General features: G+C 47.1%; 1 long non-coding RNA gene across 2 annotated transcripts; it reads left to right on the top strand.

Annotated features, from left to right (window-relative positions):
- The first annotated feature begins 88,020 nt into the window (after positions 1-88,020).
- Positions 88,021-142,935, top strand: LOC137522538 (uncharacterized). Of its 2 annotated transcripts, XR_011022323.1 has the most exons (4): positions 88,021-88,145; positions 89,593-89,686; positions 139,317-139,455; positions 142,851-142,935. It is a non-coding gene; the product is annotated as an uncharacterized lncRNA (long non-coding RNA). The 2 variants fall into 2 exon arrangements; XR_011022322.1 differs by lacking the exons at positions 139,317-139,455; positions 142,851-142,935 and adding an exon at positions 93,734-94,025.
- The last annotated feature ends 1,244 nt before the right edge of the window (positions 142,936-144,179 follow it).

Raw genomic sequence — 144,179 nt, 5'->3', positions numbered from 1 at the left:
CTTCCTAGCTATTTTACCCATGTGTGGCTACAAGGTCCCCATGGTACATGACATATGTCCTTATATCTGACGTAGAACTGCTAGCATATGCCTTTCCCTTTATATACTATTTTGAAAAAGGAGAGATAACATCGAGAGACAAGGCCTTAGGCAATGCCAATGGGGACTATACTCTGGGGTGACCTGGATAGGTTCACAACATGAAACATCATTTGAAAGAAAAGAACCATCTGGACCTCTCTAATTTCATATCCACCTCTGTCAGTTTTCTGGTCATCACATCAGTAAATGGCAGAGGTATTTAACCGAGACATGAAATATAATGGGCACAGTTATGAGAGATTGTCACTTACAACAATGTGTGTCAACTCTACACATACACATCACAAGCATGTGTTTTGGGTACTTTAAAATGACCCTTAATGTGTTTATTTATACAACCTAATTTTGCAAATCCTTACTTTAAAAACTAAACTTTCCCAATTTTTTTTAGGTGGCCATGAAAGGTTACATAGGAACTATAGAATCCCTCTATTTCTATAGTGTTATACTTCTGCAACAAACAGGACAATGCACACAAGCATTATGTGTGTAGATATTTCCTATCTAACCACTTCAGCGTACGGGTGTGTTCACTTCAAGAATGGAAGCAATTTTCCCCTGTCAGTGCTCCACCCATTCATTTGCAAATAACTTTATCACTACTGATCATATGCAATTGATCTATATATTTTTTTTTTGGGGGGGGGGGGTGATACTTAGGCTTTTTGGGGGTGATACTTGTTTTCAGTAATTACTTTATTTTCTATTCATTTAATAGGGAAACACACAAAAAGTACACAATGTTTCCAATTCCATCCCCTACAGTTTTAAAATAAGCAATGCTACTATAAATAAAACCCACCCAATTTATTTGCCTGTTAGTCCTGGCTATCACAGCATTTAAATTATGTTCTAGCCCAATGTATGGCGACAATATATTATTTGGAATTAAAGGTGCCTTTTTTCTGTCTTCATTTGCTAACACTACAGTAATAATACACCTACATGACATACATATAAAAAAAAGCCCTAGGGCAACTATTACTGTTAAAAAATAAAATTGTGTTGTGTTCTTTACTGAGGTTTTTTTTTTTTTTTGGGGGGGGGGGGGAGAGTTTAGAAGGGATTCATTTTATTAGTTATTCATTAAAATTTGCCCTCAGTGTATTTTTACTATTTTGCTGCTAGATAGTGTTAATATCATTATCCTGAGTTTCCAGGAAATGTTGTTTTTCTCTATTATGAATGGACATGGCCCCTTACCAAGGCCATGTCCATTCATGCCAGGCACTGCGATTGGTTCGGGGAAACATCGGTTCTCCTTCCTCAATTGCCACTGTGTAAATGCCTCGGGTAACGAGCGGCATCCGCCATGGAAACACTGGATGCATATAGAAACACTGGACGACTATAGAAGATGGTAATGAGCAAAGACAAATTCACCTAATGTGAACCAATGCGAGAGTCCCCCCAAACTCTGTATACCGGCTTGATATAGCTGTCAACAGTGGGAGAGAAGTACCTTACAAATAGGGGAGACATAGTCTCCTCCAATTTGCAAAGCACCATGCCCACTGTTACAGGCACAAGAACGTTCTGAGTTCTCAGACCTCTGTGGGGTGCCTAGTAAAAACTGTTAACCAGAGCAATAAGATCAATACATTCCTACTAAATAATGTGTACAGGGTTCTCCTGAGACTTTCTATGCACTTTACCAAAGTATGCAAAGGTTAGAGTAAATATAATCAGTGTGTCGTGGTATTCAATTATGTGTAGCTTGCAAGTAGTCTTTGGGATTCATCTTCTGGCTCCCCCAATTTCTCCGCTGCTTGATTGCAGTCTGACTATTGCCCTGCTGATTGCAGACTTGTCCACTGACTGAAGGAGGGCATTCCTGTTCTGCTCAACCACCTTCTGCTACCAGCCCTACCTCTTTATATAGCCTTTGGTGGCTGATGTGTCTAACTACATCTGTCTCAGCAGGATATTCAAATCCCCCCCCCCCCCCCAACTTACTTGTACAGGTAGACTGCAGCATTTGTGGAATCCACAAATGGCCCACCAAAGTCTATTTCTGCCCTGTAGAGAACCTGTCGCCATGGATGTTAAAGCTATAACTTTCCATGATAGTTTCCTCTTCTAGAGAACTTTAAAAGCAGCTGAGAGTTGCTTAAAGGAAATCCATAAATAAAAGCAGTCACCAAGCACAGACAAAACAGCTGGTTTAAATTACTTGAACTACAACAAGTTTAAATTACTTGAACTACAACAAGCTTTTAGTGATATCAATTAAAAGTAGAACCTCTGCCAAATGTATTTAAATATTTGTGTATCATCTACCAACCATAAGCATATACATTTAAAAAAATTATTGAATGTGATAAGCCATAATTGTGCAATACTGAGGGGAAAAAAAGTTTAAATGTAAATATATGATATCCACTTTTTTGTGTAAGCTCTTAGCAATAACAAACACAAGCAAACTACTAGTTAACCTCTTTAGCGGTATGTCCGATACTGTTGGGCATACCGCTTGCTGGCCTCAGGAGTCCCCCATGCATAAGTAATGTGATCAAATTGCTGTAAAACGTTTAGCCAGCACTAGGCTAGCTAGTACAAGTGTCCAGCTCCCCCCAATTGCCTGCGATCCCCCCCGATCCCCCCATTAATACATTATTCTGCCTGGATCCAGCGATCGGCACAGCCTCCCCGCACAGCTTTGGTCTGTCTATGGGGAGGATCAGGTTTGCGCATGACGTCAGCGACGTCGTGACGTCATGTGCGATCCTCCCTATAGTGAAGACTAGGGATGCTCACCGAATTCTGCAGAATTCCGATTTCCGGGATTCCGTTTGAAATTTGCAATTCTGTTCCGACGTATCGGAACGGAATTGCTCTAGCGCTAAACGGTAATTCCGTAATTGCTATTTGGAATTCCGTCGGAATGCGGATTTTTTCAGCCAATCAGAAGGAAGACCCTAGACAGAAGCTTAAAAGTGAAACCAACAGGATTTCTGCATGAAAATAGGAATTTCAGCACCAATTAGAGTCTTAACAAAAACCAACCAATCCTACATTAGCAACCAGCTCCCTAGCTACCTATCATCAGCTATCCCACCCATTTTGTATATAAGAGAGGTATGCAGTCATGAAGCTTGTAGGTTTCAGTCTGGTGTTGGAGAGAAAGGAGAGACAGACCCAAATTAGTTGTTTCAACATAAAACAATAGTCTTTTTAAAGACTGTATATAAACCAAAAGTCTTTTTAACCACTTCAGCCTTCAGTCGTTTTTCACCTTATGCATCTGAGCAATTTTCACCTCCCATTCATTCGCCAATAACTTTATCACTAATTATCACTATGAATTATCACTATTAATTACTAATATTAATTTATTATAACAAATTTTATTTGGGTATTTTTTGGGAGAGTGTGAGAGGTAAACAGTTATTTTTAATTTAAGTGTGTGTCTATTTATTTAAAAAAAATTATGTAGCTGTAGTTTTACTTTTTTTTTTTTTTTTTAGTCCTGCAAGCATAACATGTATGCTTACAGGTAGAGGGGACAGGAGACAGGTAGAGAGGAAGTGCAGAGGGGACGTAACACTTATAAACAATAATAATAATAATACAGCCCTTTGAGTCCTCAGGGAAAAAAGCGCTATATAAATATTATTGTTATTGTTATAAAGATCACAGCTTCTCATAGAAGCTGTCGTTCTTTCTATCGGGGACTTAGATCGATGAATGGGAACACAGTTCCCATTCATTGATCTCCGGGCTAATGGGCAGCAGCACGGGAGCACGCGGGCACGCAACTGGCCGCGGGAGTGCACAGCAGCGCGGCAGCAGCCTTTTGGACGTAGCAATTACGTCCAAAAGGCTTAAATGGTTAAAGACTGTGAGAGAGAATTAGATTGAGTGTGAGCTATATTAGTAGTAGTAGCTAGGTGTATTTGTGAGAGAGTGACAGACAGATTCTTAGTTTGAGTGATAGATTGTAGTGTAGTGTGTTAGTAGTTGCTGTGTGGAGAGAGGGTTAGACAGAGCCAGCCAGGCCGCAGGCTTAGTGTTTGACAGAGTGAGAGTGAGTTAGGTGATTGCTTAGTTGAGTGCAGTGCAAGTTTTTTTTTTTGTTTTCTAAGTTCATTTTTTTGGTTTGCTTTTTTGTTTTTGTTCTTATTTTTTTAATTTATTTATTTTCTTTATTTTACCCCCTTACTTTGTTATCTGTTCTGTCGCTCATACCCCTTCCCCAATAAAGTTTGTGGCCCCAAAAGAATGGAGCGGGAGCAGCAGCAATTTCCTGCCACTCCTAAAAGATAATGGAGTGATGGTGGTGTTGGTGGATCACATGAAGTACGTGATCAGGTTGAGGGTGGCAGTAGCAGCAGGAAGCGTTCCCCCCTGGTCAGAGATCTCTTCCCTGTGTTCGCTCGCAGGAAAATTTTGACAGAGCGACAGGCAAAGAGAGTTGTGGATTATTTAGATCAGGAACCCTCTACCCAGTCTGAGGGCCTTGAAGCTAGTTCCAGCAGCACCAGTAGTGGCTGCCAGGTTCCTGATGACCAGAACCCGACCGCAGCTGCTTCTCTTGACGAGGTTGCTTCCTCCCAGTTCTCTCCTCCAGAATTAAAGCACACCTATGTCTATGAGATAGATGTGCAGAAGGATTGGGATGAGGCATTGGAAGAGACCATGGGACCAAGCAGGGGAAGACTGGCCCAGGGGGACGGGGGGCAGTTGCCCCCCGGGCCGCCCGAATCTTAAATAATTAGGGCCAGCTGCTGCTATACACAGCGGCCGCAGACATACCACAGGTGACAGGTTCGCAGTGGGGATCGCAACCTCGCACGATATTTCCTGGCAAGTTGAAGTATCCAATCAGAGAAGGGGCTGAGGCGGCCGGCCGTGGTGTGCCCTTGTGCATGGCTGCGCCTGCGGTGGATGTGAGCGGCACAAGGACACAAATAGCTTAGGTCCTCTCCGGCCTGGTGGGCTGACCCTGCTTGACTCTGCCCCCCGCCTGGAGCCATTGCCGCCCGCAACGTGCTGCTGTGCCTGCGGTGTCGTCGGAGTGAGCTGTCTCACTCTTCAGCTTTCTGTGCTGGGGGGCTGGGGGCCTGAAGCTGTGGCTACGAGTGGCTGGCTGGAGGAGTCGGACACAGTCCTCCCTTGTGCTGCTGTGCCTGAGGTGTTGTCGGAGTGAGCTGTCTCACTCTTCAGCTTTCTGTGCTGGGGGGGCTGGGGGCCTGGAGCTGAGGCTACGAGTGGCTGGCTGTCCTGGCTGGAGGAGTCGGACACTCAGGGGGCTGGGAGTCGGAGATGCCACCTATAGCTGCTTGCTGCTGTGGAGGAGGAGGAGGTGTAGGACTGAGGAGACAGGAGGATAGAGGAGGTCGGGTCCAGGTCACCAGAGGAGAAGGTGGTTTTTATAAATTTTGTTTCTGTACTTCTTCTCCCTTCTTGTCACTGAGTTACTCACACTTTGCTGCCTGCCTGCTACTGCTGTCAAATTCAATTCTCTGCCCAGGCCAGTGCCCTCTGAGTTTTTTTTTTGTGTGACAATCATCCCCATTCTGACCCTGGCCTGAGGGGGAACGTTTTTTCTTCTTGTGGTGTGATTGGCGGCAGGGGAGCGGGGAGGCAGGCAGTTAGGAACTGTCAAACAGGTAGTTGGAGGGGGGAGGGGTAGATGTCAGACAAGTAGTTTGCATGGTGGATGGGCAGGAGTGGGGTTAGGCATCACCAGGTAGGTAGGTTTGTGTGTGTGTGTGTGGGGGGGGGGGGGTTGTTTAAAGGAGTTATCAGGCATTTTTGATGAAATAAGTGCTACTTACATGGGGCTTCCTCCAGACCCACGCTCCCAGCATGTCCCTGGCCGCAGCTCTGCAGTCAGCCATTCGCTGCCGTTGCCTCCCAGTCCCCGATGATGGCACCAGTCCGACCTGGATGTCGGCCTGTACTGCGCCTGTGCAAGCAGCACTGTCAATCACCGCCACGTGGACCGGAGTGTACTGCGCAGGCGCAGTAGTTCTGCGTCTGCACAGTACGCTCTGGTCCATGTGGCGGCGATTGACAGCGCCTCTCGCACAGGCGCATTGCTGGGGGCTGGGAGGCAGCGGCAGCGAACAGCTGACTGCAGAGCTGTGGCGAGGGACATGCTGGGTGCTTGGGGCTGGACGAGCCCTGGGTAAGTAGCACTTATCTTCATAAAAAAAAAAGCCTGATAACTCCTTTAAGGTTAGTTAGGCATCAGGTACAGAGAGTGTGTGTGTGTGTGTGTGTGTGTGTGTGTGTGTGTGTGTGTGTGTGTGTGTCATCACAATTTGAAGATTTGCACACAAGAAAGATATGGCTTTGGGCTGGGGATGCCGTGAAATGGGCCTCTAGTTTGTGTTGTCCCCCCAGGCCAAAAGGTCCCAGTCCTCCCCTGGGACCAAGCTCCCAATAAGTGGTGGGTTCTGTGGTCACAGAAATGGCCCCTGTGTTTTCTTCATCCAGTGTCACCAGTCAACATCACCACCAGGCAACTACAGAGATGTTTGGTGGCCAGGTGGAGGGTCCAGAAGAGTCACTTATGGGTTCCAGTGCTTTGGTTAAACTGGATGATATTTTGGATGATGAGGCAGCTGAGCCAACGTGGTCGCCATCTGATGGGTTAGGCACTAGCAGGCGTGAGCAGCTTGGAGACATAGAGCAGACGGTTGGCCAGCAGCCTGCAAGTGCTTTCCCATCTGTCAGTACCCACCAGTCCAATGCTGAGCATGGATGTGCTAGAACAGGTCACACCACTGCTGGACGTGTACGCATGTCCCCTGCATGGAATTATTTTAATGTTCTGGAAGAGGATGAATCCAGGGCAGTCTGTTCTGTGTGCCGTAAATCGGTGAGCAGAGGCAAATCGGGCAGCGGGTTCGGCACTTCAGGGCTGATAAGCCATCTGCGCAACCATCACAGACGGGAGTTCGAATATGTAAAAAATTACAATAAGATGGGTGGAGGAAAAGCAGCAGCAACAGGCCCTTCCTCTTTTTTTTCTACTCGTCCTGTCCCTATCCAACCTGCTCAGTCCCATTATACTTCAAATCCCTCTGCATGCCAGGCTGGAAGAGGGCTCCAGAGTCAGACCTCGACAAGCACCTCGTCATCACCCTTGTTGGTTTCCGTAGAAATATCACCAGTGTTCAATCGTCAGGCCTATGTGCCAGAAATGTTGCAGAGGAAGCGTATGCTCCCTGCAAGTGATCTGTTTGTTGTGAAAAATAATACGCTCCTGGCAAGGCTGTTGGGCCAACAGCTGCTGCCCTACCAGTTTGTGGACTGTGCCCCCTTCCGCACACTGATGAACAGTGTTGCTCCACAATGGCAGATCCCCAGCCACCATTATTTTGCCAGGAATGCTATCCCTGCCCTTCACCAGCACATTGTGGAGTGTGTCCGCCGGTCTATGGATCACGCTGTCGGTGGCAAGGTGCACTTCACTATGGATGGCTGGAGCAACAGGCATGGGCAGGGAAAGTATCTAACTTTTACCGCCCATTGGGTCACCCTCCATGGTGCTGCTGAGGAGGGTGCAAGATCTGGGGCATCTCAGCTGGTGGTGCCACCACGTGGCTTGAAGGGGAGGCCTGTTGTACTTCTCTCTGCTACCTGTTCTGTCCAAAGCCAGTCTGCTGTTGCTGAGCCTCCCAGCAAGTGGTCCCGCTCCTACACTGGTCTGCAGTACCATCGATGCCAAGCAGTGCTGAAACTGGAATCCATGGATGAGAACAGGCAAACCGGATCTGTAATCCTTGCAGCCTTACAGGATCAGTGTGAGGAAACACGGAAAAGCCGCCGCATGGACGCAAGATGAGGCGGCTGTTTCCGCGTCTGGCATGGAGGAACGCGGAGAAACCGCTGCGCCTGACGCGGCGGTTTGTACGCATAGGCCTGCCTCGCTCAGTAAGGTGGGACGCGGAGGAAACACCGCACGCTCAGACAGCATGGCGGCGGATTCCGCATCCCATACTGCAACTACATTACACATGACTGGTGTGGCTGGGACTGATAGTCCACACTGGTTTAGGAGGACGCGTGCGCGCGCAGAGAGGCAGGGCTTTTATGGCAGTCAGAGGAAGGTCAGCTGACCAGGCCGGTCAGCTGAGATTTGCAGAATCTTTCATTGGTCCAGCAATTAAGGGAGGTGCTGGAGAGCACTAAAGTATATATACTGGGTGCTGGTCATTCACTGGTTGTCTGCCGTTGCGATCACTAGCGTGGTAGCACTCAGACCTTGTCTGTATCTGTGTACTAGCATAGTTTCCAAAGGTGTTGACGGCCAAGGATCTCACACCTTAGTGTCAGGAATATTGAACTGTATTATTTGTTATGACCATCTGCCTGCCTGACTATTCCTCTGAACTCTGATTCTGTACCTTGCTACTTCTGATATCCTGTTGCCAAACTCTGCTCGTTCCTGGACTCTGTATTTGCCTCCTGATTCTGTACCTTGCTACTTCTGATATACCGTTGCCAAACTCTGCCTGTCCATTGGATTCCGTATTTGTCTCCTGAATCTGTACCTCATCTGTCTGTGTGTTAACGACCTGGCTTGCCTGACCTCGAGAACTGGCCTTGCTATTAGATGCAGTTCCCAGACCTGTTAGTGACACCCTCTCTGGTGTCACTCACACTCTGTCCTTCCTACTCTCAGCCTAGCTCCTCCCTCAGGAGAGTCTAGGCCTACGGAAGGAACATTCCCCTGTGTGTTCTCTAAGTATTTCTGTTGCATTACACTCACTCGTTATTCAGGTGTCCAGAGGTTAGTGTATATATCTGGTTATCGGTGATACTGCAGATCATCTATAATCGGGTATATTCTGCATTGTCGGTGATACTGCAGTTCACCGGTGATCAGACCCTCTCTGTGTTACACCGATCGTTACAGAACGGCAGACCATGAAATACTATGGACGCACATCCTGACCGTCTGGGCGCACTTGCCACTTCGGTGGATCACATCAACCAAGTGCTAGGTAGCCACAAGACGATGATTGACGCCTTGTCTGGCTCTTTGCAAACCCTCCAGACGGCCGTGGAGGAGGTGCGATCCCCTCCTAGTTCTGAAATACGTATGCCGGTACCTGAGAGATTTTCTGGTCACAGATCAGACTTCCAAAATTTTAGGAGTAGAGTGTTATCCTACTTTGAGTTGAGACCCCGATCTTCAGGAACTATGGCTCAAAGGGTCACATTTATTAAGACCTTGTTATCAGGCGACTCTCAGACCTGGGCGTACAGTTTGGCCCCCGGAGATTTAGCCTTGACCTCAGTGGAGGAATTCTTTAAAGCTATGGCTGTAATTTACGACGACCCAGACCTTGCTGCGACTTCTGAGCGGAAGCTCAAGGTTTTGCGTCAAGGCAAGGGTCCGGTCGAGGATTACGCAGCAGAGTTTAGGAGGTGGTCAGTCTCAGCCAGGTGGGACACTTATGCCCTCCTAGACTGGTTCTTATCAGGATTGTCAGATGAGGTATCAAATCTCATGTTAAGTCTGCCAGAACCTAAAACTGTCGATGAAGCCATTTCATCAGCCATTCGAGTTGACCGCAGTCTATGCTATCAGAAGCAGACCCGGGGTAGTAGTCAGGTCAGATTGGTGTCCTACGCTGCGCCTCCAGTCACTCCACCACCTTCCGTCTCGCCTCCACCCGAACCTATGCAAATTGGTCGGTCAAAACTATCCCAAGTGGAGCAAAGACGCAGGATATCTGAGCAGCTGTGTCTTTACTGTGCAGAGGGGGGCCATAGAGTACGCAATTGTCCTAATAAGTCGGGAAACGCTACCGCCTAGGAGTTGTAGGGGGTTACACCCTAGGCGCACGACTTTCACCCCTAGAAGATAAACGATTACTTCTCCCTTGTATTGTCACATGGGAGGGTAAATCTGAAGTCTCTGAGGCTTTCGTTGATTCAGGCTCAGCAGCAAATTTTATGGATTACGAGTTTGCTAAGAAATTAGGTGTTCCGCTCACCCTGGTTAAACCAGCCCTGCAGGTTACGGCAGTAGATGACTCCCCTCTGAAGCACAATCATCCACTGTCCCAGACTCCTGAGGTAGAAGTCACCATAGGGGTATTACATAAAGAGAGGCTGCAGTTTTTTGTTTAACACATGACAACCTCCACTATCATCCTTGGTATGCCGTGGCTACACATCCATTCGCCACAGATAGACTGGGCCACTGGTCAGTTAACGAGTTGGTCCCCCCATTGTGTTCAGCATTGGTTAGGGAGGGTGAAACTAGGCCAGACCAGGATTCAGGTGGAGAGTGTCCCAGAGTCTTACGTTGAGTTCTCAGACGTATTCTGTCCCAAAGCTGCTGATAAGCCTCTGCCCCATCGCCCGTTTGACTGTCTGATTGATCTCCGATCAGGTTGTATGCCCCCTAGAGGCCACCTATACAATTTGTCTGGGCCAGAAAAAGTGGCCATGCAGGAATACATCCGTGAAAACTTAGCCAAAGGGTTCATTCGCCCTTCCCGGTCGCCTGCCGGAGCAGGTTTCTTTATTGTTAAGAAAAAAGATGGAGGCCTTCGTCCATGCATTGATTACCGGGCGCTGAATAAAATTACAGTTAAAAATCGCTATCCATTGCCCTTGATAGACGATTTGTTCACTCAGGTCACTAATGCCAAGATCTTTTCTAAACTGGATTTGCGCACCATACAACCTGGTGCGGATCAGAGAGGGCGATGAGTGGAAGACGGTCTTCAACACACCCGACGGGCATTACGAGTATCTGGTGATGCCCTTCGGGTTGTGTAATGCCCCGGCCGTCTTCCAAGAACTCATTAACGAGGTTTTTAGGGAGGTGTTGGGTAAATTTGTCCTAATTTACCTAGATGACATTTTGATCTTCTCAAACAACCTCTCTGAGCACAGAGCTCTAGTTAAATTTGTGCTGCACAAGCTTAGACAGAACAGGCTTTATGCTAAACTAGAAACATGCATTTTTGAGGTGACATCTGTTGCTTTCCTGGGATACATAATTTCCACTTCTGGCCTGTCTATGGATCCCGCCAAAGTCTCTGCGGTGCTGGAGTGGCCTCAGCCAGTGGGACTCAAATCTCTTCAGAGATTTTTAGGGTTTGCAAATTACTATAGAAGGTTCATAAAGGGATACTCTACAGTCATAGCACCCCTTACCAGTCTCACTAAGAAAGGGGCAGATACCAATCACTGGTCCCCCGAGGCTCTGGCCGCCTTCTCCACTCTGAAGGAACTGTTTTGCTCTGCACCCATATTGAGACACGTAGACACCTCTTACCCATTCATTGTGGAGGTTGACGCCTCAGAAGTTGGAGTAGGAGCTGTGCTGTCTCAACGTTCTGGGCTGCAGGGGAAGTTGCACCCGTGTCCTATTTCTCTCGGAGGTTTTCACCTGCGGAGAGAAACTACGATATAGATAACAGGGAGCTTCTAGCCATTAAGTTGGCCTTTGAAGAATGGCGTCATTGGCTTGAAGGGGCAGAACATACGATTACAGTTTACACTGACCACAAAAATTTGGAATACATTGAGGGGGCTAAGAGATTGTACACTCCGGGCAGTAAAAACATTAAGGCAGATGCCCTGTCCAGATGTTTCGAGCCAGAGACAGCACACCCCCTGAACCAGAGCCCATTGTTCCACCGAGGGTGGTGCTGGGAGCCACAGAGACTTGGAGAGACTGGACAGAGACTTTAAGTCCCTTTCAGCAGGATGTCCCTGAGGGAAAGCCTGAGGGGGTCATGTTTGTGCCTCTGCCATTTCGTCTCCAGATTTTGCTGATGTTTCACTCGCACAAAAATGGCGGGCATCCAGGGGCCTCCAGAACGCAAGACTTGGTGGGTAGATGTGCTTGGTGGCCTTCCCTAGCAACAGACTGCAAGGAGTATGTTAGAGAGTGTGCTGTGTGTCTGCGAGAAGCAAGCCCTCCCGTCTGGCATCTGTGGGAACGTTGCAGCCTTTGCCCACCCCAAGTGAGCCGTGGACCCATTTGTCCATGGATTTTGTAGGCGAGCTTCCTAGGTCTGAAGGCATGTCAGTCATCTGGGTGGTAGTCGACCGTTTCAGAAAAATGGCCCATTTCGTGCCCTTGAAAGGACTCCCCTCTGCCCAGGAGTTGGCCGATCTCTTTGTCACCCACGTTTTCCGACTCCATGGCATTCCGGAAAACATAGTGTCAGATCGGGGAGTACAATTAATTTCCAGATTTTGGAGGGCATTTTGCCAGCACATGGGCATGGAACTGTCATTTTCGTCGGGCTACCACCCACAGACCAATGGTCAGACAGAAAGGACGAATCAATCATTGGAACAGTTCTTGAGGTGCTATGTGGCAGAGGCACAAGATGATTGGGTCAAATTTCTGCCATATGCAGAATTTGCACACAATAATTTGAAGAGCTCTTCTTCCGGGTTCGCTCCGTTTCAGGTGGTAACTGGAAGGTTGCCCAAATTTTCCCCATTACCAGTAGCCTCCACTCCATTTCCAGCGTTGCAGGCTTGGCAAGAGTCATTCAGAACCACTTGGGGAATCGTAAAAAATAATTTGGAAAAGGCTTTTCAAAGTCAGAAAGGCCAGGCTGACAAAAGACGATCTGTTGAGTGGAAGTTCCAACCAGGAGACCTGGTCTGGGTGTCCACACGCCATTTAGCCCTGAAGCCCTGAAAAGTTAGGTCCCAGGTTTGTGGGTCCTTTTGTTGTGTCTAGGAAGATCAACATCCTGAAAAGCCTGGAAGGAGCTGTCCGGAGTCCACTCCTCAGGGGGGGGGGGGGGGGTACTGTGAGGAAAGGCGGAAAAGCCGCCGCTTGGACGCAAGATGAGGCGTCTGTTTCCGCGTCTGGCATGGAGGAACGTGGAGAAACGCGTCAGACGCGGCGGTTTGTACGCATAGGCCTGCCTCGCTCAGTAAGGTGGGACGCGGAGGAAACGCCGCACGCTCGGACAGCGTGGCGGCGGATTCCGCATCCCATACGGCAACTACATTACAACACATGACTGGTGTGGCTGGGACTGATAGTCCACATTGGTTTAGGAGGACGCGTGCGCGCGCAGAGAGGCAGGGCTTTTATGGCAGTCAGAGGAAGGTCAGCTGACCAGGCCGGTCAGCTGACATTTGCAGCATCTTTCATTGGTCCAGCAACTAAGGGAGGTGCTGGAGAGCACTAAAGTATATATACTGGGTGCTGGTCATTCATTGGTTGTCTGCCGTTGCGATCACTAGCGTGGTAGCACTCAGACCTTGTCTGTATCTGTGTACTAGCATAGTTTCCAAAGGTGTTGACGGCCAAGGATCTCACACATTAGCGTCAGGAATATTGAACTGTATTATTTGTTATGACCTTCTGCCTTCCTGACTATTCCTCTGAACTCTGATTCTGTACCTTGCTACTTCTGATATCCTGTTGCCAAACTCTGCTCGTTCCTGGACTCTGTATTTGCCTCCTGATTCTGTACCTTGCTACTTCTGATATACCGTTGCCAAACTCTGCCTGTCCATTTAATTCCGTATTTGTCTCCTGAATCTGTACCTCATCTGTCTGTGTGTTAAGGACCTGGCTTGCCCGGCCTCGAGAACTGGCCTTGCTATTAGAGGCAGTTCCCAGACCTGTTAGTGACAATTCTAGAATTGGCCGGCCGTTTCTAGAACTGCCCGATTTTACGTCGGCCAAAGTCCAAAATGCTGGGAATTTCTGACATTTGCCGGCCAGTTCTAGACACGGCCAAAGTCAGTCGGCCAAAGTCCAAAGCGCAGAAATCCCAGAACATCCCGGGTCCTGTCCAGCACCATTAATGGCACTTCCTCTCTGCTCTGAAAGATACAGCATACTAATCTTTTTTTTTTTTAAAGAAAAGCATTTCTTAATTACAGCTGATACAAATCCTGCAATAAATCTGCAGTGTGTCTACATCCTGCTTTCTTGGGAGAAGACATTGTTAACATCCTGTGCTTTTAAATTACCTGCTCTGCTGTGGAAGTCAGGTGACACAGAGGAGAGATCAAATTAGAGTGGTGATTAGTCACAGATGAGGGGGAATGCATGGCTGTGGGTGCTTTGCTGGGGGGCTGTGCATGGCTGGGGGTGCTTTGCTGGGGGGCTGTGCATGGCTGGGGCTGCTTTGCTGGGGGGCTGTGCATGGCTGGGGGTGCTTTGCTGGGGGGCTGTGCATGGCTGGGGGGGCTTTGCTGGGGGGCTGTGCATGGCTGGGGGTGCTCTGCTGGGGGCTGTGCAGGGCTGTGGGTGCTCTGCTGGGGGCTGTGCATGGCTGTCCGTGCTTTGTGGGGGGCTGTGCATGGCTGGGGGGGGTCTTTGCTGGGGGGCTGTGCGTGCTCTGCTGGGGGGCTGTGTATGGCTGTGGGTGCTCTGCTAGGGGGCTGTGCATGGCTGTGGGTGTTCTGCGCATGGCTGGGGGGGGCTTTGCTGGGGGGGCTGTGCATGGCTGTGGTGGGTGCTTTGCTGGGGGGCTGTGCATGGCGGGGGGGGGGGTCTTTGCTGGGCTGGTCGTGGCTGGAAATGCTTTGCATGGTCGGGGGGGGGGGGGCGGCTTTGCATAGCTGGGGGTGCTTTGCTGGGCTGGGGGAGCTTTGCTGGAGGCGCCACCAGGAAGCCCCGCTCACCTCATCCCCTGCTGCCGCTAAGTACTCAGACCTCCGATCAGGGCGACCACCAGGCGGAGAAAGGCAGAGCAGCGCGCACGCTACCCGCCCGGACCCATACACTTCATATGCAGAAGTGTTCAATGACGTCACTTCTGCATTGAAGTGTTCGGGTCCAGCGGGTCTCACGTGAGCTGGCAGCTGCTATGCCTGTCTTTGCCTCCCTGGTACGGTCGCCCTGATCGGAGGTCTGAATACTTAGCGGCAGCCGCAGCAGGGGATGAGGTGAGCGGGGCTTCCTGGCGGCGGTGAGCGGGACTTCGGGACTTGGCCGGCCACGTGAAGTTACAACGCGTTCTGGCCGGCCAAAGTCCGAAACTGAAGCCCGTTTCTTACATTGGCCGCAGGAGCCGGCCACTTCGCATACTGACCGGCCAGAACCTGAAGTGGCCAGACTTCGGGTTCTGGCCGTAACATATATATCTGATTATCGGTGATACTGCAGATCATCTATAATCGGGTATATTCTGCATTGTTGGTGATACTGCAGTTCACCGGTGATCAGACCCTCTCTGTGTTACACCGATCGATACAATCAGATTCAGCAGTGGCTGACCCCCCTGAAAACTGGAGACAGGTGTAGTGGTGTCTGATAATGGTGCCAACATGCTGGCCGCCATTTTGCAAGGTGGCTACACTCACTTACCTAGATTGGCCCACGTCTTCAACCTTGTAGTGCAGAAATTTTTACACACCACACTTACGCCACCGTGGCCTTGAAACTGTCTGCTGCAGTGCCGCCATAGCCTGCCGCAGCACAGGCTTATTTCTGATTGTTTGACGCGGTGGAGCTCCACCCTCCACATGCTAAAGAGGTTGTGGGAGCAGCGAATGGCGGTCAGGCTATACCTGTCTCAGACATCTTCCTCCAGAACAGGGCCAATGGACTACATTACTGGGGACCAGTGGCAGCTGATTGGACAGGTGTGCAAAGTGTTGGAGCCATTTGAGCAGGCAACAAAAGTGGTCAGTGAGGAGCACTGCAGCATATCAGAAGTGCCCCCTCTTGCCTTCATGCTGGACAAGGCTTTTGACAAACTGCTCGAACAGGGGGAGGAATCCCTACTGAACAGTGGTGTTAAGTCAAGTGGGGGAGTGAGTGAGCATGCTGAAGTCCTGGATGAGAAAGCAGAGCTTGTGGAAGTGGAAGAGCCCATTGTCCAGAGGTGGGAAGAAAATTCTGATGATGTGGAGCTGGAGCATGACAACAGTTCTGACAGCCAGGAAGAGGTGATTAATGGCAGACATCTCTTCCCTATGGCTGCACAAATGCTCCAGTGCCTCCGTAAGGGTGCCCCGGATTAAAACTCTAAAATAAAGGCTCTACATGTGGGTGGCCACCATCTTAGATCCCCGGTGCAAGGGGAAAATGCGGCAGTTCATACCCCCTCCCAAGCAGACGCCAGGATGAGCCAGATCCAGGATGCCCTTCTTCGTTCAGTATAAGATGCGTTTCCTGCACCTGTATCCCGGGCCTAAGCTACCAAGCCTCATCATACTCAGCAAAGGTCTGGTGGTCCCATTCCCAGCAGCAGCACCAATAACCAACCTGTGAACCTGCTGAGTATGTTGAAGGAGTTTTATCAGCCAATGCCAAATACTCCTTCTAGCAGCAGCACCACCAGCGGACAAAGTGTTCACCGCCAGCGGCCGGCCCGTATGGTGAATGATTACTTGGGGTCGGCCAGTGCTCCAGACAATATGGAGAGTAATGATGACTCCATGGACTATTGGACAAAACAACTGGATACCTGGCCTGAACTTGCTCAGTATGCACTGGAGGTTCTTGCATGCCCCGCCGCCAGTGTTCTTTCTGAGCGAGTATTTAGTGCTGCAAGTGGGGTGGTCACTGACCAACGGACTCGTCTGTCCACAGACAATGTGGACATAGTAACGTTCATAAAAATGAACGAGTCATGGATTAGTGACAATTACAAGGCCCCTCTCACTGACTAAATTACAATGTGCTGTTTTTCAAGCCTCAAAGGCTCTCCCTCTCAAACTCTGCTTCCTATCAATACCATCGCATATTTTTGCATTTTTAGATAAAATTTGTTTTGGTTTTGCAGCAATCCAATGTAATATCACTAACCCTATGCTTTTGGACAACGACAACTCCTGCTGCTTTAAAAAAAAATGTATAATGACTGCCGTGGAACCACCTCTAGGTCCCATGGCCTACGACAACTCCTGCTGCTCCCAAACAAAAATTGTGATGACCGCCGTGAAACCACCTCTAGGTCCCATGGCCTACGACAACTCCTGCTGCTCCCAAACAAAAATTGTGATGACCGCCGTGGAACCACCTCTAGGTCCCATGCCCTACGACAACTCCTGCTGCTCCCAAACAAAAATTGTGATAACCGCCGTAGAACCACCTCTAGGTCCCATGGCCTACGACAGCTCCTGCTGCTCCCAAACAAAAATTGTGATAACCGCCGTGGAACCACCTCTAGGTCCCATGGCCTACGTCAACTCCTGCTGCTCCAAAGAAAAAAAAAATGACTGGTGGAACAGCCACTAGATCCCATGGCCTATAATGTTTCAAAAACGAGGTTTCAAATGAGATTACTGAAATTGTACCGCCAGAATTCCGCAAAATACCGCCGGAACGTAACTGTTACGGAATTTAGTTCTGACGGAATTCCGAATTTCCGCGGAATCAGAAATCGCCCTTTCCGATCATCCCTAGAGAAGACCGGAGCTGTGCGGGAAGGCTGCGCCGATTGCTGGATCCAGGCTGGGTAATGTATAAACGGGGGATCGTCAGAGATCGGGGGGGTGCCGAACACTTGTACTAGCTAGCTAAATGTTTTACAGCCATTTGATCACATGTATTAACTTTGCAGACACAAACTGGCAAAACCTACTGAGCGGCGTAACGCTCAGGAGGTTAAGCTAAATGAAAGGCTGTGCCAGAACATCCCTTAAAGTGGAGCTGTCAGCCATACTATCTCAGAAAAAAACACATATATAATTAGATAAATACTTGCTCTACTTACAGTATATGTATCATACTGTCCAAATTTTTATTTTAGTGATTTTTCTATAGTAAAAAAAAGAGAAAATCCTTCTTAGAATTTTCCATTTTGTCTGTGTCTATCTTGAAGAAAATCCTGACATAATTTCCTCCCTTACTCTGTCTGTGTATCATTGCCCGCACTCCTCCCAGTCTTCAGTCTTAAGTCTGTCCTTTGTCCTCATTTGTTTTTAATTACTGTATTTCAAAATTAATACAGAGTTTATGGTAAGTATACAGTGTGGAGTATAGTACTGTATTTTAGCTAGGCCTATGTAATACTGACTCTCAAGCTACCAGAAACTACACTTATCCAGCATCAGCCAATCCCTGTTTGTGCCGGATAAGTGCTTAGGGGGCCTAAGTGCTTAATGGTGGGGAAGAAGAAGTAAATTACAAAATAGAAGAGACAAATTTCAATTGGGAATATTTGTGCCCACCTTTTCGTTTCAGCTGAGAAGTTATATATACAATTGCTTCTGATAGCATGAAGACATTTTATTTGTAGATGCTTATCAATTTTGAGTTTCAAGTCTAATCTAGAGGGTTTCTGAGTTTTTCCCCAGAATTCAAAGATAGACATTTAAGCTGCTATTAAAGTATGAGAAACTAGTAAAAAGGCCCGCCTGTTAAAAAAGGGGTACTAGGCCACGGCCGCTAGTTCCCCCCTTCCCCCGCAATGCGTGCACAGACACATCCCGATTGCCCATCCCCCATCCCTGTCCAAAGTATATGCACACAGAGAGATGTTGCTTGCTTGGCAATTGGAAAAAACTGTTATTTCCCACAATGCAATGAGGTTCACAGACAGCAAACTGTCAGGTCTGGAGGCAAGGAGTCACACACAGTGTTCAGAGACATTTGCAAATTATTATATAGGACTAGTAAAAATTCATATTTTGGGTAGACAGAAGTGCATGGAAGTGTATTGTAACAAATACGCTTCCTGGCATGCATGCTGCACCGCCATAGACTTACATGCCTTCAAGTCTGACGCAGATCGCCGCAGGAGCCGCACAGTAACGTAGGTATACGCTCACGTTAGATGGGAACTTCCTGCACAGCCTACCGCAACGTGGGGAGTATGAACAGATTTGAATAGAGTTTCATTAGGCTGCGGTGGGGTGCGGAAAATGTACTGCCCCAGTGTGAAAGGGCAGACAGTTTCCTGTTCTGATGCAAACTGTGTAAAAATGAAGTTGAATACTGTTTGTGATATTCTTTTCATTTCCACTGACAGTAGTTTCTGGAAGCAGCTTCTGGCGTTACTGCTACTAGTTGGCGCTTTGAGTCCACCAGGAGAAAAGTGTGATATAAATGGTCTGTGTGTCTGACTGTGTGTAATTTAAAATAAAACAGCTCCAATCTTCCAACTCATCTTCAATTAAAACTTTTCATATTTTATTATTATTTTGTTTGTGAGCCTGTGTTAACAAAACTTGTGTAAAGAACTATCTTGGTTTATTTTATTGGTGGGCAAAATAAAGTTTTCAAGCTAAATCATATTCTGGAAATGAAAAATGTATAATCTTCTTGTATGATCATTTTTTATTAGCAGTTTCCGTAATCAGAAGTGTGAAAATTGTTGGTTAACCTCCCTAGCGTTCTGGACGAGCTGAGCTCGACCAGAGACGCCGGAGGTCACCGCTCAGGCCCTGCTGGGCCGATTTGAATATTTTTTTTTTCAAACACGCAGCTAGCACTTTGCTAGCTGCGTGTTTAATTTGATCACCGCCGCTTGCGGTTGATCCACCGCTACCCAAAGCGAAAGAGGGCCCCCCCCTGGGACTCCTGCGCAGCCTGGCCAATCAGTGCCAGGCAGCGCTGAGGGGTGGATCAGGAGTCCCTGTGACGTCACGACGTCAATGACGTCAATGACGCCGTTCAGAATGGGATTTCCGGATGGGACTTCACACCGGCGACGATCGGAGATGCTAGGGGGGCGCCGCAGGGAGCAGCCAGTCATGTAGCTAGCGCTAGGCTAGCTACATGATAAAAAAAATGGGCGAAAAAAACCCTCAGAACACCCAGCAGGTTAAGGCTAGCCTAGTATGCTGTACAGTGGAACCTTGGTTTGGGAGCATAAGTCATGCCTGAAACATGCTTGTAATCTAAAACACTCTTATATCAAAGCGAATTTCCCCATAAGAATTAATGGAAACTAACTACAGGGTTAATTTCACAATCCAAAAACATTTATGTTATAAATATTGTAATTGATACAAAGTATTGTACTGTATAAACAAAATGCATACAGTAAAATATATTAACCTCTACCTCAACCCACACTAATGGCCATACACTTGACCTCGTATTCACTCGTCTCTGCTCTGTCACTGATTTTACTAATGATCCACTACAACTCTCTGACCATAACCTACTTAGCTTCTCTCGCTCCTCCTCTCTTCCTACCACTCTGGCACAAGCACGCTCACATATTCGCAGAAACTATCGCAATCTAGACATGCAATCCGTCTCTGATGCCCTGGCGCCTCTCCTCAAACAATCCTTCACTGACCCAGACTCAGCTGCTATACACTACAACAGCTCCATTACAAAAGTCATGGATGACTTCGCCCCCTCGTCAATGTCCGCCCTCACCGTGTCAGTCGCCAACCCTGGATGACCAAAGACACTAAACAGTTAAAAAGATGCTCTAGAGCAGCGTGAAGGCGCTGGAGGAAAAGTAACACAAATGAGGACTTCATCGCATATAAAATAGCCTTGAACAACTTCAGAAACTCACTCTCCGTGGCAAAACAGGCATATTTTTACTCCCTAATATCCGCCCAAGTACACAATCCAAAACGCTTGTTTAGCACCTTCAACTCCGTTCTCCATCCCCCTCCTCCTCCTTCATCTTGCTTATCAGCTGAAGAATTTGCAACATACTTCACTGATAAAATTGACAAAATCAGAAGTGAATTCTCCAAGCAGCCCTCAAATCCCACCTCCACACCTCTCATTGACTGCTCTCTAACTGCCTTCTCTACACTCTCTGAACATTCTCTCTTCTCTATAATATCCAAAGCTAATCTAACCACTTGTTCTTTGGATCCTATTCCCTCCCATTTCATTCCACAGCTATCCTCATCTCTCATGCCTGCACTAACATCGCTATTTAACCTGTCCCTCCTCCACTGGCATCTTTCTGTCGCCACTCAAAAAGGCTGTTGTGACACCACTACTTAAAAAACCATCTCTAGATCCTACCACACTCGCCAACTACCGCCCAGTCTCACTTCTCCCATTTGCATCCAAACTAACTGAACGCCACACACATGCAGAATTAAGCCATTATTTATCAGCTAACTCCCTACTTGATCAGTTCCAGTCTGGCTTTCGCTCCAACCACTCCACGGAAACGGCCCTTACCAAAGTGGCCAATGACCTTCTTACAGCCAAATCCAAAGGTCAATTTTCCATACTCATCCTTCTTGACCTGTCATCAGCATTTGATATGGTTGACCACACCTTACTCTTACAAATACTTTCAAATGTAGGAATAAAGGGCCTTGCTCTCACATGGTTATCTTCCTACCTCTCTGGAAGGTCCTTCACAGTCTCCTACTCAGATCAGATCTCTTCTCCTCATGCTTTGTCTGTCGGGGTTCCTCAAGGCTCTGTCATTGGTCCCCTCCTCTTTTCCATCTACATGCACGGTCTTGGTGACTTAATCAACTCATTCGGGTTTCAATACCACCTGTATGCAGACGATACGCAACTGTACCTCTCGGACCCAGACCTTAACTCCCTCCTCAAACGTGTTCCTGACTGCTTGTCTGCTATATCCTCCTTCATGTCCTCTCGCTTCCTAAAACTTAATATGAGTAAAACGGAACTAATAATTTTTCCACCATCTCTGGCCATCTCTCTGCCTGAAGTAACTATAAATGTTGATAACACTCCCATAACTTCAGTTCCCAAAGCACGGTGCTTGGGGGTAATATTCAACTCTTCTCTCTCTTTTAGTCCTCATCTTAACTCCATAATCAGCTCCTGCCATCTCCAACTCAAAAATATATCTTGCATCCATCCCTTTCTCACTTAAGACACAACCAAAATGTTAATACATGCTCTTATAATTTCTCATCTGGACTACTGCAACGTACTACTTTGTGGACTACCTTCTAACAAACTGGCCCAGTCGGTACTGAACTCAGCTGCTCGTCTCATTCATCTTTCTTCTCGATCTTCCTCAGCTGACCCTCTCTGTACTGGCTGCCAATTAACCAGAGGATCCAGTTCAAACTCCTAACCCTAATCTACAAAGCTCTCCACAATCTCTCTCCTCTGTACATATCATCACTCATTTCCAGATACAAACCCAATCGCAATCTCAGATCTGCACACGATCTTCTGTTGTCCTCCTCTAGAATCACCTCCTCACATTCCCGCTTACAAGATTTTGCACACGCTTCACCCCTTCTCTGGAATCCCCTCCCACAACACATCCGTCACTCGCCAACCTTTGTTAATTTTAAACGCTCTCTAAAAACTCATTTGTTCCGACAAGCATATGCGCTACCTTAGGCCACTTCCCTTTGTCCTAAGACCAAATTGCACTCCTTCTAGGTATCCAAATTTAAACACACTGCCTTTATATATTTTATCGTATACTATCCCTCCTCTTGTTTCCCCCCATTCTCTTTAGATTGTAAGCTCGCAAGGGCAGGGCTCTCTCCCCCTTTTGTGTCTTGGAAATCATTATACATTTTATTCATCATGTTACTTTTATCACTGTCATTACCACTTCTGTATTTTGTATTCTGTATGCTGTATCATTTTTTGTATTTTGTCACTAATTATGTGTCTTGTATATTAGTGTACACCATTGTCTGTATTATGTACCCCATGTTTGTTTCTTACTTTGTACAGCGCCACGGAATATGTTGGCGCTTTATAAATCAATAATAATAATAATAATAATAATTAACCTGACCCTTACTTTTGACAATAATTGTGGTTGGTATGAGGGAGAGATGATGATTGCTATTATGTGTCTTTCACTACAAGAGACAGAATCATTGCTATCTGTTGCCTCATCCAGGGGCGGACTGACAACTCATGGGGCCCCCGGCAATAGGAGATTATGGGGCCCCCATACCAGTGTTTCCCACCTTTCATGTTATATTTTTACAGACTAAAATATAATAATTTACTGACAACAGTAAATATGTTATATTGTGATATTTTATACTGATAAAAACCCCTGCGCCGCGCAGCGTGCCAAAAAAATGTGTGTGGTAGGGGTGCTCAAATACCCCTTTTCAAAATTCGAGTTAGGTCGAATTCGAATAGTAAATTATTCGAGATCAGTCGAATATTCGAGTCGAATAATTTTTACTATTCGATTCGACCTCGGAATTCGAGCTCACTATTCGAGTCGGTATTCGAGCTCATTATTCGAGCTGACTATTCGAAATAGCCTTAAATAGCTTCCAACACTTGTTTTGAGGGTGAATGATGCAAGAAACCTCTTTTTTTCCAAGTAACAACAGCAAGTGATTATGTGGGGATGTTCCTTTAAAAAAAAAAAGTTGAAAAGAGAAGTTGTGTCCAGACATTTGTTCAGTACTGTATATACTTCTTCTTCTTCTTCTTTATCTTCTATATCTTCTTCTTCTTCTTCTATATCTTCTTCTTCTATATCTTCTTCTTCTATATCTTCTTCTATATCTTCTTCTTTTATATTGTCTTCTTCTTCTTCTTCTTCATCTTCTTCATCATCATCTTCTTCTTCTTCATCTTCTTTTTCTTCATCTTCTTCATCTTCTTCTTCATCTTCTTCTTCATCTTCTTCATCTTCTTCTTCATCTTCTTCATCTTCTTCATCTTCTTCTTCTTCTTCTTCTTCTTCTACATCTACTTCATCTTCAACTTCTTCATCTTCTTCTTCATCTTCTTCATCATCTTCATCTTCTTCATCTTCTTCATCTTCTTCATCTTCTTCTTCTTCATCATCTTCATCTTCTTCTTCATCTTCTTCTTCTTCATCATCTTCATCTTCTTCTTCTTCATCTTCTTCATCTTCTTCATCTTCATCTTCTTCTTCTTCTTCTTCATCTTCTTCTTCATCTTCTTCTTCTTCATCATCTTCTTCTTCATCATCTTCTTCATCTTCATCTTCTTCATCTTCTTCATCTTCTTCTTCTTCATCATCTTCATCTTCTTCTTCATCTTCTTCTTCTTCATCATCTTCATCTTCTTCTTCTTCTTCATCTTCTTCTTCTTCTTCATCATCTTCATCTTCTTCTTCTTCATCTTCTTCATCTTCTTCTATATCGTCTTCTTCTTCACTTATTTCTCTTTTCAAATTTTTTTTTTTACAGAAATGCAGCTATTTTTGAGCGTAACAAATAGCTGGTGGCGCACGCATGTTGGAAGCGCCATTGTATGTGCTCCCTGGCAGTGGAAACACACAGACAGCAGGAGGTAAATTCAGCAGCAGGAGGAGGAGGATGAGTGTGTGGCAGCAGGCAGTCAATGAGGCAGGCAGCGTGACATAATAGCCCTGGTACCTAGCGGTGATACCAGGGCTGTAAATAAACACAGCAGGCAGGAGGTCCCAGACAGCGGTCGTGCAGCCCACATTGTGTCCAATACACAACTAGGACAACACAGTTTTCAACCCGGGCACCTCAGAAAAATTAAACCTTTTTTTTTTTTTATGGTTTTGTAGTTTTGGTTTTACAACCAATTACACAGATATAGCTATTTTTTGACGTAATAGCTGGTGGCAGAGTGGCAGCAGAAGGTAAATCTGTGTACCCTGGCGTTGGGAAACACAGACAGACAGAAAGCAGCAGCAGCAGCAGGAGGAATGGAGGAGTAATGTGAGCAGCTATTGTTTGACGTAATAGCTGGTGGCAGAGTGGCAGCAGAAGGTAAATCTGTGTACCCTGGCGTTGGGAAACACAGACAGACAGCAGCATCAGCAGGAGGAATGGAGGAGTAGTGTGAGTGTGGCAGCAGGCAGGCAGCGTGACATAATAGCCCTGGTACCTAGCGGTGATACCAGGGCTGTAAATAAACACAGCAGGCAGGAGGTCCCAGACAGCGGTCGTGCAGCCCACATCGTGTCCAATACACAACTGGGACAACACAGTTTTCAACCCGGGCACCTCAGAAAAATTAAACCTTTTTTTTTTTTTATGGTTTTGTAGTTTTGGTTTTACAACCAATTACACAGATATAGCTATTTTTTGACGTAATAGCTGGTGGCAGAGTGGCAGCAGAAGGTAAATCTGTGTACCCTGGCGTTGGGAATTACAGACAGACAGACAGCAGCAGCAGCAGCAGGAGGAATGGAGGAGTAATGTGAGCAGCTATTGTTTGACGTAATAGCTGGTGGCAGAGTGGCAGCAGAAGGTAAATCTGTGTACCCTGGCGTTGGGAAACACAGACAGACAGACAGCAGCAGCAGCAGCAGGAGGAATGGAGGAGTAATGTGAGCAGCTATTGTTTGACGTAATAGCTGGTGGCAGAGTGGCAGCAGAAGGTAAATCTGTGCACCCTGGCGTTGGGAAACACAGACAGACAGCAGCATCAGCAGGAGGAATGGAGGAGTAGTGTGAGTGTGGCAGCAGGCAGGCAGCGTGACATAATAGCCCTGGTACCTAGCGGTGATACCAGGGCTGTAAATAAACACAGCAGGCAGGAGGTCCCAGACAGCGGTCGTGCAGCCCACATTGTGTCCAATACACAACTGGGACAACACAGTTTTCAACCCGGGCACCTCAGAAAAATTAAACCTTTTTTTTTTTTTTATGGTTTTGTAGTTTTGGTTTTACAACTAATTACACAGACAGATATAGCTATTGTTTGACGTAATAGCTGGTGGCAGAGTGGCAGCAGAAGGTAAATCTGTGTACCCTGGCGTTGGGAAACACAGACAGACAGACAGCAGCAGCAGCAGCAGGAGGAATGGAGGAGTAATGTGAGCAGCTATTTGACGTAATAGCTGGTGGCAGAGTGGCAGCAGAAGGTAAATCTGTGTACCCTGGCGTTGGGAAACACAGACAGACAGCAGCAGCAGCAGCAGGAGGAATGGAGGAGTAATGTGAGCAGCTATTGTTTGACGTAATAGCTGGTGGCAGAGTGGCAGCAGAAGGTAAATCTGTGTACCCTGGCGTTGGGAAACACAGACAGACAGCAGCATCAGCAGGAGGAATGGAGGAGTAGTGTGAGTGTGGCAGCAGGCAGGCAGCGTGACATAATAGCCCTGGTACCTAGCGGTGATACCAGGGCTGTAAATAAACACAGCAGGCAGGAGGTCCCAGACAGCGGTCGTGCAGCCCACATCGTGTCCAATACACAACTGGGACAACACAGTTTTCAACCCGGGCACCTCAGAAAAATTAAACCTTTTTTTTTTTTTTTATGGTTTTGTAGTTTTGGTTTTACAACCAATTACACAGATATAGCTATTTTTTGACATAATAGCTGGTGGCAGAGTGGCAGCAGAAGGTAAATCTGTGTACCCTGGCGTTGGGAAACACAGACAGACAGACAGCAGCAGCAGCAGCAGGAGGAATGGAGGAGTAATGTGAGCAGCTATTGTTTGACGTAATAGCTGGTGGCAGAGTGGCAGCAGAAGGTAAATCTGTGCACCCTGGCGTTGGGAAACACAGACAGACAGCAGCATCAGCAGGAGGAATGGAGGAGTAGTGTGAGTGTGGCAGCAGGCAGGCAGCGTGACATAATAGCCCTGGTACCTAGCGGTGATACCAGGGCTGTAAATAAACACAGCAGGCAGGAGGTCCCAGACAGCGGTCGTGCAGCCCACATTGTGTCCAATACACAACTGGGACAACACAGTTTTCAACCCGGGCACCTCAGAAAAATTAAACCTTTTTTTTTTTTTTATGGTTTTGTAGTTTTGGTTTTACAACTAATTACACAGACAGATATAGCTATTGTTTGACGTAATAGCTGGTGGCAGAGTGGCAGCAGAAGGTAAATCTGTGTACCCTGGCGTTGGGAAACACAGACAGACAGCAGCATCATCAGGTGGAATGGAGGAGTAGTGTGAGTGTGGCAGCAGGCAGGCAGCGTGACATAATAGCCCTGGTACCTAGCGGTGATACCAGGCCGTAAATGAACACAACAGGAGGTCCCAGACAGCGGTCGTGCAGCCCACATCGTGTCCAATACACAACTGGGACAACACAGTTTTCAACCCGGGCACCTCAGAAAAATTAAACCTTTTTTTTTTTAATGGTTTTTTGGTTTTGTTTGTAAAACAAATTACACAGATATATAGCTATTGTTTGACGTAATAGCTGGTGGCAGAGTGGCAGCAGAAGGTAAATCTGTGTACCCTGGCAGTGGGAAACACAGACAGACAGCAGAAGGGCAGTACACAGCAGCCCACTGTAGGTGTAAAATGTGTGGCTGCAGGCGACGTAATAGTCAAAGTGAACCAGGCTGGCTTAGTGGGCAGGAGCCAGGAGGTGGTAAAGGGTGGTAAGGCACATTAACGATGGTTCTTAGCCAGTTCATGTCCCCCTCTCGCCGACAACAGGGGCCAGGAACTCGCCTTCCACCCACGCCTGGTTCATCTTGAGAAACGTCAGTCTGTCCACAGACTTGTGAGACAGACGTGAGCGTTTCTCGGTGACCACACCACCAGCTGCACTGAAGCAGCGCTCGGACAGCACGCTGGAAGGGGGGCAGGACAGCACTTCCAGGGCGTACTGCGCCAGCTCGCTCCAGATCTCCAGGCGCTTGACCCAATACTCCATGGGATCAACAGGGGCATCGCTGTCAAGCCCGCTGTAGGACCCCATGTAGTCAGCCACCATGCGGGTCAGGCGCTGGCTGTGACCGGTGGAGGATGCTGCTGCCTGCACCTCCTCTCTAGTCACTGCTGCCGGAGCCTCTACAGTCCTGTAGAGCTCGTGGCTGAGAGACAGCAGGTCTGTGGGGCGCTTGCTGCTGGATGCAGGCACCTGCTGCTGCCTCTGTGCTGGCTGCTGGACAGTGGGGGTGGAAGGCTGGGGGAAGGCTTCCTCCAAGCGCTCAACAAGGGCCTGCTGCAAGCTCCTTATTTGTTGCGCTGGGTCTCCTCCTGCAGGCGGCAGGAACTGGCTCAACTTCCCCTTGAGGCGTGGGTCCAACATCATGCTGATCCAGATGTCCTCCCTCTGCTTCATCTGGATCACCCTGGGGTCCTTGCGCAGGCACGTCAGCATGTGCGCTGCCATTGGGAAGAGGCGGGCCACGTCTGCTGGCACATCGACGGCAGTGCTGCTGTCCTCATCCTCCTCCTCTGCCTCGTCAGCCTCATCCTCTCTCCACCCCCGCACCAACTCAGCTGCACTGTGCTGCTCCCCCTCATCAGCAGCAAGGTCAGGGACCTCCACCAAGTCCTCCTCCTCCTCCCCCTCAGAGGTGGACTGTGCAGCTGCTTGCCGCTCCTGCTGGTCCAAGGCTGCCGCTCCCTGTTCCAGCAAAGCATCGAGGGCCCTGTTCAGCAGACAAACCAGGGGCACCCACTCGCAGACCATAGCATGGTCCCTGCTCACCATGTTAGTGGCCTGCAGAAAGGGAGCCAGCACTAAGCACACCTGCTGCATGTGCCTCCAGTCATCATCGGGGACGATGGACGGGATGTTGCTGGTCTTGTCCCTTCTCTGAGCGGCGGAAACAGTGGCCAGGGCAAGGTACTGGTTGACAGCGTGCTTCTGTTCAACCAGACGCTCCAACATCGCCAGGGTGGAGTTCCAGCGAGTCGGAACGTCAAGGATCAGCCGATGGCGTGGCAGATCCAGCTCCTTTTGCACGTCTTCCAGGCTCGCACAGGCTGCAGCCGAGCGCCGGAAGTGACGCACAACGTTCCTTGCCGTTTCCAGCAGTTCGCCCATCCCCTGGTAGGTGCGCAAGAACTTCTGCACCACCAGGTTCAGCACGTGGGCAAGACAGGGGATGTGGGTCAGGTTTCCCCTGTCTATTGCGGCAACCAGATTGGCCCCATTGTCGGCCACCACCTCTCCGACTCTGAGGCCTCTGGGGGTCAGCCAAATCCTCTCCTGCTCCTGGAGTTTGGCCAACACATGGGTTGCCGTCAGCTTGGTCTTCCCAAGGCTGACCAAGTGCAGCAGCGCTTGGCAGTGGCGGGCCTTCACGCTGCTGCTGAGGCGGGGGGTTTGGCCAGGTGTGCCGGAGGATGGCAGAGGATCGGAGGAACCTGCTGCAGTTCCCCTGACCCTGCGGGGTGGCACCACCCACTGTGTTGCTGCTGCTGCTGTGCCCGCTGCTGCTCTCCCATCCTCACCCCCTTCCACCAAGCTGACCCAGTGGACAGTGAAGGACAGGTAGCGGCCTGTCCCGAAGCGGCTGCTCCAGGAGTCCATGGTGACGTGGACCCTTTCACCAACCGCGTGCTCCAGCTCTCGCTCCACATTGGCCATCACAAAGCGGTGCAGTGCAGGAATGGCCTTGCGGGAGAAAAAGTGTCTGCTGGGGAGCTGCCAGTCTGGGGCTGCGCAAGCAAGCAGCGCACGAATGTCGCTCCCCTCCTGCACCAGCGTGTACGGCAGGAGTTGGGAGCACATGGCCCGTGCCAGCAAGCCGTTCAGCTGCCGCACGCGACGGCTGCTGGGAGGCAGAGCCCTAACCACCCCCTGGAAGGACTCGCTCAAAAGGCTCTGGCGTGGCCTTTTGCTGGCACGGGAATCAGCAGACACAGCGGAGGAGGCCACTGAGGACTGGCTGCCAGAACAGGCCTCAGTGTCGGCGGCAGGAGTTGCAGAGGGGGGAGGAGCAGTGCGTTTCCGCACTCCTGCTGGTGCTGCTGGAGGAGCAGGAGGGCGGGTGGCTGCTGTTGCTGCTGCTGCTGTAGGCTGTGCAGTGATGGGTGTGGTGCCACTGCCAGCACCAGATGCCTTCAGCCTCTGGAACTCCTGATGCTGGTGGAAATGTTTCGCAGCAAGGTGGTTGATGAGCGAGCTGGAGCAGAACTTTAAGGGGTCTGCACCTCTGCTCAACTTCCGCTGACAGTGGTTGCAAGTGGCGTACTTGCTGTACACTGTGGGCATGGTGAAAAAGCGCCAGATTGGTGACAGAAACATCCCCCTACGGCATGGAAGCGCTGCTGCCTGTCTCCCTGTGGTGGTTTGGGGGGGGGGCTTGGGGGGCTTGGGTGCGGCTGGTGGTGGTACTGGCAGATGCTGCTGCTGCTGAGCCTGAGACACCAGCAGGCTGTGGGACCTGCCTACTGCTGCTGCCAATGCTTGCAATGATGCGCCTCCTTGCAAGGCCCACAAGAGCATCCTCCTCCTCCTCCTCCTCAGAGCTGCTGAGGACGACATCCCCTGGAGGTGGTGGCACCCAGTCTCTGTCTGTCACCGGGTCATCAACATCCTCCCCCTCCTGAAACATGTCCTGCTGGGATGAGGACCCCCCAAACTCCTCTCCTGATGCATGGATGGGCTGCTTGACTGTCGTCACAGTCTTGCTGTCCAATCCCTCATCCCCCAAAGTGCCCATCAGCATCTCCTCCTCAAGATCGCCAACAACAGCAGACAATTTACTCATGATGCCTGGGGTCAAAAGACTGCTGAATGACAGGTCGGCGAGTGACGGTGAACTGGCCTCCTCCCCAGACCCTGCTGGGCGGCTGCTGCGAACAGGGGTGGTGGTGGTGGTGGTGAGGGTGGAGGCCTCAGATGCAGAGCTGATGGCGGGCTGCTCATCCTCCGTCATGAGTTGCACCACAGTGTCTGCATGCTTTTCCTCAATGGGACGTTTCCGACCCGGCTGGAGGAAAATCGGAGCAGGTGCTACACGCTGCTGCTGCTGTGTCTCTGCAGCGTGAGTTGCAGATGCTCCTGCTGGGCGGCGCCCAAGGCGTCCACGGCCAGTGGCTATGGGAGGAATGTTAGCCACTGACGCTGCTGCTGCTGCTGCGGAACTGTGCATGGTGGCGCGCCCGCGCCCGCGGCTTGCCACAATGCTGCTCCCTCTCCTCCTGATTCCCTTGCTGCCCTTCCCCTTGCCCAAACCGCGCTGGCTGCCACTTCCAGACATCTTCGATGTTTTGGGCGTATAGACAAAAGTTTTTTAAAAGGGCGGGTGAAAAGTGGGGTACTTTAATGGAGTGGGTTGGTGGGTGAGGTGACTGAGTGAGTGTCCCTAGTACAGTAAGTAAGTAGTAACAGTCAGGAAGTACAACTAGCAGTTACAACTTACAATAATCAGTAGTAATCACAAGTAAATTTAGTGTGTGTACACTACAGACAGTGAGTGCACGCACGCGCAAACACGCGCAGGAGCTAGCCTATGAACAGTGACTGAGTGAGTGTCCCTAGTACAGTAAGTAAGTAAGTAGTAACAGTCAGTAAGTACAACTAACTAATTACAATAATCAATCAGTTATCAGAAGGAAATAGAGTGTGTGTAGTGTGTACACAGACAGTGAGTGCACACACGCAGGAGCTAGTAGCTTATGAACAGTGACTGAGTGTCCTAGACTCCTAGTACAGTAAGTAGTAACAGTAAGTACAACTAACTAATTACAATAATCAATCAGTTATCAGAAGGAAATAGAGTGTGTGTAGTGTGTACACAGACAGTGAGTGCACACACGCAGGAGCTAGTAGCCTATGAACAGTGACTGAGTGTCCTAGACTCCTAGTACAGTAAGTAGTAACAGTAAGTACAACTAACTAATTACAATAATCAATCAGTTATCAGAAGGAAATAGAGTGTGTGTAGTGTGTACACAGACAGTGAGTGCACACACGCAGGAGCTAGTAGCCTATGAACAGTGACTGAGTGTCCTAGACTCCTAGTACAGTAAGTAGTAACAGTAAGTACAACTAACTAATTACAATAATCAATCAGTTATCAGAAGGAAATAGAGTGTGTGTAGTGTGTGTACACAGACAGTGAGTGCACACACGCAGGAGCTAGTAGCCTATGAACAGTGACTGAGTGTCCTAGACTCCTAGTACAGTAAGTAGTAACAGTAAGTACAACTAACTAATTACAATAATCAATCAGTTATCAGAAGTAAATAGAGTGTGTGTAGTGTGTACACAGACAGTGAGTGCACACACGCAGGAGCTAGTAGCCTATGAACAGTGACTGAGTGTCCTAGACTCCTAGTACAGTTAGTAGTAACAGTAAGTACAACTAACTAATTACAATAATCAATCAGTTATCAGAAGGAAATAGAGTGTGTGTAGTGTGTACACAGACAGTGAGTGCACACACGCAGGAGCTAGTAGCCTATGAACAGTGACTGAGTGTCCGAGACTCCTAGTACAGTAAGTAGTAACAGTGAGTACAACTAACTAATTACAATATTCAATTACAATAATCAATCAGTTATCAGAACTTGGAAATAGAGTGTGTGTAGTGTGTACACAGACAGTGAGTGCACACACGCAGGAGCAGCTAGTAGCCTATGAACAGTGACAGTGAGTGTCCTAGTACAGTTACAGTATATAACTACAATACTAATACAATCAGTAGTAAAGGACAGCAGAAATACTGGTATAGATGAGAGAAATAAACAGAGGACAGGAGGACAGCTGCCCACACAGGCAGGCCCTGAGGCCTAAAGCTGTAAGCCTGCAGCAGCTGGCCTGTCTCTATGTAACACAAAAGCTACTAACTAAAATACAATGTCTAACTAACTAACAACAATATAGGTGTGTATAGGAGGTGTATGTGAGCAAAAACGCTAGGTAAATGACCACAATAAAGCTCTTGCTAAGCCAAAGCACAAAGGAGCAACTCTCTCTCTATGCAAGTCTCAGGCAAGGACGGAGAAACGTAACATGGCGGCCGCTATTTATAGGGTAGGGGCTGGCCAGGGTCCCCCTCTGTGATTGGCTGCCGTCAGAGGGCCTGGGAGCCCTCTGATTGGCTCTAAGGACATCAATCTGGGCTATGACGTTATTCGAGCTCGGTACCGAGCTCGAATAGCGCCGTTTGCTCGAATAGCTCGAATAGTGAATGGGCTATTCGAGTGTACGCGAATAGCCCATTCGAATAGCTGCAGCTATTCGGAGCTCGAATACCGAGCTCGAATAGCTGAAAAAGAGCTCGAATATTCGAGCTACTCGAATATTCGAGCTCTGCTGAGCACCACTGGTGTGTGGTCACGCAACAGAATGTGGGCGTAGTCATGGGTGGGGCAAAATATACATGACCTTAGCAGTGGTGTAAAAGGTCTCCCGGGGAAGTTTGAACTCTGCCATAGTGTTTCCCCCCAAAATACATGTAATCTGAAAGCATTTCACCAAAAATCCATGCAATTTGGCAGAGGTTCCTCCAAAATACAGATAATATGGCAGTCGTTCCCCCAAAATAGACGTTATCTGGCAGCAGCGGTTCCCCCAAATACACATAATTTGGCAGTGGCTCCCCAAAATATGCGTAATCTAGCAGCGGATCACCAAAAATACATGTAGCAGCAGTGGTTCCCCCAAATTGCACAGAATCTGGAAGCAGCAGTTCCCCCATTATACACAAGCTGGCAGCGGTTCCCCAAAAATACACATAATCTGGCAGCTGTTTCCCAAAATACACTTAATCTGGCAGCAGCAGTTCCCCAAAAATAGTTAATCTGGCAGCAGTTCCCCCAAAATAGGTGCCCCCAGTATAGGGAACCAGGTCAAAAGGTGTCCCCAGTGGAAGTAACCAGGTCTGTTTTCCCAGTGCAGGTATCTAGGTCTATAGGTTTTCCCAGTGCAGGTATCCAGGTCTATAGGTGTCCCCAGTATAAGTAGTCTAGTCTACCGGTTTCCCCAGAATAGATAACCAGGTCTATAGATGTCCCCATTTAAGATAGCCAGGTCTATAGATGTATAGATGTCCCCAGTTAAGTTAGCCAGGTCTATAGGTGTCCCCAGTATAGGTAGCCAGGTCTACAGGTGTCTCCAGAATAGGTAGCCAGGCCTAGATGTGTCCCCAGTACAGATAGCCAGGTCTATAGGTGTCCCTAGTACAGATAGACAGGTCTATAGGTGTCTCCTGTACAGATAGCCAGGTCATTAGGTGTCCCCAGTATATGTAGCCAGGTGTATAGGTGTCCCCAGTATATTCAGCCAGGTCTATAGGTGCCCCCAGTATATGTAGCTAGGTCTATAAGTGCCCCCAGTATATGTACAGTGGCGGCGCCACGCTTAGGCTTACCCAGGCTTCAGCCCCAGCTGTCAACTAGCCAGCCCCCCCTAAAGCTACCCCGCGGGCTGCGGCCGCTGCAAGTCAGTACTCGCGGTTCAGAAGAAGGAAGGAAGAGGGCTGGCCTGGCTGTCAGAAGGAACCCCGCCCCTGCCCGGGTAATTATACAGTCTATCTGTATACAGAGGCGCCACGCACGGGCAAGGGAACGTTCGTGGCTCATTTGTGTCACGTGACGACGTCCGTCATGTGACACGCAGCAGTATGCAGCGTGTTGCCTGGCCTGGCCTGCCCGTCCACCCGCCCAGCTTCAGAGGCAGAGCAGAGAGGCTTGCTGCTATTCACTCCGACGGCACCGGGGACTCATTCCAGCCACCAGACTGTCACTCACTACTAGTGACTCACTCACGGAGACACAGGAGGACCTCCATTGACAGCTCAGCAGAAGGAGGAGGAATCAAGGTGGGTTACTGTGGGGTGGGCAGCCAAGCCAACTTGAATTATTATTTTTTTATATGTGATGCTGATGTGAGCCTGGGGCCCCCAGCCCACTACCACCAGCCAGACCTGAGCTGCCCCCCCTGGGCCCCCATCCCACCATCACCAGCCAGGCGCCTCCAGCCCAGCCCACCACCAGGCAGACCTGAGCTCCCCCCCCCCCCCTGGGGCCCTCAGCCCACCACCAGCCAGGCCTGAGCTGCCCCCCCTGCGGTCCCCAGCCCACCACCACCAGCCAGGCGCCTCCAGCCCACCACCAGCCAGACCTGAGCTGCACCCCCTGAGGCCCCCAACCCACCACCACAAGCCAGACCTGAGCCTGGGGCCTCCAGCCCACCATCACCCGCCAGGCGCCTCCAGCCCAGCCCACCACCAGGACGACCTGAGCTCCCCCCCTGGGGCCCTCAGCCCACCACCAGCCAGGCCTGAGCTGCCCCCCCTGGGGTCCCCAGCCCACCACCACCAGCCAGGCGCCTCCAGCCCACCACCAGCCAGACCTGAGCTGCCCTCCCTGGGGCCCCCAACCCACCACCACAAGCCAGACCTGAGCCTGGGGCCTCCAGCCCACCATCACCAGCCAGGCGCTTCCAGCTCAGCCCACCACCAGGACGACCTGAGCTGTCCCCCTGGGGCCCCCAGCCCACCACCAGCCCGGCCTGAGCCTGGGGCCTCCAGCCCAGTCCACCACCAGGCAGACCTGAGCTGCCCCCGGGCCTCCAGCCCAGCCCACCACCAGGCAGACCTGAGCTGCGCCCCTGGGGCCTCCAGCCCACAACCAGCCAGGCCTGAGTTGCCCACCTGGGGCTCCCAGCCCACCGCCACCAGCCAGGCCTGAGGCCTCCAGCCCACCACCAGGCAGACCTGAGCTGCTCCCGGGCCTCCAGCCCAGTACACCACCAGGCAGACCTGAGCTGCGCCCCTGGGGCCTCCAGCCCACAACCAGCCAGGCCTGAGTTGCCCACCGGGGGCTCCCAGCCCACCGCCACCAGCCAGGCCTGAGGCCTCCAGCCCACCACCAGGCAGACTTGAGCTGCCCCCAGACCACCACCACCAGCCAGGCCTGAGCTTGGGGCCTCCAGCCCACCACCAGACAGACCTGAGCTGCCCTGGGGCCCCCAACCCACCACTATAAGCCAGACCTGAGCCTGGGGCCTCCAGCCCACCACCAGGCAGACCTGAGCTGCCCTGGGGCCCCCAACCCACCACCATAAGCCAGACCTGAGCCTGAGGCCTATAGCCCAGTCCACCACCAGGCAGACCTGAGCTGCCCCCCTTGGGCCCCCAGCCCACCACCAGGCAGACCTGAGCTGCCCCCCTGGGGCCCCCAGCCCACCACCAGGCAGACCTGAGCTGCCCCTAGCCCACCACCACCAGCCAGGTCTGAGCCTGGGGCCTCTAGCCAACCACCAGGCAGACCTGAGCTGCCCCCAGCCCACCACCAGCCAGGCCTGAGCCTGGGGCCTCCAGCCCAGCCCACCACTGCCTCTTATGTGCATTTACTGGTGAAACGCTGTCTCATTATGTGCATTTACTGGTGAAAGGCTGTCTCTCATTACATGCATTTACTAGGGAAACACTGTCTGTCAGTGTGCATTAACTGGTGAAACGCTGTCTCTCAATACCTACATTTACTGGTGAAAGGTTGTCTGTCATTACGTGCATTTACTGGTGAAAAGCTGTCTCTTATGTGCATTTAGTGGTGAAACGTTCTCTCATTATGTGCATTTACTGGGGAAATGCTGTTTGTCATTATGTGCATGAACTGGTGAAAAGTTGTCCCTTATGTGCATTTACTGCGGAAACGCAGTCTGTCATTATGTGCATTAACTGGTGAAAAGCTGTCCCTTATGTGCATTTACTGCGGAAACGCAGTCTGTCATTATGTGAATTAACTGGTGAAAAGCTGTCTCTTATGTGCATTTACTTTGGAATGCTGTCTGTCATTATGTGCATGAACTGGTGAAAAGTTGTCCCTTATGTGCATTTACTGTGGAAACGCAGTCTGTCATTATGTGAATTAACTGGTGAAAAGCTGTCCCTTATGTGCATTTACTGGGGAAATGCTGTCTGTCATTATGTGAATTAACTGGTGAAAAGCTGTCTCTTATATTCATTTAATGGGGAAACTGTCTGTCATTACATGCATTAACTGGTGAAAATCAGGCTCTTATGTGCATTTACTGCAGAAACGCAGTCTGTCATTATGTGCATTAACTGGTGAAAAGCTGTCTCTTATGTGCATTTAATGGGGAAACGCTGTCTGTCATTACGTGCATTAACTGCTGAAAAGCTGATTCTTATGTGCATTTACTGGTGAAAGGCTACCTGTCATTATGTGCGGTTACTTCATTTTTTTTTCCATGTAACTACGTTAGCTGGTACAACTACATTACAGTTAGCCCCGCCCACATGACATCATGACCACGCCCAATTTTTCGCCGCGGCGCGCTTTGCACGCTGCAAATGCCCCCCCCCCCCCAAGTGCCCCCAGTATATGTAGTCAGGTGTATAAGTGCCCCCAGTATATGCAGCCAGGTGTATCTGTTCAATTTATTTATTAATGACCTAGTAGATGCAGTAGTACTAGTGAGCAATGTTGCTATTTTTGCAGATGATACAAAATTGTGCAGAATCATCAACTCTCAGGAAGATAGTGTCATATTGCAACAGGATCTGGATAGGATGGCTATATGGGCACATACATGGCAGATGAAGTTCAATGTTGACAAATGTAAAGTCATGCATTTTGGTCGTACCAATGGTCTAGCACCATACAAAATAAATGGGATACAGTTGGGGACATCAAACTTGGAGAAGGACTTAGGAGTACTCATCGACAACAAGTTAAATAATCGTACTCAATGCCAAGCCGCTGCAGCTAAAGCTAACAAAATTTTGGGATGCATTAAAAGGGAAATAAAAACTCGAGATGCTAGCATAATATTGACCCTGTTTAACTCTCTAGTAAGGCCACATCTGGAATATGGAATTCAGTTCTGGGCACCACATTACAAAAAGATATTGCAGTTTTAGAGCAGGTGCAGAGACGAGCTACAAAATTGATACGTGGGATGGAAGGTCTCGCTTACCAAGAAAGATTAGATAAACTGGGTTTATTTAGTCTAGAGAAAAGACGCCTTAGAGTAGATCTAATTAACATGTATAAATACATCAGAGGGCAATATAATAGCTTGGCGGATGAGCTTTTTGTCCCTAGGCCTTCTCAAAGGACTAGAGGACATGATCTGCGCATGGAGGAAAAACGTTTTAGCCATTTATTTAGGAAAGGGTTCTTTACAGTAAGAGTGATTAAGATGTGGATTGCATTGCCACAGGAAGTCGTTATGGCAAACTCTATACCTGCATTTAAAGGGGGCTTAGATGCTTTCCTTGCTTTGAAAGACATCCATGGCTACAATTACTAGGTTATGCCTAATGATGTTGATCCAGGGATTTTATCTGATTGCCATCTGGAGTCGGGAAGGAATTTTTCCCTTTTGGGGCTAATTGGACCATGCCTTGTGGGGTTTTTTTCGTCTTCCTCTGGATCAACAGGGGTATGTGGGGGACGGGCTGGAGTTGTACTTTGTACTGGTTGAACTCGATGGACGTATGTCTTTTTTCAACCAAAATAACGATGTAACTTTGTAACTATGTATAGGTCTCCTCAGTATATGCATCCAGGTGTATAGGTGTCCCCAGTATAGCCAGGTCTATAGGTGCCCCCAGTATATGTAGCTAGGTCTACAAGTGCCCCCAGTATATGTAGTCAGGTGTATAAGTGCCCCCAGTATATGTAGTCAGAATCAGAATCAGAATCACTTTATTTCGCCAAGTACGGCAGGGCCATACTCGGAATTGCTTATGGTACACATGGCATAGACATAGTATGAGGACAGACACGAAAACACATACAAGTACCAATTTATATAGGTAGCAAAAACTTCAGTAGAGGTATAGATATGTCCTTTACGTATAACATTCCCAGGAGCATTGGGAACCAGGGCAGGCGGAAGACGGATGCTGGCGCTAGGGCATGCTAGTAGGCAGGCCTCGACAGGGAAGGTTGGCGTTAAGCAGCCGAACCGCTTGGGGGTAGAAGGAGTTCTCCCGTCTGGTGGTTTTGGATGTTAATGTTCTGTAGCGGTGGCCCCGCGGGAGGATTTCGAAGTAGCGACTGCCTGGGTGGGAGGGGTCCCGGGAGATCATGGTGGCTCTCTTCATCATCCTGGCGGAGTGAAGGAGATCAAGAGGTGGAAGAGGAGACCCGATCTTCTCTGCGTCGGATATGACCCTCTGCAGTTTGAGTTTGTCACTGGCAGTTGCACCCGCGTACCAGACAATGACTGAGGAGCAGAGGATGGATTCTATGGTGGCGGAATAGAAGCTGGTGAGCAGTTTCCGGGGCATGCCGAATCGCTTCAGTTGGCGCAGGAAGAATAGCCTCTGCTGAGATTTCTTCTGAATTCTGATGGTGTTTTGTCCCCATTTCAGGTTGTTTGTGAGGGTCGTGCCTAGAAACCGTACAGATGACACCCTGGAGACTTCATTTCCCCCAATGAGGATGGATGTGGGGGGGGGGAGGGTTCCTCCTGAAGTCAACGACTAATTCAACTGTCTTAGCTGTGTTGAGTACCAGGTTGTTGTCCCCGCACCAGTTGCAGATGCTCTCGACTTCGCCGCGGTATTCCTGTTCTCCGTTGCTGCCAATTAGGCCGATTATGGTGGTATCGTCCGCAAATTTGATGACCTTCACGGAGTCAGGTGTATAAGTGCCCCCAGTATATGCAGCCAGGTGTACAGGTCTCCCCAGTATATGCAGCCAGGTGTATAGGTCTCCCCAGTATAGCCAGGTCTATAGGTGCCCTCAGTATATGTAGCTAGGTCTATAAGTGCCCCCAGTATATGCAGCCAGGCTTGTAGGTGTCTCCAGGAGGGGAGACAGCCAGTGAAGGTGGGCGATGGGCATAGCAGCGGAGAAGTCCCCCCCCTTCCCTCACCTTGGGGCCCCTCTTCCTGGCTCTCCCCTCCAGAATCTGAAAAGTGTCGCACAGTGGGTAGCGGCTGACAGCGGGCGGAGACTTACCACTGTACAGCCACTGGAGGGAGCGCTGATCTGTGTGCCACTAGTCTGGTCTACTCAAGCCCAGACTAGTGGCACACAGATCAGCGCTCCCTCCGATGGCTTTACAGCGGTAAGTCTCCGCCCACTGTCAGCCACTGCTCGCTGTGCGAGTCCGACACTTTACAGATTCTAGAGGGGAGAGCCAGGAAGGGGGCCCCAAGGTGAGGGAAGGGGGGGACTTCAAATGCTTCTCCACTGCTATTCCCATCGCCCTCCTTCACTGGCTGTCTCCCTTCCTGCTCAGGGTTCTCTGGCGGGCGGCGGGCCCCCCCTGACCACGGTCTCTTGGTCCATGCCCGAGTGCCCTAATGATCAGTCCGCCCCTGGCCTCACCCCAATCTTTTTCTTTTTGTGTGGCTTTAACAAGGAACGTATCCAATGACAGTTACGTTTGGTTTTGCCTCCTTTTGAGGACTTCACAGAAATGTGACATTGTACAGTTCTTACACTCAGATTAAGTACAATCCTGCAGGTTCCAGAAAAAGAAGAACCATCTCAGCTGTGATGATGATGTGATGCATCTATACATACTGTGCTTGTACATCAGGATGTTGCTCGCCTATCGAGAATTTTTTTTTGCTTTTCTTGCAAAGCACTTGCAAACCAAGTTAAAGCGTATCAGAGGTGAAAAACTAACTAGAGCAAGTAACTTGACTATAAATCTTATCTAAAGTTTAGATGGTTTACACAGTAAATCTAGCTGCAAACAGCTTCAACAGTATATGATTATTTCTTCCTGTGATACAATGAAAGCAGCCATATTCTGCCTTTATTACAGAGGCATGCTGCTCTGTATCTCCACCCCTCAGCCTGTAAAAACTCCCCACCCCCCTCCTCCTCTATCCTCCCCATTCTGCCCCCTAGCCTCTGAAATCTCATACATGCTTCAGTAAAAGCCTCCTCCTCCCCAGACTGAGCTCCCATGAGCACTTGCAGCATGGGACTAAGAATGGCATGCCTATGCACTGGAGGAGCTGGGGCGTGGATAAATTCATTTACATGTAATTAGGTAATAAATAAAATTTAAAAAAGCATTTGGGGGAAAGAATGCCCAATAAACTATATGTAAGGGGCAGAAAAATGAAGGCAGCAAAAGTTTGTCTCAGATCCACTTTAATTGCAATCCAAGGTTTTTTCGGTACTTCAAAATCACCAGGGATTTGAAAAGAAAATAAGCACTGAAAAATGATGCCTTAACCCTAATGGACTAAATTTGAAAATATTGAGTGAATTTATTTACAGTGGTATGAACATTGGACCATTAATTTTGGTAATGTATATATTATTCAATGGATGGTAGAAACTGCAACTTGCTGTTTTGTCATCTGCTCTAATTAGGAAAAATACCCATGCAGGAGGGATGTCAAGCAGAAGGTTGCTCCAGGACATCTTCTACTCTTCTCAAGTAGATGGCTTGGTGCTCCAGGGCTTGACAGAGGCTGTTAGAGGCTAATAAGTTAGCACATGTAGAGTTCCAGAAGCGATTGTTAAGCATGGTTCCTGCCTGTCTCCAAGTCTCTGTAAAGCCTCCAAGACCAGGATTGACATCGGAGACTCTCAGAAGCCCATATTGCCAGGAGAACATCAGTCTTTGCCATTTGTAGGATTATGCTCCAACACAAATGGTTAAGTTCTCCAGACTGCCTACGGATTGCTTCTGGAGCCTCTTTGAAGCATTTACAAAGCTTGAAAAATGGTGATGGAATCTTTATAGGCATTGTAGAATGAAAACATTTTTTTTCATCATGGAGGAACTGTGACTTAGCTTGAAAAGATGACAACTGTGTCATCAGACTATTATCTAGAAGACATGAATGAGTGAAATAGACCTTTGTGGAGTCTATGGGCACAAGTTAATCAATCAGACATATCCTGAAGGTAAAAACAAGAAACTTTCAGCATAGCATGCATTGCTTTCAGTGAGTATTAGCGGAATAAAACATACAATAGCTTTATACTGAAAGAGAGGAGTGAGAGGAATGCAGAGAATGAATAAGTACATAACTCTTCTTCATCATACTAATGTTGGTATAACTCAATGCAAAGCAAAATGTTTACAAGGTAATTTTATTTCAGTGCAAATGTGAAATAGAAATGTCCTGGGTTCAGACACACCGTTCTCAGCCTCTCGGGAACTGCTGGAGACCTCTGCGAGAAGCTGCTATGCGTAGACAAGTTTTCTGTTAGCCTGCATGGGCAGACCAACTCCTATTTCTCAACCCTGACCTAGTGATCGGCAGGAAAGGCATGGACTTAAAGGGTACCTATGGCTTTAAAAAATGCAAAAGTTAAATATTCCCCTTAGTAAAGGGAAATAATCCAAAGTCCCAAAGAACCCCCTCCACCTCGGCATTCCAGGGCTGGGACCCCCCGGACCACCTCAACAAGGGCTTTTTGATGGGAGTGCAGCCGCACTGTGCAGACGCAAGATGGATATCCAGCACAGTAGCAGAGAGTGGTTCTAGCTCTGCTTTTTCCACCTGAGCCCAAGTGGCTTTGTGCTATTGTGTAGGTATAGCCGGCCTTTGACCTGAGCGACTGGAGCGGTCGCTCAGGGCGCCGGCTTCCAAGGGGGCGCCTATAGCTGGTTGCCTATACTGAGGGCACCTACACCTGATTTCCTATACTGGGGGCACCTATAGCTGGCTACCTTTACTGAGGGCACCAACACCTGACTACCTATACTGGGGGCACCTATGCTTGGCAACCTATATTGAGGGCACCTACACATGAGATCCTATACTGGGGGCACACTTACCTGGCTACCTACCAGTGCTGTGCTATCATTCTAAATGGGAAGGGGGGTGGGGGCGGCTAACTGTCCCACTGATTGTTTTTATTAATATTTCTGAAAGGTTCTAGCCTTCATTTTTAAGTGTATTCAGGATAATGCACTCTTTCCATCCATTCATGGTTATTAATGGTATTTTTTCTATTATACATATGTGACGCGTCACAGAGATCTGAGCATTTGTGTCACAACATCAAAAAGGTTGGGAACCACTGTCCTAGGAGATATCTCAGGAGAAAAGGTGAATTGCATATGGGTGTGTGTGTGTGTGTGTGTGTGTGTGTGTGTGTGTGTGTGTGTGTGTGTGTGTGTGTGTGTGTGTGTGTGTGTGTGTGTGTGTGTGTGTGTGTGTGTGTGTGTGTGTGTGTGTGTGTGTGTGTGTGTGTGTGTGTGTGTGTCTGTGTGTGGAAGAGGATGAAGGGGGGGGCACAAAAATCAGATTTCGCGCAGGGCGCTGTGATACCTAAGGCTGGCCCTGCAGGCACTAGCCATTCTGCACTTGTGCAGTGTGACTGCGTTTGTTCACAAATGGGAGCTTGTCCACAAGCTTCAAGAAGATCCCGGCATCCAGTGGTGGTCTCGAGGAAGACATGGGAAGTGCTTCCCTCTACCGAAGTAACTATCAGACCTTTGTGTTTGTAAACGTCAAAGGTTTGCTTTAGATCAGAGTTCCCCAACCCTGTCCTCAAGGCCCACCAACAGTGCATGTTTTGCAGAAAACCACCAACATGCACAGGTGAGGTAATTAGTACCTCAGTAGAGCTGATTAACTACCTGTGTGGACTTCCACAAAACATGCACTGTTGGTGGGCCTTGAGGACAGGGTTGGGGAACACTGCGATGATGACTTGGAGCACTAGTTCCCTTGGAACATACAATGGCTATGTAACGCTTGGTGGTGTATTCTCCACAGTCAGCATGCAACGCATGAGCTGGCGTGGAGGAGGTACACACACTAGCACCAGGAAACAGGCTATCCCTAGTATAGTGGAGGGGAGGACTGACTCCAATAGGAGATTGTGGCGCACAGAGCCGGTGCAGATCTGACAGCCACAAACAATGCTTTCGTTATAACGTCTCAGCGCAAAGTAGCGCTGAGCGCACAAACCAGAACTGAGGAGATCAGGACAGGTAGACAGAATGAATGCTTGCTAGCTAGCGGCTACTTAGCGACAGCAAGCGTCCAAAACCAGACAGACTGGAATGAGGCAGCCAATGCGATGCGGCGATGGCGTGCCTCACAAAGACAGGACAGGACAGTCAGAAAACAGCAGGATTAAGATAGATGAACGTAACACAGATAAATATACAATAAGTATGTTTTCCTAGCGTATTACAATTACAGCTATCAATGAAACTATTTGTAACTTCTGACTAACATATGTATATATCGGCAATGAACCGATATATGACATAAGCAGGAACGCTGACTAGGAATGGAGTAATACAGGGAACAGGACTCAGAAGGATTCGCTATCTCTTCGCAGAGATGAACGCAATCCACAAACGGTAACAGAACAGGATTCAGAAGGATTCGTTATCTCTTCGCAGAGATGAACGCAATCCACAAACAGTAACAGAACAGGATTCAGAAGGATTCGTTATCTCTTCGCAGAGATGAACGCAATCCACAAACGGTAACAGAACAGGATTCAGAAGGATTCGCTATCTCTTCGCAGAGATGAACGCAATCCACAAACAGAACCAGGAGCAGGGTAACTACCTCAGCACGGGTGGTCACGGTACGCGCAACCTACCAAAACGTGCTGGAAAGCTGACTAACTGCACACAGGATATAAACAGTTCGTGTACGTATACATCAGCGACACTGATGTATTAACGTATCACAAATACAAGGAAAATAATAAACGTGCTGGTATGCATATATATTGGCAATGAACCAATATATGATGCAAAGACCAGCAAAGTATCTTTAACAAGAAACACGATCGGGGGCTAAAGCGACAGCAAGGCAGGCTTAAGCTGAAGCTATGAAAACCCAAGGAAACCCTGCAGGAAGCAGATCTTTATACTGAGGTCATCCAATGGGAGCAGACATGCAGATTCCCACACAGGTGAATGATAATCAGTCACAAGCTGACAGCAGGGAAAAACAGACAAAGCTATACAGCTTGCATGGAAATAGATCAGAACTGCCTGAGCTGCAGCACTACTTCCAGCAATAGCTGCTGCAGCAGCGATCATTACAGTACCCCCGCCTTTAAAAGTGGATTCCAGACGCTTTTCAAAACTGAAATTTCCAACAAAACAGTCTGACTGATAATTCATGATGACCGGGACAGCCCGGCAAGACCGAATTCCAGAATCAGTCCCCACAAGACTGGACCCATCAGAACCAGAACCTACAGAACCATGCCCATCAGTACTACAAGCCCCAGTGTGACACCCATCAGAACCATGATTTCCAGAAGAAAGCCCTCCGAAACTCCCTGAGCGATACCCACCGCCTTCCAGGAACAGTTCAGAAACGCCAAAGCCTTTGCAATGCCCACCGGTACTGTCTTTACCAACACAAAACCCACTGTTGAACCAGTCCAAGGCACCAGGACAAGTTTTCTCAGAGACCTCCCAGAACACCTTGAAGCTCCAAAGAGATCCCCATAGGTCAGAATGCCCCTTAGGCTCACATGGAGAACTATCAAGAACCCCTATGGAACCTAGGGCAATTCCCGAGTCAGGGCCACAAGGACAAACATCAATATCAGGGCTTTCAGGGACCAGAACCATCTCTGGGCATGCAGGCAGACTGGCAATATCAGAACGTGTTCCCACTAAGGAAGCATCAGAGCACGCTAACACCTTAGACACACTTGGGCATTCTGGCACACAAAGAACATCTGGGCACACCGGCACAAGAGAAACCTCTGGGCATGTCAAGGAACTGTGAGCCTCAGGGTCAGCCAAGACAGGACCAAAACCAGGACTGGCCAAAAAAAAAATCATCATGACTAAACTTCGCAACTACTGGACTTTTACACGAGAATGCTGGATCAGACTTAGATGTCGCTGATTCCAGCAAAGTCAGTAACAAATCAGATTCAGGGGCACTAACAAGACAGGACAAATCTTCTGATGTATGCACTGAACCAGACAGGGACTCCACAACTACCTCTGGACTGGACAGAGACTCATTTAATACACTGGATTGGAGCTCATGAGGCGCTGCAGAACAAGTCAGTATTGCAGCAGCCCCCACTGGACTAGGCAAAACTGAGGAATTCCCTGGACAGAAAGGGGACTCTGGAACCTCTGCCACAGCGGCCAGAGAACCAGAATCTTTCAGGATACTCATCAGACCGGACTGAAATTCTGAGATTTCTATTATTTTGACCAGAGAATCAGAATTATCCATGTTACAGGGCAAGACTTCTGAAACATTCAGAGGACAGGGCTGGAGTTCCTCGGCTGTTACAACACTGGAGAGGGACTCAACAACATTGGTTAAATCAGACTGTGTACAGGGCAAGGTATCTGACACACTTGCTGACGAGGACAATATTTCAATGGCTTCTGCTTTGCTGGGCAGAAATTCATCAAGTTTTATTAGAGCAGACTGTAATTCCAAAACAGCTGCTAGACAAGTGAATATTACTGCAACACCAACTGAGGTAAGCAGTGCTTCAGCCTCCTCTGCTAGAGGGTTTAAAGTATCCAAAGTACTGGGTGAAGCATAAGACTCTGCGACCACAGCTTCACTGGACAGGATCACTGAACAGTCCATATTGCAGGGCAAAACCATGGAAGCACCTGCTGGACAGCATAATGATTCTGTGACCTGAGTTTCATTGGAGAGATCTACTGCACGATTCATGGTACAGGGCAAATTTATTGGAACATTTTCTGAACAAGGTAATAATTCTGCGATTTCAGGTTCACAGAGCAGATGCTCTGAGCTATTCACGAAACTAGAGCGAGGTGTAGAAACAGGAAGATCAAGACACAATGTTTGCGCATCTGAATCACCATTCATTTGTAAAATTGGAAAATTCAGATGCTGGGGTTCTGAGGATTCTAGACAGGATTGCTGGGACTCGGAAACTGATGTAGTGCATCTATTGGCATCTGCTGGATCAGACAGGAGTTGAACTTTATTAACACAGGTAATTTCTGCAGAAGTGTTTGCAGAGACAGGCAAGATTTTTCTGGTGTCTGTTTCACTGAACAAAGAGTCATGAGTACTGGCTAGGCTGGACTCGGAAGTCAGCAGGACCTCTGGATTCTCTGCTGAGAAATTTGTGCAGGGCAAAGTTAAGAAAGTATCAGTGGCTTCTGTTTTACTGGGAAGTAACACTGAGTTATCCATGGTACAGGGTGGAATTGCAGGAACTTCAACTTCACACAAAAAGAGCTCCAAATCACCTGCTGAATCAGCCAAAGGTGCTGAAGCAGGCGGGTCAGAACGCCAAATTTGCGAATTCGGAGTCACAAAAAAATCATCCAAAATCAGTTCCCACACATCAATCAATGGAGCCACAAAGTCATACTCACACACACCAGTTTTTATTAGGTTATAGGCAGACTTAATGCATGCATTCAATACCAATTCACTTTTTGCACCGTAAAATTGACAAAATGAACTTGAATCATTCTTCCATTCATTGACCAGAGCTTCCATCTCTCCTTTCTCAAATGGAGGATTCCAAGCATACTTAACAGGCAGATCATGGTTTGCAGATATGATTGTAGCAGGGACATATATTGGGTTAATTAGCAGGTGATTGGCAGATTCCTTATTCCTAAGAATCTCCAATACCTGTAGCAAGTGCTGAACTGTAGTGTATGCAAACTTTCCTTGCTTTACAAATAAGTTGATTTGTTCAATACTCTGTAATATCTCCTCATAATCATACTCAGATAATTCTTTTAAACAAAAATCTTTATTTTCCCTAGCCAGGGAGGAAAGTTCATTAGTAGTTTCATAAGTCCATTTAACTCCCCTGAAAGACAATTGCATTTCATTATCTGTTAATGGCAGAATCTCATTATAGGTCTCAGTCGCTAAGGATAACGATTCTGCAGATTGGACACGTTTCTTAGAACGTTTGCGTTTTGCCTTTGACCTTGCGGTTTTTGGTGATTTATTCAAAGCTGCAGGAAAATTATCAGTAACACTTTCTGCTTGCTGCTCATTCTTGCAAGCAATTGACGGAGCAGCTGATTGGCCTGCTGCCAGGAGTTCATTAAGAGGAAAAGGCAATGGATCTATGCGCAACCAGTTATGGATCACAAACGCTAGAAATTCCAGCGGTCTATCTTTCAAATCGGAATGATTGAGAACATCAAATGCCCACTGGAATAATTCCCCTTTAAACAAAATATAACTTAGTTGGAGTGCCCAGGTTGAAACAGGAGTCGCTTGGAGATCAGGATTGGTCAGGAACCTGGCACATTCAGAGAAAAACTCATTTTCTGTTTCAGAGCTAAGTTCTTCAAATTTTTTAAAGGAACAGGAACCATAATTAACAGTGTCATACTTTCTGGGAATCCCCCCCACAATGGGGATTGGTAATGGGGTTTTCATAATGTAACGCTTGGTGGTGTATTCTCCACAGTCAGCATGCAACGCATGAGCTGGCGTGGAGGAGGTACACACACTAGCACCAGGAAACAGGCTATCCCTAGTATAGTGGAGGGGAGGACTGACTCCTCCAATAGGAGATTGTGGCGCACAGAGCCGGTGCAGATCTGACAGCCACAAACAATGCTTTCGTTATAACGTCTCAGCGCAAAGTAGCGCTGAGCGCACAAACCAGAACTGAGGAGATCAGGACAGGTAGACAGAATGAACGCTTGCTAGCTAGCGGCTACTTAGCGACAGCAAGCGTCCAAAACCAGACAGACTGGAATGAGGCAGCCAATGCGATGCGGCGATGGCGTGCCTCACAAAGACAGGACAGGACAGTCAGAAAACAGCAGGATTAAGATAGATGAACGTAACACAGATAAATATACAATAAGTATGTTTTCCTAGCGTATTACAATTACAGCTATCAATGAAACTATTTGTAACTTCTGACTAACATATGTATATATCGGCAATGAACCGATATATGACATAAGCAGGAACGCTGACTAGGAATGGAGTAATACAGGGAACAGGACTCAGAAGGATTCGCTATCTCTTCGCAGAGATGAACGCAATCCACAAACGGTAACAGAACAGGATTCAGAAGGATTCGTTATCTCTTCGCAGAGATGAACGCAATCCACAAACAGTAACAGAACAGGATTCAGAAGGATTCGTTATCTCTTCGCAGAGATGAACGCAATCCACAAACGGTAACAGAACAGGATTCAGAAGGATTCGCTATCTCTTCGCAGAGATGAACGCAATCCACAAACAGAACCAGCAGCAGGGTAACTACCTCAGCACGGGTGGTCACGGTACGCGCAACCTACCAAAACGTGCTGGAAAGCTGACTAACTGCACACAGGATATAAACAGTTCGTGTACGTATACATCAGCGACACTGATGTATTAACGTATCACAAATACAAGGAAAATAATAAACGTGCTGGTATGCATATATATTGGCAATGAACCAATATATGATGCAAAGACCAGCAAAGTATCTTTAACAAGAAACACGATCGGGGGCTAAAGCGACAGCAAGGCAGGCTTAAGCTGAAGCTATGAAAACCCAAGGAAACCCTGCAGGAAGCAGATCTTTATACTGAGGTCATCCAATGGGAGCAGACATGCAGATTCCCACACAGGTGAATGATAATCAGTCACAAGCTGACAGCAGGGAAAAACAGACAAAGCTATACAGCTTGCATGGAAATAGATCAGAACTGCCTGAGCTGCAGCACTACTTCCAGCAATAGCTGCTGCAGCAGCGATCATTACAGGCTACCATTTTTTGAATGGCAGAAGATGCTCCCTGCCTTTCCTACGGGATCCATGATAGTATTGAACATGAATTGTGGCCTCAGGACAATGGATTACTCACACTTGCAGTGCATGATGAGAAACATTTGAGGGACATGATGGAGTTTATGCAATGTCCACTCTTTTCCAAGGTTCCCACATACCACGCTATCTGAATGTTTTCCTAGGAAACTTGAGATCCTAAAATCCCCACATGACTCGAGTGTCACCATGATACACCTTAAAGACTATAGTGAAGGGTTACCTGATAAATGGAAAAATTACGGTAGCTCTAATCTGAGTTTCCTATTCTACTATAGTTGGTAGAAATTGTAAATGAGAATGGGCGTAGCAATCACCCCTCCGACCCCTGCCATCGAAGGGGTGCCCACATGCTTTGGGGGTCCCTCCTCCTCCCTCTCCTCAACTGGAAGTACAGCCCATTAGTACAGAAACCTCCCCATTTTCTCATAAAAACCGTGTGCAGGAGTGCGTGTAGTTTCTTCTTGCTTCTAGATGCTGCTTCACAGCGGAACACTCTCTGTTGCCATTTGCTGGCTCCTGATCACATGAGGTTCAGGGACCAAGGGGCCCCATTCTATCATTTTTGCAGGGGGGCTATTAAGTCTAGTTACACCCCTGTTAATGAGATGCAAACAATTCTGGTTTACATGTAAATTTGGTGCAAATTATATGCCGCTTGGAACTGGACCAAATGGTGATTTTGATTTGTGTCCAACTCCAAGTTAAATACAATTTGCATTACATTTGTATGCAAGCTGGACTTATTTGCATCTCATTGACATCTCTAATGGCTAGTCCCAAAAGGCCCAGAACAGAGCTAGCTAGTTAGCCAAACAAACAATAGATGTTTGTCTTGAGCTAACTACACACTCTAGTTAAACGTTATTGCATACAAATGTTTCCTGATTAACACCATCTGCAAACAATGACACTGCAATGATACTGCACATAATACGGTTATTCACAAGAACTATGCACGGACTGTGGAGAAATAAGCTTGCTTGTAGAACTAATAGCAGACTCAATAAATGCCTTCCCATGTGTGGTGTATCGGGACATGATGACATGGTGAAAAGGTGGAAATAAGGACCATTGTTTGCTGCCTGAAATAGCGATTGTACACAGATATGTTCAGTTATTGTTCAGTAAAGTTCAGCACTTTGTAGAACATTTGTTCCACAAATCAACATACATGTGTTTTACTTGACTTGTTTTTTTTATTTTTGGTTTTGGGGTGGGACGGAGCTGCCTTAAAGTGGCCACACACCATACAATTTTTAAATATCTGTTCAATTCAAGAATAGCAATTGTTTTTTCTGACTGATTGTTAAGGTGCCCATAAACCTGACGATTATGGGCAGATTTGACAAAGAGACACATTTATCTCTAATCGAATCTGATTAGAGATAAATTTGTCTCTTGTTGAAGCTGCCCATATACTACAGGCCGATTCCCATCCAATTTCAGCATGAAATCTTCATGGAATCGGCTGAGCTCACTGCGTCTGCAAAGCCGCTGCCCCCCAATGTAGAAAATTGTCCTGTAGCAGCCTCCAAGTGGTGACCGTCCATGCCGGGTAACAGCTGCATACATGCGTACATGCTAGCGTGCATGCGGAATCCAGCGAGATGAACGGAAACCGTGTGGAGACTAACACCAGACAGGTAATGTATAAAGGCACACACATTTATACATTGCGGCGTCAGTGGCGGTGGTTTCATCATTTTGTTGCATGTTCTAAAACCGTACCGCCACACACCCCAACCAACCAACTTCGACCCGACATCTTGCAGCATGCACGATCGACCATGCAACCAATTTCCATCCCCAAATGTGTCACTTTGTTGGTCGGTCATGCACTTGGCGGCCCGGTTTTTATCCAATTTGATTAGAGTAATCGAGTTGGATGGTCGATCGGCCACCAAGTCGCCTGATGTGTGGCCACCTTAACAATTCAAAAATCTGACCAATGTACCACACGCAAATATGATCAATTTATCCTCAATTATGATACAAATGATTGGAAACTCTGAGAAAATTGCTTGGTTATATATATTAATACATTGACAATCTACCACACACCATTCAATTTTCATAAAAATTGATCAGAAACATCCACCATTCCCGATCAACTTTTATCAAATAAAAATGGGGAATCTGATCGGATTTCTTGCTCAAATAAAAAAAAAACTTTGTTTTTTTGGGGGAAATCTAATCATTTTTATCGAATTGCCATAAAATTGGATAATTTTATTATATAATGTGTGGCCACCTTTAGCTGGGAGCACAGTTATTTGATTTACATGCATTTTGCCATGTAGCAGAAAACATAGGTGAAATCTCATTTACTGTACTTCTATGGGCCACAAAAAAATTGCATTGCTGCGAGATTTGCAATTCGATTTTATTTGAGGTTTTATGAGTTTTAATATCACACATAAAGCTACAGTATACTCCAAACCTAGATAAGTCACATGACTGCAAGACTTTCACCAGAGATTATGGTGAGTATAGTTTTTCGGGTGCATATTAATTTGGCGCCACTCAGTTCGGCTCGGTGAGAGCCGAATGACGGCTCTCACCGCTGCCGCTAAACTCCGAGGCTGCGTGAAATACTATTCCCCCTCCGAGTTGTCGCAACTCGGAGGGAGATGTATTTCGGGGTCTGGCAGCCGCCAGAGCTCCGAATTACCGATACGCGCCCCGCGCAGCATAGCTTTGCTGCTATGGGGCACCCAGTTTCGGTGCTCGGCTCTCAGAGCTGGGCGCCGAAATCAGCTGATTCGTTGTTTTTCATACATTTATAATTTGGGAAGGACGGTGGGAAAATTTATTAATGGAATTCCCCTTTAACTTCATGCCAGATAACAATTACCCAAGCTATGTTGGGCGAGAGGTCCTCAGTTGATGATGAACTCCAGCACTGGAAGAAAAAGAAAATAAACAGAGGTCCAGGAGTTCCAGCATAGTGTAGTATTTGAACACTTGGGGAATAAGCAAACAGGATGCTACTTACAAAGGTGGGTTGCTAAGAGCAACTTCAATAGAAGGCATGTGGAGAATTCCTTCTCCATGCAGAAAACACTTGATTCTTCTCTTAGGATGTAGTCAGTTGCTCTCCAAAAAATTAATAATAAATCACATGATACTATCACAGGGAAGTACCCCTAGCTAGGGGAAAAATACTGGAATGGTGGGAGGAGGTTCCTGAGGGTGTATATAGCTCTTGTGTAGGATGAAGTCCACTGCAGACCACCCGTGACCACCGGGAGCAGGAGACACAAGAGCCAATCAAAACTTGAGCTAGGAAAGAACCTCCACTCCACTGGTATTAAATGATAAAACGTGTAATCTAATTTTGCATACACATGGACAGAGATACATAACAAATCTCATGCGTATCGGAGCAGGTATAGCTCCTTAGTCGGAGCTATGATTAAGGAGCTATACCTGCTCCGATACGTGTGAGCTTTGTTGTCTGTATGCAAATAAAGATTGGACATGTTGTCATCTAATACCGGTGGCGCAAAGGTTCTTTCCTAACTCATTTAATATAGCTCTTATATAATATTGAGAATAAATAAACAGTCTTACTGCAAATGGGGAGTGGCTTATAAAAAGTAATATATTGGACTCAAGTGACAATGCATTTCTTGGGCCTTACCTGCTTCTTTAGGTCAATAAAACACTGTCTTTTAGCAGAAACACTGTAAGCAAGGAGAGCCTCTTTGTAATAAATAATAAAGAAGCTGACTGGGTGGTTGCAAGGAGAAAATCTACTACAGTCACGCAATTCCCCAAATTATTTGAGGGTGTCATGTTTCGGACTGTATATTTGCAGCGTCTATATTTTTATATCCGACTATTCATTTATTTTTACATCCTGCTATAAATTAAACAAACAGAAAAAAACTGATGTATCATTTTTTGTATTTGTGTTACGAACAATCCCTCTAATTGTTATTGTCTAAAAAATGAAACACTTTGAAGCTATGAAGCAGCTTTCTGATAGCAGCCATGTGAAAGTCGTGCACAAATTTTAAGATGGCTCCAAAATCCTAATGTTTTATGTTAATGGTGTTTGGCTTAGTTTACTACTACCCGTGCCTCCTGTGAGATTATAGAACTAACTACCATTTAGTACCCCATTCATTGCGGGTTCAATCCTAATCACTGACAATTGTTACACTTTTCTTCCTGCATAAATTGCAAGTTAAATTTTCTAAAGATTTAATGCAATCATAATTTTTTGTTATGTTTTGCGGTAATTGTGTTGCCCACGTGTCTGTAAAAGGACCATATGCACAAGAGCCAGATGCCAATTTGTGTACCACAGTGAACAGGCCTCATCTGAGGCAGCTGTACTGAATGTCCCATATGCTTGGGCTTTTTAAGCAGATCTCTCCGTTCTGGCTGTGTTTTCATCCTCATTGTATATGTTCTATTTCAGAGTGATTTTTTTTTTACAATTATTTTGCTTCTTTCATGGGGAAAGCAAGGAATTACGGCCACTTGTGAGCCAGAAGATGTTGCGAAACGTTTCAGGTTCTAAGAACTTTAATTGCTCACGGCAATATGATAAATATAAAAAGTCACAGATGGGAAGTATGTATAAACACAAAGAAGACTATTTATAATAGGGCAAACAGGCGGCTCGCCAGAAAAGTGCCATTATTCCTTCTCACACAATGGCAGGTTTCAGATTTAGAAAAGTAGCAATCAAGTGGAAAGAGGGCGTCTTTTAAGCGGAGTCGACGCATTTGATTTACTACTTGATTGCCATTTAGCAACACTTTAGTGGCAGTTGCCACATTTATAAAGAGGCTATCAGAACTGATCACCATTCTCATGGAGACAGTAACTAAGAGGCTAGGAGCACACTAGGCAGTGCAGAAAACCGTGCGTTTGCTGCACTGTGCGTTTTTATCTTTTTGCTTCATTTTTGTATGCATTTGAGTTTTTTATGCATTTTTCATGTGTTTTATGGTGCGTTTGTGTTTTTTTTTATTAATTCTCTATTTTACTGTAATCAATAGAGTAAAATACAGTAAAAAAAATCATCAAAAAACACATGTACAAATGCATTCTACCGCTATTTCTTTAGATTGTAAGCTTGCAAGGGCAGGGCTCTCTCACCATTTTGTGTCTTGGAATTTGTTATACACTTTTATTCATATTACTTTTGTCACTGTAATTACCAATTCTGTATTTTGTACCAACTCTTTATTTGGTATATACTGGTGTATACCATTGTCTGTATTATTTTGTATCCCAAGATGGCGCCCACGTAGGGTTGCCTCGATCACATGGCTCCCACTTTTAGGCAGTTTTTTATTGTTTCTTATTGTTTTTCTTTTATAGTTTTATTACTTTTATTACTTAGTTTTAGTTTTCTGTGCTTAGGGGTAGTGTAGGGATAGCTTAGGTTTCTCACCTGTGCCTCCGACGGTCGCTCTGGCTCCCTGCCTCCAGACACTGCCTCCAGACACTCGGCGGCTCCCGTCCACAGCCCTGCATCGCACCCGGCGTTGTACCTGGCTCTGCGCCCAGAGATACTTCCCGGCCGACTGCCGCTCTGGCTCCCTGCCTCCAGACACTGTCTCCAGACACTCGGCGGCTCCCCTCCGCAGCCCAGCAAACCTCCCGGCCGCAACTCTCCAGAACCTGGCCGTCGCTGCAACCCTGGCCTCCGGGAATCCTTGACGTGGCCCCGGCTGCCCGTTACCCCCTCGGACCGCCCACTCACAGTCTTCCGCTGCATCGGGCGGCCGCACCCCCGGCTACACTCTGCCGCCGCATCACTAGCTGGCATCCGGTCGCTGCTCCTGGTCCCGGCATCCTGCCCGCTGCTCCCGGCTGCTTTTCGGAGCTACGTACAACTCCGCCACATCACCAGCTTCCTGACGCTGCTCCTGGACTTGGCATCCTGGTTGCTGCTCCAGGCGGCTTCTCGGCGCTACAGTCACCTCCTTGGCACGCTCTCCTATCCTCCCGCAGTACGCCTACCCTGCTGCACCCACGTGGCCAGGCCTGCATCCACGTGGTCCCGGCCGGCACATCAACAACCTGGCTCCCCGGGGGTAGCACCACGCCTGTTGAGGAGGTCTCCACTCTGCCCGGCCCACCAAACCTGGCCCTCCGGGCTGCACCTTGCCCCGAGTGCTCACCGCTGCTGCTGACGAGGACTCCGCTCTGCCCGGCCTGCATCCTCTTCCAACCTCTTCCAACTGCATAGCCTGTCCTGTGTCATCCTGGTGAGTTCTGCAGTTCTTCTCCCCACCTCCTACTGGGGATCCTCTGTTGTGTGCCTTAGTCTGTGCTGTGCCTGCTCCATACCATCTCTGTGCCTCAGCCTGTGCTGTGCCGCCATCTCCATGCCTGCTCCATGCCATCTATCTGCCATTGACTGTGCTGTGCTGCCGGCTCCATTCCATCTATCTATCTGTGTCATAGACTGTACTGTCGCTCCATACCATCTAGCCCGCTCCACACCTTCTTATCCGTGCCATTGCTTGACTGTGCTGCCTGCTCCATATCATCTAACTGTGCCCTGGTCTGTGCTTTGCTGCCTGCCCCACATCATCTATATTGGGCCTGTGTCCGTGCTGGGCTGCCTGCTCCGCATCCGCACCACACACCTGGACCACCATCTGTGATGTGCTGCCTGCCCCAACATCACCTGTTCGGTCCACACTCTGTGCTGCGCTCACCGCACCATCCAATGTGCCACACACTGTGCTGTACCGCCTGCTCCATCCCATCTACTTGTGCCCCATACCGTGACGTGCTGCCTGACCCTTACCATCTATCTGTGTCTGTCTGTGCTGCGCGCCTGCTCCACACCGCCTGCACCATATCTGAGTCACTGAATGCACACACTGTGCTGCACACTGCACCTACAGAGGTAGTTGTGCCATGGCCAGAGAACAGACTGCCACCCTTTCTAGAGAGGCCTTTCTTAGATGGGAACCCACGGACAGTCCCAATCATTCACCGGGTTCTCCCCTGTGGAACACTGTCACCGCTCACATCAAATATCTCTCCACCGAGCGAGCCCCAAACAAACGCCGCCACAGAGGAAGGAGGGCGGGTGCCCAGGTCCTACTCAAAAGGAAAGGCCTATGCTTCCCTGTCCCTGCCATCCTACTAGCAAACGTCTGCTCACTCCCCAACAAACTGGACGAGCTGCTCCTCCTACTCGGTAGCAAACCCCAGATAAGCAAGTATACCCCTGTTCTCTGTTTCACCGAAACCTGGCTGTGCGACAGCATCCCCGACAACTCTCTGCATGTACCAGGCTACAGCCTCCTAAGAGCAGACCGTGACGCAGCCCTTTCTGGGAAAACTAGAGGGGGTGGTATCTGCTTTTACATAAACACCTTCTGGTGCTCCAACACCATCACTCTCCACAAGGCCTGCACCCCAGATGTTGAGATCCTTGCCATAAACTGCAGGCCTCGGTACTCCCCGAGGGAGTTCTCTTCCCTTGTCCTCGTTGGGGTCTACATTCCTCCCGACACATGCTCCAAGACTGCCCTGCAAGTAATCAGTGACTGTATCTCGCGCTGGGAAACAGCCCTCCCGGAGGCCTTGTTCATCATCTTGGGCGACTTCAATAAGGCGAACCTTCGGCACGTGTTGCCCCGCTACAAGCAGCACATCACTTGTCCTACCAGGAACTGTAACATCCTGGACCACTGCTACACAGTCCACAAGTGTGCTTATAAGGCCATCCAAGGAGCCCCCGTTGGGAACTCTGACCACAACACAATACACCTGATCCCCACCTACAGGAGGCTCCTGGAGACCTCAAAGCCCATCATCAAAACCTCAAAAACATGGACAGCAGATGCCAAACTGGAGCTCCAAATGTGCTTTGAAACCACCGACTGGTCGACTCTGGAGGCACCCACCCTTGATGAATGGGCCGAGAATGTCACCTCCTACATTAGCTTCTGCGAAGAAGCGTGTATTCCATCTAAGTCCTTCAGAGTCTATCCCAACAACAAGCCTTGGTTCAACGACAGGCTTTGCCGGCTTCGGAAACGCAAAGAGGAAGCGCACAGGTCGGGCTCCACCGAGGAATTCAGAGAGGCCAGGCATGCCCTGAAAAGAGGCAAAGAGGGCCTATGCAGAAAAGCTGGGGCTCTGCCTCCAGTCGACCAACACACGGGAGGTATGGAAGGGCCTGAGAGCAGCCACGAACTTCAAACCGGCACCCCTGGCGGTGACCCCTAGCCCTCGACTGGCAGAGGAGCTCAATGAGTTCTACTGCAGGTTCGAGCAACATTCCAACCAGCCCATGAGCCACACAGTTTCGTCCCCCCCCCCCACGGGTAAACTCGTCGCCCTGGCGCCTGGTGCTGTTTGGGAATCAGAGGTACTCCGGCACCTCCGCAAGCTGAACCCCAGGAAATCTTCGGCCTGGACGGAGTGTCGTCTATCTGCCTGCAAACCTGTGCTGATCAGCTAGCCCCTGTGCTCACCTCCTTATTTGAGCAGTCTTTATCTGGTGGTACAGTCCCCTCCTGTTTTAAGAGGTCTATAATTGTACCAGTCCCCAAAAAAACAGGCAGTACTGAGCAAAATAACTTCCGACTAGTGGCCCTAATCTCTAATATCATGAAGCTCCTCGAGCGGCTGGTCCTTGCCCACCTGAAGAGGTCCACGGACACCCTTTTAGACCCGCTCCAATTTGCATATAGGGCTAACCAATCCATGGAGGATGCCATCAATGTCAGCATGGCTCACATCACTGAGCACCTGGACAGCCCGCCTCCTATGCTAGAACTCTGTTCCTAGACTTTAGCTCAGCGTTCAACACGATCTGCCCAGAAATCCTGATCACCAATCTGACCCAACTCGGAATTGATCCTTCTCTCCGAGCATGGATCAAAGACTTCTTGACTAACAGAACGCAGCAGGTGTAGCTTGGCAACTACTACTCCAGCGTCCGGACCACCAATACAGGGGCTCCACAAGGCTGTGTTCTATCACCTCTACTGTTCTCCCTCTATACCAACAACTGCATCTCATCTGCTGACTCTGTGAAGGTCATCAAATTTGCAGACGACACCACCATCATCGGCCTTATTGGTAGCAACGGGGAGCACATGTACCGCAGCGAAGTCGAGAGGATATGCAACTGGTGCAGTGACAACAACCTAGTCCTCAACACAGCAAAGACTGTTGAACTAGTCGTAGACTTCAGGAGAAACCCTCCCCCCCTCCCACCTGTCCTCATTGGAGGGACTGAAGTCTCTAGGGTGTCATCGGTTTGGTTCCTTGGCACGACTCTCACTAACAACCTGAAATGGGGGCAAAACACCACCAAAATTCAGAAGAAATCCCAGCAGCGGTTGTTCTTCCTGTGCCAACTGAAGAGATTTGGCATGCCCAGGGAGCTGCTGACCAGCTTCTATACCGCCACCATAGAATCCATCCTCTGCTCCTCTGTAATTGTCTGGTATGCGGGCGCAGCGGCAAGCGACAAACACAAGCTGCAGAGAGTCATAACTGACGCGGAGAAGATCATCGGTTCTCCTCTTCCACCTCTTGATCTCCTCCACTCCTCCAGGATGAGGAAGAGGGCAACCATGATCTCCCGCGACCCCTCCCACCCAGGCAGCCACCACTTCAGGCTCCTCCCATTGGGCCGCCGCTACAGGACTATACCATCCAAAACTACCAGGCGGAAGAACACCTTCTTCCCCCAAGCTGTTCGGCTACTGAACTACAACCTTCCTGGCCCGGCCTGCATTTCTAATTGCTGGGTTGGTCAGCTGGTTCCTGACGCGGCCTGCCCTGGTTCTTTATCCGTAAATGGACTTGGCCTTTTGCCAGCACCTTTAGATTATTTACCGGACTGTACTGCACAGCAGTGAAATGGCCAATACGAACTGACTACTGCATTTCTATTTTTGAACGTGTTTTCTGCGTCTGTCTATACTCTGTCTGTCTTTACTCTGCCTATGCCATGTGTATCACAAATAATTCTGATTACAGCTCTTGCTGTATTTGGCGAAATAAATTCTGATTCTGATTTTTACTTTGTACAGTGCCATGGTTAATGTGGACACTTTTAAAATCAATAATAATAATAATAATAATAATTCTGCATCTTTATTGAGATATATTATGTGAGTATTACCGTATTTTTCAGTATATAAGACGCTCTGGACTATAAGACGCACCTAGGTTTAGAGGGCAAAAACCAGGGGAAAAAAAATACTACACCTGGTGCATCTATAGTCCAGGGGTGTCTTGTAGATTTTCTCCCCCCAATTTGTCCCCTTGGGCATCCTTCTCCTGTCCCCTTTGCTGTCCACCTCCTGCCCCACCTTGTGGCCTCCTCTTGCCCCCCTTGTGGCTTCCTCCTTTCACCATTGTGTCCTCCTTCTGTGCCCCCTTCTGGTCTACCCCTGCCCAGCTTGGTGTCCACCTCCTGTTTACCCTTGTGGCCTCCTCAAGTCCCCCTTGTATACTCCTCTGTTTACCCTTGTGGCCTCATCCTGCCCCCTCCCCTTGTGGCCTCATCCTCCCCCCTGTGTGGCTTCCTCCTGTCACCATTGTGTTCTCCTACTGCCCCCACCCCCATTGTGGCCTCATCCTGCCCCCCTTTGTGGCTTCCTCCTGTTGCCATTGTGTCCTGCCCGTGTCCCTTTTTTGGCCTACCCCATCCCCCTTGGTGTTCCCCTCAAGTCTCCCCTTGTGGCCTCCTCAAGTCCCCTTTTGTAGCTTTCCCCGGGCACAGTTGTTATCACTTACCTGACCTGATGCCCGCGGTGATCAGCAGCTGTTCCGGTATCCTTTGTGTCCCTGGCGTCTACTCCGCATAGTAATTACCGGTAAGTGGTGGCAGCAGCTGCGGGCATCCCTCACCTCATACTCGGAGCCCGCGAGATCAGCCGCACATCTCTCTCTCTTTCCCTCAAGTGCCGGTTGCGTCATTAGTCGCATCTGTAATGACGCGACCAGGAAGTATCGGCACTTGAGGGAAAGAGAGAGAGACGTGCGGCTGATCTCGCGGGCTCCGAGGATGAGGTGAGGGATGCCCGCAGCTGCTGCCACCACTTACCGGTAATTACTTTGTAGAGCGGACGCCAGGGACACAAAGGATACCGGAACAGCTGCTGATCACCGCAGGTTCCAAGGTTGAGGTGATGTAAGTTCACTACTGCCACCGCCGCCTACTTTGCGGGGAAAGTGGGGACCACACACGCAGCAGTCACACTGGCTGCCCGAAGCTGATCGCACCAGTCACGCAGGTGACATTTTTGGGCATTTTTTTTTATTCTTTGGAATATAAGACGCACTGACTTCCCCCCCCCTCTTTTGGGGGAGAAAAAGTGCGTCTTATATTCCGAAAAATACGGTACATACGTTTTTCAAAACTATGCAGCAAGTTGTGCGTTTTCAAAAAAAGCACAATGTAAAACGCACATATATGCACATATATACATGTGACCCATAGAATTACATTAGTTCAAAAGCAATACCGTTTTCTGCAACACTAGCATTTCTGCCTAGTATGTTCCTTGCCTGATGGTGGTAATAGTGAAGAACACTGACTTTGTTTACTGATCACTTTACAGGTTTACATAGACCATCAAACCCTTATAGGTCCTCCACAGATGCAGCCTTACAGTTCACCGTATTTGCATTATAGATTTTGTGTTCAAATTTGGGATATTGAATTCGGAAACTCGAATTCTCCTGAGCACCAAACTTCAGCACTCGAGCTAGTGGACAGGGATATGGGGAGTTCACTAAAGGTGCCCATACACTGAGCCAATTAGCGGCCGTTCGATCGATATCGATCACAAATTTGCGATTTGCGGCAGATTTCGAACGATTTTAATCGATCTGACATGCTGGAAAATCTATCTACTAACAATATTCTCCTGTCTTCTTCTCAGGTCACCTCTTCTCACTCTCGCTTACAAGACTTCTCTCGATCCTTTCCCCTCCTCTGGGTTACTCTCCTTCAACACACCCGTTGCTCACCCACACTTAAGGTGCCCATACACTGAGCCGATTAGCGGCCGATCGATCGATTTGCGGCCAATTTCGATCGATTTCAATCGATCGGACATGCTGGAAAATCTAGGTCGATCTGTTGAGATTGCTTATCATTTTGCATTGGACCTAATGGAAATCTGATGGCAAAAAAATGCCATCAGATCGATTTTCAATAGATTTCATACTGAAATCTATTGGGAATCTGTTCCTAGTAAAAAATGTTCCTAAACACATAAGATAGATCAGAAATCTATCTGATGATCTATCTGCTTCTAATCTAACGAGTGTATGCTCTGCTTTACTTGCACTTCACTGTGCACTTTTGACTTGGAAAGTGGAAGCATTGAAGTAACAAGCAATACGCCATACAGCTGTAAGGGGAGGAAAAGGAGGGAAGGGGGGTCACTAAGACCACTAAGGTAGTTGTATGAGGGAGGGAGGTGGGCCACTAACAATACCAGGAAAGCTGTATGCGGGTTGGATGGGGGGGATTAAAACCTCCATGGAAGCTATATTGGGGAGGAACAACTGAAATGAAAGAAAACGTGTGAGGATGTGAAACGTAAAAGTTAGATACTTACCTTGGCTTCCCCCATCTCCATCTCACCATTCCAGCGCTAAATCCTCCAAAAGCTCAGGACCATGGTCCCGTGTTTGAACTGGCATGGCCGCACTGCGCAGTGGCGTAGCTAAGGAGCTGTGGGCCCCGGTGCAAGTTTGACAATGGGGCCCCCCCAAGCACTCTATACATAACAATTGATACGGCGCACCAAAACCTGCCAATGGCAACTACAGTGTCAGAGGTGCAAGAAAAGCATGGGAAACAGTTTCTTAAGGATCACCAGTATTCAAAGTATCTATAGAAGTCATTATTATGGGCACAGGACCAATAGAGAGCTAATACTGTAGTTGGGGGAGGGCCCTTCGGGGCCCCTCTGGCCCAAGGGCCCCTATGCGGTCGCTACCTCTGCAACCCCTATTGCTACGCCCCTGGCACTGCGCCTGCAGAAAAACCTGAGTCCGATCAGGTCTGTGCTACTGTGCAGGTGCAGATGGCTCATGGTTGCGCAGTAGCAAGGACCCACTATGGCCTTTGTGGAAAAAGCCAAGCACAATCCAGTCTGTGCAACATACGTTAGCCATACCTCCCAACATTTCAATGTCCCAAAACGGGACAATTAGGCCACACCCCTGGCCACGCCCCCAACCCCCTAGTCACGCCCACCCCAGGGGAAAAAAAGTTTGTTTTTTTTTAAATAATTTTGTTATTAAATTACTCCCAAATGGGAGGGTGCCGGGGTGGTGGTGGTGAGGAGGAGGAGGGGGTGGCCAGGCAGAGAGAGGGGGGAAAAAAAGCCGATCGAGGCACCAGCCCGCCCGGTATGCGGCATGTATGGCCGCCGCCGCCATCATTATCCTTCTCCCTCCCTCCTAATATGTCCCCCAGTGTCCCCGGCTTCCCCCCGCACAGTAATATGGGCAGCAGAGCGGGCAGTGAGTCTTACCACTGCCTCTTCGCTGCGTACCGGGATCTCCTCTGATCTTCTCGCTTCCTGTGACGTCACAGGAAGCGAGAAGATCAGAGGAGATCCCGGTACGCAGCGGAGAGGCAGTGGTAAGACTCACTGCCCGCTCCGCTGCCCATATTACTGTGCGGGGGGAAGCCGGGGACACTGGGGGACACATTAGGAAGGAGGGAGGGAGAAATAAATAGCGGCGGCAATCCATCCCGCATGCAGATCCCCGGGGCTGGTGCCTCGATCAATTTTTTTCCTTCTCTCTGCCCAGCGGCCGGGACAGAAGGGGGGCAGCGCGGGATGGCGGGAAGGGCCCCCCAAATCGGTACAGTCCCGATCAAATCGGGACTGTTGGGGACTATGACGTTAGCCATAAACAAGGGCTTGTCATTAGTTTTCTTGAGGACACAGTGATGCAATGGTTCGGGGTGGGAGGATGGGGAAAGTCTCTGTATTATCCAGAGGCTTCCCTCTACTAGGGTGAGTGCCAATTTGGGGTGTTTGTTCCCTACAGGTACACTTTAAATTTTGTGGAAATGACCAGTGCGATTTTGGTCAGATTTGCTTAAAAATGCACTGATTCTACTACTTTCCTGTAATGTTTAGTGCAGTACAAAACAATGGCTTTGGAGCTAATACTGTGGATATGTTGTAGCCAATGAGAGAAAGTCTTAGCTCAGAGAACAGAGAATTTGCTAGAAACTGGGTTGAAAGAGCTTCATTCTGCCTCATCTGAATGAACTGTCAGCAAGCTACTGACCGGCTGAGAGTGAATCCAGTTTATTGGTATGTTTATCTGCTTGCATAGCAGCTCTTGCAGATTCACAGAGCAAGCTTTGAGTGAGTGATTCGTGTTGGATTGTGACTTTCACATGGTCAGGCCTTCCAGGGTCTTATACAATGCAGTTCCAGTTAGAACTAGAGACAAAAAACTGTCATATCGGCCTAACAATCTGCTCTGGGGTGTATAGGCGTATCTGAAGAGGATCATTCTTATATATCTAATAATCCAGCTTGTGTCATCTTCCTGCTGCTGCTCTCCTGAGTGAAGCTCCTTGAAGATTACAAATTTGAGCTCCAACTGCTGGCCAGTGTTTGGGGAAATTAGCATAAAGGACAACTGAAGCAGTGCTGGGCGTAATGGAAAAAGCTACGCTTACGGATCATTACGCGTAATTTTACGCTATTACGCATTACGGAATTACGCTTACGGCGTAGACATTCAATTTCGGTACATGTCTGTAATTACGCATAGCCCTTACGCAATTACGCGTAAGAATACTGTAATTCAGGTTGTTGTTTCTGATTTGAAGGAACCCCATTGGTCTGCTAAGGACCAATGGGGCTCCTTGGAGCCCAAATACAAAGATGCTTTAGAGAGCTCTGAGCTATATAGCTCAGAGCTCTGTCGGGTTCAGGACGCTAAGTCCCCGCCGGCTCCGCTGCCCTCCCCGCCTCTCCCACATGTCACCTATATACATGCTGGCACCCATGGGTGCCAGCATGTATATGGGTGACAGGTGTGGGCGGAGTGGACGGCGGGAGCCGGCGGGGCTTAGAGTGTATGCGGCGGCCGGCGGGTGAGCGGCGAGTGACGTCGGGTGCGGTGGAGTTACAAAGTAACAAAGTTGTTACATTGTAACAACTTTGTTACACTGTAACTGATTAGTATATTTCCGAGGATATTGCGTGGGAACTGGCTTTTAAAGGGACAGGTAAGTATTAATGGTTAATTAAGAATATTAAAGAACTTTTTTCGTGGTTATGTTTTTTGTTCAATTAAAATACTTTTTCTATGTGTTTGTGTGTTTATTTACTTTTAACTCTTAAAGGAAATGGGTAAGGGGTACAAGTACCTCTATACTCATTTCTCCTGGGAGGGGGGGTGGGCATCTGGGGGACCCCTTTTTAAAGGGGACTCCCAGATGCCACCATGAACCCCTCCCCCAGGAAATCGCGGCCTCCACCTCCACCGCCCATCGGAGGTGGAGAAGAGCCCCTTGTCCTTGGATTGGACAAGGGCTCGGAGGGGGAGGGGAAAGCTTGGCTGCCCCTCCCCTTCCGAGACCCCACAATCCATGGACCATGCGGGCTGGTATAGTCAGGGTGCGGAGCCCCACGCGGCCGGTGCTCCGCATTCTGGCTATCCCAGCCTGCATGGGGGGCAAGGGGTTAAAGAGGTCTGGGAGGGGGGACCCCACGTCGTTTTTTTTTAATATTTCCCACACTCAGAACGAAGTAAGTAAAACTCTTCCCACTTGGGGGAATCTATGAAAATAAAACACTATTGTTACCTGTGCAAAAAAAACTGACATTTTCCGCATTTAAAAGACATTTTTGCCCTTGAAACTTTTTTCCTCTTATTCCCACTGATCCCCTTAATATACCTTGTGAATTTGGTGTTCCTAAATTTTAAGCAGGCTTTGCTATTAACCGTTAAAGTCGGCGGGTTTTTAAATGTATATATTTTTCCTTTGAAACTTTAACATCGATTTTCTCAAAAACGATAAGGTCTTTTTGAAAAAAAATGTTTTCCTCTTATTCCTTCTGATCTCCTTAATATATTCTCCAAATTTGAGGCTCTTAGCACTTAAAGGGGAACTGAAGAGAGAGGTATATGGAGGCTGTCATGTTTATTTCCTTTTAAGCAATACCAGTTGCCTGGCAGCCCTGCTGATCCTCTGCCTCTAATACTATTATCCATAACCCCTGAACAAGCATGCAGCAGATCAGGTGTTTCAGTGGTTCAGACTTATAAGTCTGATCTGACAAGACTAGCTGCATGCTTGTTTCTGGTTTGAATCAGATACTACTGCAGAGAAATAGACCAGCAGGGCTGCCAGGCAACTGGTATTGATTAAAAGGAAATAAACATGACAGCCTGCATATACCTCTCTCTTCAGTTCCCCTTTAAGGGGGTTTTGCTATTAACCCTTAAAGTCGGCGGCTTTTTTATATTATACGGGAGCGTAATATTACGCGATTACGGCAGACTGTGTAATTTCAATGGGAGTTTACTGTCTTACGCGTAATTTGTTACGAGTAATAATGTAACCTATGGTCTACGCGTAATTAATTACGCGTAATACCGTAACCTTACACTAACGCTTACGGTGCATTTGTAGTGAATTACGATGCGTAATTACGCTAATGCGTAATTTCGGCCCAGCACTGCAACTGAAGTGAGAGGGATATGGAGACTGCCATATTTGTTTCCTTTTAAACAATGCCAGATGCCTGACAGTCCTGCTAATCTTTCTGGTCAGTAGTGTTTGAATCACACCAGAAATGAGTATACAGCTAATCTTTTCAGATCTGACGATAGTGTCAGAAACACCAGATCTGCTGCATGCTTGTTCAGGGCATATGGCTAAAAGTATTAGAGGTAGAGGATCAGCATTACATCCAGGCAAGTGGTACTGTTTAAAAAGAAATAAATATAGCAGCCTCCATATCCCTCTTACTTCAGTTGTCCTTTAAATGTTTATCTGAGTTTGATTATGGCATGTTTATACATGTGTCATTTAACCTTTTCGGGACCAGCCACCTACCCCCCCTTAAGGACCAGGCATTTTGCACGGGAAGGGGGTGCGCGCGTTTGGGGGGGGGGGGGGGTCAGGCGGCCGGATCCCGTCTGTGGCTGCCTGGATTTGTGTCCCCCCATGGTGGCCTGGGCCCCCCCTTCTGCCAGCAGCCTTCACTTACCTTCCAGGCTCCAGCGATGAGCCGCACGGGACCCTCTTCTCCAGCCGGCATCTCCGTTCTGTCTGACGATCAGTTCCGGGTTGCGGCTTGATGACGTCATCAAGCCGGGACCCGGCGCTGACGTCAGACAGAGCGGAGATGCCGGCCAGAGCGGAGGGGGGCGCCGATCGTCGCTGGAACGGCAGGGAGGTGAGTGGATCCTCTTCTTTCCCCCCCTGCCGCCGCAGCTGTCAAACTGATCACTACGATCCGACTGCGATCGTAGTGATCATGTGATCAGCAGCCATACGCGATGGGGGAGATGTCGGCTGTCATACGACAGCTTAATCTCCCCCTCCGGGTGCGCACAATCGCGTCGGGAGCGGAAACTGCGGGCCGGCGTAGATCCTACGCCACATCAGGCTAGAACAGCCACAAGTGCGGCGTAGGATCTCATAGAGGCGGTCCCGAAAAGGTTAAAGTGCACTTAATAATCTACTGTGATTTTGGGATTTGACATCTCTGGATTTTCTGGTGTTTCTTTGGGCCAAACTCTTTCCAGAGGCTTTGGAAGTGTCATTTTATATTGCATTCCTTTGCAATAAACTGTCGGTATTCCATTATTGCCATAATTGTGAGTTATTATATAGTATTGTTTTTATTAAAGTTTTAAATTAAAACATTCTACTGTGGATAAAACCCACACATTTTATTTGCCCATTTGTCCCAGTTATTGCAACATTTACAGTTATTCCCGAGTACAATGTATGGCACCAATATTTTATTTGGAAATAAAAGCGCATTTTTTCAGTTTTGCATCCATCAATAATTACAAGCCCATAAATTAAATAATAACAGTAATATACCCTCTTGACATACATATTAACCACTTTTGTACCAGCAGTCTCTGCCCTCTTAAGGAACAGAGATTGCTGGTATGGTAAAAAGCCGCCTCCCGACAAATCGCCGCACATACCCGCCACTCTCGCCATCTGTCTCATTGCTGTAGGCTCCTCTTTATGACGTCTCTATGACGGCAGAGCACTGTCAGCTGGTCAGGAGCCACATTCATTGGCTCCTGACGCTGTCTATAAATGGGAGCCAATGTGATTAGCTCTCCGTGATAACGTGGTCAGGAGCCAATGGAAACGGCTCCTGTCCTGACCTGCTGACAGAGCTCTGCCGTCTTATAGCTGAAGACAAATATTTACAGCCATGGAACTTCAAAGTGAAGTTTCCCAGGCTGTGATTTTACTGCACCTGGTGCAGTAAGTGGTTAAATCACCAGCAAGCAAGAAAATACATAAAATAGTTTTGATAGTACTTTTCCACCTACTTTTTGGCACTTTTTCAATTGCACAGTGCTGAAAAGTTATTTTACAAAGAAGTTAAAAAAATGATCTCATAGGAGAAAACGCAGGAGATAAAGTTAATTGCATATAGGCCATTGCCAGAAGGAAAATTGTTAATTTTATCTTTATCACTGGGTCTCCAGATGCAATAAAATTGCTTAGCATTATACTGCTGGTTCATGTGTATCACTGGAGGTTGTGAGTGTCACCGGAGTTGGACAAAAGAGCCGGACCCATCTAACACAGCTTATAAATACTACGCTGCACGTCATGGGGGCAGGGGGGGGGGGGGGGGGTGGAACATTAAGTTGCTCTGTGTGTGTGGCCACTGGCCACGCACTAGGGAATGGGGACTAGGGACTGTGGTAAATGACTGTGGTAAAGATTAGAATGTTACCTACTCAGAGACACAATTATTATTTTATTCGTATTAATGTTAAATATTTACATAGCGCTGACATTTTCTGCGCCACATTTTTTAGAGTATATAGGCCTTCATTTACTATGCATTACCACATTTGGTAACGCAGAAAACAGCCGATTAGTGAGGTAAATTGCCAACTTGTGCTGTAAATATCTCAAGAAATGTCAAGTAATTGCAATTCACAAAGATTAAAGCATTCGGTAAATCAAGCAAAAGTGTTTGGTATTTACCTCCAGCTCTGACCAGCCGGTAACTCACACTCTCCATGCAGTAATATTGACAGATGTAGCAGCAAATAGGGGGAGCTAAACATAGTTACATAGTTACATAGTTATTTTGGTTGAAAAAAGACATACGTCCATCGAGTTCAACCAGTATAAAGTACAACACCAGCCTGCTCCCTCACATATCCCTGTTGATCCAGAGGAAGGCGAAAAAACCCTTACAAGGCATGGTCCAATTAGCCCCTAAAGGGAAAAATTCCTTCCCGACTCCAGATGGCAATCAGATAAAATCCCTGGATCAACATCATTAGGCATTACCTAGTAATTGTAGCCATGGATGTCTTTCAACGCAAGGAAAGCATCTAAGCCCCCTTTAAATGCAGGTATAGAGTTTGCCATAACGACTTCCTGTGGCAATGCATTCCACATCTTAATCACTCTAAGTGTAAAGAACCCTTTCCTAAATAAATGGCTAAAACGTTTTTTCTCCATGCGCAGATCATGTCCTCTAGTCCTTTGAGAAGGCCTAGGGACAAAAAGCTCATCCGCCAAGCTATTATATTGCCCTCTGATGTATTTATACATGTTAATTAGATCCCCTCTAAGGCGTCTTTTCTCTAGACTAAATAAACCCAGTTTATCTAACCTTTCTTGATAAGTGAGACCTTCCATCCCACGTATCAATTTTGCTGCTCATCTCTGCACCTGCTCTAAAACTGCAATATCTTTTTTGTAATGTGGTGCCCAGAACTGAATTCCATATTCCAGATGTGGCCTTACTAGAGAGTTAAACAGGGGCAATATTATGCTAGCATCTCGAGTTTTTATTTCCCTTTTAATGCATCCCAAAATTTTGTTAGCTTTAGCTGCAGCTGCTTGGCATTGAGTACGATTATTTAACTTGTTGTCAATGAGTACTCCTAAGTCCTTCTCCAAGTTTGATGTCCCCAACTGTATCCCATTTATTTTGTATGGTGCTAGACCATTAGTACGTCAAAAATGCATGACTTTACATTTGTCAACGTTGAATTTCATCTGCCATGTATGTGCCCATATAGCCATCCTATCCAGATCCTGTTGCAATATGACACTATCTTCCTGAGAGTTGATGATTCTGCACAATTTTGTATCATCTGCAAAAATAGCATCATTGCTCACTACTGCATCTACTAGGTCATTAATAAATAAATTGAAGAGCACTGGACCCAGAACAGACCCCTGTGGGACCCCACTGCTAACAGTCTCCCATTTTGAGTAAGATCCATTGACCACAACTCTTTGTTTTCTGTCCCTGCTTCTTACCCCATTCTGTCTGATACTCTGGAGGGAGGTACTTCAGAATGCAGAGCAGGGGAAGGAGACATTTTAAAAGGCTTTTCTGTATTCCTTTAGATGTGCATACTGTATCTATATGCTGGTATACAGAAGAGCTCCCTCTGGTGGCTTGTGGGAAGACTCGCAGCTTCCTGCCTGACCTGCTTCACATCTGGTGAGACTTAGTAGTGGCTGGATAGCGTAATGGTTAAGGGCTCTGACACAGGAGACCAGGGTTCGAATCTCGGCTCTGCCTGTTCAGTAAGCCAGCATCTATTCAGCAGGAGACCTTAGGCAAGTCTCCCTAACACTGCTACTGCCTATAAAGCATGTCCTAGTGGCTGAAGCTCTGGTGCTTTGAGTATGCCAGGAGAAAAGCGCTATATAAGTGTTTGTCTTTTAAAGAGAACCAGAGATGAAATAACTAATAGATTTATACATACCTGGGGCTTCCTCCAGCCCCATCAGCATGATCGCTTCCACGCCGCTGACCTCCGCTGCCTCTGTCCGCCGGTACCGGGTCCCGTCATTTCGGCCAGTCGATGCAGGCGCACTGCGCTCCCTCCGTACTGAGCAGGCGCATGCTTAAAGAGCCAGAGGGAGCGCCTGGGCATGCGTACAACTGGCCACATCCAGCAGAAGTGATAGGACCCAGTACCGGCGAATAGAGGCAGTAGAGAAGTGCGGCGTGGGAGCGGTCCATGCGGATGGGGCTGGAGGAAGCACCAGGTATGTATAAAATCTTTTTTTCATTTTGCAGGTTGTCTTTGTCTCTGGTTCCTTTTAACAAGCAAGGCTTAGTAAATTGAAATTACCAAACTTCTACAGCATGTGGGAAATGTAAATCAATTTGGAAAAGAAGTGTAAAATACCAAATCTGGTGTTTTACGGACCTAAAATGTTTTACCAAACTGCCCTTAGTGAATTGAGGCCATAGTCTCATCACTATCTGTCCCACAGAGGGGCTCATAATCTAATCCCTATCATAGCCCACTGTAGTCTAGCTCCAATTTAGAGGGAAGGTGATTATCTTATCTGTATGTTTTTGGGATGTAGGAGGAAACCGGAGTGCCTGGAGGAAAGCCATGCAGACACGGTGAGAACATGCAGACTCCATGCAGATAATGCCCTTGCTGGGATTGGAATCGGGGACCCAGCACTGCAATCCACTACACCATGCCGTGCCACCCAGCTAGTGACATGATGGTTCCATAAAGTGCTACGGAAGATGTTAGTGCTTTATAAATAGACAACAATAATTAGATTTTACTGTTTGCATAAAAATTCTACAAAGAAATTATTTTAATGCAAACTACAAGCGAAAATAAAAACTTATGAGATAATGAATTGTATGTGTAGTACAGCTAAGAAATAAAACATTAGTAGCAAAAAAAATTGTTGCATCGTTTTCCAGTTCAAGAAGAGTTAAGAAACGTCAGTTGTTATCTATGCAAAAGAGCTTCTCTGAGCTCTTCGACCCTAGTTGGGTCGAAGACAGTCCTGTTTTCTAAAGCACTTATAGTATCTCAACCTGTCTCTCACTGATTCTTGTTTATTTAAAGGGACTCCGAGCTCAGAAAAAAAAGGAAAGTTGTACTCACCAGGGGCTTTTTCCAGCCCAGTGCTGGTCGGGAGGTCCCACGCCGGCGTCCTGGCTCCTCTCCTTCTCCCCGCTCCGGAATGGCTGACAGGCCGCAGCCCGGGCGACACTCTCCCGAGTGTCGGGCTGCTTCTTCCGCATATGACGCGGATTACGTCACACGCCGGCCGCCTCGCGTCATCACGGCGGCCGGCGTGAAAGTACTGCGCATGCGCGAACAAAGCGCGCATGCGCAGTACTTTCACGCCGGCCGCCGTGATGACGCGAGGCGGCCGGCGTGTGACGTAATCCGCGTCATATGCGGAAGAAGCAGCCCGACACTCGGGAGAGTGTCGCCCGGGCTGCGGCCTGTCAGCCATTCCGGAGCGGGGAGAAGGAGAGGAGCCAGGACGCCGGCGTGGGACCTCCCGACCAGCACTGGGCTGGAAAAAGCCCCTGGTGAGTACAACTTTCCTTTTTTTCTGAGCTCGGAGTCCCTTTAAAGTGAATAAGAGACGAAGCACCCTCATGTATTTTACCATATATATCAGTGGGAACATTAGAGAAAACACCTACCCTGCTCTCTGTTTCATCCTCACTGCTAAAAGTGTCTGTTATCAGCTGTGATAACAATCCAGGACTGAGCATTCAGTTTAGCTTTGCCGGGAATAATTATAGCTGAGTCATTATAGTAGACCCACAAGGGGGCAGGCTTAGGCTTGAAAAGACACTAGAGAAGACAAACTCAGCTATAATCTTTCCATATCAAAGCTAGACTGAGTGCTAAGTCTAGGATTCTTATCAGAGGTGATAACAGTCAGATTAAACAGAGAACAATGAAACAAAGAGCAGATTAGGAGTTTACTGTCATGTTCCCACTGATTTATAAGGTAAAATGCATGTGGGTGCTTCGTCTCTGGTTCTGGTTTTACTGCAGGAAAGTTCTAAGGGTGATTAGCTCTGCTCTGTTTTATAGTATAAACTACAGTGTGTAGTTTACAAACTGCAAAGAATGATGCAATGTTATAAAAAAAAATAAATTAAAAAAAGCTATATAGCTGAAAATAAAAATATGAGACTTCTTTGCTACTGATGTTCTATTAATTATCCGTACTACACATACAATTCATTATTATATCATAAGGTTGTTTTTTTTGCTTCAGTATCACTTTAAGCTTGCAAAAATATAAAAATAAATAAAACCGGTATTTTATATCCATTTTTTGTCTTACAGTAATTTTGGGGAAAAGGTGTTACATAATTTTGCATGCAAGGTTTACCTGTTCTGGACAAAGATATGTCTGTTAGAGATGTTCTCCAGGGCCCAGGAACATTCTTTTTTATTATTAAGATAAATAACTTCAAACCATTATATGGTATTAACAACTTTCCCAGGGTAGGATCTTCTGGAGTATTGCTCACTGGCATTGTCATCAGAAATTAATTTTCTACCTGAAAGACAAATTGGCTGGTAGCTTATGAAGTTAAACGCAAGGAACAAGCGAGCATCTGTGTCTCCTGAATGTGTCTCCTTGGTGTCTTACATAGAAATGAATCAGAGTGTTCTAACTTAAATTAAGATCTTTGGCTAGATAAACAGTTAAAACTGGTTCCCATAGCTACATCTCACACATAACTGTGATTGCATTATAATCCCTTAGTAATCAGTTCTAAATGAAAGAAAGATGATAAGGGCTTTATTTTCGGTTTTCAATGCTGATTTTTATTAGTTCCCAATCAGATCGGTGCTGAGATGTCTTTCATTATGTTGTGACATTGCCTGACAAATCATTAAAGTACCGTGTGATTTCCTTGGGAAAGCAGCCTGTGATGTGCGGAGGAGACATGCTAGGCTGGAAGCTTCCTTTCCCATGAATATTGAAGTGCACACGCTGTAAAAATATAAAAACATCATATAATAGTATAATATTGTAAAACACATAACAGGATGCTATTAAACGTCACAGGATTAATGTAGATGATGTGCAGGTTAACAGTCTTCTGATCTGCCTGTTTTCTGACAGATAAGTTCTGTGTTTGGTTTTAAACAGTGCCAGCAGGTTGAGGGAAACAGAAGGGGGCAGGGGAGGACTGGCCCAGGGGGACGGGGGGCAATTGCCCCCCGGGCCGCCCGAATCTTAAGTAATTAGGGCCAGCTGTGGCTGCAGACATACCACAGGTGACAGGTTCGCAGTGGGGATCGCAACCTCGCGCGATATGTCCTGGCAAGTTAAAGTATCCAATCAGAGAAGGAGCTGAGGCGGCCGGCTGTGGTGTGCCCTTGTGCATGGCTACGCCTGCGGTGGATGTGAGCGGCACAAATAGCTTAGGTCCTCTCCGGCCCGGTGGGTTGACCCTGCTTGACTCCGCCCCCCGCCTGGAGCCATTGCCGCCCGCAACGTGCTGCTGTGCCTGCGGTGTCATCGGAGTGAGCTGTCTCACTCTTCAGCTTTCTGTGCTGGGGGGGCTGGGGGCCTGGAGCTGTGGCTACGAGTGGCTGGCTGGCTGGCCTGGCTGGAGGAGTCGGACACTCTGGGGGCTGGGAGTCAGAGATGCCACCAATAGCTGCTTGCTGCTGTGGAGGAGGAGGAGGTTTAGGACTGAGAAGACAGATGGATAGAGGAGGTCGGGTCCAGGTCGCCAGAGGAGAAGGTGGTTTTTATAAATTTTGTTTCTGTACTTCTTCTCCCTTCTTGTCACTGAGTTAATCACAGTCTGCCTGCTACTGCTGTCAAATTCAATTCTCTGCCCAGGCCAGTGCCCACTGAGGTTTTTTTTGTGTGATAATCATCACCATTCTGACCCTGGCCTGAGGGGGAACGTTTTTTCTTCTTGTGGTGTGATTGGCGGCAGGGGAGGGGGGAGGCAGGCAGTTAGGCACTGTCAAATAGGTAGTTGGAGGGGGTGGTAGGTGTCAGACAAGTAGTTTGTATGGTGGGTGGGCAGCGTACGTTAAAAAGGGGCGCTGGGAAAAAAGGGCGCGGGGTTTTAAACGATAAACATGGATAACGTTTAAAAATATAATGTACTATATTTTGTTTAAAAATAATGTTTTATAAAGTTATAAATCATTAAATAATGTGCATGAAATTGGCAATTGTGAAAACGTTAATCTTCCGTTTAAAAAGTGAAACGTATAATAACGTTTAAAAAAAATTAGTAAGTAACCCTCCCTGTACCTACCCCTAATCCCTAGACCCCCGTGTTGGTGCCTAAACCTAAGACCCCCCTGGTGGTGCCTAAACCTAAGACTCCCCTGATGGTGCCTAAACCTAAGACTCCCCTGGTGGTGCCTAAACCTCAGACCCCCTGTTGGTGCCTAAACCTAAGACCCCCCTGGTGGTGCCTAAACCTAAGACTCCCCTGATGGTGCCTAAACCTAAGACTCCCCTGTTGGTGCCTAAACCTAAGACCCCCCTGGTGGTGCCTAAACCTAAGACCCCCCTGTGATAAGCATTAATAACGTGTGAAAAAAAATTGTGTTGTTTTTCGTTTAAAAATAATGTTTTAAAAAAGATTGTACTGTTTTTCGTTTAAAAATAATGTTTAAAAAATTATAAATCATAAAATAATGTGTAATCATGAGAAGCAGTTATAAAACAGTAAAAGTCTCCGGGCGCCGCTTATAAAACGTTATTTTTCTCCGACGCCCTTTTTTCCTGTCGGGCAGCCATTAAACGATATTTATTATGGGAGTAAGTGGCGGCGCCCGATTTGTCCACTAGCCTCAGGCGCCCGAATTTACTGTTACCGGGTGGGCAGGAGTGGGGTTAGGCATCACCAGGTAGGTAGGTTTGTGTGTGTGTGTGTGTGTGTGGGGGGGGGGGGGGGTTGTTTAAAGGAGTTATCAGGCATTTTTAATTAAATAAGTGCTACTTACCCGGGGCTTCCTCCAGCCCCACGCTCCCAGCATGTCCCTCGCCGCAGCTCTGCAGTCAGCCATTCGCTGCCGCTGCCTCCCAGTCCCCGGCGATGGCACCAGTCCGACCTGGATGTCGGCCTGTACTGCGCCTGTGCGAGCAGCACTGTCAATCACCGCCACATGGACCGGAGTGTACTGCGCAGGCGCAGTAGTTCTGCGTCTGCACAGTACGCTCTGGTCCATGTGGCGGTGATTGACAGCGCCGCTCGCACAGGCGCAGTCGACCTGACGTCATCGCCGGGGGCTGGGAGGCAGCGGCAGCGAATAGCTGACTGCAGAGCTGCGGCAAGGGACATGCTGAGAGCTTGGGGCTGGACGAGCCCAGGGTAAGTAGCACTTATTTTCATAAAAAAAAAAAAAAAAGCCTGATAACTCTTTTAAGGTTAGGCATCAGACACAGACAGGTAGATTGTGCGGAGAAATGGGGTTAGGCATCAGGTACATAGTGTGTGTGTGGCTGGGGCTGTTAGTCATCACAATTTGAAGATTTGCACACAAGAAAGATATGGCTTTGGGCTGGGGATGCCGTGAAACGGGCCTCTAGTTTGTGTTGTCCCCCCAGGCCAAAAGGTCCCAGTCCTCCCCTGGAAGGGGGAATGGAAAAGCTTCCTGATTGCCATTGTTTTGTTTTCCCTTTTAAGCCAGTGCAGTGTAAGGGTTGGTTCACACAGACAGTAAACGCGGTGGTTTCTGCTGCCAACAAAAGCATTGTTTAACCAATTAAGGACAACGCTAGTTAAAATCTACGCCCTGTTTTGATGCTGATGTGGCTGCCAGGGCATAGATTTCAACTCACTGGAGCAGCACGTACTCTTCGCTCTTGTTGCTCCCGCCGATCGTGTCGCTATCTCCCAGCCGCAGATCACTCGCACTGCCTGTCTCTATGACGGCAGAGCCTTGTGAGCGGGTCAGGAACCGATTTCATTGGCTCTTGAATCTGTCTATCAATATAAGAAACTCCCATTGGCTTCTATTGATAGACACGGTCAGGAGCCAGTGAAAGCGGCTTCTGACTGGTTCACAAGACTCTGCCTTTATAGAGGTGGCAGAGTGGGTGGCCGGTGGTTCTCGGTGTGCGGCGTGGATGAGTTTTGTAAAAGTAATAGAGGCACCACTATTGTAATGGTGGCCACTAATGATCCAATTTTTTTCATCCAATCTTACCAAATCTATGTAGTATAAGGGTAAATTGAGTGAATATACTGAATGGATACTTCAGGCAGTTACCTTGAGGTGGCCACTAACGGTCCAATGTCTAGCGAAAAATCGTATGAGCGATCAGAAATTCTGATCGGACGAAAAATCGTTCACTACACCATTAACTAACCAATCGTTGCTTCCTATCTATCACGACCAACAAGAAAATCCAAATTTTGGTTTGACGAAAATTCAATCAGACAATTGTTTTTATAATCGTTCATTATTGATTGTGCCCATCAACTGAGATTATTTAAAACCAATCCGATCAGAATTTCGGATCGCTCAAACGATTTTTTGCTAGAAATTGGACCGTTAGTGGCCAGCTTTACATTACATAGAAATGGTAAGATTGGATGAAAAAGATTGGATCATTAGTGGCCACCTTTAGAATAATGTACTTAATTATTCAGGATATCCATTTTTACATTCATTGTCCTGGGTTTAGTATCTAAAACATTTCCTATAACTATATATTGCTGTATATTGCTATGTAGCCCCACCCACACAGTGATGTTTTTGCCTAGGCTTTGATGTAAAAAATGATTCCCCTCCCAGTGCAGTCTAGGAGAACAGGTGGTGTTTCTACTAACCACGAAACACACAACAAACAAACATTCTGCATTTTGCAGTAGGAGAACAGAGGCGCCAGCAGAATAAAAGTGGATAAAAGCTTTTAAATTTGCTTAGAGGAAGTGGTGGACTTACCTCCATAAAGCAGACATGGAAGACTGTCTGAAAAGTATCAATCACATTTATTATATGGTACCCCAAAAGTGCAACGCGTTTCGCAGGCCGAGGCCGCTTCATCAGGCAATAAAGTGGGGACAAAACAGAATTCCAGCAGCAGCAGGTGTAGCGCCTCAGTGAGGCGCTACACCTGCTGCTGCTGGAATTCTGTTTTGTCCCCACTTTATTGCCTGATGAAGCGGGCTCAGCCTGTGAAGCGCGTTGCACTTTTGGGGTACCATAGAATAAATGTGATTGCTACTTTTCAGACAGTCTTTCGTGTCTGCTTTATGGAGGTAAGTCCACCACTTCCTCCAAGCAAATTTTAAAGCTTTTATCCACTTTTATTCTGCTGGCGCCTCTGTTCTCCTACTGCAAAATCGTGTCCACCCCTGATGGAGGGGTGATCTACCCCTTTTTCTCATCTACAGAGATCGACTTCTTAATCCTGAGTGAGGACAGGTCTAATCTCCTCACCTGGTTATACAGTGGTTGCCTGTGTGGTAACCCACGTTTGTGAGTATATTCTTCAGTTCTCACTGATTTGCCTTACTTCGTTTATGTTTTAACATACTACACTATATTGGGCTCTCGGTTTCTCTATATTTTAAACATTCTGCATTGATGCACCTTGCCAGCAGTAAACATGTTGCCACCTCTTAAATATTTTAGAATGCAAATCCGGGTGAGGAAAGATTCAACAGGGGGCAAACACTGACTAAATAATTTCTAAAGTAATATCAGGCCTCGTTCACATCAGGGCCGTTTCTGTGCGCTTTTCACAGCGCATTGCCCTTGTGCGTTCTGCAAGGTATTGATTTTCCCATGTGATTAAATGTGCCTAGTTTACATTTATGCGCTGCGCTGAGCTACATTACAAAAACATACCGGTAGTGTTGCGTGCATTTCTGGGCATTAAGCTGTAAAGCACACATCAATGCAAGTGAATCGGTGTGCTTTTTAAGTGCATAGAAGCGCAAACAAGCGCATGCGTTTTTTACTCCTAATTGAAAAAAAAAACATTTTCATATGAAAACAAAGCTTTATTGACAACTGCTACTGCTACAATAAGCAAAACATGCTTAAAAAAGCGCACAGCGTACACAAACACATGCGTTTTTTATCATGTGCTTTTACACGTTCGTCCGCTTCTATCCACTTTTTATCAGCACATCAACGTTAGGCCTTGTTCACATTTGCTGCGCTAAAAAATGTGTGAAAGAGCGTGCTAAAAACGCATGCGCTTGTGCGCGCTTTAGTGCGCATTTCTGTCGGTTGCACTGCGCTTCTTTAAAACACGTTTTGCTTATTGTAGCAGTAGCAGTTGTCAATAAAACTTTGTTTTTCTATGTAAATGTATTTTTTTTCTCCAATTAGGGGTAAAAATTGTACGCGCTTCTATGCGCTAAAAAAACACACCCATTCACTTGCATTGATGTGCACTTTACAGCTCAATGCACAGAAATGCATGCAACCCTACATTTTTGTAACGCTGCTCAGCGCAGCGCATAAATGTGAACCAGCTACATTTAGTTACATGGGAAAATCAATACCTTGCTGATCGCACAGGGCAGTGCGCTGTGAAAAGCGCACAGAAACGGCCCTGATGTGAACGAGGCCTTACAGAGTGATACATGTGGCTGAAAAGCGGACAGAAGCGCACTAGTGTGAATGAGGAGTTATATTCAGCAAATTCCCTTAAGGAGGCGGCTAGTTCCACTTTTTGTTATTATATTCAAGACTCTGTATAGCTGTAGCTGCACAGGTCACGCCTATCAAAATCCAGCTCTGCTCCCACTGGACTTTTTTTTAATACAATGTTTTTTTAATACAAATTATATTCTTCTGTTAGTGTCAATGCACTTAAACAGAAAGGGACCCTGTCACTATTTCAATTATGGAGGGCTTAATCAGTTCATCATTTGCACCCCTCATTCCAAAGAAATACAATGAGAAACTGAGGGGGAGGGAAGGAGTGACAATCTCCTTACTCTTGCTTAATTATCTCTAAACACACGTATTTGCCATATGTTAACAGATTACGGTAATATTATGCAAGCATCAGTCCTGCCTATAAAATTAGAAGACTGATATTTATACATTAGAGCAAATGAAATTACCGTATTTGTCTTGTATCAGGGATAGAGCAGAGTGGCTTGTTTTGAAAACAACAGGAAGCCTAAAGATATATGTTTTGTTTTAAAGATCTATGTTTTTAGCCAGTTCATGGACAACTTGTCACTCATGTTTTGATTTCTACACTTCAAAAACTATTTGTAAAACATTGCAGTCAAGGTGATTAATGTATTCCTATTGCATAGGTCTATGTAGGTTATATAAATGTCCCACTATAACAGGAACTCCTGGAATAATCAAACCAGGGTATATTTATCTTCTTTGGAGGCACTATAGAAAGAGAGATGGACCATCTTTCATCTCATGCAACAACATGTTCAACCTGCACGCCCTTGGTATATGCCATGCGGAAATAAACAGAGTGCTCAAGTCCAAATTTTTGGGGTGATTGATGGTACCCCCTTTCATAATCCATAAAACAAATGTAGCAGACTGGCACTTCTACAAATAGTATATTTATTCAGCAAACATAAGCCAATGTTTTGGGACACATAGGATCCTTCTTCAGAGCAAATAAGTCTGTCAAATGTAACCAGAGGTGCCAATACATCAGGGCCCATATGTAATTAACTTTTTAACCTGAGTTTTCTCCTAGGTGAAATTTTCATATATGTCGATAAAATGTCTTTTAAATCACTAGAAAGCAAAAAAATACTCCAAATAATTTTGATAGTACTTTTTCCACTACTTTTTGGTACTTTTTGCATTGCAAAGTACTAAAAAGTTATTCTAAATTAAAGAAGAAAAATTATCTCCTGGGAGAAAAGTCAGGTGAAAAAAGTGAATTGCATATGGCCCTAGGTGATTTTGCAATTCGATTAAAAATCAGTGCCACAACATGTCCACCTAATCTACCTTTTGATCAAATGGACATGCTAGAAAATCTCAGTTTCAGTTGCTCAATCTGGTGTATGCGGTAACAGCTTTTGATATCGCCATGATGAACGTACCCTCAGCAGGTGTCACCCCAAGTGTAAAATGAGCCTGTGTACAGTGTTTTAAAATCTCACCTGTCCGTTGGTGCGATTCCGGCCCTCTTCTGCCATCACTGCCATGTCCGTATACATTGTGATAGCCAGCACTACATAGCCTGTACCATGTGGCACCACATGCGTGTATGATGCCATGTGCTACAGACGGTGATGGCCAGGAATTGTGCTAGTGGACAGGTGAGATTTTACAGAGCACGGGCAATGGGGTGAAATCTATCAGAAATCCATCTACTGGTGTTTGGGCAGACAGCAGAGGGACTCTGATCAGATTCGATCAGAGAGAGATTTGATTCATGCTTGATCTGCCCATACATCGCTTCCCATATTGGATCCCCGGATGGTGCTTATGCACAGATGAGAGGATCGAGTACTGATCAATAGTGGTTTATCCACTAATACACTTGTATGCTGAACTGTCAATATGGGCATTTTCAGTCATCTAAACAAGAGGAGACAAGACAAATAACATTTACATTGCACTTTTCTCCTGGCGGACTCAATGCACCAGAACTGTAGCCTCTAGGACGCACTCTATAGGCAGCAGTGTTAGGGAGTCTTGCCCAAGGTCTCCTACAGAATAGGTGCTGGCTTACTGAACAGGAAGAGCCAAGATTTGAACCCTGGTGTCCCGTGTCAGAGGCAGAGACGGTAACAGTACACTAACTAGCCACTCTCTGAATAGAAAGGCGAGGATCCTTTTTATCTTTTTTACAGCCGTATTGTGGTACTCTATGGATGAACAGCTGCATACTTGTGTTTTTATCCTTGCAACTATTTACAGTGTGCACCAAGTGAGTTTCCGAATGGACTAGGGGTTTGCTATACAATTTTACTTTGATTGACATGTCACTTCAGGTACCCTTCTAACTTTTCAATGTGTAAGATTTTGTCACAATCCATTTGCAATGTAATAATGCTGCTGCTATTAGGATGAAGTCAATTGACTCTGTGGTAAACACTCTAAATAGTAGGAGCTAATGGCTCAAATTATGTACTATTAATGCATGTGAAACTGAACTTTTCATACAAGGTTTTAGCTGTGAATCTACCCACACTGACTAGCTCTTATATCTGTATAAGATGAGCATTTTCCTGAGTGCAGTCAAGACATAGATGGAAAATTGATTTTCTTTCCTTTTTTTTAGTTTATAGGAGCTACTGAATGTTCTCAAGCAGGATAGAAGTGTTTTCCCATTTATTTCGAGTGTGTACCTAGTTATTATTGCATTGCATCCATACATGACCCATATTGCAGTTGTCTAGTTTGGCTAAGGATGTAGTGTATTCGAGAGCTGTCACAGACACACATCATAAGCCATTCAGTAACTTCCTGAAACAACTCCCTTCTGCCTTGTCCAGATCAACCTCCCATTTCATCACCCCTTCCCTGATGTCTCTGTTCTATTGCCTGTTACTTTAGCTAATCGGTCAAAGCACCACTAGCCACACTTGTGGTTTGTTGTAAGACTACAGTAAAGTGTCACTGTGCTTTTATTTAAGGCGTGCATGAAATAGAAAAGATTGGTTAGCACTCCAGCTTCTCAACAAGCAAAGTTTATTCTCTAATCATGTGTCAACACCAAAGTTAATAATTGTTTCGGAGCCACATAGGGTGCCCTTCTGCAGAACAGTGCTGACAAACGTTTGTCTGCACTGTTCTGAAGAAGGGGACCCTATGTGGCCCTGAAACAATTAACTTTGGTGTTGACACATGATTGGAGAAAAACTTTGCTCATTGAGGACCTGCAGTGCTAGCCAATCTTTTCTACTATTGGACTGTGATGGGATGTTCCTTAGCATCCCTGGTTATGCACCCGATCTGATACAGAAAGGTGTGCCTCTCCCCACCTCCTACTTTCGTGCCTGAAACAGAGGCGCAAGGAAAAATGGGTGCTGGATGAAGCCAATATTGTAATGATCGGTTTCAGCAACCAGAGAGAGAATCTGATCCTTGGCGATCCGCAGTATCCCCAAGAATACAGATATACCTGATTATTGAGGATCTGCGGAATCGTCAATAATCAGATATGTCTAACCTCTAGACACCTGAGAGAGTGTAAGTGTTTGGTGCAACAGTAACAACTCTGAGTGAAGACCACCAGAGGAGCTGGCGGCCTGAGACTCCTGAGGAATTCACCCCTGACTGTGGGTGATATTCCTGTAGCCTGTGGACCCCTGAGCGAGGGACCGAGGCTGGGGTTGCAGGAAGCCCTGCTGCTAATATAAGGTCACCCTGAACTGGGCTAACGTAATACAATAGTAGCACAATCCTAGTCTTGGGTGTGAGGTCCGTATTCACAACACCCTGGAACTAGTCTGGAGCATAACATAAATGATAATCTAATTCCCTAGTCTTGGGTGTGAGTTCCGTGATCATCAACACCCTGGAACTAGTCTGGAGTATAACATAAATGATAATACAATTCCCTAGTCTTGGGTGTGAGTTCCGTGATCATCAACACCCTGGAAATAGTCTGGAATATAACACAAAGACAATACAGTTCCCTAGTCTTGGGTGTGAGTTCCGTGATCATCAACACCCTGGAACTAGTCTAATGTAACGATCGGTGTAACACAGAGAGGGTCTGATTACCGGTGAACTGCAGTATCACAGAGAATACAGAATATACCCGATTATTGGGGATCTGCAGTATCACCGATAATCAGATATATCTACTAACCTCTGGACACCAAGTAAACAAGTGAGTGTTTAGATGCAACAGTATACTTTGAGTACTTCTCCAGAAGTAGGTTCCTTCCTCTAGCCTATACTCTCCAAGAGGAAGGAACTAGGCTGAGGGGAGGAAGGACAGAGCGTGAGTGACACCCAGAGAAGGGGTGACACTAACTGGTCTGGGAACTGCCTCTAACAGTAGGCCAGTTCTCGAGGTCGGGCAAGCCAGGTTGTTAACACACAGACAGATAAGGTACAGATTCAGAAGGCTAATACAGAGTCCAGGAACGAGCAGAGATTGGCAACAGGGTAACAGAAATAGCAAGGTACAGAATCAGAGTTCAGAGGAGTGATCGGACAGGCAGAAGGTCATAACAAATAATACAGTTCAATATTCCTATTGCTAAGGTGTGAACGCCTTGATGTCAACACCTTTGGAAACTATGCTAGAACACAGATACAGACAAGGTCTGAGTGCTACCACGTAGTGATCGCAACGGCAGACAACCAGAGAATGACCAGCACCCAGTATATATAGGAAAGCACTCCCCAGCGCCTCCCCTAAGTGCTGGACCAATGGCAGGTGGTGAAAATGTCAGCTGACCCGCCTGGTCTGCTGACCCTTTTCTGGCTGTCATATAAGCTCTGCCTCTCAGCGCGCGCACGCGTCCTTCTGAACCTGTGTGGACTAGCAGTCCCAGCCACACCAGACATGTCTTGTACTGTGACCTCTGAGTCAAGCGCGGAAACCGCCGCCCCGCTCTCTACGCGAGCGGCGGTTTCCCTGTGTCCAGCCGCAATGTCAGCTGCGATGTCATGCGTACAATCCGCCGCCTCCAACGCGGACTCCACCGCTCTGCCCATGTGGCATGCGGCGATTTCTTCGCGTTGTGCCGCCATGTTAGATGTGGAAACAGCCGCCTTACTCTGAGCCCTTGCGGTGGCTTTTCCGCGTTTCCTCACATCTAACAAATAATACAATTCAATTAGTACTTTAAGCTATCAACAGAATCTGGCTAAGTGTGAATTTCTAGGTCCACCTAGTTCAAACACACTGTAAGGATCTAACTATTGTCTGAGTGCCTTCATGTAAGTGTTAGCAATGGCAGACAACCAGCAACTGACAAGCAGCAGAATATATAGTTGCTGGACTCTGCCGCCCCGCCCGAGCCATTCAGCCAATCATGAGTCCTGCAGGAATCAGCTGATCTTTCTGATCAGCTGACACTTCCCCTGCTGGTATAAAGGTCCTGAGTTCTGGCCCGCGCGCGCGTAGCTCTCCATCTGCCTATGTGCACTAACAGACCCAGCCACACCAAGCGCACGCTGCTGCATGCAAACCGTCGCGTTGGACGCGGAAACAGCCGCTTTGCTGTCAGGACATGCGGCGGCTTTTCCGCATTCCACCATACTACCAGACGCGTGTCTATGCGTACAAACCGCCGCGTTGGACGCGGAGTCAGCCGCCTTGCTCTTGGCACAGGCGGCGGCTTTTCCGCGTTTTCTCACAGTACCCCCCCCCCCCCCCCCCCTGAGGAGTGGACTCCGGACATCTCCTTCCTGGCTTTCCAGGATGTAAGTTAGAGAATTTTCTTTTTATCTCATACTCAGGCCGGCCATCAGTCAACCCAGGGAGGGAGGGAGTGGAATCCACATGCAGCGCTGACCCGGGCAGGGACACAGGAAATGATTTCTTGTCAGCCTGTTTTTTTGGTGGTAGAATGGTTTTGGGCCCAAAACCCCTGTCTAAAGCGTCTGCTTTGGGGCTTTTGCTAACAGGCTTATGCATGAGAGGTAATTGTGATGAACAGGAACCATTAGAAATATCTGTACGCTGTCCTGCCCTTCCTGCGACCTGTATCCTGGTTTTATCCACCTCCACCTTCTTCAAACAGTGCTCATGACAATGGGTTGACCAGTCCAGTAGCTGTCCTGAAGCCCAGTCAATTAGTGGAGAGTGAAGTTGTAACCAGGGCATACCGAGAACAACAGCAGAGCCTTTCATTGGCAGGACCAGGAACTGTAAACTCTCTTCATGCAATGCCCCTAAACAACATGACAGTAGGGGGGTTTGGAAAAGAAACTGGGCACTGCGCAATGGAGAGTCATCCACTGCAGTGACCGAAATCTGCCGATCGGGTGCAGATAACGGTATCCCCAAACTTTTGGCAAAATCGTAATCTATGAGGTTTGTGGACGAACCCGAGTCCACCATGGCATCTGCGGACTTGGTCCGACCTTCCCATGTAACCGAACAAGGAAGGATCAGCCGACCGTCGTTCAGGGATGAACCCTGCTCACCTATGGTTTTGACTAACCCTAGGCAATAGCATTTGTCTGGCCTGGTGGACCCATGTAAGGCGTTTTTTTTGGGCTCCTGTGACTCTTTTCCCCCAGACTCAACCTTGTGTACCCAATTTGCATAGGTTCGCCAGGGGGTGAGGGAGGCCGAGAAGAGTCGTGTAAGATAGACCTTCTGGCCACTCTACCACGAATCTGCCTCTGGTGGCTCAACCGGCGATCTATCTGTATGGCCAAAGAGATTGTCTCATCCAATGATTCAGGCTCAGGATGACCTATCATTACCTCATGAATAGTGTCTGACAATCCGGCCAAAAAAACAGTCTAGGAGGGCGAATTCGTCCCATCTAGCCGAGACCGCCCACCTCCTGAATTCCGCAGCATAATTCTCTACCGGACCCTTGCCCTGACGCAGAAGCCTGAGCTTCCATTCAGAAGTTGAAGCGATGTCCGGGTCATCGTAAATCATAGCCATAGCCTCAAAAAATTAATCGACCGAGGTCAGGGCCTGATGCCCAATAGGAAGACCATATGCTCAGGTCTGGGAATCCCCTGACAACATAATTCTCTGTGCCTCGGTTCCAGACGATTTAGGCCTTAACTCAAAGTATGATAACACTCTATTTCTAAAGTTCCGAAAATCAGATCTGTCTCCAGAAAACTTTTCAGGTACAGGCATACGTATGTCTGTGCTAAGAGGAGATCGCACTGATTGAAGTTCTGAAATAGCCCCAAATATCTGACATATCAAGGTCTGTTGGTTCAAAACTGCCGCGGAAAGTTGGTTTACCGCGGTGGTCAGGACTTCAACATGGCTATACAGTGCGTCCATTTGGGTTCGGTCTGCCATTCTGTAACGATCGGTGTCAGCAACCAGAGAGAGAATCTGATCCTTGGCGATCCGCAGTATCCCCAAGAATACAGATATACCTGATTATTGAGGATCTGCGGAATCGTCAATAATCAGATATGTCTAACCTCTAGACACCTGAGAGAGTGTAAGTGTTTGGTGCAACAGTAACAACTCTGAGTGAAGACCACCAGAGGAGCTGGCGACCTGAGACTCCTGAGGAATTCACCCCTGACTGTGTGTGATATTCCTGTAGCCTGTGGACCCCTGAGCGAGGGACCGAGGCTGGGGTTGCAGGAAGCCCTGCTGCTAATATAAGGTCTTGCCCTGAACTGGGCTAACGTAATACAATAGTAGCACAATCCTAGTCTTGGGTGTGAGGTCCGTATTCACAACATCCTGGAACTAGTCTGGAGCATAACATAAATGATAATCCAATTCCCTAGTCTTGGGTGTGAGTTCCGTGATCATCAACACCCTGGAACTAGTCTAACAAATAATACAATTCAATTAGTACTTTAAGCTATCAACAGAATCTGGCTAAGTGTGAATTCCTAGGTCCACCTAGTTCAAACACACTGTAAGGATCTAAATATGGTCTGAGTGCCTTCATGTAAGTGTTAGCAATGGCAGACAACCAGCAACTGACAAGCAGCAGAATATATAGTTGCTGGACTCTGCCGCCCCGCCCGAGCCATTCAGCCAATCATGAGTCCTGCAGGAATCAGCTGATCTTCCTGATCAGCTGACACTTCCCCTGCTGGTATAAAGGTCCTGAGTTCAGGCCCGCACGCGCGTAGCTCTCCATCTGCCTATGTGCACTAACAGACCCAGCCACACCAAGCGCACGCTGCTGCATGCAAACCGTCGCGTTGGACGCGGAAACAGCCGCTTTGCTGTCAGGACATGCGGCGGCTTTTCCGCATTCCACCATACTACCAGACGCGTGTCTATGCGTACAAACCGCCGCGTTGGACGCGGAGTCAGCCGCCTTGCTCTTGGCACAGGCGGCGGCTTTTCCGCGTTTTATCACAAATATAAGTCTAAACGATAAATAAATGTGCACTGGGTGAAGCCGATATAAGTCTAAACAATAAATAGCATTGTGAATTGGGTGACAAATTAAAATAATTTGTAACGATAGTAAAACATTGGTAAATGTTACCGATATATTACTGCAACTAAACCTAACCCTAATCTCACACAGAATTCTCCCCCTCTGATGCCTAACCCTAAAACCCCCCTTCCTGAAGCCTAGCCCTAAAACCCCCCTTCCTGATTCCTAACCCTAAAACCCCCCTTCCTGAAGCTTAGCCCTAACCCCCCCCCCCCTCCCTTCTTGATTCCTAACCTTAAAAGCCCCCTTGCTGAGGCTAAACTCTAAACCCCCATCCTGATAACTAAGCCTAAAAACCCTGTTCCTGATGTTTAACCCTAACCCCCCTGCTTCCTGACGCCTAAACCCTAAGGGCCCATTTACACTTAATCAGTTGGTGTGCATTAGTGTGCGTTAGTACACGTTGGTACGCGTTGGTATGCGTTTTTTCCATAGCAGTGCATTGTGAAAAAGATTTCAGTTAAATCGCGTTTAAGCCAATGGGAACCCACCTAAAAAAATTAAAAAGTCAGATACTCACCTAAGGAGAGGGAAAGTGCTCCCGAAGACTTCCAAAGTCCCCGCGGCGGCGGATTTGAACGGAGAATCCACCGGGTAGGAGAGGGTAGGCTCATTAGGACTCAAAGTCATCCCTCTCCTTAGGTGAGTATCTGACTTTTTTTTCTTTAGATGGGGTTACATTAGCTTTAAGTGTGAAAGGTGCCATAGGAAAGCATGGGCATTACTTTTAAAATCAGTTTTCTTTCAGTTATAACTGAGAGCAACTGATAAAGTGTAAATGGGGCCTTAAACTCCCCTTCTTAACCTTATAATTTTCAAAACAATAAATTTCAAAACAATACGTAACCTCAAAACTCTTCTTCTCTGAAGAAGTGCTCCTTTGAAAGATAGAGGTAAGTCACCAAGACAAATGGGATGAAAACCAACTAATTGAGAAATCATCTCAGACACAGGTATACTTATTCAAAGTGAAGACTGGCTGACGGACTTTATCATCTCCTGCTACTTCCTGACTGCGCCTAGTCATACTCATCCATATGCTCTCATTTACTACTAATACCCACAACCATTCTCAATTATGGAACAGCTTACTGTGTAGACTTAAGCCTGTCGCTAATGCTCTGCTTGCAACTACTGTATTAATCACCAGGCCATTTACTGCCGGAGACAATGTGATGTTTTCACTTCAAGTTATTATGATACATTAGTACATTTTACTTGATATAGTGTCATAACGATATACAGTACAAAGCTATAATCTCATTCATTCTGTTTTCTGACATTTATTACACTAATACCACTACTCTATCACATTGTAAGTAACAAACTCTGCGTTAAATCACTTTTATACACACCTCTTATTAGCGCAGTCATCCGCTCACATTACAAAACACAAGTTTTGAAGTTTTTATTGTCTATTTCTCCCAGTCACCTAGTCAAAACGCGGAGAAAAGGCGAATAGTACGATTAGATAGGGAAGGAAGTCATTATCAGGTACATTACAGCGCATTATGTAACTAGACAGATCTGGGTTACGCTCCAAGTCTGGCGTGTGATTGTGTTGATATCCGTAAGTGTCGCAGGACGTTTCGCAGATCGTGCAGGTGTGCCCCACATTCGCAATTAAGTGAAAGTTTAATAGTTGTGTTGACTCTGCTCCCCCATAATCCATAATATATCTGGACTATGTTACCCTGAGTTGCGCTCTCTAGGAAATATAAAAGCAGGAGAAATGGATTTGTGTCTTTAGCACTCTGGACATGAATGCTCAGAGCTCGTAGTACTCTCTCGCTCTCAAGCTACGCAAGTTCATCCAAACAAACACATTTTTCGATACTAGTCTTTGGTTCCCATTACAGGCCTCGCTTTAAATTACCATCTGGTGTTAAGATTAACATTTGACTTTCACACTGGTAAAAAAAAAAAAAAAGCAACCTCTGTTATCTCATAACAGCCTCTTACAATTTCATGTGTTTTTGCTAAACGTGATTAATGCAGATGTGAATAATAGCATGAATTTTTTGTTTAAAAGCCTCGGGAAAATACATTCTTCTTTAGCTTAGACTTACGCTGCCGTTATATATCTCACACCACACTTGTAGGAGCAGAACGTGAACTTGTGGCGACTGTTGCTCTTACATTGCAGTGGGGTTCTGCTCCACAGGGAAATAAATATTCTTGAGTGAATTTTTGGCTTAGGGATTTCTTTTTAAAATGAAATTTGGAAGCCAAAATGTATTGGTTGGAGACCTAAAGACTCCCAAGGTTAAATCAGGGGTTTGCAGCGTAGAGCTGCCCAGCTGCTATCAGGAGTATATCTTCTTTTTTTTGTATTTTCAGGATGATTTGCGTTTGGATTCAGTTGCTCCGAACACACCAATAAGTGAGGATATTACAGTATATGCAGAGATGACTGTACTCGCTGATTTCTCCTGTAAGTGGAAGTCCCATAAAGTAAAACAGGACATGTGATCATGTGATTGTGACCAGCTAATCAGGGCATTACAAATGTGTGTATGAAGGTAACTATGTTGTGTATGTATTAGTACGCCGCCTGTGAGATGGGCACAGGGTGAACCAAATGACGGCTCTCCCTGCTGCCGCTCAGATCCCTGCTGGCTCTAAATACTATTCCCCCTCCAAGTCATAGCAACTCGGAGGGAGAAGTAATTCGAGGTCTGGCAACTGCCGTAACCCCAAATTACCCTTTTGCACTATGGCATTAGTGCTACAGCAGTGCCCAGCTCAGGCGCTCGTCTCCTGGCACAGAGCGCCGAAACCACCTGATTCGACTATGGCAACTTCCATATAATCTTATCACCATGGAAAAATAAGAGACATTTAAAAATATTGAAGAGACTTCCAAGATTGTCCTGTGGCTGACCACTCCAGCCCCCCATAGTCCCTCTAAGCATATTCAACAAGGGCTTTTCAAATATGCTTTCATGGCCATGTACCTGTTTGTGTATGAGTGCGGCCATACTGTGCATGCACAAGTATAGGAGAAAACATATATCCTCTGGAGTGGATACATTTTCTCCTATTTCCCTGACACCCCTCAGACCTGGCATGCACAAGTACAGTCTGCACCTGGGCAGTAGCAGGAAGACACTCATTTACGGATTTTTCCTCCAATGACAAGCGGCTTTGCGCTACTGTGCATGAACAGACTGTACTCTCGCATTGTTTTCTAGTTCAATGCTAAAAATGGACACCTGGCTAGGCTGCTTGAGGAGCAGATTAGTATAAGGATTTTGGCAGGAAAAAGGGGCCAAAGCCCAATTCTATAAACATTTTCTTTAAATAGTGTGGAAAGAGGCTAAAAACTTTTTGGGGGTATTAATACTGTCTGTGTCCCCATTGAACTGATAAAGTCAAAGTAATTAACCCTTTGCACACTGAGGGCTCGTTCCCACTGTTGCGACGCGATTTCGGCCGCATTCCGACGCTTGTAAAAACGCATGCGGATGCGTTTCCGCATGCGTTTTTACCCGCGATTTCGCATGCGATTTCGCATGGCAGGGTGCCATGCGAAATTAACCATGACACTGCCAGGGCTAAATAAAATTGAAAAAGGTGCGAAATCGCACGCGAAATCGCGGGTAAAAACGCATGTAACAAACGCATGCGTTTTTACTATTAAATACATTAGCGGCGATTCGCACGGATTCCCGACGCAGGCGAAATCGTTGGCTCTTTTGTGCGTTTTTTTACCGCTGAAAAAAACGCACCTCAACAACGCTACAGTGGAAACAGGCCCATCCACTTGCATTACATGTGCGGATCTGCATGCGTTGGACGCATGCAGATTCGCGATAGTGGGAACGAGCCCTGATACACAAATAGACTCACACCACACCAACTGCACAAATGCATTCAATGCAGGGTGCAGACACTGTTACCCTTTAGTTCCTCAATCTTACTCAGTCTTGTTCTTGTTCAGGTGTCTTCATCTGGGACACAAGCCTGGGCTTTGAATTTTTGTATGTGCTACAAACCTTGTGGCTCTGGTTAAAGTGGACCTGATCTCTTGCACAGAAAAGAAGGAAAACAGAGAAATGCACCCTGAATGTATTTAGAGAGTTTAGCCTGTTTAATTCCCCCTCATTTGTATCTAATCACAAGTTGTAATCTGATCTCTCCCTGTGTCACATGACTGCCTATGGCAGATAAGCAGATAAGCCCATTTGAAAGCACAGGCTGTAAACAATATATCTGCATCCATGAATCAGGAAGTAGAAACTGTGCAAATGTATTTTAGGATTTGTATCAGCTGTAACAAATACATGTTTTTGTTTAAAGGTTAAGGTAGCCATACACTGGTCGATTTGCCATCAGATCGACCAGCTGACAGATCCCTATCTGATCGAATCTGATCAGAGAGGGATCATATGGCTGCCTTTACTGCAAACAGATTGTGAATCGGTTTCAGCCTGAAACCGATCACAATCTGTTGAGCTGCTCCAGCCGCCTGTCCCCCCCCCCCCCCCCCCGTATACATTACCTAAAGCTGGCTCCAGGTCCTCTTCTCCGTGACCAGTCAGTTCAAATAGAGCGCCCTCTATTTGAACTTCCTGGTCACTGGAGTGACACAGGAAGTTAATGTACGCCGGGATGGAAGCAGGAACAGAGCGGTGCGGTGCAGCGCGGAGAGGATGCCCGGGAGCCAGCGTCAGGTAATGTATACCTGATCGGATCGCTCCCTACCCGCGGGCGATTGACGGTATTTTTCCGCACGGCGCGATCAACGGACCGATCCGTTTTTGGGAGGAAATCGGATCGGCGGGTGCGTTTAGCGCGAACGATTGGCAGCAGATTCGATCCCAGTGATCGAATCTAATGTCGAAACGGCCGCAAATCAGGCCAGTGTATGACCAGCTTTATTGTGCTCTTGTGTATCTTTCAGAGCAGGGAGGAGTTCTGAGTTCAGGTTCACTTTAAATCAAATGCTCTCTTTTTTTTAGTACTGCTAAACTTTTGCCATGATGAGCCTGATATTTGTATTTTGCCACATCCATTGGAGAGATGCCCCTCACTTCCTGTTCCTGGGACCTGCATGAAGCTTTGCAGCATCACTATTAAAACTGGTGGTCTAAAGGTGCCCATACATGGTACAATGTTTTCATTTTTTTCGATTAGATAATTTAGTTCGATTATTCTGTTAGATCGAATATAAAGATTTTTCCAGCATGTCCGATTGGGTTTTTATTGAAAAAACTGGATAATCGTTCGCTTTTCTTGATCGAAAAAAAAGATTCTTTTTGACTTTTTCATTCAATTCGATAGTTTTGGTCGAATAAATGGAAAAATTGAACATTTTTATTGTACCGTGTATGGGCACCATTAGGAACAGCTTCCATGGGGTCAAACTGTGCACTTGCTCAGGGCACATGGCCAGATTTAGCACTAGGCACTGTAGGTCGCCGAGCAGCAGCAGCATGCATACCTCCCGAGTTACTCACCCATGACACCAGTAATCAGGATAAAAAAAAGTACTAAACCTCTTCCTACACCCCTCCTGTGCTGCACTCGGACCCTCTAAACTATTTTCGAAGATTCAGAAAAAATTGACTGCGCACAAAAAGTGGATTAAAAGAGTAAGTCACACATCACCAAAATTAGAAAAACTCCAGATCAGTCCAGTCATGAGAAGTATTTCTGATGTCACCCGAGGTCAGGATCAGTCTCTTTATATATTCCAGCCAACACGTCACATGTACAGAGAATAAGGAAAGCACATAGCATAACCAGCTCCAGTTCAGTTGCCTGTCACCAATCCATCTAATCAGTGCCCCTGATGAGTCAGCGATCTGACGAAACGCGTAGGGTGAAGCTATGTCCCACGTGACCGGCTGTCGGGAAACAGAGCGCAGGAAGCTGGGATCTGAGGTGGCATGCGTGTGAGCGGTACCTGGGACTGAATCATTGAATACTTTTTTATTGAACAATTTTACCCTACATGGAGCTTTTCAGTTGTAGTGCCTATATGACCCTCCATTGCAGCAGTATCTGTCTTTTGGCGGTTTGTGCATACAGTGTCCTGTGTCCCCCCCCCCCCCCCATATGCTATTGAACCCTACCTCCGGATCTGTGGAGGCCTCAGAGGGTGAGTGTGGGTAAAACGGGAGGGGGGGGGGGGGGTGCCCACGCACAGAGGTGATAACAGAGACTGAAGGGTTCACACTGGATTGGTGACGGGCGACTGAACTGGAGCTGGTTACGCTATGTGCTTTCCTTATTCTCTTTACATGTGACGTGTTGGCTGGAATATATAAAGAAACTGATCCTCGGGTGACATCATCAATACTTCCTATCATTGGACTGATCTGGAGTTTTCTAATTTTGGTGATGAGTGACTTTCTCTTTTAATCCACTTTTTGTGCGCTGTCAATTTTTTCTGAGTGAGTTTTTGCAATATTGACAGTTTTGCTGTGACATGCGCACTACGTTTTGTAATTTTGAATTCTGTTTTATCCATTAGTGCATACTATTATTGGTTTTGAGTATCTTCGAAGATTGCTCACTACGGTACTACTACATGTACGAGCATGGCTGCACTGCACAGAAGTGAGGTACAGCCTGCATATTTGCATGGAGATGCTCGTGCACATATTTTTTTTTAGCGCACAAGCAGCCCCCTGCTACTGTGCAGGTGCAAACCCACTGGCCCCTGCACAGTGCAGCCTTACTCATACAATGGAAGAGAGCATACCTATAGAGATGAAGAGGCCAGCAGCGTCTGGGTTGTGGAGGATCGTGGAAACCTCTGACAGAAGAGGACAAAGTACGGCAATAAAATATGCCTTCCACACAATTTTAGTCCTACAGGAGAAACATGCTTCATATTCATTTGTGTGGGCAGCACGGTGGTGTAGTGGTTACAGCGCTCTCACTGTGCAGTCTTTGGTTCGATCCCAGCCAGGGCACCATCTGCACGGAGTTTGTATATTCTCTCTGTGTCTGTGTGGGTTTCCTCTGGGCACTCCAGTTTCCTTCCACATCACAAAAGCATACAGATAAGTTAATTGGCTTTCCCTTAAATTGGTCCTAGACTGCAATACATGCACTACACTAGACATATGACTATGGTAGGAATTAGATTGTGAGCCCTTCTGAGGGACAGTTATACAAGTCAATATACTCTGTTCAGCACTGCGGAAGATGTCGGTGCTATATAAATACTATATAATAATAATAATACTAATAATAATAATAATTCACTTTGCTTGGCCCTATTTGTGTGCCTGTGCATAATATGACAGTGATTGGTACAGAGAATGTGAACTGTTTACACTGCAGAATAAGTATCAGAAATGTACATACATGAGTTATATAAATAATCTAAAAGAACGGCTGCCACACAAATGCCAGAAGCAGTTTCCCTTTAAAGAAATTGCCTTTTAAAAAAAAAAAATCCTCTGCACTACACTCACCATATGCAGTCAATGAGTTAAATCACACATAAATTAATAATGTAAACCATCATTGCTCTTAAAAGGACTCAATTGTAAGAATGTTAAATACTTTTGATATGATGCAATTGCGTGTTACTAGGAGACCCGGCAAATTGTAGCCTGATTATATCAACAGATAGCACTGTAAGCTGTGCATAAATAAATGCTCAGCACCAATCCCACTGATTGGATTAGCAATATAATCATGTCTCAGGTAGTAAGCTTGTGCTGACAAATGAACACTTTTCATTTGGCTCAAGGTCCTCATCAGCTATGAAACCAGCCTTCTACTCTCTCACATTAAGTGAATAAGATGGGGATGCTTTTTGATGTGTAAATTTGGAGGCTGAAAGCAGAGCCAAGAAAAGCTATTTTGAAACAAGCCTATGAAATCATCTAGGAAGACGTACAGCATAGGTTATGTAGAACAGAAGGACGGCCTGCAAATTAAAGTACTCGCTGTTTGATCTCTAGAAGTTACAGGAGTACTAACAAAGTGATCACTGAATGTGCATGAAAAGTGGCCTCATTTAATGGATCAGTAATAGTGGTCAGGTGCTTATGGATCTAAGTACAGTTACCACTTCCCACACATCTAAATTAATGACACACCTATGGCTAGTAGAAGTGTTGGGCGAATGGTGAAAAAGAATCTGCCCATTTGGAAATCCTGACACTTCGGTAAACTGCACATGCTCACTAGAGCATGTCACCTCTGGCTTCTGATTATTCATCTCAGTCCAGCAGACTTTAAAGTGTACCCAAGCTGAAACTCAGGTACAAAATCACTTTCTTACCTAAGTTAGAAGCCTCTGGATCCTATAGAGGCTTCCTTGAGGGTTCATCAAGGAAACAATCTGATTGGGGCCACACTTCTCTACTGGTTTATGTGCATTCTGGAGGTTGTGGGTGCCACCAGAGTTGACGAGAGCAGGACTCATCTAACACAGATACACCTATGGGTGCACTACAGTCCATTTTGCAGAAATTGGGTAAAGCACACTCGAAGTGACATGTGACATGATGAGATTTACATAGGTACATACAGTATAGTCCTAGCCCTACCTAGAAGTTGTCTGAAGTCCCTTTCTGTTTTCCAGTACAGCAAGTGTTGAAAAACGAGAGTTGGTTTCTATGTAAAGTAGTTAATCCAACAGCTCATCAAAATTCAGTCAGTTTCCTGAAAAGTAAATAGAAGCCAAAAGATTTGTACCTACATGAGATAAGGTTTCAGTGCTGGAATGTACAAAGGGTCATTCCTTCTGTTTGTGCTTCAGTTCATTAATGCAGATTTGTTGCAGCCGTTGTTTATAATTCAGTTTTAAAAGTATGCCCTTAAACTGAAAATAAAACCATGAGACTCAGTTCTATCCTCTATATATCTTTCTCGGAGCACATACAGTTAAAGCTGATCCGAGATGAAAAACTAACTATAACAAGTAACTTGTCTATATATCTTATTTAAAGTTTAGATGGTTTACACAGCAAAGCTAGCTGCAAACAGTTTTAATAGAATATGATTATTTATTCCTGTGATACAATGACAGCAGCCATGTTGTTTGTAAACATTACCTAAAGGCAGGCTTATCTGTATCTTGAGCCATCAGCCTAATTCCCTCTTCTCCTCCCTCCTCCCCTCTGCCTCTGAAATCAATGGCTAGTAACACCTCCCCCTCCTGCCCAGACTGAGCTCCCATGAGCCCTTGCTACTGCCAAGGCTCTCTGAACCTGTGGGCGTGGCTTATTTAGTTTATAGGGAATTAGAGTATTAAAACAAAAACAAAAAAGTATTTGGCTTGAGGAATGCCCTATAAACAATAGGAAAGGAACACAATTATACAATGTGTAAAAGTTCACCTCGGATCAACTTTAATCATTTAATAAGTTTATTTTTACATCAGGTTTGCTTAATTTTTATTTCAATGGGCAACACTGACATTTGTATTATAAAATCTAGGTTCTCAACCTGTGGTGCGCATACCCCAGGGGTACTTCTGATGGTTCCAGGGGGTACTCTGGCTTGATGTACTTAACGAAGAATAACACATTTTGGGCTTGATTCAACTAACTCATAGCACGGCCGCACTTGCGTTTTGCGTGCGTTTTCGTGAATTTGTGCATCAACGCTAGTCCGGCTGTGCTATGAGATAGCACGGTTAATTGAATCAAGCCCTTAGAGTTTTAGAAGATGATAAATCTTATTTAAACAACACCAAATTAGTGTTTTTGCTAAGTAAAAGGAATAGTAAAATGTTTGGAAATTGTTTAGAACCAATTATCATGTACTACAATTAAATACAGTGGGTTGCAAAAGTATTCGGCACCCTTGAAGTTTTCCACATTTTGTCATATTACTGCCACAAACATGAATCAATTTTATTGGAATTCCATGTGAAGGACCAATACAAAGTGGTGTACACGTGAGAAGTGGAACAAAAAATCATACATGATTCCAAACATTTTTTACAAATAAATAATTGCAAAGTGGTGTGTGCATAATTATTCGCCCCCTTTGATCTGAGTGCAGTCACTTGCCTATAGACATTGCCTGATGAGTGCTAATGACTAAATAGAGTGCACCTGTGTGTAATCTAATGTCAGTACAAATACAGCTGCTCTGTGAGGGCCTCAGAGGTTGTCTAAGAGAATACTGGGAGCAACAACACCGTGAAGTCCAAAGAACACACAAGACAGGTCAGGGATCAAGTTATTGAGACATTTCAAGCAGGCTTAGGCTACAAAGAGATTTCCAAACCATTGAACATCCCACGGATGCACTGTTCAAGCGATCATTCAGAAATGGAAGGAGTATGGCACAACTGTACACCTACCAAGACAAGGCCATCCACCTAAACTCACAGGCCGAACAAGGAGAACACTGATCAGAAATGCAGTCAAGAGGCCCATGGTAACTCTGGACGAGCTGCAGAGATCTACAGCTCAGGTGGGAGACTCTGTCCATAGGACAACTATTAGTCATGCATTGTACAAATTTGGCCTTTATGGAAGAGTGGCAAGAAGAAAGGCATTGTTAACAGAAAGCATAAGAAGTCCTGTTTGCAGTTTGCCACAAGCCATGTGGGGGACACAGCAACCATGTGGAAGAAGGTGCTCTGGTCAGATGAGACCAAAATGGAACTTTTTGGCCAAAATGCAAAACGCTATGTATGGCAGAAAACTAACACTGCACATCACTCTGAACACACCATCCCCACTGTCAAATATGGTGGTGGCAGCATCATGCTCGGGGGCTGCATCTCTTCAGCAGGGACAAGGAAGCTGGTCAGAGTTGATGGGAAGATGGATGGAGCCAAATACAGGGCAAACTTGGAAGAAAACCTCTTGGAGTCTGCAAAAGACTTGAAATTGGGGCAGAGGTTCACCTTCTAGCAGGACAACGACCCTAAACATAAAGCCAGGGCAACAATGGAATGGTTTAAAACAAAACATATCTATGTGTTAGAATGGCCCAGTCAAAGTCCAGATCTAAATCCAATCGAGAATCTGTGGCAAGATCTGAAAACTGCTGTTCACAAACGCTGTCCATCTAATCTGACTGAGCTGGAGCTGTTTTGCATAGAAGAATGGGCAAGGATTTAAGTCTCTAGATGTGCAAAGCTGGTAGAGACATACCCTAAAAGACTGGCAGCTGTAATTGCAGCAAAAGGTTGTTCTACAAAGTATTGACTCAGGGGGCCGAATAATTACGCACACCCCACTTTGCAGTTATTGATCTGTAAAAAATGTTTGGAATGATGTATGATTTTCGATCCACTTCTCACATGTACATCACTTTGTATTGGTCTTTCACGTGGAATTCCAATAAAATTGATGCATGTTTGTGGCAGTAATGTGACAAAATGTGGGAAACTTCAAGGGGGCCGAATACTTTTGCAACCCACTGTATATATTTGTCAAGTGGTACGTCTGATAATGTTTACCATGCTAGGGTGTACTTGGTAAATACAGGATTTTAAAAGGGGTACAGACCAATAAAATGTTGAGAAACACTGTTATAAAACACAAACAGCAGCCTTTCTAATAGGAGGTGCAAAATAGTAGTTTACCCAGGCCTGTGTTTAGAGTGATCTAGCACAGGAATGGTGGGCACATGGATGAATTAGGTAAGTATCTAACTTCTTTTTTTTTAACCACTTCACCCCCAAGGGGTTTTCACCCTAACAGACCAGAGTCATTTTTACCTGTCAGCGCTTCTCCTTTTTATTTGTCAATAACTTTATTACTATTTATCACAACAAAATGATCTATACCTTGTTTTTTTCGCCACCAATTAGGCTTTCTTTGGGTAGTGCATTTTGCTAAAAATTATTTTATGTCAAATGCATTTTAATGGGAATAATACAAATTATGGAAAACCCGCATATTTTATTTGCCCATTTGTCCCGGTTATTTCACCATTTGCCCCTATCATAATATATGGTGACAATATATTATTTGGAAATATAGGTGTAACTTTTCAGTTTTTTAATGTCTGGTCCATAATGACAAGCCTTTATGCAGTAAAACATCAGGAATGTACACCCATAAACTACATATTAAAAAAGCTGAGTCCCTAAGGCAACTATTTATTTATTTTGTTGTAAACAGTTTTTTTTCCCTACAAGAGTTTTTTTTTTTTTTGGGGGGGGGGGGGGGGGGGAGGGGGGTTGAGAGTGGAAGGGATTCATTCTATTCATTTTTAATTATAAATGTATGTAAATGTATGTGTGTGTGTTAGTGTTGGGCGAACAGTGTTCGCCACTGTTCGGGTTCTGCAGAACATCACCCTGTTCGGGTGATGTTCGGGTTCGGCCGAACACCTGATGGTGTTCGGCCAAACTGTTCGGCCATATGGCCGAACTAAGAGCGCATGGCCGAACGTTACCCGAACGTTCGGCTAGCGCTGTGATTGGCCGAACGGGTCACGTGTAGTGTTGGGCGAACATCTAGATGTTCGGGTTCGGGCCGAACATGGCCGAACTCCGAACATAATGGAAGTCAATGGGGACCCGAACTTTCGTGCTTTGTAAAGCCTCCTTACATGCTACATACCCCAAATTTACAGGGTATGTGCACCTTGGGAGTGGGTACAAGAGGAAAAATTTTTTAGCAAAAAGAGCTTATAGTTTTTGAGAAAATCGATTTTAAAGTTTCAAAGGGAAAACTGTCTTTTAAATGCGGGAAATGTCTGTTTTCTTTGCACAGGTAACATGCTTTTTGTCGGCATGCAGTCATAAATGTAATACATATAAGAGGTTCCAGGAAAAGGGACCGGTAACGCTAACCCAGCAGCAGCACACGTGATGGAACAAGAGGAGGGTGGCGCAGGAGGAGAAGGCCACGCTTTGAGACACAACAACCCAGGCCTTGCATGAGGACAAGAAGCGTGCGGATAGCAATTTGCATTTTGTCGCCATGCAGTCATAAATGTAATACAGATGAGAGGTTCAATAAACAGGGACCGGAAACGCTAACCCATCACAGATGTTCATTGTTCATGTTACTTGGTTGAGGTCCGGGAGTGTTGCGTAGTCGTTTCCAATCCAGGATTGATTCATTTTAATTTGAGTCAGACGGTCTGCATTTTCTGTGGAGAGGCGGATACGCCGCCGATCTGTGATGATGCCTCCGGCAGCACTGAAACAGCGTTCCGACAAGCCAGCACCTCTATTGCGTACATTGCCAGTTTGTGCCAGGTGTCTAGCTTCGATACCCAATAGTTGAAGGGTGCAGATGGATTGTTCAACACAGCTACGCCATCTGACATGTAGTCCTTGACCATCTTCTCCAGGCGATCGGTGTTGGAGGTGGATCTGCACGCTTGCTGTTCTGTGTGCTGCTGCATGGGTGTCAGAAAATTTTCCCACTCCAAGGACACTGCCGATACCATTCCCTTTTGGGCACTAGCTGCGGCTTGTGTTGTTTGCTGCCCTCCTGGTCGTCCTGGGTTTGCGGAAGTCAGTCTGTCGGCGTACAACTGGCTAGAGGAGGGGGAGGATGTCAATCTCCTCTCTAAAGTCTCCACAAGGGCCTGCTGGTATTCTTCCATTTTGACCTGTCTGGCTCTTTCTTCAAGCAGTTTTGGAACATTGTGTTTGTACCGTGGATCCAGAAGGGTATAAACCCAGTAATTGGTGTTGTCCAGAATGCGCACAATGCGTGGGTCGCGTTCAATGCAGTCCTAGGCCGAAGAGGTCATAGCCTAGGGTCACAAAACCTGTTTATTGGGCAATTTCAATGGTGGCGAGTCTGACGTACATAAATCGCAGCAATGGCCGTTAGCAACGTCTGAATCTCACGAAATGTCTCATGCAGGTAGAAGACATATTGTTAGACTTGGGCTCCAAAGATGGGTTCCCTACATCTCTGCAAACCAGAGTTACAGGGCTCCAAATTTGGTAAAATCCCCCATAGGCTTTCATTGGGCCTCCTATTTACAGTTCCAAAATCTCACATCTTTTCAAAGGGCAATTACTCAGCAGTGGCAAATTTTCTAGCATTGTAGGGACCCTTAGGGGGAACATGACTGGTGAGTTTCGGGCCCCTAGGCCGAAGAGGTCATAGCCTAGGGTCACAAAAACCTGTTTATTGGGGCTATTTCAATGGTAGTGATGGTGACGTACATAAATCACAGCAATGGCCGTTAGCAAAGTCTGAATCTCACGAAATGTCTCATGCAGGTAGAAGACATATTGTTAGACTTGGATTCCAAAGATGGGGTCCCTACATCTCTGCAAACCAGAGTTACAGGGGTCCAAAATTGGTAAAATCCCCCATAGGATTTCATTGGCTCCCTATTTCACTTTCCAAAATCTCACATCTTTTCAAAGGGCAATGGCTCAGCAGTACCAAATTTTCTAGCATTGTAGGGACCCTTAGGGGGAACATGACTGGTGAGTTTCGGGCCCCTAGGCCGAAGAGGTCATAGCCTAGGGTCACAAAAACCTGTTTATTGGGGCTATTTCAATGGTAGTGATGGTGACGTACATAAATCGCAGCAATGGCCGTTAGCAAAGTCTGAATCTCACGAAATGTCTCATGCAGGTAGAAGACATATTGTTAGACTTGGATTCCAAAGATGGGGTCCCTACATCTCTGCAAACCAGAGTTACAGGGGTTCAAAATTGGTAAAATTCCCCATAGGATTTCATTGGCTCCCTATTTCACTTTCCAAAATCTCACATCTTTTCAAAGGGCAATGGCTCAGCAGTACCAAATTTTCTAGCATTGTAGGGACCCTTAGGGGGAACATGACTGGTGAGTTTCGGGCCCCTAGGCCGAAGAGGTCATAGCCTAGGGTCACAAAAACCTGTTTATTGGGGCTATTTCAATGGTAGTGATGGTGACGTACATAAATCGCAGCAATGGCCGTTAGCAAAGTCTGAATCTCACGAAATGTCTCATGCAGGTAGAAGACATATTGTTAGACTTGGATTCCAAAGATGGGGTCCCTACATCTCTGCAAACCAGAGTTACAGGGGTCCAAAATTGGTAAAATCCCCCATAGGATTTCATTGGCTCCCTATTTCACTTTCCAAAATCTCACATCTTTTCAAAGGGCAATGGCTCAGCAGTACCAAATTTTCTAGCATTGTAGGGACCCTTAGGGGGATCATGACTGGTGAGTTTTGCCACTGCTGAGCCATTGCCCTTTGAAATGGTGTGAGATTTTGGAACGGTAAATAGGAGGCCCAATGAAAGCCTATGGGGGATTTTACCAATTTTGGACCCCTGTAACTCTGGTTTGCAGAGATGTAGGGACCCCATCTTTGGAATCTAAGTCTAACAATATGTCTTCTACCTGCATGAGACATTTCGTGAGATTCAGACTTTGCTAACGGCCATTGCTGCGATTTATGTACGTCACCATCACTACCATTGAAATAGCCCCAATAAACAGGTTTTTGTGACCCTAGGCTATGACCTCTTCGGCCTAGGGGCCCGAAACTCACCAGTCATGTTCCCCCTAAGGGTCCCTACAATGCTAGAAAATTTGGTACTGCTGAGCCATTGCCCTTTGAAAAGATGTGAGATTTTGGAAAGTGAAATAGGGAGCCAATGAAATCCTATGGGGGATTTTACCAATTTTGGACCCCTGTAACTCTGGTTTGCAGAGATGTAGGGACCCCATCTTTGGAATCCAAGTCTAACAATATGTCTTCTACCTGCATGAGACATTTCGTGAGATTCAGACTTTGCTAACGGCCATTGCTGCGATTTATGTACGTCACCATCACTACCATTGAAATAGCCCCAATAAACAGGTTTTTGTGACCCTAGGCTATGACCTCTTCGGCCTAGGGGCCCGAAACTCACCAGTCATGTTCCCCCTAAGGGTCCCTACAATGCTAGAAAATTTGGTACTGCTGAGCCATTGCCCTTTGAAAAGATGTGAGATTTTGGAAAGTGAAATAGGGAGCCAATGAAATCCTATGGGGGATTTTACCAATTTTGGACCCCTGTAACTCTGGTTTGCAGAGATGTAGGGACCCCATCTTTGGAATCCAAGTCTAACAATATGTCTTCTACCTGCATGAGACATTTCGTGAGATTCAGACTTTGCTAACGGCCATTGCTGCGATTTATGTACGTCACCATCACTACCATTGAAATTGCCCCAATAAACAGGTTTTTGTGACCCTAGGCTATGACCTCTTCGGCCTAGGGGCCCGAAACTCACCAGTCATGTTCCCCCTAAGGGTCCCTACAATGCTAGAAAATTTGGTACTGCTGAGCCATTGCCCTTTGAAAAGATGTGAGATTTTGGAAAGTGAAATAGGGAGCCAATGAAATCCTATGGGGGATTTTACCAATTTTGGACCCCTGTAACTCTGGTTTGCAGAGATGTAGGGACCCCATCTTTGGAATCCAAGTCTAAAAATATGTCTTCTACCTGCATGAGACATTTCGTGAAATTCAGACGTTGCTAACGGCCATTGCTGCGATTTATGTACGTCACCATCACTACCATTGAAATAGCCCCAATAAACAGGTTTTTGTGACCCTAGGCTATGACCTCTTCGGCCTAGGGGCCCGAAACTCACCAGTCATGTTCCCCCTAAGGGTCCCTACAATGCTAGAAAATTTGGTACTGCTGAGCCATTGCCCTTTGAAAAGATGTGAGATTTTGGAAAGTGAAATAGGGAGCCAATGAAATCCTATGGGGGATTTTACCAATTTTGGACCCCTGTAACTCTGGTTTGCAGAGATGTAGGGACCCCATCTTTGGAATCCAAGTCTAACAATATGTCTTCTACCTGCATGAGACATTTCGTGAGATTCAGACTTTGCTAACGGCCATTGCTGCGATTTATGTACGTCACCATCACTACCATTGAAATAGCCCCAATAAACAGGTTTTTGTGACCCTAGGCTATGACCTCTTTGGCCTAGGGGCCCAAAACTCACCAGTCATGTTCCCCCTAAGGGTCCCTACAATGCTAGAAAATTTGCCACTGCTGAGTAATTGCCCTTTGAAAAGATGTGAGATTTTGGAACTGTAAATAGGAGGCCCAATGAAAGCCTATGGGGGATTTTACCAAATTTGGAGCCCTGTAACTCTGGTTTGCAGAGATGTAGGGAACCCATCTTTGGAGCCCAAGTCTAACAATATGTCTTCTACCTGCATGAGACATTTCGTGAGATTCAGACGTTGCTAACGGCCATTGCTACGATTTATGTACGTCAGACTTGCCACCATTGAAATTGCCCAATAAACAGGTTTTGTGACCCTAGGCTATGACCTCTTCGGCCTAGGACTGCATTGAACGCGACCCACGCATTGTGCGCATTCTGGACAACACCAATTACTGGGTTTATACCCTTCTGGATCCACGGTACAAACACAATGTTCCAAAACTGCTTGAAGAAAGAGCCAGACAGGTCAAAATGGAAGAATACCAGCAGGCCCTTGTGGAGACTTTAGAGAGGAGATTGACATCCTCCCCCTCCTCTAGCCAGTTGTACGCCGACAGACTGACTTCCGCAAACCCAGGACGACCAGGAGGGCAGCAAACAACACAAGCCGCAGCTAGTGCCCAAAAGGGAATGGTATCGGCAGTGTCCTTGGAGTGGGAAAATTTTCTGACACCCATGCAGCAGCACACAGAACAGCAAGCGTGCAGATCCACCTCCAACACCGATCGCCTGGAGAAGATGGTCAAGGACTACATGTCAGATGGCGTAGCTGTGTTGAACAATCCATCTGCACCCTTCAACTATTGGGTATCGAAGCTAGACACCTGGCACAAACTGGCAATGTACGCAATAGAGGTGCTGGCTTGCCCGGCAGCCAGCGTTATGTCGGAACGCTGTTTCAGTGCTGCCGGAGGCATCGTCACAGATCGGCGGCGTATCCGCCTCTCCACAGAAAATGCAGACCGTCTGACTCAAATTAAAATGAATCAATCCTGGATTGGAAACGACTACGCAACACTCCCGGACCCCAACCAAGTAACATGAACAATGAACATCTGTGATGGGTTAGCGTTTCCGGTCCCTGTTTATTGAACCTCTCATCTGTATTACATTTATGACTGCATGGCGACAAAATGCAAATTGCTATCCGCACGCTTCTTGTCCTCATGCAAGGCCTGGGTTGTTGTGTCTCAAAGCGTGGCCTTCTCCTCCTGCGCCACCCTCCTCTTGTTCCATCACGTGTGCTGCTGCTGGGTTAGCGTTACTGGTCCCTTTTCCTGGAACCTCTTATATGTATTACATTTATGACTGCATGCCGACAAAAAGCATGTTACCTGTGCAAAGAAAACAGACATTTCCCGCATTTAAAAGACAGTTTTCCCTTTGAAACTTTAAAATCGATTTTCTCAAAAACTATAAGCTCTTTTTGCTAATTTTTTTTTTCCTCTTGTACCCACTCCCAAGGTGCACATACCCTGTAAATTTGGGGTATGTAGCATGTAAGGAGGCTTTACAAAGCACAAAAGTTCGGGTCCCCATTGACTTCCATTATGTTCGGAGTTCGGGTCGAACACCCGAACATCGCGGCCATGTTCGGCCTGTTTGGCCCGAACCCGAACATCTAGATGTTCGCCCAACACTAGTGTGTGTGTGTTGCTGTGTGTGTGTGTGTGTGTGTGTGTGCGTGTGTGTGCGTGCGTGCGTGTGTGTGTGTGTGTGTGTGTGTGTGTGTGTGATTGTACTCTTTGGCAACTAAGTGGCGCTGCAAACAATTTGTGACCTTCTTACTGCTTCCTGTTTTATGAATGGACATGGTCCCTGATTGGGGTCATGTCCATTCACACCAGGTATTGTGATTGAGTAGGGGCTCATTCCTCTTTCCCAATCACAGGTTGCTGTGTACCCATGGGCAGGGGTTCCGCCAGAATACAAGCAAGCCATGGCCCTGCTTATGGACTCCCTTTAGAGGGCGGCCTCTCCAAGCTTAGCTGGCCGCCTTGCACCCAGCGGCCCCTGGGCCCTGACTTCTGCCTCTGTGACCTCATTCTTCCTCCCTCATTTTGCTCCGTGGCACCCCTTAAGCAATGATAAACTTACAGAGTGATACCGTGCTCACCACACACTTATACTCGATTCCTGTCCAGATTGCTGCTTGCTTTTTTAGAAAGAAGACAAAACTTCCCTCACAGAAATATTGCAAAATCACAGCTGAGCATCCAGTCAAATGTCCTGATACACAGTCCTATTGTTCCATATGCCTGGGAGAGGGGAAATAAACGAACATAGCGAGCTATCTCCAAAACAGTACACCCTTTTGTGTATACACATACACTGTGCGGAGTTGCTGCCACCAATATAGGGGAGGGGACACTCATTCCCCCCTTAGTTCCCTGCTCACCGTCAGGCTTCTTGTTTATAAGCGTATCACATAACATCCAGCATCTAAAAACATGAAAGAGGGAGAGCGCTTCCCATAGTGTAAAACTGCTTTTTTAATATGGCCAACTCAGCCCCAATAAAAGAATGCATACCAGATACATAAAAAAGTAAAGCATATCTCACAAATCCCTCTCCCTCGGCCGGCGTTTCAGGTCTCTGCCCATCACCGCTCCCAAGCAGCTCGTACGTCACTTAGCTCCGCCCTACGCGTTTCGTCACTGTAGACGTGACTCATCAGGGGCTCATCAGGGACCCCTTAAGCAATAATTCACATGGCCCAAATACAACGCCGAACTTCACCACTCTCCTGCCTGCCACTAAGCGTCTTGGTCGTCAACATGATTAGTTCTCATGATGTCAAAGGTGCAACCCGGAAGTAACCATGATGATGGCCAGAATGCTTAATGGCAATCAGGAGAACGGTGAGGTTCAGGGCCATGTGAGTTATTGCCGAAGGGGGACCACAGAGCACAAGGAGGGACAATGAATGAGGTGACACTAGCAAAGCAGTTGGGGGCAATGGGGCACAGAGGGGTAACACAAAGGTGACACAGAGGAGGAAAAAGTTCCAGTGACACAGGGAACAGAGGAGAGAAGAGGTGACACAGGGGGGACAAAACAGGCATAGGAGGGCATGAGGTGAAACAGAGGGGGACAAATAGGCACAGGAGAACAGAGGTGGCAAAGGTAGACAAAAAAAGGCACAGAGGGGTATGAGGTGACACGGGAGGGGGGGGGGGGGGGGGGGCAAAAGAGACACAGGAACAGAGGTAACACAGGGGAACAGAGGTGACACAGGGGGACAGAGGTGACACGACAAAAGAGGCACAGAGAGAACAGAGGTAACATAGAGGGGAACAAAAGAGGCAGTGTTCTGACTTAAGAATGGATTTAAAAATGAAACTACAGTCCCTATCTCGTTCGACCGAAGACTACCTGTATTTCGCTTGTCACTTTATTAGGTATTACTTGCTAGTACTGAATATGACCTACCTAAGTATGACCATTTCTGCCATCAGAATTGCCTTATGGCATTCTTCGGAGATCTTTGGTCCATATTGACATGATAGCATCATGCAGATGGCTCCACCTGTATCATGTCATGTTACGCCCATTTTTTGCCTTTGGTGGGAGGCCACACCCAATTTTCACTGCAGCACGCTATGCGTGCTGCTCTCAGGGGGAAGGGGGGGTAGGGGAGGTGCACAAATGTTGTGCTTTAAAACATCCTGGAATGTCTTTGTCTGCAAGTGGTTACATTTCAAGTTTCCAATAAGTTCCTCTGATATAGAAAAATTAAATGTTTAATCTACAACATATCCAAATGCACAGCATAGATATTATAATGCTTCAGCAGACATGAATAACAGCTGTTATAATTCTGATTCCATTTTAACACAACAAAATGTTCCTTATATCCTTTGACCCCCTCCTCTAACTCAGCAATAAGAATAGTTAATTTGCCAACACTAACATAAGACAAAATATTAATGACAACTTAAACCCTCATTATTAATGGGATGGCCTGTTTGATTTCAAATGTACACACGCTAAGTTGAGTTTTTTTTTTCAATTTGTAACACTTACTCGCTGTGACAATGGAGACAGAAAATTAACGATAAAACTTGTTTATAATTGGGACAGTTCTGAGGGATGTACGCATGCTACGCTGAGCGCTCAGTTTTCTTCCATGGTTATACTTAATTGCAGTGACAACAGAGATAGAAAATACATAACAAATTTTACTTTCAAGTGGTATGGCCTTTTATTTTTATTATTATTGATTTATTTATTGCCTGCATCTTCCGTGGTGCTGTACAAAATAAACAATACAACAGTTAATACAAGACAATGGTGGAGTACAGCTGATGCATAGTGTTGGGCGAACATCTAGATGTTCGGGTTCGGGCCGAACAGGCCGAACATGGCCGCGATGTTCGGGTGTTCGACCCAAACTCCGAACATAATGGAAGTCAATGGGGACCCGAACTTTTGTGGTTTGTAAAGCCTCCTTACATGCTACATACCCCAAATTTACAGGGTATGTGCACCTTGGGAGTGGGTACAAGAGGAAAAAAAAATTAGCAAAAAGAGCTTATAGTTTTTGAGAAAATCGATTTTAAAGTTTCAAAGGGAAAACTGTCTTTTAAATGCGGGAAATGTCTGTTTTCTTTGCACAGGTAACATGTTTTTTGTCGGCATGCAGTCATAAATGTAATACATATAAGAGGTTCCAGGAAAAGGGACCGGTAACGCTAACCCAGCAGCAGCACACGTGATGGAACAGGAGGAGGCGCAGGAGGAGAAGGCCACGCTTTGTGAGACACAACAACCCCGGCCTTGCATGAGGGCAAGAAGCGTGCGGATAGCATGCTTTGTACCGCCATGCAGTCATAAATGTAATAAAGATAAGAGGTTCCATAAACAGGGACCGGCAACGCTAACCCAGCAGCAGCAGCACACGTGATGGAACAGGAGGAGGCGCAGGAGGAGAAGGCCACGCTTTGTGAGACACAACAACCCAGGCCTTGCATGAGGACAAAAAGCATGCGGATAGCATGCTTTTTACCGCCATGCAGTCATAAATGTAATAAAGATAAGTGGTTCAATAAACAGGGACCACGCGGCAACGCTAACCCAGCAGCAGCAGACGTGATGGAACAGGAGGAGGCGCAGGAGGAGAAGGCCACGCTTTGTGAGACACAACAACCCAGGCCTTGCATGAGGGCAAGAAGCGTGCGGATAGCATGCTTTGTACCGCCATGCAGTCATAAATGTAATAAAGATAAGTGGTTCAATAAACAGGGACCACGCGGCAACGCTAACCCAGCAGCAGCAGACGTGATGGAACAGGAGGAGGCGCAGGAGGAGAAGGCCACGCTTTGTGAGACACAACAACCCAGGCCTTGCATGAGGGCAAGAAGCGTGCGGATAGCATGCTTTGTACCGCCATGCAGTCATAAATGTAATAAAGATAAGTGGTTCAATAAACAGGGACCACGCGGCAACGCTAACCCAGCAGCAGCAGACGTGATGGAACAGGAGGAGGCGCAGGAGGAGAAGGCCACGCTTTGTGAGACACAACAACCCAGGCCTTGCATGAGGGCAAGAAGCGTGCGGATAGCATGCTTTGTACCGCCATGCAGTCATAAATGTAATAAAGATAAGTGGTTCAATAAACAGGGACCACGCGGCAACGCTAACCCAGCAGCAGCAGACGTGATGGAACAGGAGGAGGCGCAGGAGGAGAAGGCCACGCTTTGTGAGACACAACAACCCAGGCCTTGCATGAGGGCAAGAAGCGTGCGGATAGCATGCTTTGTACCGCCATGCAGTCATAAATGTAATAAAGATAAGTGGTTCAATAAACAGGGACCACGCGGCAACGCTAACCCAGCAGCAGCAGACGTGATGGAACAGGAGCAGGCGCAGGAGGAGAAGGCCATGGTTTTTGAGACACAACAACCCAGGCCTTGCATGAGGACAAAAAGCGTGCGGATATAGCAGCAATGCTTTTTGCCGCCATGCAGTCATAAATGTAATACAGATGAGAGGTTCAATAAACAGGGACCGGAAACGCTACACCATCCCAGATGTTCATTGGTCATGTTACTTGGTTGGGGTCCTGGAGTGTTGCGTAGTCATTTCCAATCCAGGATTGATTCATTTTAATTTGAGTCAGACGGTCTGCATTTTCTGTAGAGAGGCGGATACGCCGATCTGTGACGATGCCTCCGGCAGCACTGAAACAGCGTTCCGACATAACGCTGGCTTCCGGGCAAGCCAGCACCTCTATTGCGTACATTGCCAGTTCGTGCCAGGTGTCTAGCTTCGATACCCAATAGTTGAAGGGTGCAGATGGATTGTTCGACACAGCTACGTCATCTGACATGTAGTCCTTGACCATCTTCTCCAGGCGATCGGTGTTGGAGGTGGATCTGCACGCTTGCTGTTCAGTGGGCTGCTGCTGCATGGGTGTCAGAAAATTTTCCCACTCCAAGGACACTGCCGATACCGTTCCCTTTTGGGTACTAGCTGCGGCTTGCGTTGTTTGCTGCCCTCCTGGTCGTCCTGGGTTTGCGGAAGTCAGTCTGTCTGCGTACAACTGGCTAGAGGAGGGGGAGGATGTCAATCTCCTCTCTAAAGTCTCCACAAGGGCCTGCTGGTATTCTTCCATTTTGACCTGTCTGACTCTTTCTTCAAGCAGTTTTGGAACATTGTGTTTGTACCGTGGATCCAGAAGGGCATAAACCCAGTAATTGGTGTTGTCCAGAATGCGCACAATGCGTGGGTCACGTTCAATGCAGTCTAGCATGAATTGAGCCATGTGTGCCAGAGTCCTACCAGAATCCTCATCATCCTCTTGTGAGCGTTGTGATAGTTGTTGTGATGCATCATAGTCGTCACCTTCCTCCTGGTCTGCTTCTGCTGACCATTCGCGTTGAATTGTGGAAGTCCAACGTGCACCGCTCTGGCCCTCGTCAGTGGTGGCATGAAATTCCTGCTCCAACTCCAGCTGTTCCTCCTCCTCTTCTTCGTCATAGCTGCTGGGGCCAGCGTTCCCTGAGGCGGATGGCCTGATGTTGGTACCATCACGCTGATCGTTTTCTCCTTCAGATTCCCCCAGTTGCATCATGACAGCTGTTTCCTTGATTTTTAACATCGACCTCTTCAGTAAACACAGCAGTGGTATGGTAATGCTGACTGAAGAGTTGTCACTGCTCACAAGCAACGTGGATTGCTCAAAATTTTGGAGGACTTGGCAGAGGTCCAACATGTTGGCCCAATCGGATCCACAGAAGCTTGGCAGCTGGCCGGATGCGCCTCGGTACTGCGCCGTCATGTACTGGACCACTGCACTCTTCTGCTCGCAAAAGCGGGCTAGCATGTGCAGCGTAGAATTCCAGCGCGTAGGGACATCACACAGCAAGCGATGGTGGGGGAGATTGAAGCGCTCCTGCATCTTGGCGAGTGCCCCCGAAGCAGTACTGGAATTTCTACAATGTTTGGCCACTCGACGCACCTTCAACAGAAGATCGGCCACGCCTGGGTATGTCCTCAGGAACCGCTGAACTACTAGGTTCATCACGTGCGCCAGGCAAGGGATGTGTGTCAGCTTAGCCAACCTTAAAGCGCGAATGAGATTACTCCCATTATCACACACAACCATGCCCGGTTTCAGGTCCAGCGGTGCCAGCCACAAATCCGTCTGTTCCTTTATTCCCCTCCAAATTTCCTCCCCTGTGTGCTGCTTATCCCCAAGGCAGATTAGCTTCAGCAACGCTTGCTGACGCATGCCAACAGCTGTGCTGCACTGCTTCCACGATCCTACTGCTGCTGGGTTAGCGTTTCCGGATGAGGTACAGCTTTGAGATGCGTTGGAGGAGAAGGAGTCAGAGAGGTAGGTGCTGCTGTTGTTATCCAGTGGGAGGGACGGCGGTGCAGCTGTTTGTGGCGTGGGCAACACCCGTGCCGTAGCAGGTGAGGAATCGCTGCCAGGCTCCACAAGGTTCACCCAGTGCGCGGTAAGGGAGATGTATCGACCCTGGCCGAACGCACTCGTCCAGGTGTCAGTGGTGAGGTGAACCTTGCAGGCAACGGCATTCTTCAAGCTTCGGGTTATTTTGCTGACTACGTGCTCATGCAACTCAGGCACTGCAGAGCGCGCAAAGTGGTAGCGGCTGGGAACCACGTAACGTGGGATGGCCACTGACATCATGCCCTTGAAGCTGTTTGTCTCCACCACTCGATATGGCAGCATTTCGCAGGCCAGAAGCTTGGCTATGCTGGCTGTTACTGCCACGGCCCGGGGGTCATTTGCTGGCAATTTCCTCTTGCGCTCAAACATCTCCGACACAGACAACTGAACCGTAGCGCTGCACACGGAAGGGCTGTTGGTTGTTGTGTTTGATGAACACTGGGAGACCTCAAGAGCACTACTCCGGAAAGTGACAGTGTCAGCATCGTCTGATGTTTGTGAATGTTGTGAACCACGCAATGGCTGGGCTACTGCTGCTGCTGAGGCGGGTCTGGTGGTGAGTCTGGTGAACCCAAGGGAGGCAGTGTTGTTGCTGGTACCCTGTCCTGACGCGTTTGCCCACAGAGTGGGATGTTTGGATAGCATGTGACGGCTCATGCTGGTGGTGGAGAGGTTGTTAATACTTTTCCCCCTGCTCAGGCGGGTCTTGCACACCTTGCAAATCGCCATGGTAACATCCTCAGTGCAGTCTTCAAAGAAAGCCCAGACTTTGGAGCACCTGCCTCCTTGCTGGCGATTTCTGTTTGCTCCTCTTTTGCCTCTCACTTGAACTTCCACGCTTGTGGTGCCTGAAATTGCGCGCCGCCTACCTTGTGGCACAAGGCGAACTCGTGCAGCAGTGGGTTCTTCAACAGACTCATCTGTGCTGCTGCTACGACGGCGATGTTCTCGTTCACAAACAAAATCTGGGTCTCTGTCCACATTGTCCATACCCTCCTCTTCCATCTCCTCAAACTCGTCATATGTCATTGTGGGCCGCCGCCGTGGAGTAGAGCTCCCCACAACAACCTCTGCGCAGCACACTCCAACGTCGTCTTCCAGATCTTGTCGGCCGACCTCCTGCAATTGCAACCCCTCCTGCCCAAATTGCTCTGGGATTTGGGTTTCCCGAGTCCTCCTCGGACTCGCCTTGTATTTCAGTGCGCGGTGCATTTCCCACAGTTAACGGTTGTGAATCCAGGCACAACATTTCTGGCTGTTCCTCCATTGACCTTTGAAAGGTGGAAGTTTGTTGGGCTGGGAATAGCTCCTGCGAATACCCCATTGTGTCCTGAGGTAATTCATCGGACTGGTTATCTGGCAGTTGTGTGCATGGTGTCGCTGCCGGTTGTGTCAGCTTTGTGCCCACTGGCTCCTTGTAACTGGCTGAGGACTCGGACCTCGTGCGTGATGTGCTGGTGCTGCTTAACCCACTGCTGGACGCTTGAGAGGTCATCCAAGTAATTATCTGGTCCTGTTCTTTTGGATTTGTGAGGGTTGTTGTCCTGGACAACATGGGCGGTATTGAGTGGGTTTTCTTGGGTGCTCCCCTGTGGCCTGTACGTGAACCGTCAGGGGAAACACCTCTTCCCTTGCCCCTCCCTCTTTCACCGGATTTCTTCCTCATTTTACTTATCCTTACAGTACACGCTGACTGGCAGCAGTACAGTGGCAGTACAGAAATGCTATACAGTACCACTATTCCCAGCAGCGACACAGAGCACAATGCTATACAGTGACGGGTGAGCGGTGTACCACTATTCCCAGCAGCGACACAGAGCACAATGCTATACAGTGGCGGGTGAGCGGTGTACTACTATTCCCAGCAGACACAGAACAGTAAACAGAATGCTATATAGTGTGGCTGAGCGAGCGGTGTACCACTATTCCCAGCAGACACAGAACAGTAAACAGAATGCTATATAGTGTGGCTGAGCGAGCGGTGTACCACTATTCCCAGCAGACACAGAACAGTAAACAGAATGCTATATAGTGTGGCTGAGCGAGCGGTGTACCACTATTCCCAGCAGACACAGAACAGTGAACAGAATGCTATATAATGTGGCTAAGCGAGGTACACAGAGTGGCAGTAAACAGAATGCTATATAGTGTGGCTGAGCGAGTGGTGTACCACTATTCCCAGCAGACACAGAACAGTAAACAGAATGCTATATAGTGTGGCTGAGCGAGCGGTGTACCACTATTCCCAGCAGACACAGAACAGTGAACAGAATGCTATATAATGTGGCTGAGCGAGGTACACAGAGTGGCAGTAAACAGAATGCTATATAGTGTGGCTGAGCGAGCGGTGTACTACTATTCCCAGCAGACACAGAACAGTAAACAGAATGCTATATAGTGTGGCTGAGCGAGCGGTGTACCACTATTCCCAGCAGACACAGAACAGTAAACAGAATGCTATATAGTGTGGCTGAGCGAGCGGTGTACCACTATTCCCAGCAGACACAGAACAGTAAACAGAATGCTATATAGTGTGGCTGAGCGAGCGGTGTACCACTATTCCCAGCAGACACAGAACAGTGAACAGAATGCTATATAATGTGGCTGAGCGAGGTACACAGAGTGGCAGTAAACAGAATGCTATATAGTGTGGCTGAGCGAGTGGTGCACCACTATTCCCAGCAGACACAGAACAGTAAACAGAATGCTATATAGTGTGGCTGAGCGAGCGGTGTACCACTACTCCCAGCAGACACAGAACAGTGAACAGAATGCTATATAATGTGGCTGAGCGAGGTACACAGAGTGGCAGTAAACAGAATGCTATATAGTGTGGCTGAGCGAGCGGTGTACTACTATTCCCAGCAGACACAGAACAGTAAACAGAATGCTATATAGTGTGGCTGAGCGAGCGGTGTACCACTATTCCCAGCAGACACAGAACAGTAAACAGAATGCTATATAGTGTGGCTGAGCGAGCGGTGTACCACTATTCCCAGCAGACACAGAACAGTGAACAGAATGCTATATAGTGTGGCTGAGCGAGCGGTGTACCACTATTCCCAGCAGACACAGAACAGTGAACAGAATGCTATATAATGTGGCTGAGCGAGGTACACAGAGTGGCAGTAAACAGAATGCTATATAGTGTGGCTGAGCGAGCGGTGTACTACTATTCCCAGCAGACACAGAACAGTAAACAGAATGCTATATAGTGTGGCTGAGCGAGCGGTGTACCACTATTCCCAGCAGACACAGAACAGTAAACAGAATGCTATATAGTGTGGCTGAGCGAGCGGTGTACCACTATTCCCAGCAGACACAGAACAGTAAACAGAATGCTATATAGTGTGGCTGAGCGAGCGGTGTACCACTATTCCCAGCAGACACAGAACAGTGAACAGAATGCTATATAATGTGGCTGAGCGAGGTACACAGAGTGGCAGTAAACAGAATGCTATATAGTGTGGCTGAGCGAGTGGTGTACCACTATTCCCAGCAGACACAGAACAGTAAACAGAATGCTATATAGTGTGGCTGAGCGAGCGGTGTACCACTACTCCCAGCAGACACAGAACAGTGAACAGAATGCTATATAATGTGGCTGAGCGAGGTACACAGAGTGGCAGTAAACAGAATGCTATATAGTGTGGCTGAGCGAGCGGTGTACTACTATTCCCAGCAGACACAGAACAGTAAACAGAATGCTATATAGTGTGGCTGAGCGAGCGGTGTACCACTATTCCCAGCAGACACAGAACAGTAAACAGAATGCTATATAGTGTGGCTGAGCGAGCGGTGTACCACTATTCCCAGCAGACACAGAACAGTGAACAGAATGCTATATAGTGTGGCTGAGCGAGCGGTGTACCACTATTCCCAGCAGACACAGAACAGTAAACAGAATGCTATATAGTGTGGCTGAGCGAGCGGTGTACCACTATTCCCAGCAGACACAGAACAGTAAACAGAATGCTATATAGTGTGGCTGAGCGAGCGGTGTACCACTATTCCCAGCAGACACAGAACAGTAAACAGAATGCTATATAGTGTGGCTGAGCGAGCGGTGTACCACTATTCCCAGCAGACACAGAACAGTGAACAGAATGCTATATAATGTGGCTGAGCGAGGTACACAGAGTGGCAGTAAACAGAATGCTATATAGTGTGGCTGAGCGAGGGGTGTACTACTGTTCCCAGCAGCGACACAATGACAGGGGGGACCCTGGCTAGCGTGGCTGGAGCGCGAACTACCCTGCCTGCCTACCCAAAGCTAAACCCACAGACAAATGGCGGAGATATGACGTGGTTCGGGTATTTATTTACCCGAACCACGTGACAGTTCGGCCAATCAGAGCGCGTTCGGGTCCGAACCACGTGACCCGTTCGGCCAATCACAGCGCTAGCCGAACGTTCGGGGAACGTTCGGCCATGCGCTCTTAGTTCGGCCATGTGGCCGAACGGTTTGGCCGAGCACCGTCAGGTGTTCGGCCGAACTCGAACATCACCCGAACAGGGTGATGTTCTGCAGAACCCGAACAGTGGCGAACACTGTTCGCCCAACACTACTGATGCAGTGAACAAATCAACTACATATTTTACCCAGGGGTGAATGATATGCACATACATTACACAGCGTTGAGAGACAAAAGGGGAAGAGGGCCCTGGCCAAAAGGCCTTAGAGTCTAAAGATTAAATGGATAGTACAGTAGGTAAAGGGACAGGGGCGTAACTAGAAATCACCGGACCCCCCTGCAGAAAAAAGCACCGAGCCCCCCCACCCCCCACTAAGGGCCGTTTTGGGGAGCAGGAGGGGTCGCAGCCCTGAGAAGAGAGCATGGGCGCACAGGCTTCTCAAATCGAACTCTCCCCTCAGCACGCTCCCCTCTTGCAATTATCAGTGGCAGCAGCGGCGGCAGGAACACATACCTCCATCCACCACGGAGGTCCGACCTCTTTAAGTGCCTCACACTACTTCCTGTTTAAACAGGAAGTAGAATCAGACACTTAGGGAGTGGAAACTCCGGTGCGTGGAACGCATGGCGGTATTTGTTCCTTCCTGCCCGCCGCTGCTGCCACTGATAATTGCAGGAGGGGAGTGTGCTGAGGGGAGAGCCCGAGGTGAGGTCCCCCCTCCCTGCCGATGTGCAGCCATGCTCTCTCCTCATGCTGCGACCCCTCCTGTCCCCCAAAACAGCCATGAGCAGGCGGGTGCAGCCCCTATTGTTACGCCCCTGTAAAGGGAAGCTGTGTATGACATGGTAGAAATGGTGTTCAGTGGATGAAGTGTCCAAGGTAGGAGAGTATGATGCCTGAAGAAGTAAGTTTTTAGATTGCACCTAAAAAGAGTAAGTGTGGGTGAGCAACGGGTGTGTTGAGGGAGAGAGGAGGGAACCCAGAGGAGGGAAAAGGATCGAGAGAAGTCTTGTAAGCGAGAGTGAGAAGAGGTGACCAGAGAAGAAGACAGGAGAATATTGTTAGTAGATCATAGATTGCGTGTAGGATGGTATCTGGAAACAAGTTGATTTACGTAAGTAGGAACTAAGTTGTGGAGAGCTTTGTAGGCAAGAGTAAGGATTTTAAATTGTATCCTTTGTGTAATTGGCAGGCAGTGAAGGGACTGCCAGAGGGAGATTGGGCTGGAGAAGTGTGAGGAGTAGAGATGGCTCGAACCTCCGATTTTCGGTTCGCGAACCTCGAACGCGAACTTCCGCAAAAGTTCAGTTCGCGCAAACTTTTGCGAAGCACAATAGACTTCAATGGGGATGCGAACTTTGAAAACTAGAAAAATTTATGCTGGCCACAAAAGTGATGGAAAAGATGTTTTAAGTGGTCTAACACCTGGAGGGGGGCATGGCGGAGTGGGATACACACCAAAAGTCCAGGGGAAAAATCTGGATTTGACACAAATCAGCCTTTTAAGGGCAGAAATCACATTGCATGCTAAATTGGAGGCCTAAAGTGCTTTAAAACATCAAAACATCTTGCATGTGTATACATCAATCAGGGAGTGTAATTAGAGTACTGCTTCACACTGACAGACGAAACTCACTGTGTAACGCACCGCACACAGCTGTTTGTGTAGTGACGGGCGTGCTGGACTGGTGCGCACCATGGCCAGAGTGAAGGCTATGGCGGTTTTAAAGCCCATATGGTCGCCGAGCTGAGGTAGCTCAATGACAGAACAACAGTGACTGTCCAGCTGATTGAATTTGGTCTGTCCACAATTAGGCAACGACCTTATTATCTTGGGTGTGCCCCCCCCCCCCCCTGAGACACTCATATAGCCGGCGCTCATTGCTTCATTGTGATACGCAAGCGGCCTTAAAAATTCAGGAACCCGCCTGGAGTCCACAGCAGTGGTATGGTAATGCTGACTGAAGAGTTGTCACTGCTCACAAGCAACGTGGATTGCTCAAAATTTTGGAGGACTTGGCAGAGGTCCAACATGTTGGCCCAATCGGATCCACAGAAGCTTGGCAGCTGGCCGGATGCGCCTCGGTACTGCGCCGTCATGTACTGGACCACTGCACTCTTCTGCTCGCAAAAGCGGGCTAGCATGTGCAGCGTAGAATTCCAGCGCGTAGGGACATCACACAGCAAGCGATGGTGGGGGAGATTGAAGCGCTCCTGCATCTTGGTGAGTGCCCCCGAAGCAGTACTGGAATTTCTACAATGTTTGGCCACTCGACGCACCTTCAACAGAAGATCGGCCACGCCTGTGTATGTCCTCAGGAACCGCTGAACTACTAGGTTCATCACGTGCGCCAGGCAAGGGATGTGTGTCAGCTTAGCCAACCTTAAAGCGCGAATGAGATTACTCCCATTATCACACACAACCATGCCCGGTTTCAGGTCCAGCGGTGCCAGCCACAAATCCGTCTGTTCCTTTATTCCCCTCCAAATTTCCTCCCCTGTGTGCTGCTTATCCCCAAGGCAGATTAGCTTCAGCAACGCTTGCTGACGCATGCCAACAGCTGTGCTGCACTGCTTCCACGATCCTACTGCTGCTGGGTTAGCGTTTCCGGATGAGGTACAGCTTTGAGATGCGTTGGAGGAGAAGGAGTCAGAGAGGTAGGTGCTGCTGTTGTTATCCAGTGGGAGGGACGGCGGTGCAGCTGTTTGTGGCGTGGGCAACACCCGTGCCGTAGCAGGTGAGGAATCGCTGCCAGGCTCCACAAGGTTCACCCAGTGCGCGGTAAGGGAGATGTATCGACCCTGGCCGAACGCACTCGTCCAGGTGTCAGTGGTGAGGTGAACCTTGCAGGCAACGGCATTCTTCAAGCTTCGGGTTATTTTGCTGACCACGTGCTCATGCAACTCAGGCACTGCAGAGCGCGCAAAGTGGTAGCGGCTGGGAACCACGTAACGTGGGATGGCCACTGACATCATGCCCTTGAAGCTGTTTGTCTCCACCACTCGATATGGCAGCATTTCGCAGGCCAGAAGCTTGGCTATGCTGGCTGTTACTGCCACGGCCCGGGGGTCATTTGCTGGCAATTTCCTCTTGCGCTCAAACATCTCCGACACAGACAACTGAACCGTAGCGCTGCACACGGAAGGGCTGTTGGTTGTTGTGTTTGATGAACACTGGGAGACCTCAAGAGCACTACTCCGGAAAGTGACAGTGTCAGCATCGTCTGATGTTTGTGAATGTTGTGAACCACGCAATGGCTGGGCTACTGCTGCTGCTGAGGCGGGTCTGGTGGTGAGTCTGGTGAACCCAAGGGAGGCAGTGTTGTTGCTGGTACCCTGTCCTGACGCGTTTGCCCACAGAGTGGGATGTTTGGATAGCATGTGACGGCTCATGCTGGTGGTGGAGAGGTTGTTAATACTTTTCCCCCTGCTCAGGCGGGTCTTGCACACCTTGCAAATCGCCATGGTAACATCCTCAGTGCAGTCTTCAAAGAAAGCCCAGACTTTGGAGCACCTGCCTCCTTGCTGGCGATTTCTGTTTGCTCCTCTTTTGCCTCTCACTTGAACTTCCACGCTTGTGGTGCCTGAAATTGCGCGCCGCCTACCTTGTGGCACAAGGCGAACTCGTGCAGCAGTGGGTTCTTCAACAGACTCATCTGTGCTGCTGCTACGACGGCGATGTTCTCGTTCACAAACAAAATCTGGGTCTCTGTCCACATTGTCCATACCCTCCTCTTCCATCTCCTCAAACTCGTCATATGTCATTGTGGGCCGCCGCCGTGGAGTAGAGCTCCCCACAACAACCTCTGCGCAGCACACTCCAACGTCGTCTTCCAGATCTTGTCGGCCGACCTCCTGCAATTGCAACCCCTCCTGCCCAAATTGCTCTGGGATTTGGGTTTCCGAGTCCTCCTCGGACTCGCCTTGTATTTCAGTGCGCGGTGCATTTCCCACAGTTAACGGTTGTGAATCCAGGCACAACATTTCTGGCTGTTCCTCCATTGACCTTTGAAAGGTGGAAGTTTGTTGGGCTGGGAATAGCTCCTGCGAATACCCCATTGTGTCCTGAGGTAATTCATCGGACTGGTTATCTGGCAGTTGTGTGCATGGTGTCGCTGCCGGTTGTGTCAGCTTTGTGCCCACTGGCTCCTTGTAACTGGCTGAGGACTCGGACCTCGTGCGTGATGTGCTGGTGCTGCTTAACCCACTGCTGGACGCTTGAGAGGTCATCCAAGTAATTATCTGGTCCTGTTCTTTTGGATTTGTGAGGGTTGTTGTCCTGGACAACATGGGCGGTATTGAGTGGGTTTTCTTGGGTGCTCCCCTGTGGCCTGTACGTGAACCGTCAGGGGAAACACCTCTTCCCTTGCCCCTCCCTCTTTCACCGGATTTCTTCCTCATTTTACTTATCCTTACAGTACACGCTGACTGGCAGCAGTACAGTGGCAGTACAGAAATGCTATACAGTACCACTATTCCCAGCAGCGACACAGAGCACAATGCTATACAGTGACGGGTGAGCGGTGTACCACTATTCCCAGCAGCGACACAGAGCACAATGCTATACAGTGGCGGGTGAGCGGTGTACTACTATTCCCAGCAGACACAGAACAGTAAACAGAATGCTATATAGTGTGGCTGAGCGAGCGGTGTACCACTATTCCCAGCAGACACAGAACAGTAAACAGAATGCTATATAGTGTGGCTGAGCGAGCGGTGTACCACTATTCCCAGCAGACACAGAACAGTAAACAGAATGCTATATAGTGTGGCTGAGCGAGCGGTGTACCACTATTCCCAGCAGACACAGAACAGTGAACAGAATGCTATATAATGTGGCTAAGCGAGGTACACAGAGTGGCAGTAAACAGAATGCTATATAGTGTGGCTGAGCGAGTGGTGTACCACTATTCCCAGCAGACACAGAACAGTAAACAGAATGCTATATAGTGTGGCTGAGCGAGCGGTGTACCACTATTCCCAGCAGACACAGAACAGTGAACAGAATGCTATATAATGTGGCTGAGCGAGGTACACAGAGTGGCAGTAAACAGAATGCTATATAGTGTGGCTGAGCGAGCGGTGTACTACTATTCCCAGCAGACACAGAACAGTAAACAGAATGCTATATAGTGTGGCTGAGCGAGCGGTGTACCACTATTCCCAGCAGACACAGAACAGTAAACAGAATGCTATATAGTGTGGCTGAGCGAGCGGTGTACCACTATTCCCAGCAGACACAGAACAGTAAACAGAATGCTATATAGTGTGGCTGAGCGAGCGGTGTACCACTATTCCCAGCAGACACAGAACAGTGAACAGAATGCTATATAATGTGGCTGAGCGAGGTACACAGAGTGGCAGTAAACAGAATGCTATATAGTGTGGCTGAGCGAGTGGTGTACCACTATTCCCAGCAGACACAGAACAGTAAACAGAATGCTATATAGTGTGGCTGAGCGAGCGGTGTACCACTACTCCCAGCAGACACAGAACAGTGAACAGAATGCTATATAATGTGGCTGAGCGAGGTACACAGAGTGGCAGTAAACAGAATGCTATATAGTGTGGCTGAGCGAGCGGTGTACTACTATTCCCAGCAGACACAGAACAGTAAACAGAATGCTATATAGTGTGGCTGAGCGAGCGGTGTACCACTATTCCCAGCAGACACAGAACAGTAAACAGAATGCTATATAGTGTGGCTGAGCGAGCGGTGTACCACTATTCCCAGCAGACACAGAACAGTGAACAGAATGCTATATAGTGTGGCTGAGCGAGCGGTGTACCACTATTCCCAGCAGACACAGAACAGTAAACAGAATGCTATATAGTGTGGCTGAGCGAGCGGTGTACCACTATTCCCAGCAGACACAGAACAGTAAACAGAATGCTATATAGTGTGGCTGAGCGAGCGGTGTACCACTATTCCCAGCAGACACAGAACAGTAAACAGAATGCTATATAGTGTGGCTGAGCGAGCGGTGTACCACTATTCCCAGCAGACACAGAACAGTGAACAGAATGCTATATAATGTGGCTGAGCGAGGTACACAGAGTGGCAGTAAACAGAATGCTATATAGTGTGGCTGAGCGAGGGGTGTACTACTGTTCCCAGCAGCGACACAATGACAGGGGGGACCCTGGCTAGCGTGGCTGGAGCGCGACCTACCCTGCCTGCCTACCCAAAGCTAAACCCACAGACAAATGGCGGAGATATGACGTGGTTCGGGTATTTATTTACCCGAACCACGTGACAGTTCGGCCAATCAGAGCGCGTTCGGGTCCGAACCACGTGACCCGTTCGGCCAATCACAGCGCTAGCCGAACGTTCGGGGAACGTTCGGCCATGCGCTCTTAGTTCGGCCATGTGGCCGAACGGTTTGGCCGAGCACCGTCAGGTGTTCGGCCGAACTCGAACATCACCCGAACAGGGTGATGTTCTGCAGAACCCGAACAGTGGCGAACACTGTTCGCCCAACACTACTGATGCAGTGAACAAATCAACTACATATTTTACCCAGGGGTGAATGATATGCACATACATTACACAGCGTTGAGAGACAAAAGGGGAAGAGGGCCCTGGCCAAAAGGCCTTAGAGTCTAAAGATTAAATGGATAGTACAGTAGGTAAAGGGACAGGGGCGTAACTAGAAATCACCGGACCCCCCTGCAGAAAAAAGCACCGAGCCCCCCCACCCCCCACTAAGGGCCGTTTTGGGGAGCAGGAGGGGTCGCAGCCCTGAGAAGAGAGCATGGGCGCACAGGCTTCTCAAATCGAACTCTCCCCTCAGCACGCTCCCCTCTTGCAATTATCAGTGGCAGCAGCGGCGGCAGGAACACATACCTCCATCCACCACGGAGGTCCGACCTCTTTAAGTGCCTCACACTACTTCCTGTTTAAACAGGAAGTAGAATCAGACACTTAGGGAGTGGAAACTCCGGTGCGTGGAACGCATGGCGGTATTTGTTCCTTCCTGCCCGCCGCTGCTGCCACTGATAATTGCAGGAGGGGAGTGTGCTGAGGGGAGAGCCCGAGGTGAGGTCCCCCCTCCCTGCCGATGTGCAGCCATGCTCTCTCCTCATGCTGCGACCCCTCCTGTCCCCCAAAACAGCCATGAGCAGGCGGGTGCAGCCCCTATTGTTACGCCCCTGTAAAGGGAAGCTGTGTATGACATGGTAGAAATGGTGTTCAGCGGATGAAGTGTCCAAGGTAGGAGAGTATGATGCCTGAAGAAGTAAGTTTTTAGATTGCACCTAAAAAGAGTAAGTGTGGGTGAGCAACGGGTGTGTTGAGGGAGAGAGGAGGGAACCCAGAGGAGGGAAAAGGATCGAGAGAAGTCTTGTAAGCGAGAGTGAGAAGAGGTGACCAGAGAAGAAGACAGGAGAATATTGTTAGTAGATCATAGATTGCGTGTAGGATGGTATCTGGAAACAAGTTGATTTACGTAAGTAGGAACTAAGTTGTGGAGAGCTTTGTAGGCAAGAGTAAGGATTTTAAATTGTATCCTTTGTGTAATTGGCAGGCAGTGAAGGGACTGCCAGAGGGAGATTGGGCTGGAGAAGTGTGAGGAGTAGAGATGGCTCGAACCTCCGATTTTCGGTTCGCGAACCTCGAACGCGAACTTCCGCAAAAGTTCAGTTCGCGCAAACTTTTGCGAAGCACAATAGACTTCAATGGGGATGCGAACTTTGAAAACTAGAAAAATTTATGCTGGCCACAAAAGTGATGGAAAAGATGTTTTAAGTGGTCTAACACCTGGAGGGGGGCATGGCGGAGTGGGATACACACCAAAAGTCCAGGGGAAAAATCTGGATTTGACACAAATCAGCCTTTTAAGGGCAGAAATCACATTGCATGCTAAATTGGAGGCCTAAAGTGCTTTAAAACATCAAAACATCTTGCATGTGTATACATCAATCAGGGAGTGTAATTAGAGTACTGCTTCACACTGACAGACGAAACTCACTGTGTAACGCACCGCACACAGCTGTTTGTGTAGTGACGGGCGTGCTGGACTGGTGCGCACCATGGCCAGAGTGAAGGCTATGGCGGTTTTAAAGCCCATATGGTCGCCGAGCTGAGGTAGCTCAATGACAGAACAACAGTGACTGTCCAGCTGATTGAATTTGGTCTGTCCACAATTAGGCAACGACCTTATTATCTTGGGTGTGCCCCCCCCCCCCCCCCCGAGACACTCATATAGCCGGCGCTCATTGCTTCATTGTGATACGCAAGCGGCCTTAAAAATTCAGGAACCCGCCTGGAGTCCACAGCAGTGGTATGGTAATGCTGACTGAAGAGTTGTCACTGCTCACAAGCAACGTGGATTGCTCAAAATTTTGGAGGACTTGGCAGAGGTCCAACATGTTGGCCCAATCGGATCCACAGAAGCTTGGCAGCTGGCCGGATGCGCCTCGGTACTGCGCCGTCATGTACTGGACCACTGCACTCTTCTGCTCGCAAAAGCGGGCTAGCATGTGCAGCGTAGAATTCCAGCGCGTAGGGACATCACACAGCAAGCGATGGTGGGGGAGATTGAAGCGCTCCTGCATCTTGGCGAGTGCCCCCGAAGCAGTACTGGAATTTCTACAATGTTTGGCCACTTGACGCACCTTCAACAGAAGATCGGCCACGCCTGGGTATGTCCTCAGGAACCGCTGAACTACTAGGTTCATCACGTGCGCCAGGCAAGGGATGTGTGTCAGCTTAGCCAACCTTAAAGCGCGAATGAGATTACTCCCATTATCACACACAACCATGCCCGGTTTCAGGTCCAGCGGTGCCAGCCACAAATCCGTCTGTTCCTTTATTCCCCTCCAAATTTCCTCCCCTGTGTGCTGCTTATCCCCAAGGCAGATTAGCTTCAGCAACGCTTGCTGACGCATGCCAACAGCTGTGCTGCACTGCTTCCACGATCCTACTGCTGCTGGGTTAGCGTTTCCGGATGAGGTACAGCTTTGAGATGCGTTGGAGGAGAAGGAGTCAGAGAGGTAGGTGCTGCTGTTGTTATCCAGTGGGAGGGACGGCGGTGCAGCTGTTTGTGGCGTGGGCAACACCCGTGCCGTAGCAGGTGAGGAATCGCTGCCAGGCTCCACAAGGTTCACCCAGTGCGCGGTAAGGGAGATGTATCGACCCTGGCCGAACGCACTCGTCCAGGTGTCAGTGGTGAGGTGAACCTTGCAGGCAACGGCATTCTTCAAGCTTCGGGTTATTTTGCTGACCACGTGCTCATGCAACTCAGGCACTGCAGAGCGCGCAAAGTGGTAGCGGCTGGGAACCACGTAACGTGGGATGGCCACTGACATCATGCCCTTGAAGCTGTTTGTCTCCACCACTCGATATGGCAGCATTTCGCAGGCCAGAAGCTTGGCTATGCTGGCTGTTACTGCCACGGCCCGGGGGTCATTTGCTGGCAATTTCCTCTTGCGCTCAAACATCTCCGACACAGACAACTGAACCGTAGCGCTGCACACGGAAGGGCTGTTGGTTGTTGTGTTTGATGAACACTGGGAGACCTCAAGAGCACTACTCCGGAAAGTGACAGTGTCAGCATCGTCTGATGTTTGTGAATGTTGTGAACCACGCAATGGCTGGGCTACTGCTGCTGCTGAGGCGGGTCTGGTGGTGAGTCTGGTGAACCCAAGGGAGGCAGTGTTGTTGCTGGTACCCTGTCCTGACGCGTTTGCCCACAGAGTGGGATGTTTGGATAGCATGTGACGGCTCATGCTGGTGGTGGAGAGGTTGTTAATACTTTTCCCCCTGCTCAGGCGGGTCTTGCACACCTTGCAAATCGCCATGGTAACATCCTCAGTGCAGTCTTCAAAGAAAGCCCAGACTTTGGAGCACCTGCCTCCTTGCTGTCGATTTCTGTTTGCTCCTCTTTTGCCTCTCACTTGAACTTCCACGCTTGTGGTGCCTGAAATTGCGCGCCGCCTACCTTGTGGCACAAGGCGAACTCGTGCAGCAGTGGGTTCTTCAACAGACTCATCTGTGCTGCTGCTACGACGGCGATGTTCTCGTTCACAAACAAAATCTTGGTCTCTGTCCACATTGTCCATACCCTCCTCTTCCATCTCCTCAAACTCGTCATATGTCATTGTGGGCCGCCGCCGTGGAGTAGAGCTCCCCACAACAACCTCTGCGCAGCACACTCCAACGTCGTCTTCCAGATCTTGTCGGCCGACCTCCTGCAATTGCAACCCCTCCTGCCCAAATTGCTCTGGGATTTGGGTTTCCGAGTCCTCCTCGGACTCGCCTTGTATTTCAGTGCGCGGTGCATTTCCCACAGTTAACGGTTGTGAATCCAGGCACAACATTTCTGGCTGTTCCTCCATTGACCTTTGAAAGGTGGAAGTTTGTTGGGCTGGGAATAGCTCCTGCGAATACCCCATTGTGTCCTGAGGTAATTCATCGGACTGGTTATCTGGCAGTTGTGTGCATGGTGTCGCTGCCGGTTGTGTCAGCTTTGTGCCCACTGGCTCCTTGTAACTGGCTGAGGACTCGGACCTCGTGCGTGATGTGCTGGTGCTGCTTAACCCACTGCTGGACGCTTGAGAGGTCATCCAAGTAATTATCTGGTCCTGTTCTTTTGGATTTGTGAGGGTTGTTGTCCTGGACAACATGGGCGGTATTGAGTGGGTTTTCTTGGGTGCTCCCCTGTGGCCTGTACGTGAACCGTCAGGGGAAACACCTCTTCCCTTGCCCCTCCCTCTTTCACCGGATTTCTTCCTCATTTTACTTATCCTTACAGTACACGCTGACTGGCAGCAGTACAGTGGCAGTACAGAAATGCTATACAGTACCACTATTCCCAGCAGCGACACAGAGCACAATGCTATACAGTGACGGGTGAGCGGTGTACCACTATTCCCAGCAGCGACACAGAGCACAATGCTATACAGTGGCGGGTGAGCGGTGTACTACTATTCCCAGCAGACACAGAACAGTAAACAGAATGCTATATAGTGTGGCTGAGCGAGCGGTGTACCACTATTCCCAGCAGACACAGAACAGTAAACAGAATGCTATATAGTGTGGCTGAGCGAGCGGTGTACCACTATTCCCAGCAGACACAGAACAGTAAACAGAATGCTATATAGTGTGGCTGAGCGAGCGGTGTACCACTATTCCCAGCAGACACAGAACAGTGAACAGAATGCTATATAATGTGGCTAAGCGAGGTACACAGAGTGGCAGTAAACAGAATGCTATATAGTGTGGCTGAGCGAGTGGTGTACCACTATTCCCAGCAGACACAGAACAGTAAACAGAATGCTATATAGTGTGGCTGAGCGAGCGGTGTACCACTATTCCCAGCAGACACAGAACAGTGAACAGAATGCTATATAATGTGGCTGAGCGAGGTACACAGAGTGGCAGTAAACAGAATGCTATATAGTGTGGCTGAGCGAGCGGTGTACTACTATTCCCAGCAGACACAGAACAGTAAACAGAATGCTATATAGTGTGGCTGAGCGAGCGGTGTACCACTATTCCCAGCAGACACAGAACAGTAAACAGAATGCTATATAGTGTGGCTGAGCGAGCGGTGTACCACTATTCCCAGCAGACACAGAACAGTAAACAGAATGCTATATAGTGTGGCTGAGCGAGCGGTGTACCACTATTCCCAGCAGACACAGAACAGTGAACAGAATGCTATATAGTGTGGCTGAGCGAGCGGTGTACCACTATTCCCAGCAGACACAGAACAGTAAACAGAATGCTATATAGTGTGGCTGAGCGAGCGGTGTACCACTATTCCCAGCAGACACAGAACAGTAAACAGAATGCTATATAGTGTGGCTGAGCGAGCGGTGTACCACTATTCCCAGCAGACACAGAACAGTGAACAGAATGCTATATAATGTGGCTGAGCGAGGTACACAGAGTGGCAGTAAACAGAATGCTATATAGTGTGGCTGAGCGAGGGGTGTACTACTGTTCCCAGCAGCGACACAATGACAGGGGGGACCCTGGCTAGCGTGGCTGGAGCGCGAACTACACTGCCTGCCTACACAAAGATAAACCCACAGACAAATGGCGGAGATATGACGTGGTTCGGGTATTTATTTACCCGAACCACGTGACAGTTCGGCCAATCAGAGCGCGTTCGGGTCCGAACCACGTGACCCGTTCGGCCAATCACAGCGCTAGCCGAACGTTCGGGGAACGTTCGGCCATGCGCTCTTAGTTCGGCCATGTGGCCGAACGGTTTGGCCGAGCACCGTCAGGTGTTCGGCCGAACTCGAACATCACCCGAACAGGGTGATGTTCTGCAGAACCCGAACAGTGGCGAACACTGTTCGCCCAACACTACTGATGCAGTGAACAAATCAACTACATATTTTACCCAGGGGTGAATGATATGCACATACATTACACAGCGTTGAGAGACAAAAGGGGAAGAGGGCCCTGGCCAAAAGGCCTTAGAGTCTAAAGATTAAATGGATAGTACAGTAGGTAAAGGGACAGGGGCGTAACTAGAAATCACCGGACCCCCCTGCAGAAAAAAGCACCGAGCCCCTCCACCCCCCACTAAGGGCCGTTTTGGGGAGCAGGAGGGGTCGCAGCCCTGAGAAGAGAGCATGGGCGCACAGGCTTCTCAAATCGAACTCTCCCCTCAGCACGCTCCCCTCTTGCAATTATCAGTGGCAGCAGCGGCGGCAGGAACACATACCTCCATCCACCACGGAGGTCCGACCTCTTTAAGTGCCTCACACTACTTCCTGTTTAAACAGGAAGTAGAATCAGACACTTAGGGAGTGGAAACTCCGGTGCGTGGAACGCATGGCGGTATTTGTTCCTTCCTGCCCGCCGCTGCTGCCACTGATAATTGCAGGAGGGGAGTGTGCTGAGGGGAGAGCCCGAGGTGAGGTCCCCCCTCCCTGCCGATGTGCAGCCATGCTCTCTCCTCATGCTGCGACCCCTCCTGTCCCCCAAAACAGCCATGAGCAGGCGGGTGCAGCCCCTATTGTTACGCCCCTGTAAAGGGAAGCTGTGTATGACATGGTAGAAATGGTGTTCAGTGGATGAAGTGTCCAAGGTAGGAGAGTATGATGCCTGAAGAAGTAAGTTTTTAGATTGCACCTAAAAAGAGTAAGTGTGGGTGAGCAACGGGTGTGTTGAGGGAGAGAGGAGGGAACCCAGAGGAGGGAAAAGGATCGAGAGAAGTCTTGTAAGCGAGAGTGAGAAGAGGTGACCAGAGAAGAAGACAGGAGAATATTGTTAGTAGATCATAGATTGCGTGTAGGATGGTATCTGGAAACAAGTTGATTTACGTAAGTAGGAACTAAGTTGTGGAGAGCTTTGTAGGCAAGAGTAAGGATTTTAAATTGTATCCTTTGTGTAATTGGCAGGCAGTGAAGGGACTGCCAGAGGGAGATTGGGCTGGAGAAGTGTGAGGAGTAGAGATGGCTCGAACCTCCGATTTTCGGTTCGCGAACCTCGAACGCGAACTTCCGCAAAAGTTCAGTTCGCGCAAACTTTTGCGAAGCACAATAGACTTCAATGGGGATGCGAACTTTGAAAACTAGAAAAATTTATGCTGGCCACAAAAGTGATGGAAAAGATGTTTTAAGTGGTCTAACACCTGGAGGGGGGCATGGCGGAGTGGGATACACACCAAAAGTCCAGGGGAAAAATCTGGATTTGACACAAATCAGCCTTTTAAGGGCAGAAATCACATTGCATGCTAAATTGAAGGCCTAAAGTGCTTTAAAACATCAAAACATCTTGCATGTGTATACATCAATCAGGGAGTGTAATTAGAGTACTGCTTCACACTGACAGACGAAACTCACTGTGTAACGCACCGCACACAGCTGTTTGTGTAGTGACGGGCGTGCTGGACTGGTGCGCACCATGGCCAGAGTGAAGGCTATGGCGGTTTTAAAGCCCATATGGTCGCCGAGCTGAGGTAGCTCAATGACAGAACAACAGTGACTGTCCAGCTGATTGAATTTGGTCTGTCCACAATTAGGCAACGACCTTATTATCTTGGGTGTGCCCCCCCTCCCCCCCCCCGAGACACTCATATAGCCGGCGCTCATTGCTTCATTGTGATACGCAAGCGGCCTTAAAAATTCAGGAACCCGCCTGGAGTCCTGGAGGGTCCAGTGGTGGTGGCGGAGAAGGCAGTCAAGCGGCCTGCAGGCAGAGATGCTGTGTGGGGAGCGACTTAGTCTTGGGGCAGGCAGCCAGTCACACGGCGTGCTGGCAGAGATGCTGTGTGTGGGGACTGACTTAGTCTTCGGGAGGGCAATAGCCCTCCGGGATCCATGCCTCATTAATTTTGATAAAGGTGAGGTACTGAACACGTTTGTAACTTAAGCTACTTCTCTTCTAAGTGACAATGCCTCCAGCTGTGCTGAAGGTCCTTTCTGACAGGACGCTTGATGCAGGGCAAGACAGAAGTTGGATGACAAATTGTGACAGCTCTGGCCACAGGTCAAGCCTGCACACCCAGTAGTCCAAGGGTTCATTGCTGCTCACAGTGTCTACATCCACACTTAAGGTCAGGTAGTAGGCTACCTGCCAGTCGAGGTGTTGGTGGAAGGTGGATCCGGAAGAGCTAAGGCGAGGCATTGGACTAAAGAATGTTCGCATGTCTGACATCACCATGACATCGCTAGAGTGTCCTGTCCTTGCCTGCGTGGACATGGGAGAAGGATTACTGGTAGTGGTGCCTTTATTCCATTGTGCTGTGACATCACCCTTAAACGCACTGTGCAGCATAGTTGCCAGCTTGTTCTGCAGCATGTGCAGTATCCTTTCTGCTTTCAGTTGAGTTGGTAACATCTCCGTTACTTTGTGCCTATACCGAGGGTCTAGTAGCGTGGCCACCCAGTACAGCTCATTCCCCTTGAGTTTCTTTATACGGGGGCCCCTCTCAACAGGCTGGACAGCATGAAAGATGCCATCTGCACAAATTTGGATCCAGACTATCCATCTCCTCTTGCTCTTCCTCAGTGACGGTAGGTAAGTTCTCCTCCTCCCCCCAGCCACGAACAATACCACTGGAACGTTGAGCAGCATAAGCCCCCCACGACGCCTGCTGCAGTTGTTCTTCTGCCACCTCCTCCTCCTCCAAAAAAAAAAAACACCTTCCTCATCATCGTCTGACTCCTCTTCCCCACACGACTCTTCCTCCTCCTCCTCCTCCTCCTTCCCCCTCTGTGTTGCCGCAGGTGTTGAGGAAACATCTGGCTCTGATGAGAATTGATCCCACAACTCTTCCTCCTGTAACTGTTCCTGTTTACGCTCCTCCACAGCTTGATCCACCACTCTACGCATGGCACGCTCCAGAAAGAAAGCATACGGGATCAAGTCGCTGATGGCGCCTTCACTGCGACTCACCATGTTTGTCACCTCATCAAACGGCAGCATGAGCCTGCAGGCATTTCGCAAGAGCATCCAGTTCTTCGGCCAGAACATACCCATCTCCCCAGAGTGTGTCCTACTTTGTAGAGATACTGGGTGACGGCTTTCTCCTGTTGTAGCAGGCGGTCGACCATCAGGAGGGTCAAATTCCAGCAAGTCGGGCTATCACAAATCAAGCATCTCACCGGCAAGTTGTTTCTCCGCTGAATATCGGCCAAGCGTGCCATGGCTGTGTAAAACCCGCCTGAAATGCCCACACAACTTTCTGACCTGCTTCAGGATGTCCTGTAAGTCTGGGTACTTAGACACAAAGCTCTGAATTATGAGATTCAGAACATGTGCCATGCAGGGTACATGTGTCAACTTTCCCAAATTCAAAGCCGAAATGAGATTGCTGCCGTTGTCACACACCACACCACGTTGCCGATCTCCAGTTGGTGCGGGGTCAGCCACTGATCCACCTGTTTGTTAAGAGTAGCCAGGAGAGCTGCTCCAGTGTGACTCTCCGGTGCTTTGAGGCAAGACATGTCTAAGATGGTGTGACACCATCGTACCTGGCATGCAGCATAGGCCCTGGGGAGCTGGTGCTGTGTTGCTGGAGAGGAGATCATAGAACCAGTAGAGTTGAACTGCCACTCAGCCAAGGAGGAGGATGATGACAGTGAAGAGGATTTAGCAGGAGGAGAGGAGGTGGCAGCAGGCCTGCCTGCAAGCCGTGGAGGTGTCACTAGGTCTGCTGCACAGCCACGTACTCCCTGCTTGCCAGCAGTCACCAGGTTGACCCAATGGGCTGTGTAAGTAAGGTACCTGCCCTGACTGTGCTTGGAAGACCAGGCATCCATGGTCAGGTGGACCCTTGACCCAACGCTGTGTGCCAGAGATGACACCATTTGCCTATCAACTTCATGGTACAGTTTGGGTATCACCTTTTTTTGAGAAATAATAGTGGTCTGGTATCTTCCACTGCGGTGTCCCAATGGCCACACATTTTCGGAAAGCCTCAGAGTCCACCAGCTGATATGGTAACAGCTGGCGAGCTAACGGTTCCGCTAAGCCAGCTGCCAGACGCCGGGCAAGGGGGTGACTGGCAGAAATTGGCGTCTTCCGCTCAAAGATTTCCCTCACGGACACTTGGCTGCTTCTGTGGGCAGAGGAGCAGGAACTGCTCAAGGTGAGAGGCGGAGTGGAGGTGGGTGGCTGTGATTGTGAAGGTGCAAGGGAGAAAGAGGCTGAATATGATGCACCTGAAGGAGGAAAAGGAGAAGGAGGGTGGCTTTGCTCTTGTATGCTGCTTTTCCTCTGGTGCTCTTCCCATTGCAGTTTGTGCCTTTTCTCCATGTGCCTTCATAAGGCAGTTGTCCCTACGCGACTGTTGGCCTTTCCACGGCTCAATTTTTGGAGGCAGAGGGAACAGATGGCATTGCTTTGATCTACGGCCCCAGTTAAGTGAAACTCTTTTTTTTCTTTTTAGTTCAGGTTCCCTTTGAGGTGCTTGGCTGGGTTGGTGAGAGGCAGGCAGGTAGCATCACATCACTGTGTACTGGCCTGGCTGGTGTGGGTAAGAGGCTGGGGTTACGCTGGGTGAAGCTGCTTACCACTGCACTTCATCCCATAGGAGTGGACTACATGCCCTCTCTGGTCTCTGGTCTCTGGCTTGCTGCCTGTGAGAGATCTCGCTCTGTGCCTGCACCCAGCAGCGCTGCAAGTTCTCTCACCACTGTAACATGCCATCCCTGAACCTCCATTACTGAGAGGCAACTGGGGAGAAGGGCAGAGATAGTGTGACAGCGGGCTGGCTGAAATGACTCAGCCACTGCCCTTGGGACTTCCTGCCGTTGGTGTGCGGGGCTTACCGTAAATGGTGGGCGGAGCTTACTACAAATGGTGGGCAGAGCTTTCTGTAGCTGAAGGGGCCTCTTACTTGCTAATTAAAAAGAAGGGGGTGCGTGTGCACCCAGAGCACCCCCCTCTGTACTCATATACAGTTTTATGCCTGTTTTTTTTTTTTTTTTAACTACAGTAGCACAAACTTGTATAGAAAATGTAACAGAATAAGCACTAAAACACAAAGCAAAGCAAGGCTAATGTTGATAAAGAGTAAAAGTAGTTTAAGACTGCAGAACAATATACTGGCAAGCAGCAGTGCTGCTCATTTCCACACTTAATATGCTACGAATGAAAATATAGTCAAATAAGAACAAAGCACCACAATAATAACAGGATAGCGTACAAAAGGACATTCTCCCTTTTGCGTACAGAAGACATGTAAATAATATAGTTGTATCAATTACTGCAGATGATTTTTTAAATAAGCTTGTTTTTCTCTCCATGGTTTGCAGTATGCCTTGCTTACAGCCTTTCCTAAGCCTGTGAAGACTGACTGTCTTAACCCTGACAGCGTCCATTGTCATAAGCAGCCTCTTCCAGGCAGAACCTAGCTAATCTATTGTCTGTAAAATCTATCTAACCAGACATTAACTTTTGCACTCTGTGATCTGTGGACTTCACAGCCAAACATTTTATTGCATCTGGATGTGCCAGTCAATCATCTGAGGCCTGGTAGCTTCCCTGGACAGACACGTGTCTGTATATGCTGGGAATTGTTAAAAATGTTTGCAGCTTAAAACATTTAAGGACAAAAAGATTTAAAAACTGAACAAATGACATGTTGTTCATATTCCCTGTCCAGTACAAAGAGGCTTTATGCAATAATTTTAAACACAGTGATTAGCTTTTTACTTGTTATAAACCCATCCATGCAGATGCTGACTTCAAGTGGGCTTCAAGCCCTTGCAACGGTCTGTTGGGCAGCCAGGAACCGGAAGTTTCTCTCATTTAAGGAGTCTATTTTACAACATGACAAGGCTATCTATGAACTACACATGCACAGCTTTTTCAAACACTTGAGGTGTTCCACCAGTTATAAGTCATGTACCCTTTCTCCTCATCCAAGGCATCCTGTGCCAGCTCAGCGATCGCGTTCATTCAGTATGGGAGCACGACCACAAATTTCCAGGGGGTCCCGGCATCCAGGCCAGCGATGATCTGGAGCAGAACTTGGGAAGCCTCTGGTGGATTCAGAGCTTTCCCTCTACCGAGGTAAGTATCTGATTTTCTCTCCTTTAAAACTTACAGGTTTGCTATAAAATGCAGACTAAAATATTAAGGCCTGAAAATAAAATATGAGACTCTGTTTTATGCTACTAATGTTCTATTTACTGTTAGTAAACACACATACAATTGATTACCTTATAAATTTACTTTCAGTTCAGGTTTGCTTTAATACAAATTGTTTTTTTTTTTGTCATTTGTGCTTATATACATTGGCGAGCTGTGATTGCTAAACTCGATCATCTATTTAAGGTAGACCTGTTTTTTAGAAAAATTGAAAACTTTTTTTTCATTAGTTCGAGAAATCTGATCAAATTTCCCATTTTTATTTGATAAAAGACGACTGAGAGTGTTGGATTTTTATGATCAATTTAAATGAAAATTGAATGGTGTAGGGTAGAGTAACAATGTCTTGATGTACAGACCCAAGCAATTTTTCCTGAGTTTTCAATCATTTTTATCCTAATTGAGGAAAAATTGAACATATGTGTGTAGTACATTGGGCAGATTCTTGAAATGTTACAATCAGTCAGAACAATTGAGTGCAATTCTTGTATTGAAAAGATATTTTCAAAAAATGTATGGTGTGTGGGTACTTTAAGTCCACATCGATCACCACTTTCCCCATCTGATTGTACATGTAACCACAATATTTGTGAAATGTCCCGTTTACTGTGATTATTTGTTGTTGCATTATCTGTTTGCCAATAAATAAATGCCATTGACTGAAAATGGCAAGGAAGTAATCAGTGAATAATAAATAACACATTTGAAGTGAAACTCTTCTAATCAAAAAGTCTAACCACAAACTGCAATGGTACCTGAAGACATCAAAAATCAGGCATAGGCTTTTGTCAAGCTATGTTTAAATATGTCTGCATTTGGATAGACAGAAGGTCATTTTCCAACCAGTGAACACAAAACATTGAGTATAACAAGATTCATCATTTGGAATGATGCCAGATCAAACCCTGCGGCTGTTGTGTGGACTCCTCAGGAGTACAACTCAATATACATTACACCAGATGCTTCCACTTGTTTATCAAAACTATGGAGAAGCTACTTGGAATCATGTCTAAACAAAGAAAGTTGAGTATATTTAACTGCAGTCCTTTCCGAATAAGTTTTGCTGGTCTAAATTAGAATGTAGACTATTCAATGCCTTAATGGAATACCGGGGTGAAAAGAAACTGATGAGATAAACAATTGTATCTATCCTACTACTCCTAAAAATTACTTTTTGAGACCCCACTGTTTCGTTTTATGCTTAAATCTACTTTTAAAGTGTTTAATATTTCATGGTCTCTGCTCAATGTTACAGTCTTTGAAGTATGCCAAAGCTACAATCTATGAACTGTTGACCCTTTTTACCCTGCTCTCAGAAGTTGTTTTCTGAGAGGAATGTGATTTATGGCTGTAATTCCTTATCAGTAAAGGTTACACCTCCAACTGGAGAAAAACTGTTACTTGCATACCTGAATGTTAACGCTTTTAGTCAGAGAAATAAAGCAACACTCGTGGTACTTGAGTAACGTGGGTTGTGCTAATAGCGTAACTCATGGTAACCTCCTGCCAGTAGTACCAGTAATATCGCCATGCGCTGTCTGCACACAGCAGTATTGTCACAGCTTGGTGCATCAACCCCATAGTACTCAAAGCATATGGCATGTTTTGGATCAGTAGTTAGCGGCAGGGTGGATTATGACACAGAGGAAAAAGTCACATGTTTGTAAACGCCAGACTAAACAAGTGGCCTATCAATCTAGATTTAAACACTTCCAGGGATGAAGCTGCCCTGACTGAGTACGGTACAGAGTTCTCATGGACCTCATGGACTGCCAAATGATTAGGTCCTTTAGGTCTGAGATTATTGGAGGTGTGGTGCAATTACAATACATTCTTTACATAAGCCAGGCTTAAATTGTGTAAGGACTTGAAAGTTAGGAACATTAAGAAGATTGTACATTTTATCAGTGGAGTGGTTGAAGAATTGGTGTTATCTGCCAATATTGGCTTTGGTTTGTTAAACTAGCAGAGGTGCTCTGTAAGAACTGCAGGTGATGCACGTCTGTATTTGGAAGTCGTATTCGTCATAAAATGAAGTTTTAATAAAGTATTGCTGTTGATATGTGACGTATAAAAATACATTTTGTACTGTGTACAAGGTTGTGGCAAGTAGCAGATCTTTCTTAAATATGGACAGACAAAACAAATAGAAGCTGCTATTCAATAGACCATTAGTTAAAAATTAATCTTGCTTCATGTCTCACTGGAAATGTCAATTGTCAATGCACTTCATCAATGAGACCTGTCTCATAGTTTGTGAATAGCTGAGATCCTTGAGGATGTGTAAAATGACACCTCTCATAGAGCTAGAGTGCCACACAACAGTGGTTCTGGATGTCTCCCTGATTCAAAAAGAGATAATGTGCATATTCAACAGTGATGCATCATGGGAAACCACAGTTGCTCACACAAAGCTGAATTATCACAAATACCTTCTGTTTTAAGAAGGCAAATTACACTGAGCATTGCCTTTCAGTAGCAGGGCATTTCAGTCTCTTTTAGTCTTTTATACTTTCCTAGAAGTTCTGGGTCACCCTGAGCTAGTTGGGTATTCTGCTGGCTGGGACCCTCTGGAAGATTTTGGCCATGCTCAGCTTTATTCACGAGTGAGCCTGCCCTATGCTTGTGTGCATACCTGCAGTAGCACCAGCGGCGTTGTTAGGATCCTAAGAGACAATTATGTTAAAGAGGTTTTTAAAGTAAAAACTTCATTTTTAGGAGACTTCAGAGTCTCTTTAACCGTCCCACCCTTCCGGGGGAGACACTTCCGGGGCACTTTTGGGCACTCCAGCGTAAAAATGGGTGTGGCCACACACCAGAATGTGGGTGTGTTCATGAATGGAGTAAAATTTACATGAACTTAACAGCGGTCTAAGTAAGCCTGGCCAGCAAAATGTTGGATGAAGCCCCTCTCTCCATTAATAGAATAAAATGCAGCATATCACATAAATAAGCAGTGAGAATCAGATGCTAGGAACTCTAGCGTCTGATTAATTCTCAGACACTAGGGGGAGAAGCCCAGAAGAGAAGATGTCTGCAGAATCTAGAGACAAAGTGGCCAAAGGTGAGTACTGCCGCCTGCTGCCTGACTCTGCCTAGGGGACATCCGGGGCACCCCAGAAGAGATCTGTGGCCCGTGCCACTGATCTTTGGGGCTAGCAACCCCCTTGAGTAGCTCAGAGCTGCTCATTGGCAAGCAGCTCTGGCTCATTGAGCAGGGGCAGCAGTTCTCATGCAGGTGCATTATACGCAGATTCGTACATGCAGGGAGCAGGCCATGATAACATATCTGATAAGCTCTTGTCCGATATGTTCCAGGGTCCACGGGTGGCAACAGTGTCGGCCAGGAGGACATGGGAAGTCTTCCTAGATACATTTGCATCTATCTTTTTTTCCCAAACCACCTCAGGTACACTTTAAATATACAGTACCATGCCCTGTAAGAAAACAGGCCAGGCTACGTTTTACTCCTCAGCATTGACCAAGAACTGAAATATCGGTGCCAGACTTTTTTATGATCATTGCGTTATCAAAATGTAGTAAGACTAGGTAATAAACATGGATACAAAATATAATACATTTCAGGGAGCTAATGCTTTACAAAATTAGTTTGCACAATTCTTACAAAACATTGAATCTTGATCTCCCTGGTGGAATCATATTTAAGCACTAAGCCAAAGCTTATTTCAAACAAATACTCCCATTGACTGAAATGGAGGTTTGTACGAGCAGATTTCTCTATAAAAATGCTATATTTAAAAATAAAAAGGGAGAAAATTCAGCTCTTGCTCGGACTCTCATCCAACAAAACCACACACATTTATTTCCAAGTCCAGACTTAATTTCAACCATCCATCATTCCCGAAACTAATATTAAAGTAGACTGAACTTCAATAGAGTTCAGCATCATGCACTGAGGTCTGCAACATGCCAGTTAATAAAATACAGCTCTAGGTGATTAGTAGAAACTTTTCTATATTGATTTTTTTTTTCTTAATAGAGCACCTTAAGTCTTAAGTTTTAGCTTCATTCTATGGGTCTGTGTTGAAGTATAAAATTGTATTATATACTGAATGACGGCTGAATCTGTGGAGTTTAATTTTTCTTTTACTACATAACATTTATCACGTAGCTTAAAATAACTAGGAAAGTCTATACTTAAAGCAAACCTGTGTCTAATGCGTACTTAATAAAAATGTGACAGTATCTCTAGCTTGAAGTAACAGACATGCACAGCACACTGGGTTTCCACTATTATATTTTCCCCCTAACTAATATCTTTTTTTTTATCCTACAGGGGCACTTCTATCTTGCTTGTGATGCCATCACTACTTTCAGCAGCTATCTGTGGATTCTCTTTCTTGGCAAAGGATTAGTCCTTATTTATTGGACGTGTATTCAGAAAAGTGATGAAAGTCCAAACAAAAGGACTCACGGTAAATACTGAAAGCTAATCATTTATTCATGGTTATTAGCATAGGTGAGTGGAAGCAGGAAATTTGGGCACCAGCTAGTGCCAGAAACTTGGGAGCCGCTATAGGCATCATTAAAAATAGTGGCTATACTGTGAAATTTGGGTGCGTGCATTGTCATCTTTTGCATAGTGGGTGGCCCCGGTGCCTGTTATTTTATTATTGGGCACCTAGGGCACCCAAATTTCACATTATAGCCATTATTAATGGTGGGGCCTATGGCAGTGCCCAAAATCTTTTGTTTTTGTGGCGGGTGCCGCTTAAGGTTAGGCCTGCAGGGGGGAGGGGTGGTTAAGGTTAGGTATGGGGTGGTTACGGTTAGCCATGGGGGGGGGGGCAGTAAAGATTAGGCGTGAGGAGTGGAAGGTAAGGTTAGCCATAGGGTGGGATGGTTAAAGAGACTCTGAAGTCTCCTAAAAATGAAGTTTTTACTTTAAAAACCTCTTTAACATAAATGTCACTCCTAAAACGCTGCATCCCCACGGCTGAAAACGCCATAAATCACCCCAAACTACCTAGGGCACATCGTGGGGCTCCTTCCGCATAGAGGCTGAGATTTTGGCTGCAGCTCTGCCTCTACATGCGTCCATCAGCGCAGATCGCCGCGTCTCCCCGCCCCTTTTAGTCTTCCTTCACTGAGAGGGGCGGGGGAGAGGCGGCGATCAGCGCTGATCGACGCGCATGGAGGCAGAGCTACAGCCCAAAACTCTGCCTCCTTAGGGGAGCAAAATCCACTACCAAGAAAGTCATGGATTTTGCCAGGGGAATTAGGGGTGATTTATGGCGTTTTCAGCCACGGGGATGCGGCATTTTAGGAGGGGCAATTATGTTAAAGAGGTTTTTAAAGTAAAAGTCTCATTTTAGGTGACTTCAAAATCTCTTTAAGGGGTTATGTTTTGTTCAGTAAAGTCAGTGGTGTCCAACACTGATTCTACTTTTATGGGGCACTGGAAGGTTAAAGAGAACCTAAACTGAGAAGGATATGGATTTTTCCTTTTAAAATAATACTCGTTGACTCTCCTGCTGATCCTGTGTCTCTAATACTTTTAGCCACAGCCCCTCAACAAGCGTGCAGATCAGGTGCTCTGACTGAAGTCAGACTGGAATAGCTGCATGCTTGTTTCAGGTGTGTGAGTCAGCCACACTGCAGCCAAATAGATCAGCAGGACTACCAAGCAACTGGTATTGTTTAGAAGGAAACATCCATATCCCTCTCAGTTTAGGTTCCCTTTAAGCCATAAGTAAAATGAAAATATATACATGTTTGGCTACAACATTCTATGATCCCTAAGTTGCTCCTCTCTATTAAAGAGGTTTTGGCAAACACACTTATTTTGATAATTGTCCTTTAAGTATAGACTGAAGGGGTGAAAGTAGGTAGTCCACAGAGCAGAGTGTTACAGTTATCAAGGTGAGATATTATAAAGGCATGAATTAGCATTTTTGAGGAGTCCTGAGAGAGAAAAAGTCAGATGCGAAGTTTTGGAGTTGAAAATTACAGGAGATGATTAGAGAGTGAATATGAGGGATAAATGAGAGGGGGGCCCTGGAACCTGAGGCACTGTGGTGGCCAGGAGAAAAAGTGTTTAAACAACCCACCTAACAAGAGTTGCACTCAATCCGGTGAGTTTGTTCCTCAACGGGTGCCCTGGTGGTGGGTAAAGCATATGTCCCAACTATTGTATGCTTCACTGCCTGATTGAAAATCAGGTTTTTATGCTGTTTGATAAGACTGGATAATAAGAAGGACTGATATGTAGAGGTTTTATGCTATGACATGTGCTTATCCAACATACCAAATCACATCAGTCTAAAATTGGAATACCAACCGAGGAGACAGCGCACTCCCTTGTATATATCTTTGGCTTTTAGTATTACTGCAGAGCTTTTACAAGTGTGCTAACAATTAGGGCAAATATTTTAACTGCCTGTGTCCAGAAGAGGCTAATTTCAGTCAAATAAGGCTTCGCAAGTAACTTTGCAAGCTATGTTACCACTCAGAACCAGGGCAGTTTGAGACAATAACAGGACACTTATTTTTTTCAATTTCTTTATTTTCTGCTAGAAGGAAGAGAGATCAAGGCTTTACAGGAATTTACAACACAGCAAGTTCTGCTGACTTAAGTCAAAAGCAGTGCACTTATCGCAAACGAGATAACTCTATTGAAGTTGCTAATGAATTAAGCAGAATGCGAATTGCAAATAAGTAAAGCTCCCTGTCCTTGTCCACATTTGTAGGTCCTGAAGAGTGGTGACAAGCGAATTTGGGTTTCTGAAATTCAATAAAACAAAATTAAACACCAGCACTACCCATGACATCTGTTAGTGACTCAACCTGCTAAATCTTTTAAAGTGCACTTTTTTTTTTTACTTTTTAAAAGACCAACCTCCCCAGAAGGGAGCTTTATACTGTTATGTGCTGTTGGCGACAAGGAGGGTGGGTCATAATATTGATCGCAAATGTTTAAATCCACTTCAATGCCAGATGAATTTGACATTTTGGCTAGTCAGGTGTCTAATTGGGCAAAAACTGTATGGTGTTTGGTTACCTTAAGCCAACACAAAATAGGGTTTCTCTGCATATAATTCAGTAACTGAGAAGAAATAATTTTTATCTCTTAAATGCTTTTGAGTGAATGTAATATTATTTACATATGCAATGGAATCTCTCAGCATTGCTGTACTCTGAGCTGGGAGGACTTCTATTTTACACAGATGACATTACTTTGGAACAACAGTAAGTAGGATAATTGTGTAGGAGATTACGAATATATAAAAACATTTGTATTATATGTGTTACAAAACTGTAATACTACTTTAAGTTGTTACGGATTTAAGAGTAGGGATTGTTCCGCAGAAGAGAAAGGAGTTTTGAAGTTTGTACATGCAAAACCACTGGGCAGTGGGATCTTTTGATAGGGGATCAAATACTTATTTTACTCATTACAATGCACATCAACCTCTGATTTTGGGACAGTCTCACAGCTACAATAAACCCACCATTACAAATATAGACGGGTCATTTCTTGATCAGAGGCTACACAAGCAAAATCAGCTGGGGATTAAATACTTATTTCCCTCTTTGCAGTCATTAAATATTGGATTCCACAACACACTCTATGTTTCTTACATCTGCAAATTTCAGAATCTGCATTGCAGCAATTTTGAAACCAAACCACACTGTAGCAATATTTGAGACATTTTAGCATTTTTTTTTCTGTGAAATAATAAAATAGCTGAGAATATCAAGACCTAATGAGGCCTAGTGCCGCTGCTGATTATAGCCATACAATACTTATCTTCTCCGCCATTTATCAAACCAGTTAAAACTAATAATCTGTTTATGTTTTCCGAGCTAGGCTTCCCGCCAAGATTTACAAAGTATCAAGAGGAATAGTTGTAATCGTGTTTCAACTGCACAAATAAGGATTTGGACAATTATAGGTATATATCAAACTTAATTAGAAACAACTATGAAGCGCTTAGAAACCCATCGAACCACCAAACATATATCAAAGCAGCTTAAATTATTTTGCGGGAAGTCACTGCCATGTTCCATTAGCCTTGGAATACACAAGACCAATGGGAGACAAATAAGTTTGAGTACATTACTGAAAGATATTAATGTTTTATGGCCACAGTTTACAGCTACTGAAAGAAGCTATTCTTTAACTGTAAAAAACACAACACTAATTTTGCCACCATTAAAGTTTAGGTGTTTTTGGCCAGATCCGGTGACATCTGTTATCAAGGCAGGTACTTATAGACACAAAGCTGCAGGGAAATTGCATTTAAATGGGATATATAACTTGTAATGATTTATAGTAGAATGCAATATATTATTCAGGATACTCAGATTTACGTTAATTATCTCTGATTCAGCATCAGAAACACTTTCTATATGTTTTTTTTTTTGCTGTATACTATATTGGTACATGGCCACATCCTCCTAGTGGTGATGTCACAGCATTCTTTCCCAGAGGACTCTGGGAGACCAAGTTTTGTTTCTGCTCATTTAACAACAATCAACTCACAGTGATGCCTGTTGCCAGCAGTAAAGATGCCGCCAATTGTTATAATTTTAAGAATGTAAATCAAAGTGAAGTAAGGTTTTGCAATGGACAAACACTGACTAAACAATTTATAAAGTAATGTAAAACATAAGAAATTGTATTTATTAAATTGTTTTCAGTAAAGTTCCTTGTTAATACTCTTCATTATTTAGTCTGCATTTAATGTTCTTCTGTTCCCTTAACACTGTTGATAGCATAAACAAGAATCCTGATGCGGCAGTAAATATAGCAACTGCTATTAAGCCCAGAACAAGAGTTGTGTCTAACCTGTTCACAGTGGTGTATCTAAAGGTTGACAGTCTCTGCAATCCAGCTTGCAGGAAATCCAGCATCAGACCTTCACAGGAACTGTGCAAGAAATTTGCCCACTTCTTCTCAGACAAAGTCTCCTCCATACGATCTGCCATTTAAGTCACAGCCCAAGAAACCCATGCAGAGCCATATAACAGGTGCAAAAATAGCCTACCACCATGGTCTGATTTTAAAGTAATCACTTAAAAAGACATCTTGGACATCCTCTCAAACCTTCGCCAGACTACCTGCGATCTGGACCCTGGCCCCACTAAGTTCATGTTGAAATGCCCTGATAACTTTTTACACCGGCATTCCACAAAA

Source organism: Hyperolius riggenbachi, chromosome 6, assembly GCF_040937935.1.
Source record: "Hyperolius riggenbachi isolate aHypRig1 chromosome 6, aHypRig1.pri, whole genome shotgun sequence".
Lineage (NCBI taxonomy): Eukaryota > Metazoa > Chordata > Amphibia > Anura > Hyperoliidae > Hyperolius > Hyperolius riggenbachi.
The sequence above is the reverse complement of the archived record's forward strand: the minus strand, read 5'-3'. Positions and strand labels throughout refer to the sequence as shown.